The sequence below is a fragment of the Nicotiana attenuata genome, chromosome 7 (assembly GCF_001879085.1).
Source record: "Nicotiana attenuata strain UT chromosome 7, NIATTr2, whole genome shotgun sequence".
Taxonomy (NCBI): domain Eukaryota; kingdom Viridiplantae; phylum Streptophyta; class Magnoliopsida; order Solanales; family Solanaceae; genus Nicotiana; species Nicotiana attenuata.
This window is the reverse complement of record NC_031995.1, coordinates 24,590,526-24,734,704: the sequence shown is the minus strand read 5'-3', so window position 1 is coordinate 24,734,704 and position 144,179 is coordinate 24,590,526. Positions and strand designations below refer to the sequence as shown.

The 144,179-nt window shown below is 41.6% G+C and overlaps 3 protein-coding genes across 4 annotated transcripts; 1 reads left to right on the top strand and 2 right to left on the bottom strand.

Annotated features, from left to right (window-relative positions):
• On the bottom strand, positions 63,207 to 97,632 carry LOC109229910. Its single transcript, XM_019395456.1, has 12 exons — positions 97,492 to 97,632; positions 96,887 to 96,956; positions 96,512 to 96,608; positions 96,299 to 96,422; positions 96,100 to 96,221; positions 95,878 to 96,013; positions 94,821 to 94,876; positions 82,158 to 82,278; positions 81,676 to 81,870; positions 81,520 to 81,570; positions 81,323 to 81,445; positions 63,207 to 63,269 (listed from the first exon to the last, which is right to left on the bottom strand). Exons 1-12 carry the CDS (start codon positions 97,630 to 97,632, stop codon positions 63,207 to 63,209), a joined length of 1,299 nt encoding a protein of 432 aa, XP_019251001.1.
• On the top strand, positions 109,680 to 114,928 carry LOC109228822. Of its 2 annotated transcripts, XM_019394049.1 has the most exons (4): positions 109,680 to 109,784; positions 111,519 to 111,911; positions 112,041 to 113,915; positions 114,492 to 114,928. In XM_019394049.1, the coding sequence occupies exons 2-4, from the start codon at positions 111,562 to 111,564 to the stop codon at positions 114,568 to 114,570; spliced, it is 2,304 nt and encodes a 767-aa protein (XP_019249594.1). In that variant the 5' UTR covers positions 109,680 to 109,784; positions 111,519 to 111,561; the 3' UTR covers positions 114,571 to 114,928. The 2 variants fall into 2 exon arrangements, with proteins under 2 accessions (XP_019249594.1, XP_019249595.1); XM_019394050.1 differs by lacking the exon at positions 109,680 to 109,784 and having other exon boundaries at positions 111,818 to 111,907.
• On the bottom strand, positions 115,975 to 120,236 carry LOC109228821 (heat shock protein 83-like). The gene is made up of 4 exons (XM_019394048.1): positions 119,948 to 120,236; positions 118,866 to 119,007; positions 118,069 to 118,349; positions 115,975 to 117,647 (listed from the first exon to the last, which is right to left on the bottom strand). Exons 1-4 carry the CDS (start codon positions 120,083 to 120,085, stop codon positions 116,097 to 116,099), a joined length of 2,112 nt encoding a protein of 703 aa, XP_019249593.1. The 5' UTR covers positions 120,086 to 120,236; the 3' UTR covers positions 115,975 to 116,096.

Here is a 144,179-nt window from a genome sequence, read left to right as displayed (position 1 = left end):
TAAATGGGATTCTAAAAATACGTGATCTATTCCCGAGCTAGTTTGGAAGGGTTATTAGTGTTAAATATGGAGTAAGACGATAAAGATCAAGCTAGCCAAAATAACAATCGAACCAGTAAGGGGGTGTTCCCGGGCTTAGAAAAAGCCAGTAGATACCTCGGGGCCAGGCCTCGAGCCTACCTCGGGCCTATTGGAGGTAATCTTATCGAGGGTAGTCGGGAAGGGGATAACAGATAAGTATGTGTATACAAAGCTTTATACCGTCAATCTTGAGCTAAATGACGAAGAACAAACGAAGAACAATAAAATGCTAGGGGGACCTTGGGGTCGAAGAACACAGTCAACTTAGAAGAAAGAGATAGAGAGAGAGATATTATTGCTTATTGGAGAAGTGGAGCAACATCAGTCCCTTACAAGGTGAGGTGAGTCCCCTTTATATAGGAGAGGGGACTCAGTAAAATACGTATATATTATTCACAAGAGTAGAAAGATGGGACGGCCTATCGCACGTCATCTTAGTAGGCTACAGATAGACCGTCCCTATCAGGCGTAACACTGCGCTTCGGAGACATCTTCTCTCACCCTGGCCTCGGGCCCTGTATCCTTTGATTCGGACCTGGATAAGCCCTGAGGCCGAGGACTTAATCATGGCCATCCATCCTTGGGGTCTCGAGGAAGGCTTACGAGATTGTCTTGATAGCGAAAATCAAGTCTTCTGATTTTACCGCGTACATATGAGTACATAAACAACATGTACCTAGCAAGTATCCAGTCTAACCTCGAAGAAGTAGTGACGAGGGGTCGACTTAACACTCACTAAGGTCAATATCAATAATATATAAGATTTACATGAAGCATGGATGGCATGTATATAATGACATTCTCAGAACAAGGAGCAACAATATTTATATATCGAATTCAGTCATGTCATATAATAACTTACATTTCAAGGCATTTAAACTGAGTAAAGCATGGGTGAATTCCACATAAATAACATGTGCACATTATGCCGAGGTCGTACGGCCCGGTCCAATATAAATATAACTGTGCACTGCCCGAGGGTCAAATGACGCGAACTATAGATGCATCTATTTCTAACTAGGCGATCGACCCAATTCACAAACAGCAATTATTATCAAGAAGGCACATAAAGGCGCATTTATAGTCAAATAAATTCATACAAGTTCTCAAGTAAGTGCGTACATTAGTTTATATTTGTTTTCAATCCCTAACATGTCCTAAGTGATCTCAGTAGCAAGCAAGAATATAAGTATTTGCAAGTATGGCATGATATGGGTCTTAAACTACCCGGACGATTAGCATAGTAGTAGCTACGCACAGACTCTCGTCACTACGTACGTACGTATCCCCCACAGACAATTACATACATTTATTTAATTCACCTAGGGGTTTATTTACCTCTTACGAGGTTAGAAATGTGACTCACCTTGCTCCAAAGCTTACTTTCAATATCAAGAATGCGCTCCAACCCTGAATTTGGAGCCGAACGATCCAAACTAATCAAACGAGGTTGAACTAGTCAATACAAGCTCAAGAGTTCATATTCTAACTATTAAAATAATTTCTCAACCCTAAGTACAAGTTTCCTAAAATCCATCCCTGGGCCCACGTGCCCGGATTCCGGAAATTCTGGAGGAAAGTTGTTACCCATAACCAAAGGATCAAGAATATATGATTTTTACTTTATCCCATAACAAATTTCGTGGTAAAATCTTATTTTTTTGAAAACCCTAGGTTTTACTCTAAACCCACAATTTTCACTAATTTAAAAGGTGTAATCTACCCCTAAACTATGTATTAAACTCTCATTACGTAGAAATAACTTACCGCACAATGCTAGGCCAAAATCCATTATTTGGAAGCTCCCAAATCGCCCGAGAACTGAATGAAATGTGTCAAAAATGACACATTTCCCGTATTAAATGAAGGCAATGCCTTCTGCGATTTCCACACCTGCGGTTAGGGGACCGCATCTGCGGTCTCGCTTCTGCGATGGAAGGTCCGCATCTGCGGAGTTGGACCAGGCTGGTTGGGACCGCTTCTGCGGTCTAGGGCTGCTTCTGCGGTTCCGCTTTTGCGGAAGAGGAGCCGCATCTGCGGTTCCTGGGCTCCTCCCCTTGGGCCACACCTGCGATGGATCGACCGCTTCTGCGTTCTCGCACATGCGTCTGTCCAACTGCATGTGCGGTTATGACAGCAACCTAGAGCTTCAGCTCCTTCCAAAATTTCCTAACTCAACTCGAGCCTCGTCCGATTGACGCTTGGGGCCCCCGGGCCCCATCCGAACATACCGACAACTTTGAAATCATAAAACGGACTCGCTCGAACCCTCGGAAAGCCCGAAACAACGCTAAATCTAAGAATCACCCCCTAATATCAATTGAATCAAACTTATGAACTTCAAGTTCTTCAATTCATATCCAATGCGACGAAACACACTTATACTACTCGGATTGACACCAAATTTTGCGTGCAAGTCTTAAATGACACTACTTAACTATTCCCGGTCTCGGAATTCCGTTCGGACCTCAATAACTCAAAAACCCGCTCCAAACCAAATATTTTAGAACTTCAAAATCCTTAAGGAATCAACTTTCACCATTAGGCGCCAAAACGCTCCCGGGTCATCCAAAACCCGATCTGGACATATGCCCAAGTCTGAAATTATCATACGCACCTGTTGGAACCCTCAAATCCCGATTCCGAGGTCGTTCACTCAAAATGTTGGCCGAAGTTAAACTTGTCCTTTTAGGCCAGCCTTAAGGAACCAAGTGTTCCTATTTCAACCCAAACTCTTCCAAATCCCGTTCCAACCATCCCCGCAAGTCATAAATTAGTAAAAACAAGTACGGGAAGTCTTATTTAGGGGAACATGATTCTAGAAAGCAAAACGACCAGTCCGGTCGTTACATTCTCCACCTCTTAAACAAACGTTCGTCCTCGAATGGGTTTAGATTCATACATGAAGTGCTAAATAAGCGTGGATATCTGCTCTGCATGTCCTCCTCGGACTCCCAGGTCACCTCCTCGACTGGTTGGCCCCTCCACTGGACCTTTACCGCAGAAATCCTCTTGGATCTCAACTGGCGATCCTGTCTATCAACAATGGCAACTGGTTCCTCCTCGTAACCCAAGCTCTCACCTAGCTGAATAGTACTAAGTCTAGTACATGAGACAAGTGGACGTGATACCTCCGAAGCATAGGTACGTGAAAAACTGGATGAACTCCCGATAAGCTGGGGGGGGGGGGGTAAAGCAAGCTCATAGGCAACCTCCCCAGCTCGCCTCAACACCTCAAAAGGGCCTATAAACCTGGGGCCCAACTTGCTCTTCTTCCCGAATCTCATAATACTCTTCATCAGCGAGACTTTCAAGAGAACCTTCTCGCCGACCATGAATGATACATCCCGCATCTTCTGATCTGCATAACTCTTCTGTCTGGACTGAGCTGTGCGAAGTCTCTCCTGAATCAACTTTACCTTCTCCAAGGCATCTCTCACCAAATCCGTACCATACAACCTAGCCTCACCAGTCTCAAACCACCCGATAGGAGAACGACATCGCCGACCATATAAAGCCTCAAATGGAGCCATCTCAATGCTGGACTAAAAACTATTGTTGTAAGCAAACTCGGCCAAAGGCAAGAACTGATCCCACTGCCCTCCAAAGTCAATAACACATGCTCTAAGCATGTCCTCCAGAATCTGAATTGTCCGCTCCGACTGCCCGTCGGTCTGCAGGTGAAATGCTGTAGTGAGCTCTACATGGGTCCCCAACTCACTCTGAACGGCTCTCCAGAAATGGGAAGTGAACTGAGGGCCTCAATCTGATATATATGATGGAAACAGGCACACTGTGCAACCGAACTATCTCCTGAATAAAGTGTGCCGACATGGTCAACCTATCGACAATGACCCAAACTGTATCAAACTTCCGCAATGTCCGCGACAACCCTACTACGAAGTCCATAGTAATGCACTCCCACTTCCAATCAGGTATATGCATCTGCTGAAGTAGGCCACCTGGCCTCTGGTGCTCATACTTAACTTGCTGGCAATTCAAACACCTTGCCAGGTACTCAACTATGTCTTTCTTTATCCGCCGCCACCAATAATGCTGCCTCAGGTCACGATACATCTTCGTAGCACCTGGATGAATGGAATACCGCGAACTATGTGCCTCCTCTAGAATCCTCTCTCTCAAGCCATCGATATTAGGAACACATAGGCGACCCTGGGGTCGCAGAACACCATCCTCGCTAATAGCAACCTCATTGGTACTACCCTGTAGCATCGTCTCTCTGAGAACTGCCAAATGCGGATCATCGAACTGCCAAGCCTTGATTTGCCCCAGTAATGAAGACTGAGCGACAACACACGCAAGGACTCCGCTGGGCTCTGAAATGTCCAACCTCACAAGTCTGTTAGCCAAGGACTGAATGTCCAAAGCTAGTGGTCTCTCCTCCACTAAAATGAATGCCAAGCTACCCATTCTCTTTGATTTCCTACTCAAGGCATCCGCGACCACATTTGCCATGGCCGGATGATAAAGAATGGTGATGTCATAATCCTTTAGTAACTCAAGCCATCTACGTTGCCTCAAATTGAGATCCCTCTACTTGAACAGATGCTGTATGCTGCGATGATCGGTATAAACCTCACATGGCACCCCATACAGATAATGCCTCCATATCTTAAGAGCATGAACAATAGCTGCTAACTCTAGGTCATGCAACAGGTAATTCTTCTCATGAATCTTCAGCTGACGTGAAGCATATGCAATAACTCGCCCCTCCTGTATCAATACACATCCCAAGCCAACACGCGAAGCATCGCAATATACCGTATACATCCTTGAACCGAAGGCAACACTAGAACCGGTGCTGTAGTCAAGGCCATCTTGAGCTTCTGAAAGCTCGCCTCACAATCATCGTACCAACGGAAAGGAGCACCCTTCTAGGTCAATATAGTCAAAGGTGATGCAATGGATTAAAAGCCCTACAAAAATCAACGGTAATAACCTGCTAACCCCAAGAAATTCCTAATCTCAGTCACTGAAGTAGGACGTGGCCAACTCTGAATTGGCTCAATCTTCTTGGGGTCCACCTTAATACCCTCTCCTGATACAATATGCCCCAAGAGTGCTACTGACTCTAGCCAAAACTCACACTTGGAGAACTTAGCATATAGCTTCTGCTCTCGCAAGGTCTGAAGCACTACTCTCAAATGCTGCTCGTGCTCCCCCAGGCTACATGAGTATATTAAAATGTCATCAATGAAGACGATAACAAAGGCATCAATATAAGGCCTGAAAACTCTATTCATCAAGTCCATAAACGCCGCTGGGGCATTAGTCAAGCCAAAGGACATCACCACAAACTCATAATGGCCATATCTAGTACGGAAAGCAGTCTTCGGGACATCTGAGTCCCGAATCTTCAGCTGATGATACCCTGATCTCAAGTCGATCTTAGAGAACACCCTAGCACCTTGCAACTGATCGAACAAATCATCAATGCGCGGCAATAGGTACTTGTTCTTGATGGTAGCCTTGTTAAACTGGTGAACAATGCACATCCGCATAGTTCCATCCTTCTTCTTCACAAACAACACTGGTGCACCCCAAGGTGACACACTCGGTCTAACAAACCCCTTTGCTAACAAGTCCTCAAGCTGCTCCTTCAACTCCTTCAAATATTTTGGAGCCATACGGTACGGTGGAATCGATATAGGCTGAGTACTTGGAGCTAAATTAATGCAGAAATCAATATCACGATCCGGTGGCATGCCAGGAAGGTTAGAAGGAAACACATCGGCGAACTCCCAGACTATTGGAACTGAATCAATCATCGGAGACTCTGCGGTGGTGTCCCGAACATAAGCTAGACAACCCTTCTCGACCATATGTTGAGCCTTCAGAAAAGAGATAACCCGACTAGATGTACTAACTGAGGAACCCTTCCACTTCAACCTTGGCAACTCTGGCATCGCTGAAGTAACAGTCTTGGCACGGCAATCTAGGACGGTGTGGTATGGGGATAACCAATCCATGCCTAGTATGACCTCAAAGTCGGTGATATGAAGCAACATGAGGTCTGGCTTAGTCTCGAAACCACAGAATGTGACCACACAAGACCGTTAGATCTGACTCACAACCACAGAATCGCCCACATGAGTGGACACATGAAGAGGAGTACCCAAGGACTCACGAGGAATATCCAGAAAATAAGCAAACTGAGATGATACATATAATAGGTAGACCCTGGATCAAATAGCCCTGAAGCATCCCTGCCGTAGACAGAAATAACACTTGTGATAACGGCATCTGAGGCCAATGCATCTGGTCTGGCTGGAATAGCATAGAATCCGATGGAGCGCCAGTTGGCTGGCCTCCACCTAACTGAGCAGTAGCTGGCTGACCTCTTCCTACCTGGCCTCCACCTCTAGGACGACCCCTACCAGTCTGTCCTCTACCGCTGGGCGGCTGGGTAATTGGTGCTGTAATCATAGGTTGCTGACCCTGGTGCATTGCCTTGCCCCAAAGCCTGGGGCAATATCTCCTCATGTGGCTAAGGTCTCTGCACTCGAAACAACCCCTCGGAACAACGACCTGCTGCCTTGATGGCCTACAGACCCACTAGAAGAAGCTTGAATAGTCGGTGGGCGGTATGAACTCTCAGGCATGGCACTGAAGTAGGAACCTGAAGAACCCTAGGGACCTGAACACCCACTGGAAGAACCCTGGATAGATGGCGGGCGGTAAGAACTCTCTGGAATGGTGCTGAATAGGGGCGCGCTGGAGCACCTTGAGGAGGTGGTGGTGCTGAATATGGGGGCCTGCTAGGCTAACCCCTCCTCAATTGACCTCTGCCCCTAGCTGGGGAACCTCTGAACTCTCTAGAGAATTTAGCCCTCTTGTCCTGCTGCATCTGCTCCCTACCTCTCAGACGGTAGCCCCTGATCCTTCGAGCAATCTCCACCACTAGCTGATAAGGAGTCCCCATCTCCACCTCTCGGGCCATATTGGCTCTAATACCAGAATGCAACCCTGCAACAAACCTCTGCACCCTCTCTGCATCAGTAGGAATTATCATTAGTGCATGGCGGGACAACTCAAAAAACCTCGCCTCATAATCGGTCACTGATATCTGACCCTACTCAAGCTGCTCAAACTGATACCGCAGCTCTTCCCTCTCAGAGGGTGGTATATACCTATCCAGGAAAAGCTTTGCTAACTGAACCCAAGTAATGTGAGGAGAACCCGCTGGCTTACCAAGAACATAAGACTGCCACCATCTACGAGCCGTGCCCTCTAGCTAGAAAGTAGTGAAGTCAACCCCATGAGACTCCAATATCCTCATGTTGTGCAGTCTGTCCCTGCAGCTATTAATGAAATCTTGAGCATCCTTATGACGCTCACCTCCGAAGAGGGGAGGGTGTAGCCTAGTCCATCGGTCCAATAACTTCTGTGGATTACCGTCCGCAGCCAGTTTAGGCTCGGGTACCACTGCGGCAACTGGTTGAGCCCCATCCGCGTGTAGTGCACACGGAGTCTGATACAGTACAGCTGCATGACCAGGAGCTTGAGCAGTAGGGGTCTGTGCTCCCCTCACGCCTGAGATGTAGCTGGGTTTGCTAGAAATAAACTAGGCTGAGTCATGGTATCCATGAACAGCAACATACGACCCATCACCTCTTGGAAACCCGATGCTGTAATAAAGTCCGTCGGGGTAGGCTCAACTGCGGGTACCTCGCCCTGCTCCTCAATGATAGGATCCCGCGCAGGATCCACCAGTGGTGTAACGGGGATAGCTCTGGGATGCCCTCGTCTCCTACCTCGGGCCGATGCCCTCCCTCGGCCTCTAGCAATGGGGGGGGGGGGGTACAGCTCCTCTCGGGTCTGGAACGTCTGTCGTGCGTGTCCTCACCATCTGTCAGAGAATAGAAGAAGGAAATTTAGTATACCATCAACTGCACGATAGAAGATGAATAAATAGTAGTTTCCTAACACCCTATAGCCTCTCGAAGATAAATACAGACGTCTCCGTACTGATCCGCAAGACTCTATTAGGTTTGCCCATGAATTGTGAAACCTACGTGAACCTAGTGCTCTGAAACCATGTTGTCACGACCCGAATTCCATCAAAGGTCGTGATGGCGCCCAACACCGTTGCCAGGCAAGCCAACCTTAATTCAACTAGTGAGTTTTTATTAATTTACCAAAAACAACCTCAACATTTTTCTTAACAGTTAAATTTTTAAAACAATCAATAATTAACAAGTTCGTACTAATATAGTTACATCCCAAAATAATAGTCTACAGTGTGTGCCAGGAACTAGTGTCACAAGTACTAGGGAAACTAGTAGAATGTACAAAAAGAATACCACTATCATACTACCTGAAACAGAATAGACAGTACATAATAACAACAAAAGAAGAGAAACTCCGGTATGCTGCTGAACGGCTCAGAAGGGGCAGCTCACCGTGAGATCTCGACTAGGAATCAGAAACACGCACCGGAGGGGTAACTAGATGCACCTGCCTCAGTACCTGTACAGTTAAGTACAGAAGCGTAGTATGAGTACATAAACAATATGTACCTAGAAAGTATCCAGTCTAACCTCGAAGAAATAGTGACGAGGGGTCGACTTGACACTCACTAAGGTCAATATCAATAATATATAAGATTTACACGAAGCATGGATGGCATGTATATAATGACATTCTCAGAACAAGGAGCAACAATATTTATATATCGAATTCAGTCACGTCATATAATAACATACATTTCAAGGCATTCAAACTGAGTAAATCATGGGTGAATTCCACATAAATAACATGCTCACATTATGCCGACGTCGTACAGACCGGTCCAACGTAAATATAACTATGCACTGCCCGAGGGTTGAATGGCGCGAACCATAAATGCATCTATTTCAAACTAGGCGATCGGCCCGATCCACAAATAGAAATTATTATCAAGAAGGCACATAAAGGCGCATTTATAGTCAAATAAATTCATACAAGTTCTCAAGTGAGTGCATAAATTCATTTATATTTGTTTTCAATCCCTAACATGTCCTAAGTGATCTTAGTAGCAAGCAAGAGCATAAGCATTTGCAAGTATGGCATGATACGGGTCCTAAACTACCCGGACAATTAGCAAAATAGTAGCTACGCACGGACTCTCATAACCACGTACGTACGTAGCCCCCACAGACAATCACATACATTTATTTAATTCACCTAGGGGTTTACTTCCCTCTTACGAGGTGAGAAAGGAGACTCACCTTTCTCCAAAGCTTACTTCCAATATCAAGAACGCGCTCAAACCCTCAATTCGGAGCCGAACGATCCAAAACTAATCAAACGGGGTAAGAACTAGTCAAATTAGCTCAAGAGTTCATATTATAACTATTAAAGCAATTTCCCAATCCTAAATACAAGTTTCCTAAAATCCATCCCCAAGCCCACGTGCCTGGATCCCGGAAATCCTCGAGGGAAGTAGTTATGCATAACCTAAGGATCAAGAATATATTATTTTTACTTTATTCCATAACAAATTTCGTGGTAAAATCTTGTTTTTATCACAACCTTAGGTTTTACTATAAACCCAAAATTTTCATTAATTTACAAGGTGTAATCTACCCCTATACTATGTATTAAACTCACATTATGTAGAAATAACTTACCGCACAATGCTAGGCCAAAATCCCCTCTTTGGAAGCTCCCAAATCGCCTAAGAATTGAATGAAATGACACATTTACCGTATTAAATGAAGGCACTGCCTTCTGTGATTTCCGCACCTGCGGTTAAGGGACCACATCTGCGGTCTCGCTTCTGCGAGGGAAGGTCCGCATTTGTGGAATTGGACCGGGCTTGTTGGGACCGCTTCTGCTCTTCCGCTTTTGCGGAAGAGAAGCCGCGTCTATGGTTCCTGGGCTCCTCCCCTTGGGCCGTACCTGCGATGGATCGACCGCATCTGCGGTCTCACACCAGCGGCTGTCCAATCGTAGGTGCGGTTATGACAACAACCTAGAGCTTCAGGACCTTCCAAAATTTCCTAACTCAACTCAAGCCTCGTCTGATTGACGCTCGGGCCCCTGTCCGAACATACCGACAACTTTGAAATCATAAAACGGACTCGCTCGATTCCTCGGAACGCCCAAAACAACGCTAAATCTAAGAATCACCCCCTAAAACCAATTGAATCAAACTTATGAACTTCAAGTTCTTCAATTCACATCCAATGCGACGAAACACACTTATACTACTCGGATTGACACCAAATTTTGCGTGCAAGTCTTAAATGACACTACGGAACTATTCTCGGTCTCGAAATTCCGTTCGGACCTCGATAACTTAAAAACCTGCTCCAAACCAAATATTTTAGAACTTCAAAATCCTTAAGGAATCAACTTTCACCATTAGGAGCCAAAACGCTCCCGGGTCATCCAAAACCTGATCCGAACATACACCCAAGTCCAAAATCATCATACGAACCTGTTGGAACCCTTAAATTCTGATTTCGAGGTCGTTCATTCAAAATGTTGACCGAAGTCAAACTTGGCCTTTTAGGCCAACCTTAAGGAACCAAGTGTTCCGATTTCAACCCAAACTCTTCCAAATCCCGAACCAACCATCCCCGCAAGTCATAAATCAGTAAAAGCAAATACGGGAAGTCTTATTTAGGGGAACGAGGTTCTAGACAGCAAAACGACCAGTTGGGTCGTTACACAACATCTATTTGAAATGTAAATGAACATAATTCAAATCTGATGCTACCAAGGACAAGTGATAGTCATAACTAGACACATGTACATCTTCAGATCCAGCTCCCGCCATACCCAACAACATCAACATCCAACATCTGCACTCACAGTGGAGAAGTGTAGTATGAGTACAACCGACCCCATGTACTCAATAAGTAACAAACCTAACCTTCAGAGATAAAATGTCAGCTCATTCACAGTTATGGAAAAACATGCATGCTTTTCAAGTATATCAGTGAAAACCCAAATCTTTTATAGAAATCATCAAAATATAAGTAAGTTTGTAAAACTGTGATTTTTCCCAAAGCTTTCAACACGTAAATGTTTCATTTTCAAATGGCATGAGGAAAATATATCTATATGCCTACATGTCAATGTGTATGTGAAGTCATGAATGACCCAATACCGTACAATATGAGGAAAATGTATCTCTATGTCTGTATGTCAAGTGTGCATGTCGAATGCAATGCAACTCAGTGATAAAACCATATGCATACTCTCAGAGTATCAATTTACTCAATCCTCCCAGTCACTTAGTCCTCCCAATCATTCAGTCCTCACAGCCACTCAGTCCTCACAGTCACTCAGTCCTCACAATTACTCAGCACTCTCTCTCGGCACTCGCACTCAGTAGGTACCTACGCTCTCTATGGATGTGCAGACTCCGGAGGGGAAATTCCAGCCCAAGCGCTATAATAAGCCAATCATGGCATGAATCAAATAAACATGCTGCGGCATGCAGTCCGATCCCATTAATATCCTTACAATCAGGCCCTCGACCTCACTTAGTCATCAATTCCTCCAGTCTCTCGGGCTCACAATGTCATAAAAATCAGCCCAAAAATAATGATCTAATGTATCAATGAATAGCAACACAGACTGTGATATGATATGAAATGAAAGAATATGAATGAGTTTGTAATTGCAAATTAAGCAAATAATTCAACAGCAACACGACCTTTGTGGGCCCCAATAAGATAAGCATGTAGCCTAGACATGGTTTCTAGCATGGCTCATAACTCAATTACTCTAGCACGTAGAGATTTCATGTTTACAGATATGATTAGAAAATTGTACAGTACCACAGAAATCACCGAGTCACAATCCACACGGTGCACGCCCACACGCCCGTCACCTAGCATGTGCATCACCTTAACACCAAACACATATCATGTATATTCAGCGGTTAATACCCTTAGAACCAAGTTTAGAAGTGTTACTTACCTCGAACAAGCCAAATCCAATACCGAGCAAGCCAAATGATGCTCCAAAAATGCCATCCTAGACGTATCGACCTCCGAACGGATCGAAACTAGCCAAAAGAAACTCAAATACATCAAATAATGCCTAAGAAAACAATTACAAATGATAAAGGTCGACTCTTTAATCAAAAACACAAAGTTAACCAAAAAGTCAAACCCGGGCCTGCACTTTGGAACCCGATAAAACTCACAAAACCGAACAACCCATTTAATCACAAGTCCAACCATACTAGTTTCACCCAAATTCGACTTCGAATCAATGTTCAAAACTCAAAAATTCACTCTATGAAACTTTGGACAAAACCCTCCAATTTTCTCATTAAAATTCATAATCCAATTACTAAAAATGAAGATAGATTCACGAAATATAACCAAAACTAAGTAGAGAACACTTACCCCAATCCATATGGTAAAAATTTCCTCAAAAATTGCCCAAATCCGAGCTCCCCAACTCAAAATATGACCAAATGAACAAACCCTCGATATTAAAAATTTGTGCCCAGCTGTTCTGCCTCGTTTCTCGTGCCAAACAATCCCGAAACTCGTTTTTGATGCCGCCAATGGATTTCTTGTGAAATCCAACCAAGTTAGGCTTTTGAATCACTCCATTTGACCTTATAATGAAGGAGATATGTTGGTTTCAATATTTGAAAATAGTGCAAAAATTTAAATACGAATTCAGTGGCAATTTCGTAATTAATGAGGAAAAAAATCTGGCAACCCAATTCTTAGTAAAATGAATATAAATTCCTCATATGATGTTGAAACTTGATGATTCCAGTTGCTATGGATCCAGAATTATGATACGGATCTAATGCTTCAAATCAAAACAGAAATTGGAGCTCATTTGCTTAATGTGGTACCATTTATTCTTGAAGAAACGCCGTCAAAACATCAAAAACGAGTGCAACACAACCCAAAACTATCCGAAACTCACCTGATCCTCTCAGGATCACGTCCGAACATACCAACAAGTCCCATAACATAACACGGTCTTATTCGAGGCCTCAAATTATGCATAACAACATCAAAACCACGAATCGCACCTTAAATCAAACTTAATGAACTTTGACTCTTTAAATTTTCAAAACTCGCGCTGAACCTTATCAAATCAACTCGGAATGAACTCAAATTTTGCACAAAAGTCCCAAATGACATAGAAAAGCTATTCCAATCTCTGGAACCACAATTTGAACCCGATATCATCAAGGTCAACTCCCGGTCAAACTTATGAACATTCCAAACCATCAAATTTTCAACTTTCGCCAAATAATGCTCATGCCTTCTAGAACCAAATGCAAATCCGGGCATACGTCCAAGTCAAAAATAACTATCCGGACCTAACGGAGCCATCAAAACTCCAATCCGAGGTCAAGTACTAAAAAGTCAAACTTGGTCAACTCTTCCAACTTAAAGCTTCCTAGTTGAGAATTATTCTTCCAAATCAATTTCGAATAACCTGAAAACCAAAACCGATGACTCACACAAGTCGTAATACATCATACAGAGATACTCATGCCCTCAAACCACCAAGTGAAGTGCAAATGCTCAAAACGACTGGTCGCATCGTTACAATATATTTATATGCATATCACCTCATGCTTTACTCGTGTTTCATGGATTTTTGATGTAAAATATATTGATTTATGTTAATTCGTGGTTTGTTTATACGTAGGAATCATCCAAAGACAATAGGAGCGAAAGGTGCGAGATTAGAGCCAAAAAGGAGAAAAAGTTAAAAATGGCGATTTCCAGGGGCACAGGCAGCATGGGGCGCTACCTGTGGCCCATTTTCTAGAATGTTTATTTCCCAGCACCAGGGATAGCTCCCCATGCTACCTGTCACGATCCGGATTTCCTACCCTCGGGAGTCGTGATGGCGCCTACTCGTGAAAGCTAGGCAAGCCAACCAACTGAACTATTTACCTTATTTCCATTTTTTTTTATCTGATAACAACTAAGAACCAACAATTTAATAACAACAGAATTTAAATAGGCGGAAGACTAAATTGCAAGTTTTAATAATGCTACCAATATCAATCCATAACAATCTACCCAAGACTGGTGTCACAACTTCACAGACGGTCTAGGAATACTACAAACAAGGTCCGAAAAATAAATACAACATTGTTTTTGAAATACGTAAATGAAACAGGATGAAAGGATAGAGGGAGACGCCAAGGCCTGCGGATGCCTGCAGGACTACCTCGGATCTCTGAATGGACTGAAGACAGCTACCCAAAGCTAAGGTTCAGAAGCTGCTACATCGGGATCTGCACACAATGCAGAGTGTAGTATCAGCACAACCGACCCTATGTGCTGGTAAGTGCCTAGCCTAACCTCGGCGAAGTAATGACGAGTCTAGGACAAGACTACCAATTAAACCTGTGCAATTAAATCATATACAACGGAAAATAAAAGCAGAAATGTACAGTTACGAATGGGAGGGGGAAAAATATGCTGCGGGGTACAACAAGTATCAACAGAAAACCAATAATTTAATGTAGAGAAACCATAACTCAGCTATCAATAAAAATCAGGAAATCAAAGACAAGTGCACGGCATCACCCTTCGTGCTTTAACACTCTCTCACCAAAAAAATGCACGGCATCACCCTTCGTGCTTTAACACCCTCTCACCGAAACAATGCACGGCATCACCCTTCGTGCTTTGACACTCTCTCACAAATATCATACACGGCATCACCCTTCGTGCTTTACGCTCTTCCTCACCCAAGCAACAATCGCAGAACAATTTGGGCAAGGGAATCAATAACATCACAATAAAATCAAGTAACAATAGGAAATCAGTAAGTAAACGTAAAGAACACCATAACTCAATTATCGGTATAATTAGGAAAATCAAGGACAAGTATACGACATCACCCTTCGTGCTTTTACTCTCGTCCTCACCAGGAAAATCAATATAATTGGCACGGCATCACCCTTCGTGCTTTTACCTCACATAATCACTCATATAAAGTCACAGAACTGTACATCGTGCAGCACAACATCACCCTTCGTCCTTTACACTCTTCCTCACAAAAACAATGCACGACAGCACCCTTCGTGCTTTAACACTCTTCATCACCCAAACAACAATCACAAACAATTAGGGCAAGGAAATAAATGAAATCACAATAATATCACGATAAAATCCCGGCAAGGGAACAATATCAAAAAGAAGTAACAACATTCCGACAAGGGAACAATATTAAAAGCAACAACGTCCCGGCAAGGGAACAATACCATAATCCTCTTCTCTTTTTCACATTTACTTCACAACTCGATTCACAATTTGAGCCAATTCTCCATACGGTTCAATTGCCAATTATTCTTTCACAATTCACTTCACAACTTGAGCCAACGCTCTTCACTATTCAAATACCAATATTCTTTCCACAAACCTTGCTCGTAAATAGCAATCATCACATTACACATGAACAATACAAATGGGGTCACATTAATCATAAAATAAGACTCATGGGCATGCTTGACACCAACGTATAGATACTCGTCACCATGCCTATACGTCGTACTCAAAAAATAACACATAGCAAGTAGGACACAACTCCTAATCCCTCAAGCTAAGGTTAGACCAAACACCTACCTCGATGCCTCGAACACAATTCAAGCCTCAACTATCGCTTTACCTCTTGATTCCACCACCAATTCGCTCGTATCTAGCCACAAGTTACTTAATTATATCAATAAATGCTAAATGAATCAATTCTAATGCATGGAAATAAGTTTTCTAAAGTTTTTGCCAAAAAGTCAAAAATTGACCCCGGGCCCACATGGTCAAAACCCAAGGTTCGAACCAAAACCCGATTACCCATTCAACCACGAATTCAAATATATAATTTGTTTTGAAATCGGACCTCAAATCGAGGTCCAAATCCCCAAAATTTGAAAAACCTAGGTTCTACCCGAAACACCCATTTTCCCCCATAAAAACCTTTGATTTTGAGTTGAAATCATGTGAAAAGATGTTAAAGATTGAAGAAAACGAGTTAAAAACAACTTACAATCGATTTGGAGAAGAAATTTTCTTTGGAAAATCGCCCAAGAGAGTTTATGTTTTGAGAAGGTATGAAAAATTGATGAAAATGCGTCTAAGTGTTAATTAACTGGTCTCTGATGTCACAATCTGCTATTGTCGCATTTGCGACTCAGTATCACAATTGCGAAGTCGCATTTGCGACCGGGTTGTCGCATTTGCGACCAAGGGAAATTCCAGGTCACTTCGCAAATACGATGGGCCCTTCGCATTGCGACATCGCTTTTGCGATGACCACGTCGCATTTGCGACCCCAAGGCATACCAAGTCTCTTCGCATTTGCGACAAATTTTCTTGCATTTGCGAGCTCGCATTTGCGAGCCAGGCTTCGTAAATGCGAAGCTTGCAGACCTGCAACATGCCAGCAAACTCCTAAGTCCAAATTTCACTCCGTGGCCTATCCAAAACTCACCCGAGCCCTCGGGGCTCCAAACCAAACATGTACACTAACCCAAAAACATCATACGGACTTGCTCGTGCATTCAAATCACCAAAATAACATCAACAACTATGAATTTAGCATCAACATCATGAAATCAGTTAAGAACATCAAATTTTTTTCCAATTTTCTCAAATAAGGTCCGATTCACGTCATTTCAAGTCCATTTCTTACCAAATTTCACAGACCCAACTTAATTCACCTATAAGACCTGTACCGGGCTCTGGAACCAAAATACGGGCCCGATACTATCTAATTTCAAACACATTTCATTTCCAAAAACTCATATATTTTCCCAGAAAACAATTTTCTTTAAAAATTCATTTCTCGGGCTTGGGACCTCGGAATTCGATTCCGGGCATACGCCCAAGTCCCATATTTTCCTACGGACCTCCCGGGATCGTCGGAACACGGATCCGGGTTTGTTTGCTCAAAATATTGATTAAAGTCAACCATAATCAAATTTTAACTCTAGATATTCCTATTTCTCATATTTTCACATAGAATGCTTTCCGGATATAGGTCCGGACCATGCACGCAAATCGAGGTGAGGTAAAAATGAGGTTTTTATGCCTCGAAACACTGAATTTGTTTCTAAAACAAGTACCCACATCCTCCAACTCTAAAACAACCGTTCATCCTCGAACGGACATGAGAAAGAAGTACCTGAGTCGGAGAAAAGATGGGGATAACGGCTCCGCATATCGGTCTCGGACTCCCAGGTCGATGCCTTAGCAGGCTGACCACGCGGACAGAAGGGATACTCTTCGATCTCAACTGACAAACCTGCCGGTCTAGAATAGCTACCGACTACTCCTCATATGACAAGTCCTTATCCATCTGGACAGTGCTGTAATCTAACACGTGGGAAGGATCGCCGTGATACTTCCGAAGCATGGACACATGAAACACTGGATGTACGACTGATAAACTCGACGGCAACACAAGTCTGTAAGCCACCTCTCCTACTCGATCAAGAATCTCAAACGGGCCAATGAACTTGGGGCTAAGCTTGCCCCTCTTCCCAAATCTCATCACGCCCTTCATAGGCCACACCCGTAGCAATACCCGCTCACGACCATGAATTCCAAATCACGAACCTTACGGTCGGCATAAATCTTTTGCCTGGACTGAGCTGAACGAAGCCTATCCTGAATGATCCTGACCTTGTCCAAGGCATCCTGCACTAGATCCGTACCCAACAACCGAGCCTCTCCTGGCTCAAACCATCCAACCGGCGACCAACACCGCCTACCATACAAAGCCACATAAAGGCCATTTGGATACTGGACCGGTAGCTATTGTTGTAGGCAAACTCTGCTAAAGGCAAAAACTGATCCCACGAACCTCCAAAGTCAATAACACAAGCTCGGAGCATATCCTCCAAAATCTAAATAGTCCGCTCGGACTGCCCGTCCGTCTGAGGATGAAACGCTGTGCTCAACTCAACCCATGTTCCCAACTCCCGCTGAATTGCTCTCCAGAAATGTGAGGTGAACTGCGTACTCCGGTCCGAAATGATAGACACGGGCACGCCATGAAGACGAACAATCTCCCGGATATAGATCTCAGCTAACCTCTCAGAAGAATAGGAGACTGCCACAGGAATGAAATGTGCTGACTTGGTCAGCCTATCAACAATGACCCACACTGCATCGAACTTCCTTTGAGTCCGTGGGAGCCCAACAACGAAGTCTATAGTTCCCACTTCCACTCAGGAATCTCAATCTTATGGAACAAACCACCAGGCCTCTGATGCTCCTACTTAACCTGCTGACAATTCAAACACTGAGCCACATATGCAACAATGTCCTTCTTCATTCTCCTCCACCAATAATGCTGTCGCAAATCCTGATACATCTTGGCGGCGCCCGGATGAATAGAGTGCCGGGAACTATGGGCTTTCTCTAAAACCAACTCCCGGAGCCCATCCACATTAGACACACAAACTTGACCCTGAAGCCTCAAAACTCCTTTATCTCCTAATGTAACCTGCTTGGCACCTCCGTGTTGTACCGTGTCTCTAAGGACACACAAGTCAGGATCATCATACTATCGATCTCGGATACGCTCCAATAGAGAAGAACGAGCAACAGTGCAAGCTAATACACGGCTGGGCTCAGAAACATCCAACCTCACGAACTGATTGGCCAAAGCCTGAACATCCAAGGCAAGCGGTCTCTCATCGACCGGAATATACGCAAGACTGCCCATACTGGCTGACTTCCTACTCGAAGCATCGGCCACCACATTGGCCTTTCCCCGGATGATATAAGATGGTGATATCATAGTCTTTTAACAGCTCCAACCACCTTCTCTGCCTCAAATTTATCTCCTTCTGCTTGAACAAGTATTACAAACTCTTGTGATCCGTGAACACCTCACATGACACGCCATATAAATAGTGCCTCCAAATCTTCAGTGCGTGAACAATGTCTGCTAATTCCAAATCATGGACTGGATAGTTCTCCTCATAAATCTTCAACTGACGTGAAGCATAAGCAATGACCTTGACACCCTGCATCAACACCGCACCAAGTCCAATACGAGATGCATCACAATAAACTATATATGGCCCTGAACCTGTGGGAAAAACTAACACCGGCGCCGTAGTCAAAGCTGTCTTGAGCTTCTGGAAGCTCGCCTCACACTCGTCCAACCACCTAAACTGGGCACCCTTCTGGGTCAACCTGGTCATCGGGGCTTCAATAGATGAAAACCCCTCCACAAACCGACGATAATAGCCTGCCAAACCCAAGGAACTCCGAATCTCTGTAGCTGATGTGGGTCGAGGCCATTTCTTGACTGCCTCTAACTTTTTTGGATCCACCTGAATACCCTCTGCTGAAACCACATGACCCAAGAAAGCAACTGAACTCAACCAGAACTCACACTTCGAAAACTTAGCATACAGCTGGCTATCTCTTAGAGTCTGAAGAACCACTCTCAGATGCTGCTCATGCTCCTCCTGGCTGCGGGAATAAATCAAAATGTCATCAATGAAAACTATCACGAACGAATCCAAGTAAGGCCTGAACACTCGGTTCATCAAATCCATGAAAGCTGCTGGGGCATTTGTCAACTCGAATGACATCACCAAGAACTCATAATGCCCGTACCGAGTGCGGAAAGCTGTCTTAGGGACATCGGATGCCCTAATCCTCAACTGATGGTAGCCCGATCTCAAGTCGATCTTAGAAAACACTTGGGCACCCTGAAGATGGTCGAACAAATCATTAATCCTCGGCAATGGGTACTTATTCTTGATTGTGACCTTGTTCAATCGCCGATAATCTATACACATTCTCATCGACCCGACCTTCTTCTTGACAAACAACACCGGTGCACCCCATGGCGAGACACTAGGCCTAATGAAGCCCTTATCAAACAAGTCTTGCAACTGCTCCTTCAACTCTTTCAACTCAGGCGGGGCCATACGCTATGGCGAAATAGAAATGGGCTGAGTGCCAGGAACCAAATCAATGCAAAAGTTAATATCCCTGTCGGGTGGCATACCCGGCAGGTCTGAAGGAAATACCTCAGGGAACTCACGAACTACATGCACAGAATCAATAGAAGGGACCTCAACACTAGAATCACGAACATATGCTAAATAAGCCAAACACCCCTTCTCGACCATACGCCGAGCCTTCATATATGAGATAACACTACGGGTGGAATGACAATGAGTCCATCTCCACTCAAGATGAGGTAGACCTAGTAAGGCTAAGGTCACAGTCTTGGCATGACAATCCAAGATAACGTGGTAAGGTGATAACCGGTCCATCCCCCAATATGACATCAAAGTCAACCATGTCCAGCAGTAACAAGTCTACTCGGGTCTCAAGACCCCCAATCACAACTATGCAAGAACGATGAACACAATCTACCACAATAGAGTCACCCACAGATGTAGACACATAAACAGAAGCACTCAAAGTATCACTAGGCATGACCAGATACGACGCAAAATAAGATGACACATAAGAGTATGTAGACCCTGGATCAGATAGCACTGAAGCATCCCTACTACAAACCAGAACAACACCTGTGATAACTGCATCGGAAGCCTTAGCCTCAGGCCTGGCTGGAAGAACATAACATCGGGGCTGGGCCCCACCACTCTGAACTATATCTCTGGGACGACCTGCTGCTGGCTGGCCTCCACCTCTAGCGGCCGGACCTCCACCTCTAACACCTCTACCTCCACCTTCAGCTGGCTGGGCGGGCTGACGAGTCCCCCAATGAACCTCCTCACTCTCTCTCTCTCTCAGTGGGAAGTATAAGAAGAACATGATGGCCAAATCAATAAGCCTAGTCTCGTACTGAGTAACAGTCATAGAACCCTGCTGGAGACGCTCAAACTGCCTCCGATAGCTCTCCCTCTGAGTGATAGGAAGAAACTTCTCCAAAAACAGATGAGAAAACTGATCCCGAGTCAAAGCTGGTGACCCAACTGGTCTGGCCAAACAATAATCTCCCGCCGAGTCTCGGCGTATCCAGACAAACGAAAAGCAGCAAAGTCGACCCCATTGGTCTCCATTATCCCCATGTTCCGAAGAACCTCATGACAGCTGTCCAAATAATCCTGGGAATCCTCAGAAGATGTACCACCAAAAGTAGTAGTGAAGAGCTTGGTGAAACCTATCCAACCTCCACAAAGCCTCCGAAGACGTAGCTGATCTAACACCGGTATGTGCTGCTGCTCGGCTGAAGAAGCAGTACGTGACCTCACCATTCGCGAAGGAACAAGAGTAGAAGTTCAACTAGTATTGAGAATTCAAGTCGCACGACAGGAAAGAATGGATGTGAAGTTTTTCCTAACTCTGTAGCCTCTAGGGGATAAATACAGACGTCTCCGTACCGATCCCTCAGACTCTACTAAGCTTGTCTGTGAATTGTGAGACCTATGTAACCTAGAGCTTGATACCAACTTGTCATGACCCGGATTTCCCACCCTCGGGAGTCGTGACGGCGCCTACTCGTGAAAGCTAGGCAAGCCAACCAACTGAACTATTTACCTTATTTCCATTTTTTTATCCGATAACAATTAAGAACCAACAATTTAATAACAACAGAATTTAAATAGGCGGAAGACTAAATTGCAAGTTTTAATAATGCTACCAATATCAATCCATAACAATCTACCCAAGACTGGTGTCACAACTTCACAGACGGTCTAGGAATACTACAAACAAGGTCCGAAAAATAAATACAACACTGTTTTTGAAATACGTAAATGAAACAGGATGAAAGGATAGAGGGAGACGCTAGGGCCTGCGGACGCCTGCAGGACTACCTCGGATCTCTGAATGGACTCAAGACAGCTACCCAAAGCTAAGGTTCAGAAGCTGCTACATCGGGATCTGCACACAGTGCAGAGTGTAGTATCAGCACAACCGACCCCATGTGCTGGTAAGTGCCTAGCCTAACCTCGGCGAAGTAGTGACGAGGCTAGGACCAGACTACCAATTAAACCTGTGCAGTTAAATCATATACAACGGAAAATAAAAGCAGAAATGTACAGTTACAGATGGGAGGGGGAAAACATGTTGCGGGTTACAACAAGTAGCAACAGAAAACCAACAATTTAATGTAGAGAAACCATAACTCAGCTATCAATATAAATCAGGAAATCAAAGACAAGCATGGCATCACCCTTCGTGCTTTAACACTCTCTCACCAAATGCACGGCATCACCCTTCGTGCTTTAACACCCTCTCACCAAAACAATGCACGGCATCACCCTTCGTGCTTTAACACTCTCTCACAAATATCATACACGGCATCACCCTTCGTGCTTTACACTCTTCCTCAGCCAAGCAACAATCACAGAGCAATTGGGCAAGGGAATCAATAACATCACAATAAAATCAAGTAACAACAAGAAATCAGTAAGTAAATGTAAAGAACACCATAACTCAATTATCGGTATAATCAGGAAAATCAAGGACAGGTATACGACATCACCATTTGTGCTTTTACTCTCATCCTCACCATGAAAATCAATATAATTGGCATGGCATCACCCTTCGTGCTTTTACCTCACATAATCACTCATATAAAGGCACGGAATTGTACATCGTGCGGCACAACATCACCCTTCGTGCTTTAAACTCTTCCTCACAAAAACAATGCACGGCATCACCCTTCGTGCTTTTAACACTCTTCCTCACCCAAACAACAATCACAAACAATAAGGGCAAGGAAATAAATGAAATCACAATAATATCACGATAAAATCCCGGCAAGGGAACAATATCAAAAAAAAGTAACAACATCCCGACAAGGGAATAATATTAAAAGCAACAACGTCCCGGCAAGGGAACAATACCATAATCCTCTTCTCTTTTTCACATTCACAATTTGAGCCAATGCTCCATAAGGTTCAATTGCAAATTATTCTTTCACAATTCACTGCACAACTTGAGCCAACGCTCTTCACTGTTCAAATACCTATATTTTCCACAAACCTTGCTCGACAATAGCAATCATCACATTACACATGAACAATACAAATGGAGTCACATTAATCATAACATAAGACTCACAGGCATGCTTGACACCAACGTATAGATACTCGTCACCATGCCTATACGCCGTACTCAACTAATAACACTTAGCATTTCTTATTTATATGTCTTTATCTCAGGGGTAAATACCATGAAATAAGGTTTGATCCTATTCATGGAGATTCCGTAACTATTCCAAAAATGGAAAGTTCGACACAATTGGGATTTTTTTTGGAAATTGGAAGCAGTTACTAATTCATGATCTGGCTCTTGTACGAGTCCACAATGACTACACGATATGAGCCTTGGTTTGGTGAGTTGAAGTTGTCCTTAGGTGTAATAGGACTCCCAGTTACTGCGCGCGATCGTATACTGAGGTGCTCCCCGCCGGTTGTTGGAACGACGCGAGCCGGGCCGGGTCTCTGCAAGTAGGACACAACTCCTAATCCCTCAAGCTAAGGTTGGACCAAACACCTACCTCGATGCCTCGAACACAATTCAAGCCTCAACTATCGCTTCACCTCTTGATTCCATCACCAATTCGCTCGTATCTAGCCACAAGTTACTTAATTATATCAATAAATGCTAAATGAATCAATTATAATGCATGGAAATAAGTTTTCTAAAGTTTTTCCCAAAAAGTCAAAAATCGACCCCGGGCCCACATGGTCAAAACCCAAGGTTCGAACCAAAATCCGATTACCCATTCACCCACGAGCTCATATATATAATTTGTTTTGAAATCGGACCTCAAATTGAGGTCTAAATCCCCAAAATTTGAAAAACCTAGGTTCTACCCAAAACACCCATTTTAACCTTTGATTTTGAGTTGAAATTATGTGAAAAGATGTTAAAGTTTGAAGAAAACGAGTTAGAAACAACTTACAATCGATTTGGAGAAGAAATTTTCTTTGGAAAATCGCCCAAGAGAGTTTATGTTTTGAGAAGGTATGAAAAATGGCTGAAAATGCGTCTAATGTTCATTAACTGGTCTTTGATTTCGCAATTGCGACCAGGGTTTGCTATTGCGAACCCTTCAGAAATCTGCTATTGTCGCATTTCCAGCTAAGTATCACAATTGCGAAGTCGCTTTTGCAACAGGATTTTTGCATTTGCGACCAAGGGGAATTCCAGGCCACTTCGCAAATGCGATGGGCCCTTCGCATTTGCGATATCGCTTTTGCGATGACCATGTCGAATTTGCGATCCCAAGGCATACCAGGTCTCTTCGCATTTGCGATGAATTTTCTCGCATTTGGGAGCCAGGCGTTGCAAATGCGAAGCCTGCAGACCTGCAACATGCCAGCAAACTCCTAAGTCCAAATTTCACTCCGTGGCCTATCCAAAACCTACCCGAGCCCTCGGGGCTCCAAATCAAACATGTACACTAACCCAAAAACATCATACAAACTTGATCATGCATTCAAATCACCAAAATAACATAAAAAACTATGAATTTAGCATCAAAATCGTGAAATCACTTAAGAACATCAAATTTTCTTCCAATTTTCTCAAATAAGATCCGATTCATGTCATTTCAAGTCCGTTTCTTATCAAATTTTACAGACTCAACTGAAATCAAATATAAGACCTGTACCAGGCTCCGGAACCAAAATACGGGCCCGATACTATCAAATTTCAAACACCTTTCATTTTCAAAAACTCATATATTTTCCCAGAAAAATAATTTTCTTTAAAAATTCATTTCTCGGGCTAGGGACCTCGGAATCTGATTCCGGGCAAACGCCCAAGTCCCATATTTTCCTAAGGACCTCCTGGGATCGTCGGAACACGGATCCGGGTCCGTTTGCTCAAAATGTTGACTAAAGTCAACCATAATCAAATTTTAACTCTAGAAACTCCTATTTCTCATATTTTCACATAGAAGGCTTTCTGGATATAGGTCCGGGCCACGCACGCAAATCGAGGTGAGGAAAAAAGGAGGTTTTCAGGCCTCGGAACACTGAATTTATTTCTAAAACAAGTTATGACCCAAAAGGTCATCACACTACCTTGGGCGCTGGTGACGGGAAACATCTCCTACTTCGCCGGGACAAGGTTATTTCGGCCCAAGACCCCCCAACTCGTATTTAAGCAAGTCTAAGCCTATTTTTGAGGATATCTACATACTTTGAAGGAGAATTCACGTACGGGATCACAAACCACGCTTGGAAGAGGCTTCCAACTAGTTTTTTTTTTCTCCTCTTCCTTTAACTTTATAGTTTATTAGTTCTGGAGTTGTGGGGTGCTACATGAATGTTGTAGTTTGAAGCTTGAATTTTTCTTATTATTTTATCATATTTTTATTTATTCAATCTTGCAATTAATTATTTGTTTGCTTGATCACCAATTGAATACTATCAACGTATCTAGGATTGAACTCGGGAGAGGAAATTCTAGATTGCATATAAGATTGAGTAGAACAAGATCTTGAACTCGAGCATCAAGAATGGATTTGCGGATAGGATAGGGATATACCTAATCACCTTGCTTGGTTATTATACGGGAATTATTAATGCGTTCTTGTTAATCCTAATTCCATAGGAATATAGGCATTAAGTTAGCTTGAATAGGCGAGTAGAACTTCGGGAGAAGGCTGCGAGTAATATTAACCCTGTAAATAAACAGACTAGATAAATTAATTACACAATTTAAGTGGAAGACTCAACGGAATTGTTAGCTAACCCATAGCTCTAGAATATTGTCTCTCATTGAATTCGTGTCTAATTTGCCAACTTGTTCCTTTAATCTCTTAGTTTGTTTCTTTAGATTAGTTCGAGTTAATTATTCATACTTTAGGATTCGCTTGAATAGATTAATACTTTGGGTTGATAGTTAATCACAAGTCCCTGTGGGTACGATATCTGGACTTACAATCCAATATTACTAGTCGACCACGTATACTTGTGTGTGCATTGGGGCGCAACAAATATATTTATAGTATTAATTTTACATCTGAAATTTGGTGTATAATTTTTTATAAATTAATTTTCATATATATTATTTTATATAAAATTATAAGTTAATTTATTATACGTTATAATTGTATAAAAAATATAACCATCATAAAAAATGAAAAGTTTAAATATAAAATATAATAATTTGTTAATAAATAATATATTAACATCAACAACAACAACCAGTAAAATTCCACAAGTGGGGTCTGGGGAGGGTAGTGTGTATGCAGACCTTACCCCTACCCGAGGGGGTAGAGAGGCTGTTTCCGAAAGATCCTCGGCTCAAGACGACGGAAAGAAACACTATATCAGATCCATCAACAAAAAAATTAAGAAATAATGACAGCAATATAAGAACCAGAAAATAGATTAGAAGCAATAACAATAATCAGTAAATAAAGCCCGACACAATAAAAATGGAGAATAGTGAGAACATGACATAAACCACTAGAAGTTGGAGACACAACCCTATCTGACTAGCCTCAACCACCTCCTAAACTACAACTCTAATGCGCGACCTCCACACCTTCCTATCAAGGGCCATGTCCTCGAAAATCTGAAGTCGCGCCATGTCCCGTCTGATCACCTCACCCCAATACTTCTTAGGCTGCCCTCTACCTCTTCTCGTACCCGCCAAAGCCAATCTCTTACACCTTCTAGCTTGGCCATATGGGCTCCTCCTCCGTACGTGCCCGAACCATCTAAGCCTCGCTTCTGACATCTTAGCATCCATAGGAGCCACACCCACCTTCTCACGAATATCCTCATTCCGGATCTTATCCATCGTAGTGTGCCTCTACATCCACCACAACATCCTCATTTCTGCTACTTTCATCTTCTAAGTATGTGAGTTCTTAACTGGCCAAAACTTAGCTCATACAACATGGCCAGTCTAACCACCACTCTATAAAACTTACCTATGAGTTTCGGTGGTATTTTCTTGTCCCATAGAATTCCAGATGCTAATATGCGTTTCATCCACCCCACTCCTATACGGTGCGTGACATCCTCGTCGATCTCCCCATCCCCCTAGATAACCAACCCAAGGTACTTGAAACTATCTCTCCTAGGGATGACCTGTGATTCAAGCCTCACTGCCATTCTTGCTTCCCTCGACTCCGGCTAAACTTGCACTCTAGGATGTATATTAAACATATAATAAATATTTAATAAATTAGAGACTTGCATAGATGAATATTGAAACTACATTATTTTAGAAAATTATAACAATAATTTAGTACTCTAATAGGTCGATTCCAGATCCACCAATATCATTATAATATTAAGTGTATGGGGCAGAAGATAGTTATGGTTGTGCGTAGTCAAATTGTTGACTTCTTTTATCCATTATTTATTTTTGTTCCTTTCAAATAAATTCACGAATATTTGGCGACAATAAAATTTTATTTTCTTCTTTAAATTCTTTTAATTTCAAAGCTCTATCTTTTATCTTCATATCTCACTGCCTGTCTGCACTTGACTTTGCCAACAACTCAACAAGCCGATTTTTTTCTGATTGGACCATTTTCATAGCAGATGAAAAACCTTCACCGATTTTTCTCATCATTTTTGTTTTCTTCACCCAATAGGTCATTCTGATGATGTGAAAATAACCCGCAACATCCTCATTCAAATTTAGTGAAATTCATGATAAGTTAGGAGATAATACTAGAGGTGAATCAGGAGTAGGAGTCTCAGACTCCGATGATACATAAGAAGAATCTTGATTTATAACCTTCATTTCTTCCATCATCGACATCTTTGAACTTCTCAAAATCTTTCAACATATCCCACACATGATCAAATTTAAAACCTTTTTTGTAGTTCATGTAACGACCCGACCGGTCGTTTCATGAGTTACCGCTCCGTTTCCCCCATTTCTGCTTCTTTATATGTTGTTCAACTGTATTTCATCGCATCGTGTTGGTTAGTTTGGGTTCGGAGTGGTTTGTGGAGAAATGAGAAACTTAGTCTCTTAAGTTGGTCAATTAGTTGGAAAAGTCAATCGGAAGTTGACTTGTGAGTAAACGATCTCGGAATTTGGTTTTATGATTCGGATAGCTTCGTGAGGTGATTTGGGACTTAGGAGTGTGATCAGAATGTATTTCGAGGTCAGGGGTAGGTTTAGGCTTGAATTGGCGAAATTGGAATTTTGACATTTTTCGGTTGGTAGTGGAGATATTGATATAGGGGTCGGAATGGAATTCCGGAAATTTGAGTAGGTCCACTGTGTCATTTAGGACGCGTGTGCAAAATTTCAGGTCATTCGGACAAGGTTTGATAGACTTTTTGATCGAAAGCGGAATTTGGAAGTTTTGGAATTCTTAGACTTGAATCCGAGGGTGATTTGGTGTTTCGACGTTGTTTTGAGTGTTCCGAGGATTGGTACAAGTTTGAATAGTGGTATATGACTTGTTCGTATGTTTGGCTGAGGTCCCGGGGGCCACGGGATGATTTCAGAAGGTTGTCCGAAAGATTAGAAGTGAGTTTGGGCAGCTTCAGCTGCTGTTCCTGTCATAACCGCACCTGCGGATTGAGCACCGCAGGTGAAGGCCCGCAGAAGCGTAGAAACGGCCGCAGATAGGACTAAGGATATGAAGGGCAGGAGCCGTAGATGCGGAGAGCTGAGCGCACCTGCGATGGCGCAAACGCGGGTATTTGGCCGCAGATGCGGTTTTGGGCGGATAAGTGATTTCCGCAGGTGCGACCCGTTGGACCGTAGGTGCGGTCGCGCAGGTGCGTGTTTGAGGCCGCAGGTGCGGAATCCCTTGGCCAGAAGCTATATAAACTTGCCTTCGCGAATTTCAGCTGGTTCCACCATTTTTGAGACGGCTTGAGAGCTCTTTTGAGAGGATTTGAAGAGGGATTCAAGGGATAACACTTGGAGGTAAGATTTTTGAATTCAATACTTGATTCTATGGCATTATTTCACTAATTAGGCTTAAAATTAATGGAAAATAAGGGTTAAATTTGGGGAATTAGGGCTTGAAATAAGAGAGTATAAATTAGGAATTTGAGGGGCCATTTGGGTTCCGATTTTGTTGTTCCTGATATGTATAGACTCGTGGGAGGATAAGATTCTAGTGATGTGATTTTTATCTAAATTCGAGACGTGGCCCGAGGGTCGGGTTTGGCCAATTTCGGGATTTTTGAGTAAATTTGGTTATTTTTGTCTTGGGAGTTTGTTCCTTTAGTCCTATTTTGATGTTATGATTCTGATTTTGGATAGATTCGAGGCGAGTTGAGGCCGATTCGAGAGGCAAAGGCATCGCGGGCTAGAGTTTGGACCGGATTGAGGTAAGTAATGATTGTAAATGTTGTCCTGAGGGTAAGAAACCCTGGATTTCACATCGTTGTGCTATTTTGAGGTGACGCATATGCTAGATGACGAGCGTGGGTCGTGCACCGCTGGGGATTGTGACTTGGTCCATCCCGTACGACTATTGAGTTGCGTATTTGATTGAAAACTGTTTAATACTATTGTGTTTTGGAAAGTATTACTATGTTTGGGACTGAATGTCGTGTTTGGGCCTCGTGCCGGCTGTTTAAACCCTTAGGGGCTTTTTACTATTGTTTCCTCACTGTTTTGATAATATTTACACTCAGTCATGCTATGCTTTGACTGATTTCATAACTCGGATTTTATTTACACCTTTGATTTTATAAATGATATATTGAGCCGAGTACCTGTTTTACTATTAGCCCGAGGGCTCGAGTGAGTTCTGACTGAGTGAGGCCGAGGGCCTGTGTTGTGAGGATATCATGGGATCGGGCTGCGTGCCGCAGCAGGTTGTACTGATTTGTGATATATGAGAGGCCGAGGGCCTGATTTGTTATGCCACGAGATGGTGTATGTTAGCGCTTGGACTGTAGGAGCCCCTCCGGAGTCTGTACACCCTTAGTGAGTGTGGGAACCCAGTGTGTGTGATGTGATATTGCCCGAGGGGCTGTTGTTATTTCATGTTGTTGCCCAAGGGGCTGATTACGAGTAATTGTGAGGTGGCCCGAGGGACTGGTTCTATTGATAGTATTCCCGAGGGGCAGTTTATGGTACTTGTTTTGCCCAAGGGGCTGTTTAGGTTTCTATCCTTTTAGTCACTATTTTCATCACTCGTTTGAAACTATTGAAAGATGTTTTAAAGGGTTTACTGAACTGAGTTGTTTTTACGAGTTTTATTGCTTTGCTGCATTGTTCTGGACTTATACTGTTTTGCTGTAGTGTTATGACGTGGTTTACGTGACTTCTTACTGCTCAGCTGCCCTTTACATTTATTACTTACTGAGTTGGCGTACTCACATTACTCCCTGCACCTTGTGTATAGATCCAGGAGTCTCGGGTTGCGATAGCGAGTGCTGATCAGCCTTCTAGCAGGTCTCCGGAGTTGACTAGGTAGCTGCTTGGCGTTCCTAGCCCAGTGCTTCTCCTTCCTACCTTATTCAACCTTGTATTAGCGTTTGTTTTCAGCCTATGTTGCCCTTTCTTATTTCGAGACGAGTTGTAGTTGCTCATGACTGGTGACACCCCGATGTCGGGCAGTGTTATGTTTCCGCACTATTTATTTTAACTTATATTATGGAATTTTAGCTACTTAATGACTTAAAAGGACTTATTATAAATGTCTGGTTGGTTTTGGGGTTTGTGTCGGCTGGCCTGGTTTCACGATAGGCGCCATCACGACCGAGTCCATTTTAAGGTCATGACAAGTTGGTATCAGAGCCTAAGTTACATAGGTCTCACGAGTCATGAGCAGATTTAGTAGACCCTCGCGGATCGGTACGGAGACGTTTGTATTTATCCTCAGGAGGCTGCAGAACCTTTAGGAAAACTTCATATTCTTGAATTCCTGTCGTGTGAATCTATTGATTCTAGTACCAAACTTCTGTTATTCTATTCTCTCACACATGGTGAGGACACGTGCTATATGTCAGGATGGACGACCACCAGTACCACCAGCTGGGGCCACTAGAGGTTAAGGACGCGGTCGAGGCCGTGGTAGGGGCAGAGGTGTAGCCCGCACAACAGCTAGGGCAGCACCTACATATCCACCAGTCGCCCTAGTTCATGATCAGGTCCCAGTTGTGGACGCTCCAGTAGCACCAGCTCAGGCATCGTCGGTGCCTATTGTGATTCCAAGCCTTCAGGAGGCCCTGGCCCAGATTCTATCAGTGTGCACTGGCCTAGCTCAGGCGGTCTCATTTACTACGGCCGCAGCTACTTCTCAGGCCGGGGGAGGCACTCAGACTCCAGCCTCTTGCACACCTGAGCAGGTCGTGCAGGGACTTCAGACACCGGGGGCACCTCCAGCCCAGCCGGTTGCAGCTACTCAGGACTATGTAGCTCCTATTATGCCAGAGGACGAGCATCGCAGATTGGAGAGGTTTTGGAGACTTCAGTCTCTGACTTTCAGTGGTGCAGAGGGCGAGGATGCCCAGGGTTTCTTGGACAAGTGTCAGAGGATGCTTCAGACGGCGGGTATTTTGGAGACCGGTGGGGTCTCGTTCATAACTTTCCAGTTTTCAGGGGCTGCACTTAGATGGTGGGAGGCTTACGAGAGGCGTAGGCCGGCTGACGCAGTGCCGCTTTCTTGGCAGCAGTTCTCCATTCTCTTCCCGGAGAAGTTTGTACCTGAGTCTCGTCGGGAGGAGCTGCGCAGGCAGTTTGAGTAGCTTCGTCAGGGCGAAAGATCTATTTCACAGTATGAGATGCAATTCTCCGAGTTGGCTCGTCATGCGGTCTGGTTGGTTCCCACAGATCAAGAGAGGATCAGGAGGTTTATAGATGGCCTCAGTTATCAGCTTTGGTTGCTTATGACCAGAGAGAGAGTGTTTGGTGCTACCTTTGATAAGGTTGTTGACATAGGTCGACCGATTGAGATGGTTCGTGTTCAGGAGAGGTTTGAGAGGGAGGCCAAGAGGCCTCGTGGTCAGGGTGGATTCAGTGTTACTCCTCATGGGGGTCAGTTTTAGCACAGCAGAGGCCGTCCATTCAGGCATGCTCAGTCAGCTCGCCCAGGTTATCGCGGGCCTCGTCGGGCCATGGTTCTCACAATTCTCATCAGGGCCATTCATCACTTAGTGCCCTTCCAGCCTAGAGTTTGTCCCATGCTCCATCAGTTCAAGGCTCTACTATGCCAGGTTCTTCTGCTAGCCATCCCAGTGCTAGGGGTTCCCTTCAGTCCCTGTCTCCAGCACCAAGGAGTTGTTATGAGTGTGGGGAGTTGGGGCATATTTGGAGGCAGTTTCCTCGTTGTCTTGGGGGTTCATCTCAGCAGAGGAGTTAGCCCTCGATTTCAGCACCAGTTACTTCACCACTCGCCCAGCAAGCTAGGGGTAGAGGACAGTCAGCTAGGGGTCGCCCCAGAGGGGGAGGTCGATTAGGTGGCGGTCAGGCCCGTTTCTATGCACTTCATGCTAGACCCGATGCTATTGCTTCAGATGCTGTGATTACAGGTATTGTCTCAGTCTTCCACAGGCATGCCTTTGTGTTATTTGATCCGGGCTCCACTTATTCCTATGTGTCATAATATTTTTCTCGTTATTTGGATATGCCCCGTGAGTCTCTTGTTTCATCTGTTCGTGTATCTACTCCGGTGGGCGATACTGTTGTTGTAGACTGCGTATATCGGTCATGTGTGGTGACTATTGGGGGTTTGGAGACCCGAGTGGACATTATGTTACTTTGTATGGTGGATTTCGATGTGATTTTGGGCATGGATTGGTTATCCCCATGCCGTGCTATTCTGGACTGTCATGCTAAGATAGTGACGTTGGCGTATGTCGGGTGTGCCACAGTTTGAGTGACGAGATTCGACCAATTTTGTTCCCAATAGGGTGATTTCATTTTTGAAGGCCCAGCGGATGGTTGGGAAGGGTGTCTTTCATACTTAGCCTTTGTGAGTGATGTTAGTGCATACAATTCTACCATTGATTCTATTCCAGTAGTGAGGGATTTTCCCGATGTGTTTCCTGCAGACTTGCCGGGCATGCCACCGGATAGGGATATTGATTTTGGTATTGATTTGGTGCCGGGCACTCAGCCCATTTCTATTCCTCCATATCGTATGGCACCAACGGAGTTGAAGGAGCAGCTTCAGGAACTCCTTGATAAGGGGTTCATTCGGCCTAGTGTGTCACCGTGGGGTGCGCCTATTCTATTTGTGAAGACGAAGGATGGCACTATGAGGATGTGCATTGATTACAGGCAGTTGAACAAGGTCACAATAAAAAACAAGTATCCTTTGCCTCGTATCGATGATTTATTTGACCAGCTTCAGGTAGCGAGGGTGTTCTCCAAGATTGATCTCCGTTCAGGGTATTACCAGTTGAAGATCAGGGACTCAGATATTCTTAGCACAGCTTTCAGGACCCGATATGGTCATTATGAGTTCCTTGTGATGTCTTTTGGGCTGACCAATGCCCCAACAGCGTTCATGCATTTGATGAACAGCGTGTTCTGGCCTTATCTCAACTCGTTCATTATTGTTTTCATTGATGATATTCTGGTATACTCGCGTAGTTAGGAGGAGCACGCGGAGCATTTGAGGGTTGTGTTGCAGATATTGAGGGAGGAGAAACTTTATGCAAAGTTCTCCAAATGTGAGTTTTGGCTTAGTTTAGTGTCTTTCTTGGGGAACGAGGTGTCCAGCGAGGGTATTCAGGTTGATCCGAAGAAGATAGAGGCGGTTCAGTGTTGGCCCAGGCTGTCCTCAGCCACAGAGATTCATAGTTTTCTTGGTTTGGCGGGTTATTACCGTTGGTTCATTCAGGTATTTTCATCCATAGCATCACCCTTGACCAAGCTGACTCAAAAAGGTGTGCCTTTCATGTGGTCGGATGAGTGTGAGGCGAGCTTTCAGAAGCTCAATACTGCCTTGACCACGGCTACAGTGTATTGTGATGCTTCGAGAGTGGGTAGTGGGTGTGTGTTGATGCAAGACGGTAGAATTATTGCTCATGCTTCTCATCAGTTGAAGCCGCATGAGAAGAACTACCCTGTTCATGATCTAGAGTTGGTTGCCATTGTTCACGCGTTGAAGATTTGGAGGCATTATTTGTATGGTGTGTCTTGTGAGGTGTTTACTGATCATCGTAGCCTCCAGCACTTGTTCAAGTAGAAGGATGTCAATTTGAGGCAGCGGAGATGGTTGGAGCTACTAAAAGACTATGATATTACTATCTTGTACCATCCGGGGAAGGCCAATGTAGTGGCCGATTCTTTGAGTAGGAAGGCGGTGAGTATGGGTAGTTTGGCATATATTCCTGTTGGGGAGAGACCTCTCGCAGTTGATGTTCAGGCCTTGGCCAATCGGTTTGTGAGGTTGGATATTTTAGAGCCCAGTCGGGTCTTAGCTTATGTGGTTTCTCGGTCTTCCTTGTTTGATCGCATCAGAGAGCGCCAGTATGATGATCCTCACTTGCTTGTCCTTAAGGACAGAGTCCAGCACGACGATGCCAGAGATGTGACTATTGGTGATGATGGGGTGTTGAGGATGCAGGGCCGGATATGTGTGCCCAATGTGGATGGGCTTCGGGAGTTGATTTTGGAGGAGGCCCATAGCTCGCGGTATTCCATCTATCCGGGTGCCGCGAAGATGTATCAGGATATGATACATCATTATTGGTGGAGGAGAATAAAGAAGGATATTGTCAGCAGGTGAAATATGAGCATCAGAGACTGGGTGGCTTGCTTCAGCAGATAGATATTCCAGAGTGGAAGTGGGAGCGGATCACCATGGATTTTGTTGTTGGACTCCCACAGACTTTGAAGAAGTTCGATGCTATTTGGGTTATTGTGGATTTGCTGACCAAGTCCGCGCACTTCATTCCTGTGTGTAGTACCTATTCTTCAGAGAGGTTAGCAGAGATTTATATCCGAGAGATTTTTCGCTTTCATGGTGTCCCGGTTTCCATCGTTTCAGATAGAGGTACTCAGTTTACTTTGCAGTTTTGGAGGACCGTGCTGAGAGATTTGGGTACTCAGGTCGAGTTGAGCACAGCTTTTCACCCTTAGACAGACGGGCAGTCTGAGCGCACTATTCAGATATTGGAGGACATGTTACGTGCTTGTGTCATTGATTTCGGTGGTTCATGGGATCAGTTTCTACCGCTCGCAGAGTTTGCTTATGACAACAGTTATCAGTCGAGTATTCAGATGGCTCCATATGAGGCTTTATATGGGAGACGGTGTAGATCTCCAGTTGGTTGGTACGAGCCGGGTGAGGCTAGGCTTTTGGGTAAAGACTTAGTGTAGGATGCTTTGGACAAGGGTGAAAGTGATTCAGGAGCGGCTTCGTATGCGTAGTCCACACAAAAGAGTTATGCTGACAGGAAGGTCTGTGATGTGTCTTACATGGTTGGGGAGAAGGTTCTACTGAAGGTTTCACCCATGAAGGGTGTTATGAGATTTGGGAAGAAGGGTAAATTGAGTCCTCGGTTCATTGGGCCTTTTGAGGTGCTTCGGAGGATTGGGGAGGTGGCTTTTGAGCTTGCTTTGCCACCCAGCTTATCGAGTGTGCATCCGTTATTTCATGTTTCTATGCTCCGAAAATATATTGGCGATCCGTCTCATGGTTTAGATTTCAGCACGGTTCAGTTAGACAGTGATTTGACTTATGATGTGGAGCCAGTAGCTATTTTGGAGCGTTAGGTTTGAAAGTTGAGATCAAAGGACATAACTTCAGTGAAAGTGCAGTGGAGAGGTCGGCCCGTGGAGAAGGCTGCCTGGGAGACCGAGCGGGAGATGCGGAGCAGATATCCTCACCTATTTGAGGCTTCAGGTATGTTTATTGACCCGTTCGAGGACGAACGTTTGTTTAAAAGGGGGAGGATGTAAGGACCTGGCCGGTCGTTTCATGAGTTACCGCTCCGTTTCACGCATTTCTGCTTCTTTATATGTTATTCAACTATATTTCATCGCATCGTGTTGGTTAGTATGGGTTTGGAGTGGTTTGTGGAGAAATGAGACACTTAGTCTCTTAAGTTGGCCATTTAGTTGGAAAAGTCAATCGGAAGTTGACTTGTGAGTAAACGATCTCAGAATTTGGTTTTTATGATTCTGATAGCTTCATGAGGTGATTTGGGACTTAGGAGCGTGATCGGAATGTATTTTCGAGGTCAGCGGTAGATTTAGGCTTGAATTGGAAAAATTGGAATTTTGGCATTTTTCGGTTGGTAGTGAAGATTTTGATATAGGGGTCGGAATGGAATTTCGGAAATTTGAGTAGGTCCGTTGTGTCATTTGGGATGTGTGTGCAAAATTTTAGGTTATTCGGATGAGGTTTGATAGACTTTTTGATCGAAAGCGGAATTTGGAAGTTTTGGAATTCTTAGGCTTCAATCTGAGGGTGATTTGGTGTTTCGACGTTGTTTTGAGTGTTCCGAAGATTGATACAAGTTTGAATAGTGGTATACGACTTTTTTGTATGTTTGGTTAAGGTCTCGGGGGCCTCGGGATGATTTCGAAAGGTTGTCGGAAAGATTAGAAGTGAGTTTGGGCAGCTTCAGCTGCTGTTCCTGTCATAACCGCACCTGCGGATTAGGGACCACATGTGCGGGCCTGCAGAAGCGTAGACAGGGCCGCAGATGCGACAAAGGATGTGAAGGGCAGTAGCCACAGATGCAGAGAGCTGAGCGCACCAGCGATGGTGCAGGTGCGGGTATTTGACGGCAGATGCGGTTTTGGGCGGATAAGTGACTTCCGCAGGTTCAACCCGTTGGACCATAGGTGCGGTCGTGTAGGTGCGTGTTTGAGGCCGCAGGTGCGGAATCCCTAGGCCAGAAGCTATATAAATTTGCCTTCGCGAATTTCAGCTGGTTCCACCATTTTTGAGACGGCTTGAGAGCTCTTTTGAGAGGATTTGAAGAGGGATTCAAGGGATAACACTTGGAGGTAAGATTTTGAATTCAATACTCGATTCTATGGCATTATTTCACTGATTAGGCTTGAAATTAATGGAAAATACGGGTTAAATTTGGGGAATTAGGGCTTGAAATTGGAGAGTGTAAATTAGAAATTTGAGGGGCCATTTGGGGTCCGATTTTGATGTTCTTGATATGTATAGACTCGTGGGAGGATAAGGATTCCAGTGATGTGATTTTTATCAAAATCCGAGACATGGGCCCGGGGTCGGGTTTGGCCAATTTCGGGATTTTTGAGTAAATTTGGTTATTTTTGCGTGGGCTTTGTTCCTTTAGCCTATTTTGATGTTATGATTCTGATTTTGGATAGATTCGGGCGAGTTGAGGCCGATTTGAGAGGAAAAGGTACCGCGGGCTAGAGTTTGGACCGGATTGAGGTAAGTAATAATAGTAAATGTTGTCCTGAGGGTAAGAAACCCCAGATTTTACATCGTTGTGCTATTTTGAGGTGACGCACACGCTAGATGACGAGCGTGGGTCGTGCACCGCTGGGGATTGTGACTTGGTCTATCCCGTACGACTATTGAAAATTGTTTGATACTATTGTGTTTTGGAAAGTATTACTATGTTTGGGGCCTCATGCCGTGTTTGGGCCTCATGCCGACTGTTTGGACCCTTAGGGGCTTTTTTACTAATGTTTCCTCACGGTTTTGATAATATTTACACCCAGTCATGCTATGCTTTCAATGATTTCATAACTTGAATTTTATTTACTCCTTTTAATTTTATAAATGATATTTTGAGCCGAGTACATGTTTTACTATTAGCCCGAGGGGCTTGAGTGAGTTCTGAGTGAGTGAGGCCGAGGGCCTCTGTTGTGAGGATATCATGGGATCGGGCTGCGCGCCGCAACAGGTTGTACTGATTTTTGATATATGAGAGGCCGAGGGCCTGATTTATTATGCCACGAGATGGCTTATGTTAGCTCTTGGGCTGTAGGAGCCCCTCCGGAGTCTGTACACCCCCAGTGAGCGTGGGTACCCAGTGTGTGTGATGTGATATTGCCCGAGGGGCTGTTGTTGTTTCATGTTGTTGCCCGAGGGGCTGATTACGAGTGATTGTGAGGTGGCCCGAGGGGCTAGTTTTGTTGATATTATTCCCGAGGGGCGGTTTATGGTACTTGTTTTACCCAAGGGGCTGTATACGTTTCTATCCTTTTACTCATTGTTTTTATCACTCCTTTGAAACTATTGAAAGATGTTTTAAAGGGTTTTGCTGAACTGAGTTTTTTTTACGAGTTTTATTGCTTTACTGCATTGTTCTGGACTTATACTGTTTTGCTGTAGCGTTATGACGCGGTTTACATGATTTCTTACTGCTCAGTTGCCCTTTACTTTTATTACTTACTGAGTTGGCGTACTCACATTACTCCCTACACCTTGTGTGCAGATCCAGGAGTCTCGAGTCGCGATAGCGAGTGCTGATCAGCCTTCCAGCAGGTCTCCGGAGTTGACTAGGTAGTTGCTTGGCGTTCGCAGCCCAATGCTTCTCCTTCCTGCCTTATTTAGCCTTTTATTAGCATTTGTTTTCAGACTATGTTGCCCTTTCTTATTCCGAGACGAGTTGTAGTTGCTCATGACTGGTGACACCCCGATGTCGGGCTGTGTTATGTTTCCGCATTGTTTATTTTAACTTATATTATGGAATTTTAGCTACTTAATGACTTTGAATGACTTATTATAAATGTCTGGTTGGTTTTGGGGTTTGTGTCGGCTGGCCTAGTTTCACGATAGGCGCCATCATGACCGGATCTGTTTTAGGGTCGTGACAGTTCAGATCTTGCATAATGATAGATTAATATACACTCGTTATTGTATCTTGAGAAACATCTGAATTAACTTTACATAATAGCATATCTTCATTGGTAGAGTATCTTGTAGATCGAGTGGACTTTTTTTGCAAGTGATTAGAGGAAAGTGGATTATATGGTTAAAGAAACAAAAGCCAACTTCATATGGATGGATATGTTGGCACTTTAATATATATAGATATAAGTAGAGCCAAAAATTGACATAATTCATACTTAGATTTCATCTTGATCTCAACATTGGATGGATTTTATCCTAATCTCAACCGTCCGATGGATTTCATCATTATCTCAAAGTTATCTTTAAATAAATATCTCTACACATTCTTCAATATGTAGAGATAAAGTAGACACAATTATTGACCGAATAATAATAGGATATATTTTTTCTTAATCTCAACAGTTGGATGGATTTCATCCTTATCTGTATCTCTGCACATTCTTCAATGTGTAGAGATAAAGTAGACACTATTATTGACCGGATACTAATATGATAGATTTTTTCTTGATCTCAACCGTTGAATGAATTTCATCCTAATCTCAACCATCTGATGGATTTTATATTTATCTCAAATTTATCTTTAGGTAAAATATCTCTACGTATTCTTCAATGTGTAGAGATAAGGTAGACACAATTAATGACCAGATAATAATAGGATAAATTTTATTTTGATCTCAATCGTCGGATGGATTTCATCTTAATCTCGACTGTTGAATGGATTTTATCCTTATCTCAAATTTTTCTTTAGGTAAAATATTGTTACGATCCAAAATTCAACTAGCCATGATGGAACCTAAGCCAATCCGCTAGATAAGCTAGTTAACAATAAACCGGTTCAAATGAGATTTATTAAGAGAAGAAATGATAATACAACTAAACTATTATACAAAGAATTTCCAAGGACTGGTAGTACAAATCATGAGCTTCTAAGATTTAGAGTTTACAAAGCTAGTATTAAATAAATACATCATCTGTCTGAATATACATAAACAAATTTTCATAAGTCTAGGGCTACCATGAACAAAAGGCAGTTGTAATTGGCATGCAAGTATGTCTTTAGTGCTAGATTCCATCGTACACGTCAACATCAACATCCAAAATATGCACGCAAGGTGCAGAAGTATAGTATGAGTACAACCGACCAAATGTACTCAATAAGTAACAAACCCAATGAGTAGCATTAACATGCATTATAGAGAGGACCTTTATGCTGTTTATTGTATACTCTCCACCTTCTTTTACATTTCATAGCATCGATTTTTTGCAAGCTTACTGTAAAGAGTTGGGCATGTCCAATTCTTATCCATATTCTGAGAAGGTTAGGTTTTATGTCCCCTTCCTTCATATCTTCAGCTTTTGGTTATTAATCTACATGGTAGGGGACGATGCCAAACCCCCCATCATTACAAAAACGTCTTATATATAAAAAAAAAAAGTAACAAACCCAAGCTTAGGTTGAAAGTAGTGACGAGCTGGGACAAAGGTCGGAGTTCGACACCAATAACTCGTAACAGTTCATAACAATATAATGAGGGTAACACAAGTAATAACTCTACGATAAAAATGTGCATCTCATTCACAGTTCTGGAAAAATAGTCATTTGCTTTTTAAGTATTACAATAAAACTCAAATCTTTTGCCGAAATCACCAAAAATATGAGTAAGTATGAAAACTGTGATTTTTCTTTCCAAAACTTTTCCACAGGTAAATGTTTCATTATCAAATGGCATGAGGAAAGTACATCTCTATGCCTACATATCTGTTACACCCCGTGTTTTCGTACGTAAGAGTTCATCATAAGTCAATTAATGTAAGCTCAGAAAGGGAATCATCTTTTAAAAGTTTACAAAATTTAGTTCATCATGTTAACGTGGAGGTTACAAATATTTAAGATCATTAGTACCAAGTAGCAAGAGGGTTTGAAGGCTTAGAAGCTAAACGAATTGAAGAAAATAAGTTTCGTCAAAAGTCGACAAGTTGGAATGTTTTACCATGTACTTTTGGGGTAATACTAGGGTTATTAACATTATAAGGAGATTATATTATGAGTTATTTTAGTCGTACGATAGTTGGTGTTATGTTTTTAAGTCAAGCGAGTTGTGGAACAAAAGTTGGAAAAAGGTCATCACAAGTTCCATTCATAAATGTGCTGAAAATTAGGTCAAATGTAACTAAGTTTCTCTCCCAATATACTTGGAATTAGGGGATGATCTACCTATCAAATTAAAGATCTATGAGTCTAGTTTCTAATACAATAAACCGTTTGTTGATATGATATTGGAGTAGAGAGATATTTGCATTTTCGCAAGACAACGCAGACTTGTAGGTGACAAGTAGGTGCATCACCTACTTGCCAAAAGGAGAGGTCTCAATTAAACCTCCTAAAGCCGGCCAATAGGGGACATTTAAAGGATTATAAAATCAATTATTTCACCCATCTTTCATACTTTGAAAACCTAATTGAACCCCTGAAACTCCTCCCCAAAAATCCCACACAAACCCTAGGGTATTCCGGGTGTTACGACGCGATTCTAGTGCTGAAAAGTCCGGACAGCATGCTAGTTTCTCTTTCTCCTTCTTGTATCCGTGTTGAGGAACTTATTTTTGATGAAAAAGGACCAGGTTTCGTGGGTGATACTCAGTACAAGGTAATTTTATGCTTCTCCTTCCATTATCTATGCGTTTGCGAGTTGTAACTCGATCGTAAAGAATAGACCTAGCTAGTTTCGGAAGAATGGTATGTTGTTTGTTCTTGTGCAATGGTTGGCTGGTTGTGAACTTATTTTTAAGTTAAATTCATGGCTGGTTTATTGGATAAGAGTTGTAATGATGTACTTCTGGTTGTATTTCTCAATTTGAAAGAAAAGACAAGTCGAAACGTGTTTAAGTAAACTGAAAAATTATGTTTGAGTTGATGAACTTGTGGGAGTGTTTTTGGGCTGTTTCGTGTTGGTATTGGGTTTTCTCTTTTACTACTATTTTTATGGAGTTGAGAGGAGGAAGGGTGTGGAGAAACACCACATAATGGCAAGGTTGTTTGTTGGTCGTTCATCGTAACATTTTCGGATTGTTTGACACTATTATGGTTGTCGTGTTGTGTATGAAGTGATAGTGGTATGTTAGGCTGTTTATGATTGTTTTGACTAGTGTGAATTCATATATATAGGGGAGGTGCTGTCCACTTCATTGTAAAATAGATTGTTGTTGATACATAATAGTTACGACGCTTAAACGATAACAAGAGTGTCATTTCTCTTATTGCAGACTAAGGAGCCGTGAAATTGCATAGCTTGAGGTTGGGAAGAATATACAAGGTATGTTAAGGCACTTCCTTCATTCTTTTGGCATGATCTAAAGTAACATGAACATAAACGGTACGCTAATTCATAACGGATCTACTCCTAGAAACTAAGGTTGTCCATGTTGTTCTTTCCTTATAAAGTTATTCTAAGCAAGTGTGTATGATCCTTAAATCCTACTAAGGTTCATATTGACGGTAGGGATGTCCATAATGTTCTTAGGTCACTCCAAAAGGTTTAGAACTTGATTCCATGAGTCGAGCATGCATTATATATATATATATATATCTATTTTACTCTACCGAGCCGCACTATAGTCGGCCGGGTACGGCACCTATTGTGCAACCACTGATCAGTTGGGTTTACCGAGCTCCACGTGGCCGGGTACGATTCTACCGAGCCTTATGATAGCCGGGTACGTTTTTACCGAGTCCTCTTTGAGGCCGGGTACGATATGATGATGATGATGCCCACAGAGGCGTATGTTTTTTTAAAAAGTTTATGTATATATATGTATTATGCATTTCATGTCAGTAGCCCCCAGAGGCACTCAGATGTGATAGGTTGTATCTCCTCTATCTCTCTTTACATTATTGTTCTTATTTATGTTTTCCTGCCTTACATACTCGGTACTTTATTCGTACTGACGTCCCTTTTGCATGGGGACGCTTCGTTTTATGCCCGCAGGTCCTGATAGACAGGTTGACATTCCTCCAAGTAGGCTATCAGTTCAGCGGAAGGTGTTGGTTCACTCCACTTGCTTCGGAGTTGCCTATTTGGTCAGTATGCTTTGGATATGTATAGATTGGTATGGCGGGGCCCTGTCCCGACCTTTATGATATTAGGTACTCTTAGAGGCTTGTAGACAGATGTCAGGTGTATGGATACTTGTATGGCCTTTTCGGCTTATGTTTTGAGTTTACAAATGGTCATGTCGGCCTTATAGGCCCGTATGTCACATGTATAAGTTTGCATATCATGGTGGGTCGTCATATGTTGAGTATTCCCCTATGTTTCATTCTTGTTATCTCATGACGAGTTTTCTAGCTCATTTAACATGATAGTATGATAAGAAAGATATGTTATGTTGGTACTCGGTTGAGTAAGGCACCGGGTGCTCGTCGCGGCCCATCCGGTTTGGGTCGTGACAATATCAATGTGTATGAGAAGTCATGAAATGACGTGATACCGTATAGCATGAGGAAAATTCATCTCTATGCCTGTATGTTAGGTGTGCATGTCAAATACGATGCCACTCAGTGACAAAAACCATATGCATACTCTCAGAGTATCAATTCACTCAGTCTTCCCAGTCACTCACTCCTCCCAATCACTCACTCCTCACAGTCACTCAGTCCTTACAGTCACCCAGTCCTCACAGTCACTCAATCCTCCCAAATCGCCCGCCACTCACACTCAATAGGTACCTGCGAGACTCCGGAGGGGCTCCTTCAACCCAAGCGCTATAATAAGCCAATCTTGGCATGAATCAATAATAACTACTGAAGCGTGCAACCCGATCCCATCAATATCCTCACAATCAGGCCCTTGGCCTCACTCAGTCATCAATCTCTCCAATCTCTCGGGCTCACAATGTTATGAAAGATCAGCCCCAAAAATAATGATATGATATATCGATAAATGGTAACAGAGACTGAGATATGATATGTAGATGAATGCGTATGAGTGAGTATGTAATTTCAATATAAGCAGATAACTCAACAGACCCCAGTGGGTCCCAACGGGATAAGCATGTAGCCTAGACATGGTCCCTAACATGGATCACATCTTAATTACTCTAGCACGTAGAGATTTCATGGATACAAATAAGATTAGGTGACTACATAGTACCACAGAAATAACTGAGTCACAATTCACACGCAGTCCTCTATAAGGCCCAAACAGAACCACACCTCGTGTGTATATAGCCAACAAATCACAACCTCTCGTACCATAGAAGAGTAACACATAGATCATATCAGAGCACGAATAAGCTCAACTTTAAACGAATGACACACCCCTTAACACTAATAGTTCTGAGCCAACAAATACAGCCCGGTGTAGAATACACATCTTCATTAGGCCTATCAATGGCCTGCAATCAATCCTGGTCATCCACAAATAAATACATAACCCTCCGAAAGTCCACAATGACTGGACCAAAACACATACTGTCATCTGGCTAGCTTTGGCCACATCTCCACAGTCCACAACCACGAAATAATCTGTTTCCGAGAACTCCCGGTCTCCAAATCCATATAACACACGAATCACCACATTGATCCCAACTCCACCGCCTGAATATCTAACACATCTCTCATACACGATCATCCCATAAGGAATACTTTGATAAGTCTTTCGTTCCACATAGCAAAATTGGAATATCAGCAGCCGATCAGCTAGGCGAGTACCGCAATACCAATGAAGCATCTGTAAGTCAGAACACAATGCGCCTTCTGAAATGCACACCCTTCTCATGAATTACCAATTAGTGACGACATCCGAAATCGTTTGTGCTGCATAAACTCATGACCTTCCTTTTGGAACTAAATCATATACTTGCACATGCAAATCTCAATCCTGCACAACACACCGCATCTACCATGACATCATATGAAAAGTACGAGAATCTTTTATTCCACTCTAAGTCGCTAGTAGAATACATATTCAATTAGTTAGAAACCTTCCATTTGATCCCATCCAGGAGGATTTCACACTACGCAACATGCTCTTCACGTTGGTAGGAAATATCCATCTCAAACCGCGGTAGGAACCATTGAGAACTCTTCGAAACCCATCTGCACATAACCTAGTCATCAGAACTGATAGTCAATCACTCAGTTTTCACGACCCAATTTCCTCTTCGTAAGACGTCGTGATGACACCTAGTCTCTACGACTAGGTTAGCCTAAACAATTATGGAATAACAGGAAAAGAAGTAAAAACTCACAACTAACTGCAATTAATAATAACACAATTGATAACCATGCCGCTTTGCATGTACAAATAATTAATTCCTCAATAATGCACAGTCTTCCCAAAACCCGAAACATCATGAGTCACAAACTATAGAAGGAACGCTAGTGTCTCTATACACCAGAGTCTAACAAAAGAAGTACAGGAGATAATAGACTTAGGGGAGAATGGAGAGGGACTCCAAGGTCTGCGGACGTGACAGATATACCTTGAAGTCTCCATTTGTCGCCGCTCACTGATGATGTGGCTGGTAAGAAGTTCGTGGATCTTCACACGAAAATATGTGCAGAAGAGTAGCATGAGTACACCATAACGGTACCTAGTAAGTGCCAAGCATAACCTCGGTAGAGTACTGACAAGGTCTGGTCAGGCCCACTGGTATATAATAATTAAAGCAGGGGAATGTACAGTATAATAAAGGACTGGAATTTAACAAGGAAAACACAGCAAGGATAATAGTACAGTACATACAAATAAACAACAGGGGATCTTCCGAGATACCGTCTCGTAGTCCCAAAAGTAAATGTACATGGAGAACTCCCGAGGTACCGCCTCTTAGTCTCAAAGGTAAATTTGCAGGGGGATCTCCCGGAATACCGTCGCAAAGTAGATATGCAGGGGCAATCTCCCGAGATACCGTCCCATAGTCCCAAAGTAAATACACAGCTCAAGAGAATAGAAATACCGGTAACAACACAAAAACCTACAGTTTAGATTGAGTACAAGTCAAGGAAAAACATGAAATTCACTAAGCATGCTGCACAAAGTTCAGATAAGCATTTATGACACGTAGACATGCTATTCTAGGCTAAACAGGATAACTACACATGATAGTATAACTGGATTAAGGAAAAACAGGTTATTAATCAGTAAAAAGCCGACTTTTACATCAAATAACCCTTTTACACACTCGTCACCTTACGTACACGAAGCTCACATATCACAAAAGTACCAAATCCTAAGGGGAGTTCCCCCACACAAGGTTAGGCAAGCCACTTACCTCGAACAAAGCTCAAATCAATCCGTAACAATGCTTTTCCCACGAATATCCGACTCCGAATGGTCCAAATCTAGCCAAAATTAAATACATACCATAAATATAACTATAAGAGACTAATCTAAATCAAAGCTGAAGCAAGAAATTAGAAAATCGCCCCAAAAAGCCTTCCCGGGCTCACGTCTTGGAATCGGGTAAAAGTCACAAAATATGAACACCCATTCACTCACGAATTCACTGCTGCCTCTAGCTCCTCTTCGCAAATGCGGAACACCCGTCGCGAATGCGAAGAAGGAAACCAGCAACTGGAAAACCAGAAAATCTGCTATCTTTCACAAGTCCAAAATGATCCGATAAGCATCTGAAACTCACCCGAGGCCCTCGGGACCTCAACTAAATATACCAACCAGTCCTAAAACACCATACAAATGTGGTCGAGCCCTCAAGTCACACCAAACAATGCTAAAAATACGAACCACCCTCCAATCCAAACTTAATGAACTTGAAACTTCAATTTTCTACAACCCATGCCGGAACCTATCAAACCACGTCCGATAGACCTAAATTTTTGCACACAAGTTATATTCAACATTGAGGACCTACTCCAACTTCCGAAATCGGAATCGGAACCCGAACCCGATATCAAAAAGTCTACTACCGGTCAAGATCTCCAAAAATTCAGCTTTCGCTATTTCAAGCCTAAATCTCTACAGACCTCCAAAACATGATCCGGACACGCCCCTAAGTCCAAATTCACCCAACGGAGCTAACTGAACCAATAAAAATCCATTCCGGAGTCGTCTTCACATAGTTCTGACTACGGCCAAAATTCTAAGGCTTAAGCTTCCTTATAGGGACTAAGTGACCCAAAACACTCCAAAACTAAAAACACGACCTCCCGGCAAGTTACGTAAGCAGAAGAAGCAGTAAATAGGGGATCGGGGCTACAACTCTCAATACAACCAGCCGGGTCGTTACATCCTCCCCCTCTTAAAACAATCGTTCGTCCTCGAACGAGTATAGAGACATACATGAAGTGGTGAAAAGATGAAGATAACGACTGCGAATATCCTGCTCGGTCTCCTAAGTTGCCTCCTCGACCGGCTGACCCCTCAACTGAACCTTCACTGACGCAATATTCTTTGACCTCAGCTTTCAAACTTGTTTGTCCAAAATAGCCACCGGCTCCTCAATATAAGATAGCTCCTTGTCCAACTAAATTGAGCTGAAATCCAATACATGGGACGGATCATCGTGATACTTCTGGAGCACAGAAATATGAAATACCAGATGAACTCTTGCTAGGTTGGGAGGTAAGGCAAGCTCATAAGCAACCTCCCCAACTCGCTGTAACACCTCAAAGGGACCAACAAACCTTGGGCTCAACTTGCCCTTCTTTCCGAACATCATTACGCCCTTCATAGGCGAAACCCAGAGCAAGACCCGCTCTCCAACCATGAATGCAACATCATGTACCTTCCGGTCCGCATAACTCTTCTATCTGGACTGGGCTGTGCGAAGTCGATGCTCAGTCACCTTCAGCTTATTCAGGGCATCCTGAACCAAGTCTGTACCCAATAATTTAGCCTCACCCGGCTCAAACCAACCCACTAGAGACCGACATCGCCTACCATATAGAGCCTCATACGGTGCCATCTGGATGCTCGACTGATAACTGTTGTTATAGGAAAACTCCGCAAGAGGCAAGAACTGATCCCAAGAACCTCCAAACTCCATCATACATGCACGGAGCATATCCTATAACATCTTGTCACAACCCAAATCGATGGATCGCGACGGGCACCCGGTACCTTACTCAACCGAGTACCATCGTAATGTATCTTTCGTATCATTCTATCATAGGTAATTTCACTGAAGTAAAGCATGTGGGAATATACACTTATACATATGACATACTGGCCTACAAGACCAAAAATGATCACTCGTACACTGAACATAAGCCGACAAGGCCATACAATATTTCACGTACACGACATATATCTACAAGCTTCTAAGAGTACATAAATGTCATAATGGTGGGGATATGGCCCTGCCATACAAATAAATACATGTCCTAATCATAGTGACCAAATAAGCAACTCCGGAGCAAATAGAGCGCATCAACACTTTCTGCTGAGCTGATAGCCTACTTGGAAGGCTCTCATCCGGTCTATCGGGACCTGTGAGCATGAAACGTAACCTCCCCAGGCAAAAGGAAAATCACTACGAATAATGTACAGAGTATGTAAGGCACATAAATAAGTATATAAAAGACATGGAAGAAACATGGAGTAAATGACTCAACCTGTAAGTCTGGATAAATCTGTACATCATGAAATACTTAAAGTGTCATGCATATACGTATGAATGTCATGTCATGCATAGGTACATGTTTCATAACGTCATCAGGCCTCTAAGGGCATCCCATCATATCATCTCGGCCACTGTGGGCAAAATCATCAACGTATATCAGCTGATCAGGTGGTGGTGTATATTACGCCGTAACCTTTTCTCATATATATATATATATATATATATATATATATATATATATACGGGTATATAATACCGTCAGGTCATGGGTAAATGTACATGTATAAATAAATGCAATGCATGAGAAGTACGTTAATAAAATCTCTTGGAAGGTCATAAGACCAGTATACCTCTGATTAATATCATGGAACAAACTTTATCAACTTACATATTTTCTAAGACCCATGAACAAACGATAGAATAATAAGACATATGGGAATTCAAGAACATAGGCATTTCTAATATTTCTATGAATAGAGTCATTTATGGAAGTTGTGCATTTGCTCGTTTTGTTTGTATCGTATAGATCATGCCAAAAAGAAAGAAAGGATAGCCTTAATATACATGAGGCGATTCTTTTGACAATCCTTTCAACACACGTCAATTGCGACAATATGTAACGGCGGATCGAAGTAGGAAAAAATCCGTATGATATTTTTGTTGAAGTAACTCACGTTACTATGAAGATAGATATATTTCTCTTTTGAATTTGATCCTAATCTTGTATAACTTTTGTTGAATTTGAGAAGTCTTTCATGGCTTTGTTGAAGATGCTATGAAAGTACTTTACTTAATAAGCTTAACATCTGACCTTAATAAGGTAAGGATACTTCTTAATATTGTTGGTTGGTGAGCCCCACTTGTAGCTTAGTTGGCTAAGGAATTCTCCAAATTTTTGCCACTTTTTATGTGACTTTAAGAAACACCTTTTCCTAAGGCAAGAGCGGCCATGTGATGTTCTTAGCCAAAAACCTTATCAATTAGCTAATCTCCCATAAAAAATCACTAATTTTCCCAATTATTCACATAATTAAAAATTATCTCAAATATATCAAACTTCAACGAAACTCATTTTCTTCGGTTCGTTTACCCTCTAACCTTCATGAATTTACTTATCACTTGTTTGAAATAACATAATACTTATAATCCCAAAATAATCTCATTCCTGAACTTATGTCGTTTAACTTACGACAAAACGTTAACGTACGAAAAATGCGGGATGTAACATCTCATTTCCAAGCTTATATCAATTTACTTATGGCGTACTTCCACGTATGAAAACATGGGGTGTCACATTATTCCCCCCTCTGGAACATTCATCCGCGAATGTTGACTGATGCACTTATCATTTTCATAACTTATGCTTTTCGAATACATTAATAGTTTCCTTGACATCTAGGCAACTGCTCGGCAAATAACTCCAAAGGACAGGGCATTCCCCACTTTAGGCCTCTTTCTCACGTCACGACTTGTGGTCGGAATCCTTCCAATCTCGTAATTGTTGCTACCTTCTGTCATGCAGCCTGTATGACTCTGACCTTGTAAATGCACGTATGCGACTCTTCTCTCCTTTTTCCTCCAACTTTTATCCAATTTGAGGCCTTACTTGTAAACATATACAGAGCTTGACAAGATGTCCCTTTGGGCATTTATAGGTATACTGAAGTCCTTCGCTCGGTACTTTGTTGAACTTATGAATATTGCTATATCTTATTTCATAGACCCAGTTATCCATCCGTATGACTTTACTTCATCTAAGTAGGTCATACTATACCATAACTCTTACTTCGATTTATCGCGCTACCAAACTCCGGGTTACTTTTGTTGCTTATCCTATATGTATAAATCTAAGTCCTTCAACGCTTCCTCATTACTATTCATCTTAAGAATGACGGCCTAATCTCATCTCATATTTTATGACTTGTGTCCATCCATTGTTGATTCACCTTAATGTTGATCTTAACTTACCACTGATAGCTTGACCTTTTATGTAACACTACCGCTAGGGCTCATGTCTCATCGGGGAACATGTGGAGTAATTTACATAATCGTATTTCATAGTATCCCAATGTGATTCACCTTACGTGGGTATTATTCATGAAATCTCTCTTCTTCTTTTTTTCTTCAAATCATTACTCAGTCGAAGGCCCAAATTTCATCCTTTATCTATCATAGTTACACCCTTATCCTACTACCAGGGCAGCATTCCATCTCTTCTAAATGCTACTAGTCTTAGACACTTTTGAGTTCATTTAGGCTATACTGAGCTTTCTATAACTTAGAGAACCCATCAGCTCTCTTGTTTTCACAGGCTTAATCCCGAGGGCTTATCCACTTTCGTCACCTTCTCACTTGACTTTTCTTATCCTTACTCATGTCTTCCTAAAACCTTGTTGCTCTACCACACTTTAGCTTACGACCTACACATAACTTTTTATACTACTTGCAACCTTCCATCAACTTGTTTGCGCCACAGATTTCTTATGTTATTCTGGAACATCAAGTGAGACATCACATCGTCACTAACTCTTCTTTACTCGCTTAACTAGATCTCGTGATACCTAGAAACCATAGGTTGGAATATATGCCACTGATGACACCGCAATCCTTCCTGGATACTGAATTCCCGTGCTTCTAGCCTTCTATCCAACGTATGGATTATTCACAATCTTCTGCATCTGAGTATCTCGTAAGTTGTTCATATTTACCTTACTTACCTTAAAATCTCGCATCACATCTTCTATCTCTTTCATGACCTCCCTTCCACATAGGTATAATTCACATCTGATAACTAGTGATTTTGATACATTTTACACTCCTTCTTGCTTATGTTTTTATTGGAAATTCGTACAAAATAGTCCCAAAAGGCTCACAAGTTGTGTTTGATTGCAGGTTTGATCAACAAAGCGACAAGATGTCAGGTTTGATCAACAAAGTGACAAGATGTCAAAGATCTGCTCAAAGGGAGTAAAACTTGAACAAGCACTAAGACAAGACAAAGCTCAGGCAGAACAAGGCTAGTGCGGCCGCACTACATTCTGTGCAGATCGCACTGGGGAGATTCAGAGAGCATGATTTCCTGGCAAAGAGGCAGTGCGGCCGCACTACCATGTTGTGCGGTCCGCACTGAGATCAACGCGGCCGCAATCCATTCTCTGCGGTCCGCAGTAAGGAGAATTAGAGAGTTGCAATTTCCCAGTGTCAAGCCAATGCAGTCCGCGATCCATTTAATGCGGACCGCACTAGAAGCCTCCGCGACCGTAGTCCATTCTCTACAGTCCGCAATGCCCAGGTTTAGAGAGCAGTTTTGTTAAGTCCAAGCCCTAGTGCGGACCGCAGTCCATTTTGTGCGGTTCGCACTAACCCCGTAGGGGAATTTTTGTCGAGAATTGTCAGCTCAGTATAAATAGCTTCTTTTCCATTTTTAGGTCAAGCAGATAGATTTGACTAGTAGTTGCACTCGTGACTTCGGTTTTGTTAGCTATTTTGGGCAATTTTATCTTCATTTTAACATTGAATCTTCTATTTTATCTTAGTAATTAATTAATATGAATTATTCTTCTTCTATTTCTTGTTTTTCTTCTTTAATTATGAGTAGCTAGACCCATCAGCTAGGGTTGTAGCTCAACCCTAGTGTGGGTAATTGAAGGGTCTTGTATTTTAGGGCTAAATTGACTATGGGTGTTTGTTATTTGGGCAAATTTCATGGTTAATTTCTGAATTAGTGGTTGCAAACACTAGTTTGTGTCGACTTGACTTAAGCTTTTCTTGAGAAAGAGTGCCTAAGTCTCCGAAATTTGGTCCAACAAGGAATTGGGGTGTACTCAAGAGATTGATAGCCCCAATTAAAGGGTTAAACCTCGAGAGAGTGATACCCGACTTGAACCCTAGTTTCTTGTGCAAACTTGCATACCCAATTGGTCTTGAGAAAGTCAATTTGGGAAAGATCACTCAAACCACCGAGAGGTGTAGAGTAGGTAATGTCGTGCAACAGTTATATCATACTCCCCAAATATGTCAAATGTGCCCTAGACTCAAGCACCCGTCAATTGACCACCTAGGCGGAAGTCACTACCCTAGTGCCTTTTAAACCATTTGAATAACCCACAACATTATAATTCTTAGCTTAATTTAGTTGCATTTACCATTTGTTGTTTGATAAATAGTAGAAGTAAAACAAAACCCCAAAAATGTTTAGAAGCGTAATTTGGAACACATACGCAACTCTACACTAGATATATACTCGATTGCAACTTCTAGCTCTTTGTGGATATCGATCCCGACCCTAAATTGGGTAAAAGCTGCTCTGACCCTCTCTCGCTACTTAATTAGTAGTGCGGAGTAGGACGCGACCACTTTTTGGCGCCGTTGCCTGGGAGCTAACGGTTTTGGCTATCTATCCTGATAGATTTGTGTTTTGTTCTTCTTTCCTTCCTTATTACTAATTTGTTTATGTCAATACGTCAGGTACAAAATGGCATTAAATGCTAATGACCCTCTTGGAAATGTGAATGCAGGGGAGGAGGTAGATGACATTGGAGAGGATGAGGTGCCTCTTGTACCTCAAGGACAACGTAGAGGCCGCCAGGCCAATGCAAATGAGAACGTCCCAGACCCTCCTCCTCCACCTCCAGGAGTGGCTCCTAGAGTTCTTCCCAACCAAGGCTATGCGAGTGCTATTGTTCCGCCCCGGATCCGGGCGGGCAATTTTCAAATAACCAACGTGATGCTGACATTATTGGAGCAGCGTGAGTATTTCACAGGTGCTCCCACTCAGAATACGTACAAACATCTCAAGGGGTTCGTGGATACCTGTTGGGGGAGTAAGCAAACCAATGTGTCCGAGGATGCACTTCGATTGAGGCTTTTCCCATTCTCACTTAGGGGGAAAGCACTGGATTGGCTTGAGCGACTTCCCAACCATTCTACCACAACTTGGGATGAGTTGGCGGATAAGTTCATTGCCAAATTTTTCTCACCGGGACACATGGCAGCACTACGAGATGAGATCTTAGCCTTCAAGCAGGAACCTACTGAACCATTGCACGAGATTTGGGAGCGATACAGAACTATGGTGAAAGAATGCCCCAACAATGATATGACAGAGGCAATGATACCACAGACCTTCTATCGGGGCATCAATACAACGAATCAGTGCATAGTGAATCAATTGGCTGAGGGAAATTTCATGAAGCTGCCTTATGATGAAGCTTGTGCTATTCTGGATGAAATGGCTGACATATCCTCCGCTTGGCAAAGTAGAGCCAATGTGCCACAGGGTGACCCCACGGTCACTCATTTGCATAAGGAACTACATGACCATGGTCAGGCTATAGCAGAACTTACAACAACAATGAACCAATTAGCAAAGGCACAGTTGCAACAAGTTCAGAATCCTCGCCAAGTAAATGCCATGGAGGGTGTTAACATGCTTGTGAACAATAGAAGGCAGAGAGGTCAACAGAACCAAGGGAATTCGGATCAATTTGACAATGGTTGTGGTAGATTCCAAGATGATTGTTATGATGGGCAGAACGAAGAGGTGCAATATGTGAATAATTACCAAGGCCAAAGAGGGAATTCTTCAAACCAACAACAACAATGGAGATCCCAGGGCAATTGGGGAAACCAACAACAAGGCAACAATAACTGGAACAATCAACAACAAGGGAACAACAATTGGGGAAATCAAAATAACAACCAGAACAATCAGGGAAACTGGGGCAACAACAACCATTGGGGATGGAAACAACAACAACCAACAGGGTGGATGGAACAATAACCAAGGAAATCAGGGGCAAGGATTTCAAAGGCCCCCAATGTACCAACAACCGAGCAATCCGCCACCTTTTCCATCCCAGGGTCCTAGTACATCCAACAATGAAATGGGTAGAATTGAAATGATGTTCGAACAAATGATGAAGAAGAATGCGGATTCGGATGCTCAATTGGCTTCTCACAATACTTCCATTAGAAATTTGGAGGTCAACCTGTCAAATCTCTCAGTCTTTAAATACACGCCCTAAGGGTGCTCTACCAAGTGATACGGTAGTAAACCCGAACGGCGGGAACAATCATGTTATGGCTGTGACCACTAGGAGTGGACAAGGCGGTGATGTGAATGCCTCCAAACAAAAGCAAGTTTTGGGTGAAGAAGTTGAGTTGCAAGAAGATGAAGTTCCTTTGGTGGTTGAGAATGTGGTTGATGAAAATGTGAACGAAGAAGTGAGGATCAATATTCAAGATGCCGAGGTGGAAACACAAAATGACGTGAACCCGTCTAGGGAGCACGTAATAGACATGCCGGAGCCGGTTGTGCCAAAAGCCAAGGCACCCTTGCCTAGGCCACCTCCACCTTATCCTCAGAGGCTAGCCAAGAAGAAAAATGAGAATCAGTTCAAAAAGTTCATAGACATAATGAAGAGCTTATCCATTAGTGTTCCTTTGGTAGAAGCTTTAGAGCAGATGCCTAGCTATGCTAAATTCATGAAAGATTTGGTGACAAAGAAAAGATCCATGGACTGTGAAACTATCAAGATGACCCACCAAGTTAGTGCTATAGTACATCGAATGGCTCCGAAGTTAGAGGATCCCGGTGCTTTCACTATCCCTTGCACTAAAGGGAGTGCAGACTTTGCTAAAGCTTTATGTGATCTAGGGGCAAGCATCAACTTAATGCCTTACTTAGTTTTCAAGACTTTGGGTATTGGGCCACCGAGGCCAACTTCCATGCGATTGCAAATGACAGATAGATCAATGAAGCAACCATTGGGTATTGTTGATGATGTGCTCGTCCGGGTGGACAAATTTATCTTGCTAGCAGATTTTGTGATCTTGGATTGTGAGGTAGACTATGAGGTCCCGATCATATTGGGGAGACCTTTCCTTGCTACGGGGAAGGCTCTAGTGGATGTGGAAGCAGGGGAACTCTTTTTCAGGGTGGGTGATGAAAAGGTCATTTTTCATGTGTGCAAGTCAATGAAGCAACCCAATTGTACAGAAGTGTGCTCATTTGTGGATCTTGTCACGGCTGTGATAATTGATGATACCAGTGCAATGATCAATGTGGAGGACCCTTTGGAGGCCGTATTGTTGAATCTTCATGTCAATGATGATGAGGGCCGAGTGGAGTGCGTGAATGATTTACATGGAATGGGCTCTTATTCTTATGAGCCTAGGAAACTCTCTTTGGATCTTGAAAGTAGAAAGACTCCTCCAACAAAGCCTTCAATTGAGGAACCTCCGGTGTTGGAGTTGAAGCCATTTCCTCCACACCTCAGGTATGAATTCTTAGGCCCTAATTCAACTTTACCAGTTATTCTTTCCTCTTGTCTTACTAACATGCAGGTAGATGCCATATTGGCGGTGCTCAAAAAGCGGAAAAAGGCAATTGGATGGACTCTAGCTGATATTAGAGGAATAAGCTCCGCATTCTATATGCATAAGATGATTCTGGAAGATGATGCTAAACCCTCCTTGGAACATCAAAGGAGGTTGAACGAGTCAATGCAAGAAGTTTTGAAAAAGGAGGTGATCAAGTGGTTAGATGCCGGCGTGGTGTATCCTATCTCTGACAGCTCATGGACTTCACCAGTGCAATGTGTGCCGAAGAAAGGTGGTATGACCGTGGTGACCAATGCTAATAATAAACTTANGGCTTCTCACATACCATTAGAAATTTGGAGGTGCAACTAGGCCAAATCTCTCAGTCTTTAAATACACGCCCTAAGGGTGCTCTACCAAGTGATACGGTAGTGAACCCGAAGGGCGGGAACAATCATGTTATGGTTGTGACCACTAGGAGTGGACAAGGCGGTGATGTGAATGCCTCCAAACAAAAGCAAGTTTTAGGTGAGGAAGTTGAGTTGCAAGAAGATGAAGTTCCTTTGGTGTTTGAGAATGTGGTTGATGAGCATGTGAATCAAGAAGTAAGGATTGATATTCAAGATGCCGAGGTGGAAACACAAAATGACGCGAACCCGTCGAGGGAGCACGTAATAGACATGCCAGAGCCGGCTGTGCCAAAAGCCAAGGCACTCTTGCCTAGGCCACCTCCACCTTATCCTTAGAGGCTAGCCAAGCAGAAAAATGAGAATCAGTTCAGAAAGTTCATTAACATGATGAAGAGCTTATCCATTAATGTTCCTTTGGTAGAGGCTTTAGAGCAGATGCCGGGCTATGCTAAATTCATGAAAGATTTTGGTGACAAAGAAAAGATCCATGGATTGTGAAACTATCAAGATGACCCACCAAGTTAGTGCTATAGTACACTCAATGGCTCCAAAATTAGAGGACTCCGCTGCTTTCACTATCCCTTGCACTATAGGGAGTGCGGACTTTGCTAAAGCTTTATTTGATCTTTGGGAAAACATAAACTTAATGCGCTACTCAATTTTCAAGACTTTGGGTATTGGGCCACCGAGGCCAACTTCCATGCGATTGCAAATGGCAGACAGATCAATGAAGCGACCATTGGGTATTGTTGATGATGTGCTCGTCCGGGTGGACAAATTTATCTTGCCAGCTGATTTTGGGATCTTGGATTGTGAGGTAGATTATGAGGTCCCGATCATATTAGGGAGACCTTTCCTTGCTACGGGGAAGGCTCTAGTGGATGTGGAAGCAGGGGAACTCAATTTCAGGGTGGGTGATGAAAAGGTCATCTTTCATGTGTGCAAGTCAATGAAGCACCCAATTGTACAGAAGTGTGTTCATTTGTGGATCTTGTCACGACTGTGATAATTGATGATACCAGTGCAATGATCAATGTGGAGGACCCTTTGGAGGCCGTATTGTTGAATCTTGATGTCAATGATGATGAGGGCCGAGTAGAGTGCGTGAATGCTTTACATGGAATGGGATCTTATTCTTATGAGCCTAGGAAACTCTCTTTGGATCTTGAAAATAGAAAGACTTCAATTGAGGAACCTCCGGTGTTGGAGTTGAAGCCATTGCCTCCACACCTTAGGTATGAATTCTTAGGCCCTAATTCAACTTTACCAGTTATCCTTTCCTCTTGTCTTACTAACATGTAGGTAGGTGCCACATTGGCGGTGCTCAAAAACCAGAAAAAGGTAATTGGATGGACTTTAGCTGATATTCGGGGGATAAGCCCCACATTCTGTATGCACAAGATTATTCTAGAAGATGATGCAAAACCCTCCTTGGAACATCAAAGGAGGCTGAACGAGGCAATGCAAGAAGTTGTGAAAAAGGAGGTGATCAAGTGGTTAGATGCCGGCGTGGTGTATCCTATCTCTGACAGCTCATGGACTTCACCGGTGCAGTGTGTGCCGAAGAAGGGTGGTATGACCGTGGTGACCAATGCTAATAATGAGCTTATTCTAATCTGGACAGTGACTAGATGGAGGGTGTGCATGGACTACCGCAAGCTGAACAAGGTGACCCGCAAGGATCACTTCCCATTGCCTTTCCTTGACCAAATGCTTGATCGTCTTGCTGGGCGAGCCTTCTATTGTTTCTTGGATGGTTATTCGGGGTACAATCAAATTTTGATAGCTCCAGAGGATCAGGAAAAGACAACCTTTACTTGTCTATATGGCACCTTTGCTTTCTCTCGGATGCCCTTTGGGTTGTGCAATGCACCGGCAACATTCCAATAGTGTATGATGGCCATTTTCACTGATATGGTGGAAGATATTTTGGAGGTTTTCATGGACGACTTCAGTGTTCTGGGTGATTCATTTGACGAGTGTTTGAACAATTTGGATAGAGTGTTGGCCCGGTGTGAAAACACCAATCTTGTGCTAAATTGGAAAAAATGCCACTTCATGGTTGAGGAGGGCATAGTGTTGGGTCATAAAATTTCAAAGAGTGGTATTGAGGTTGACAAAGCCAAAATTGAGGTGATTTCAAGACTTCCTCCCCCCACTTCTGTCAAGGGGGTTAGAAGTATTCTTGGGCATGCGGGGTTCTACCGGCGATTTATCAAGGACATTTCGAAGGTAGTGAATCCATTGTGCAAGCTGCTAGAAAAGGATGCAAAGTTCGTGTTTGATGAGGGATGTATACAAGCCTTTGAACTTCTCAAGAAAAAGTTGATCACCACCCCGATCATTACCGCACCCAATTGGAGCTTGCCTTTCGAGCTTATGTGCGATGCGAGTGATGTTGCGGTTGGGGCATTTTTGGGTCAAAGAGTGAACAAAATATTTCATCCAGTGTACTATGCGAGCAAGACAATGAATGAGGCTCAAAGGAAGTACACGGTGACAGAGAAAGAATTGTTGGCTATTGTGTTCGCAATGGAAAAGTTTCGGCCATATCTTATGGGAGCCAAAGTCATAGTGCACACCGATCATGCAGCTCTTAGTATTTGATGACAAAGAAAGACTCCAAAGCTAGATTGATGCGATGGGTCTTATTACTCCAAGAGTTTGATTTGGAAATTGTGGACCGGAAAGGTAGCGAAAACCAAGTGGCGGATCATTTGTCCCGCTTGGAGGAAGAAGGAAGGTTGTGTGATGGCCTTGAGATCAATGAATCATTTCCCAATGAGCAGCTACTTTCTGTATCGATGATGATATGCCATGGTTTGCGGATACTGCTAATTTCCTTGTGACGGGCATCATCCCGTGTGAGCTCTCTTCTAACCAAAGGAAGAAGCTCAAACGGGATAGTTTAGACTTCTATTGGGATGAGCCATACTTGTTCAAGATTTGCACCGACGGAGTGATCCGGAGGTGTGTACCTGAGGAGGAGCAATTTCGCATCCTAGAGGCTTGTCATTCCTCCCCCTATGGTGGCCATCATGGAGGGGCGAGGACAACTTCGAAAGTTCTAAGTTGTGGATTTTATTGGCCAATTTTGTACAAAGATGCAAGTGATTTAGTGAAAAGGTGTGACCAATGTCAAAGAGCGGGCGGTATTTTGAAGAAAGATGAGATGCCTTTAAACACCATTCTAGAAGTGGATATCTTTGATGTATGGGGTATCGATTTCATGGGCCCATTTGTAAGCTCGTGCGGAAACACCTACATTCTTGTAGCGGTTGATTATGTCTCAAAATGGGTCGAGGCTATGCCTTTGCCCAACAATGAAGCTAGGTGTGGTTGCATTTCTAAAGAAGAGCATTTTCGCAAGGTTTGGCACTCCTCGTGCAATTATTAGTGATGGAGGATCGTATTTTTGCAATAGAGCTTTTGACACCTTGCTTGACAACTATGGTGTCAACGACAAAGTGTCTACTCCTTATCATCCCCAAGCAAGTTGCCAGGTTGAAGTGTCCAACAGGGAAATCAAGAATATACTGTCTAAAACAGTCAATGCAAATAGGACCGATTGGTCTAAGTGCTGGATGATGCTTTATGGGCGTATAGGACTGATTACAAAACTCCGATTGGTATGTATCCGTATCGGTTGGTGTTCGGGAAAGATTGCCATTTACCGGTTGAGTTAGAGCATAAGGCCATGTGGGCCTTGAGAAAGTTGAACCTTGATTGGGATGTGGCTGCAAATCTTCGGGTGGAGCAACTCAATGCACTTGATGAATTTCGATTCCATGCCTACTCCAGTTCGTCCTTGTACAAGGACAAGATGAAGTAACTTCATGACAAATATGCTCATGGCAAGGAGTTTAGAATAGGTCATTTGGTGCTCTTGTTCAACTCTCGGTTATGGTTGTTTCCGGGAAAGCTAAAGTCAAAGTGGAGCGGACCATTTGAAGTAGTGTATGTGACCCCGTTTGGTGCCCTTGATTTAAAGAACAAAAGTGGGGAAGTTTTTAGAGTGAATGGGCATAGGGTCAAGCATTATCTTGGAAAAATTGATGACAGCCACGTGGTGGCACTCCTTCATTTCAAATGATATGATGGTAACTTGCGTCGTGCCGCGATGTTAAATCAGGCGCTTCTTAGGAGGCAACCATGTGTTTTTCTTTTTCTTTTTCTTTTTATTTTATTTATTTGATTTTCATTGTAGTGTAGGATTAATTTTTGGGCTAACTGGTTGTGAGATGTTACTGGATTGTGTTGATGCAATGCAGGACATAGTGGGAAAAAAATGATCAGGTCTCTGAAGTTATCAGTGCAGCCGCAGTCCATTCTGTGTGGACCGCACTGAAGAAAGAGTAAAAATACAACTCTCTGAAATTTGCCACTGTGTCCGCACTACATTTTGTGCGGTCCGCAGTGGACCACTGCGGCCCGCAGTCTATTTTGTGCGGACTGCAGTGTGTTGCCTCCTCAAGCTTGCAATTTTTTGTACAGTGCGGACCGCGGTACATTTTGTGCGGTCCGCACTAGGGTAGGTAAGCTGGGCCCCAGGGTTTTTTTCTATAAATAGTCCTTCAGGCCCACCTTTTATACTTTTCGAATCTTTGCATCTCAGAAGCCTTGGAACACTGTTCATCCTTTCCTGTTGCTTGTAATTGACTGTTTAGAACTGAGTAGCTGCATTTCATCTCACATCTGGTACCATTACCTTCTTTTTAGTTATTTACTTTTGTTAATCTCCTTTAACTTTTGTTTTTTCTTTCTTCTCTCTCTATGCTTCCCGTAGTTTCTTCAATTATTTAGATTAGGGTAGTTAATTTTTTGATTAATGTAGACCTAGGTAGTTACAATCAATGGGTAAAACATGTAGGGACACTAATTAGGTGTAAATTTGGGCTTAAAATAAAAAATACATGGAACCCTAATTTAATGCCATAACTGGGCACTCGGTGAGGACCGCAATCGTTTTTGTGCGGTCCGCGGTGCCCTTGTGCGGTCCGCAGTACCATTTTGTGCGGACCGCATTGATGAACTTTTGATTGCTGAACCTCAAGTACTGCGGCCGCACTACATTTTGTGCGGTCCACACTGCCTAGATACAGAGAGTGGGTAGTCTGACCCCTACCTCTGTGCGGACCGCGGTTGATTTTGTGCGGTCCGCGGTGACCCCAGTGCGGCCGCACAACATTTTGTGCGGTCCGCACTGTGTGACTTCTGCAACATTTCTGCATTTTTCTTTCCTGATTGTGCAACTCCGTTCTTAACTACTGCAACTGATACTAGCAAGTTCAATTGAATTGTGTTTGCAGAAAATGGTGAAACAACGAGGTAAAATCACTAAACAACCGGGCAAAGGAGAATCCTCCCGGGGAGGGAAGCAGAAAATGATAAAACTCAATCCCCAAGTCCGGGAAAATATTAAAAGGACCAGAAAATTGATAAAGCTGCTGATAGAGCTGCTTCCCACCCCTCGGGGAGTGAGTACGAGCCTTCCCTGGAGATATCTTCAGACTCAGTACCAACACACATCCCTGACTGGCCGGAGAGGTTCAGGCTAAGAGACACACCTCCAGCATCCCCCACTGCCCAAGCGTCAGTGAATATTTCTTCTGGGTCGTCTGAGGGCCCAGGTGAAGGTAGTGAGGAATACTCCAGCTCTCCCACAGCTTCATTATCTGGAGAGGGTGCAGTAGGTGCTGAGGAGGAAGTAGGGGGAGAAGAAGAAGTAGGAGAAGGAGGTGAACCACAGGTGGGGGGTATTGCTAGAACTAGGAACCCGGAGGTGTGGCAAGACCGGTTCGTCAGTGAAGTAGCATACCATAAATTCAGGGAATGGTGGCCGGTGAAGAAGTTGATCCCGGAGAGGAGTTTCATAGATAGAGACTTGCTACCTCACAACCCCAGTGTGAGGAGGCAGTTTAGTGAGTGAATTGGCTGGGCGCACTTTTTGTCTGATTCTGTGGATGCCAATGAGCACTTGGTCAAAGAATTATATGCCAACGTTGCCCACATGAAAAAGGGTACAAAGGTGACCAAGGTGCGGAATTTGAAGGTGTTATTTGATGGGAAGACGATCAACGATTACCTTGGCTTTGATGAGGAGGATGAGTCCCTATACATGGCAAAAATGGAATTGGGTAAGGAGGTTCGTCCATGGTTGGCACAATACCTGGCAATCCCGGGTACCACCCCTGATTGGTTGACTGCGGGCGTCAAGATTCTGAGACGTAGTTTGAACTTCGAGGCAAAAGGGTGGGAAACATTTGTGTGCAGCAGACTGGACCCGACTACTCATGACAACACCCTCCCTCTTCACCGGGCAGTGTTGGTGGCTTCGATCATGGCGGGGTACCCAATCAATGTGGGGAATGTGATGTCGAGAATAATTTCAATTGTGGGTGCTGAGCATGACAGAAACTACCCGTTCCCCAGTTTTCTCACTATGTACTTCCGGGATCTGAAAGTGGAAAAGAGGCCTTTCGACATCAAGGTCAAAGCGAAGGCCCTATTTTCTTCGTACAGCATGCAGGGGGATGATAACCCCAAGAGCAAGAACTTCAAGAGTACGGTTACTGCTCCAATTGGCCAGTCTAAAGAGCCAGTTGTGGTAGTGACCCCTGCTGAGCCTGCCTCTACTTCCACTACTATCCCTCCTAGTCTATCCACCTCAGCGGACCCGGAGATTCCATCTTCCCGTGCTCATCCTATCACTGCCCACCGACTGAGCCAGGCACTTCTTAGTATCAACAACTGGATGCAGACTGCGTCATCCAAGTTTTCCATCTTGACCACTACGGTAGAGGCTCAATCGGCACCTCCACCTCCACAGGTTCCCCAGTCAATAGAGGATGCTCTCAAAGAGATTATAGACAACCAGAAGAAAATCCTCGACACTCAGAAGGTTCTTACTGATGCAGTTGCTTCACATAGCAAGGCTCTCAAGGAGCTTGATGCTGAGAAAAACACGGGCCTCCAAGGAGTCTGTGAAGGAGCTGAGAGCTGATGTTGATAGACTGAAGGCAGATCAGTTGCCTTTAGAATTATTGCTCCAGGACCCAGTACCAGCAGCTGATCCCCAGCCGGAGCACTCTTAGAGGCCTCCCAAGAGAAGGAGGATGATTCCCAGATCTATTGATGCAGTCATCCAGTTGGCCGACCCACCAGAGGCTTCATCCAGTCAGCCGCAGGATGCACTTCAGGAGCCTGTCCAGGTCCAGGCCCAGGTCCCAGCAGCAGACCACCGGGAACCAGTCTGAGGTTCCTGAGCACAGTGAGGACCCTAGGACCACTCAGGAGCCCATGCAGACAGACAGGCCATAGGGAGTCCCTATATCCTTTTTCCTTTCTCTTTTCATGCTTATTTTGTTTAGTTGGCATTGGGGACAATGCCAGCTTTCATCTGAGGAGGTAGGCCCTACTTTTTGTTTCATGGATTCATTTGGATGACTGTATATATTTGATACTTTTTATGCTTTCTTTATTTTTCATCTTTGGTTTGTATATATTTTTAACATTTCGCTACATTTCTCACACTTTTATTTTACATTAGGTCTGTATATAAAGTTATGTTACATTGTAGATATTCATCCCATCTATTGTATATTCGACAAATCCCCTCTTGTATATATTCATTTTACTTTCCGCAAATTTTTTGTTCTTAGCTTCTTATTTGTGATTCGTAGCTTCTTGTTTAGAAAGTTAGCAATAAGCCTTTGGTTTTCTTAATGCCACGGTTCTTTCCAAAGGTGGAGTGTTGTGTGAACCGGGTGGATCTTCCCAATGATAGATGGCGTGACAACCTTCTTAAGGGTTTGAGTCCGTTTTTTTTGTGTTTAGTAGTAGTTAGTAGTAAAGGTGCCTCAAGCAAAGCTTCACTTGGGCCTAGCACATTTGCCTTTGATCTTATGGTCAATAACAAATTGTTGTGTTTAGGATGGTGAAAGTCGTGACCTTGAGACCCTTGTGTTGACCGATAATCATCAAGTGGTTTTTCGGGACCATTGTGGGCTCAAATATTATCTAAGGTCGTTGTGGGCCCCCGACTCTGTGTCTTTAGCAATCTCATAGCTTGTGTGGTGAGTAATCGCTTGGTAAGTCCAAGTCCCGAGCCATTGGTCTAGAACTTGCCCTGAATGTTTGTTGAGGCGAAATCCTAAGTGAATTTTGACTTGACATGATTATAGGCTCTCCTTGTTCCAAATGATAGTTTGAACACATCCACAACCTACCAGTGATAAGATCCCTAGTCAACCCTTTTGAGCCTTAGACCTTTTTCCTTCAAGAACCATGATACAAGCCTATACCCGTTTTAAAAGATACCCTCTCTTGGCACCCGATCTTTCCTTTAGCACATGGAAAAAGTATAAGTTTGGGGGGAGACACGAGGATTGCAACAAAGTGGTAAAAAGGCATAAAAATGAAGAAAAGGAAAGGCAATAAAAAGAAAGAAAAGCAAAAAGACAAAAAGAATGTTCAATGTGAAAAAGAATAAAAAGGGATTCAAGAAAAGCAAAGAATGAAAGGTGTGGAAAGTTGAAAAAGGAGAAAAAGTTTGAAATGCATAAGAAAGAGTGACAGTGTGTCTCTCTAACCCCTTAGAAAGAATTGAAAGGACTCAAAGAGTCAAGAGAATGTGTGCCAAACGAATCAAAATAAGTGCTTAAAGGAAGATGGAACCTACTTAGACCAAAGCATTTCCTACCCTGAACCAAAAGCCTTCACAACGTCTCCGCAAAAGCCCTATATGGTCTTGAGTTGAATGAAGCTTACATTAGTGGATACTCACATAAGGGGCAAGCATATGGTACCTAGAGCCGGATTCGTGACTTTTTATTGAGAGAGATGAGTGAACTTCCATTGACCTTGTTCTGAGTGCCACTATTCTAAAGGTGAGGTTTGCTTAGGGAGAGTTGAGGATGTGTGAGTTTGGGTTCCACAATGACCGAAGTAATAGAAAAGAGTTCTTTGATGTGTTGAGTCAACTCTTGATGCTCTTGTGTCGCACTTAATCCATGGTGTTTCAAAGAGTAAAAGTTGTTAATGATTCATGTGTATTAAGGGCAATTGTTAGTCCCAGTTGAGGCTAGTTGAGGTTACTTTAGATCAGCTGAATTTTCTTGGATTTTCCCTTAAGGAGTGGGTCTTACTTTGTTTGCTTGAGGACAAGCAAAAGCTTAAGTTTGGGGGAGTTGATAACTAGTGATTTTAATACATTTTATACTCCTTCTTGCTTATGTTTTGATTGGAAATTCGTACAAAATAGTCCCAAAAGGCTCACAAGTTGTGCTTGATTGCAGGTTTGATCAACAAAGTGACAAGATGTCAAAGATCAGCTCAAAGGGAGTGAAACTTGCACAAGCACTAAGACAAGACAAAGCTCAGGAAGAACAAGGCCTGTGCGGACCGTACTGGGGAGATTCAGAGAGCATGATTTCCAGGCAAAGAGGCAGTGAGGCCGCACTACTATTTTGTGCGGTCCGCACTGAGATCAACGCGGCCGCAGTCCATTCTCTGCGGTCTGCAGTAAGGAGAATCAGAGAGTTGCAATTTCCCAGTATCAAGCCAATGCGGTCCGCGCTCCATTTAATGTGGACCGCACTAGAAGCCTCCACGGCCGCAGTCCATTCTCTACGGTCCGCAATGCCTAGGTTCAGAGAGCAGTTTTGTCAAGTCCAAAGACCTAGTGTGGACCGTAGTCCATTTTGCGCGGTCCGCACTAACCCCGTAGGGGCATTTTTTTCCAGAATTATCAGCTTAGTATAAATAGCTTCTTTTCCATTTTTAGGTAAAGCAGATAGATTTGACTAGTAGTTGCACTCGTGACTTCGGTTCTGTTAGCTATTTTGGGCAATTTTATCTTCATTTTAACACTGAATCTTCTATTTTATCTTAGTAATTAATTAATATGAATTGTTCTTCATCTATTTCTTGTTTTTCTTCTTTAATTATGAGTAGCTAAACCCATCAGCTAGGGTTGTGGCTCAACCCTAGTGTGGGTAATTGATAGGTCTTGTATTTTAGGGCTAAATTGACTATGGGTGTGTAACGACCTGACCGGTCATTTTGAACTTTTGCACTTTGATCGCCAGTTCTCAAGCATGACTTACCCCGTGTTATGTATTATGTCTAATGTAGACCGTTGGTTTTGGTTTTCAGGAAGATTTGGAATGAATTTGAAAGAACAATTTTAGTTGAAAGCTTTAAATTTGAAAGGTTTGACTGAGAGTTGACTTATTTGTATATGAGCTCTGATCGGAGTTTTTATGATTTGGTTAGCTTCGTTAGATTATTTGTGACTTAGGAGTGTGATCGGAAGTGATTTTGGAGGTCCGGTGTAGAAGTAGGCTTGAATTGGCGAAGTTAGTATTTTGGCGAATTCCGGTTGATAGGTGAGATTTTGATCCGAGGGTTGGAATGGAATTCCGAGAGTTGTTGTAGCTTCGTTAAGTGATTTGGGATGTGTGTGTAAAGTTTCAGGTCATTCGAACGTCGTTTGGTTGGGTTTTTGATCGAATGCGCATTTCGAAAGTTTTAGAAGAACTTAGGCTTCAATTCGACGTAATTTGATGGTTTTGGTGTTGTTTGAGGTGTTTTGATAATTGGAATAAGTTTGAATAACGTTTTAGGATGTATTGGTATTTTTGGTTGAGGTCCCGGGGCCTCGGGGTGATTTCGGATGGCTATCAGGATGAGTTTTGGACTTGTGCAAATCGCAGGCCTGCTGCTTCTGGTATTTCCGCTTCTGCGGAATTGGAACCATAGAAGCGGTATCGCATATGCAGCATGGGAGTCGCGGAAGCGGAAAAGGGCAAGGCTAGGCTGGACCGCAGATACGGAGTAGGGACCGTATCTGCGGAGTCGCAGATGCGACTTTTAGACCGCAGATGCGGCCTGGGGTGTTAAGTTATTTTCCGCAGAAGCGGAGGGAGGAACTGCAGAAGTGATAGTTGCAGAAGCGAAAGGATGACCGCAGAAGCGGTAATGACTGGGCAGAATATTTAATTGGTCTTCTTCGCGAAATTTTAAGGGTTTCTCATTTCTAACCTCAGACTTGGAGGGTTGTGGGCGATTTTGAAGAGAGATTTCAAGGGGTTTCGATAAGGTATGGATTCTTGGACTTAAAACACGATTTATGGTGTAAATACATGGATTAGAGCTGAAAACTCAAGTACTTAATGGGCAAAAATGGTAGTTTAGGGCTTGAAACTAAAGAGAACAAAAATTGGGACTTGTGGGGTCATTTGGACTCCGATTTTGGTATTCTTTATATGAATAGACTCGTGGCGAGATAAGGAATCCGTTGATGTAAAATTTTCTGGAATTCGAGAAGTGGGCCCGGGGCTCGGGTTTTGCAAATTTCGTGATTTTCGATGTTTTTCGATTCTTTTCGATTGGGTTATGTTCCCTTAGCCTATTGTGATGTATTCGTTGTGGTTTTGATCAGATTCGACGCGCGAGGAGGCCGATTGGAGAGGCAAGGGCATAGCGAGCTAGGATTTTGGCCGGCTTGAGGTGAGTAATGATTGTAAATGATATCCTGAGGGTTTGAAACCCCGGATTGCACACCGTAGTGCTATATTGAGGTGACTTGCACGCTGGATAGCGAACATGAGGTAGAGCACCGTTGGGGATTGTGACTTGGTCCGTCCCGATTGATAATTTTACCGCGTATTTTGACTGAAACTTATTTGTTATTATCATGATTTGGGCTGATTGCCATATTTGGGATTCGTGCCAATTATTTGAACCCTTCGGGGAATTTATCACTGTTTCCTCACTGTTTTGACGTGTTATTTGAACTCAGTCCTGTTGATATCTCCTGTTTTACAAACTCAGCCAATTTTTACTCAGATTTGAAACTTAAATGATATTTTGGGCTGAGAACTACTGCTTTACAAATGCCCGAGGGGCTTGTGATGATTTTCGGACTGAGTGAGGCCGAGGGCCATATGTGAGGATATACTGAGTGATATGAGGCCGAGGGCCTGAGATACTTTATATGCCATGAGGTGGCTTGAGTGACGTGAGGAGGCTTTCAGGCCTTGAGAGTGATGTGAGGAGGCTTTCAAGCCTTGTGAGTGATGTGAGGAGGCTTCAAGGCCTTGTGGATGATGTGAGGAAGCTTTCAGGCCTTTTGAGCGATGTAGAAGGCTTTCGGGCCTTATTTTATATGCCACGAGGTGGCTTGATATTGCGCTTGGGCCGTAAGGGGCCCCTCCCGGAGTCTGCACACCCCCAGTGAGCGCCGTCGACGATAAATGGATCGGGCTGCACGCCGCAGCGGTTACTATATGATACTGTTCTGAGAGTGTTCTGAGAGTGAGCCCGATGGGCTGGTACTGTTTTTGAGATATTGCCCGAGGGGCGAGTTTTTATGTGCTCATTTTGCATACTTACTAGCTTTTACTTGTTATACTATGGTATTTGTGCCCGAGGGACGGATTTCTGTGCATATCGGCAGTAATTGCTTTGAAATTATTTCGCAACTGTTGAAAAGACTATTTTCAAAAGAGGTTTATACTGAGCCAAGAGGTTTTTCTAAAGATTTTTTACAATTTACTGCTTTCTCAAAGGATTGTACTCTGCTTCTATACAGCATGTTGGTTGCTTACGTGATTTCTTACTGCTCAGTTGTTATTTACCTTTATTACTCACTGAGTTGGAGTACTCACTTTACTCCCTGCACCTCGTGTGCAGATGCAGGTATTTATTCACCCGGTAGCGGGTTTTGGCTGATTGAAGGTAGAGCTATAGGAGTTTAGCGAGGTGACTGTCAGCGTTCGCAGCGCCGCTTCTCTCCCTTTTGTTCATTATTCCTGTTTCGAGTATTTATTTTTAGGCCTTGTAGAACTGTATTCACACTCTAATAGATGCTCGTGACTTGTGACACCCTGATTAGGGTCGTGTTGGGTTGTACTTCAGCTAATTAATATCATCAAATCATATTTGAGCTGTTATTGAACTGTTTAACTGCTTAAAAGTGGTGTTCTGAAATGGTCTGGCTGGCTTTGTCTTCACAAGAGGCGACATCACGACCGGAGCGGGGTTTGGGTCGTGACAAGTTGGTACCAGAGCCTAGGTTACTAGGTCTCACGAGTCATGAGCAGGTTTAGTAGAGTCTCGCAGATCAGTATGGAGACGTCTGTATTTATCCTCGAGAGGCTGCAGAACCTTTAGGAAAACTTCACATTCTTGAATTCTTATCGTGCGTCCTTGATTCAGCTTGAAAAGAAACTCTTGAAATTCCTTCCACGCGTTCGTATGCGCGCATGAGCGCTTAGTATCAGATGTGCCTTGATCGCTCAGTATCAGATGTGCGTTGATGGCTTGTGATTCCCCGATCGAGGGGCGAGATGTGATTTCTGTGAGTTGATGTTGGGCCAGTCTGAAGGACTTGAGGCCGGATCTTTGCCTATGGCTTGAGCACCGAGGTAGGGCTGGGCCTATATCGGGTAAAACCGATAACCCGAACTGTTAATTATTTAGTGGGTTATCTGTATTGGGTTATTGGTTTAACGGTTCGGTAATTATTTAGAATTTTTTCACTATTGTTTTATCGGTTCGGGCCTCGGTTTGCTAATTTGTTAATGGGTTAACCGATAACCCAATAAGTATTAATAAAATTATGACTTTATCCTTAAGTATATACATATGCTAGGGCTTCAATTCATTCTCTCCTATTCTTTCTCAGCCGCATTCTTCAGTTGCTTTATCTTCATTCTTCATAGACCTTACTAGTTACTCCTAGCGTAAGTCTTTTGTCTTATACATTAGGCTTTTAATTTCTATAACAAAATTCATCTTCATATAGGGATTGCTCTATGGTTTCTTTTCCAGGTTAGGCATTTGACAAACAACATCCAGTTTATCTTGGGTTGTTTGAGGGCTTCAACGCTTGTGGAAGTGCATGTATTGTGTGAAATAAAAATTCTAAATCAACTATTGTTGTTATCATATCGGAGGAGGCAACTAATTCCTTGAAACATTTTGTGGGAATTGTTGCAGTTTGATTAGTATTTATCCACTGATTTTTTGGTGAAGTCTATAAGGATTGAGTAGTTGTTCTCTTGTTAACTTGAATTTGAACTGTTAGTACTATATGTTTGGACTTGTTAGTTTTAAGGTGAAATTGCTACTACTTTGTTTTATTATTAATGTATTTAGACAAATATTGTTGAAGAATTAATATTAATCCAATTGTGGCCACTAGAAAGAACGCAGAAATGGGTAGTATATATGTGAATTCTTCTCCTTTTTGCTTAACTCTAGTGAATTGTCTTCTTTTTTTTACTTAACTCTAGATTGAGTTATCTTATCGGGTAAACCGATAACCGAATCAATAATGATCGATTACCGATTATCCGATACCCGATAATCAATATCTTATCGGTTCAGTTATCGGTTTATCAAATTTGTAAGTCAATAACCGATATGCTAAACCGATAACATTCATAACCGAACTGAATCGACCGATATCCACCCCTACACCGAGGTGTTGATTGTGTGAGTAAGTTTTTTGAACTTATATGTTCGGTGTTGTCCCTATTAGTGGAAGTGACGGCTGGATAGCCATGTGACGAGTATGTTAGTACTGCGAGATGTATTTACGTGACTTGGAAGTGACGACGAAGGTCTGCTGGATGATAAGAGAACTATTAGGTGTTTGAATTCCATCGTGATTTGAGGTATAGCCCCGAGCTATGAGCGTGTGAAGGATATTTTCATGTTTTCTGGTTGTGAGTGAAGTAAAATCCATGTTGCGGTATGAGTTCAGACTCAGGAAGACTAAGTGACTATGGATAGTTTATGACGGTGGAAGGTATACAGAAATGTTATATTGAGGCGAAGCAGGTGGGTTATCTCCTGCGGAGTGTTCTGAAGTGGTGTGATCCCTATGTGTATGTTAGAAGATCTCATGTGTAATTGAAAAGTACGTGTTGAAATTTGAAATTTCGGGTCGCTTAAGAGAGTGGGCTTAACTGTTGCGGGGATGAATGCGAGATTTGTAGAAGATTTACAGTACTAGATGATTTGTGTTTTCACAAACTTATAAATGATTGAGTTTAATCTCACTATGGTATTGTGGCATCAATGGAGTATAAGTGTTATGAGTTATCGAGTGTATTTTGATCTATGGCTCCGAGCCAAGTGGGGGAGTCTGTTGATTAGTTGATTGCACGGTTAGGTGCTATGTTGGTTCCAATCCAAGGCGTGCGAGTGAATCAGTTATGGCTTGCGGAAATAGAGACCGAGGATGGTTCGAGTAAAGGAAAAATGTTGACGAGGTTATATTATGCTTCATAGAGTAAGAAAAATCACGGGATGTCTTAAGTGGTTATTGGTAAAGAATGCTCGGTGCATAGAGCGGGAAGTTGCTGGGTTGTATTGGGATAAGGATTTCATTCTGCGGTGTCGGAGTGCCAATGAGGCACGGGTGGTTCTGTTCGTTAGGTCAGGTAAGTTGCAGTTTGAATAAAGAGTGAATGACTTTCGAGAATGGTTCTAATGTGTTCAAGATTCTACAGGGAACAATCGGGTATCTTAAGGTTGTGTATGTGGTTAGAGACTGTGTTTTCATTGGAAGAGGCCAAGACTTGTGGTTTTTTTATGTTAATTATGGGATTCTATGTATCGGTATTAGGAAAGTAAAGGTAACGGATTTAGATTCGCAGGAAGTTCTTCAGAGTAAAGTATTCTGGAATGTGGTGTTTCTGGGAATATTTGAGAGAGTATTCAGTGGCTCATGGGTCTTAGACAGTGTGGTCTTATGCTTGGGTCTCGTGTGGTAAGCCTGGGTTAAGGCATTATGGTGCTACAGCAAGAGGGAATATCAAGTTGATGATGGATCAGAAGGGAAATTAGATAGATGGAATAGCTTGATAGTAGACCGAATCGGTATGGTAAGGATATGATTAATTCTTTGTATGTGTTCGAGGTAATGAGTCCTTACAGGTATTTTGCAGCAATGCTCTTGGGTTTTGATGGCTTGCTTAGCTTGGCCTAGTTAGAAGGATTCAGTCCTGGCAGGTCTGATTTGTGCAAAGGGAATTCAGAGAGTTCTTGATGGTCTTTACCGCAGTTTGGAGATGTATATTTTCTATGGGCATGCGGAGCATGGTATGTGTAGTGACATTTCTTCTTGATGGGACCAATGGAAAGTTCTTGACTAGTTGAGTACGTAGATGTCTGTGCTTCGGAAGGGAGATAAAAGTTTTCATGTTTTCCTTGGATGGTATGGTATATGCGGTATGTTGTGGAGGACCGAGACTGCCGTGTGCTAGGTTACAATTCAATTCTGAAAGGAAGTTCATAAACTCTTGAGCAGCGGGTAGCCTCAGATAGTTAAGGGAATGATATTTCTAATTGGAAGTGATTTGACGATAGTATATGTTCAGAAAAAGGGTAATGTGATTAAGTTGATGACACTTCGGTAGTATTGCGGCACTTTCTTGTTAGAGCGACTGGTGATATTCGGGTTTGCTTGGTGGCACAGGGAAATTTTAGAGTATCTGTCGTGGAATGATGGGGTATTTAAGGTGTGGTATGCCGTCGGACGGCGAAATTGGGATTAGGTACGATGATTCGTGTGCTATACGGAGTTGGAGATCGGGAGTTCTCATGTTCAGGCTACGTTGTGGTTGTGGTTCGCGTGTATCGGCACTGTTTAGTGACTACCGAGATTTGGAGACTCGAGTGGATCTTTATTTGCTGGTATCTTAGAGTGTGGATCTGATGTTGGAATTCAGACTGGTTGCCTTAGTGTTGGGTTATTCTGGACTATTACGCTATGGGCTATGCTGGAAATTCCACGGGTTGAGTGGCGAGGTGCATCGGATTATGTTCTAGCAGAGTGGTTATATTTTAAAGACCCAGCGGACGGCTGGGAAGGACTGCCTTTCTTAATTGGGCCTTCGTGATGGATATCAGTGTAGAGGTTCTGTCATTGATTTAGTTCCGGTGTTGAGGTACTTCGGATATGTTTCTTGTGGCCGAGCATGTCGCTGGGCGAGGTTGTGGGTTTCGGAATTGATTTGGTGCCGGGCACCGTATTGTATGGCTCCGGCAGGAGTTATAGTAGTGGAAGGAACAGCTTCAGACTTCCTTGTTAAAGTGTTCGTTGGCAGGCCAGTATGGATGCGTGTTCTAGTTTGAGTTGGTTTGGTTGGCCCCGAATTGTATTGTTGAGGGATAGGTTGATTCGACCGCTATTGAGCTTATTAGTTATCTGGGGAAATCTATGAGTTACCTTTCTGTGTTGTAATTGCTGGTTATAGGCACATGTGGTGCGGTTCAATTGGGGTCTCCTAGTGGAATTCGAGCGGGAAGAGTAATTGAGCGTTGCTTACTGAACGGCGTATCGGTTGTGTCCTATCGGTTTGCGTGGCGTATGTTATTTGTTTCACCGTGGGTGTAATGATTTGCTTTGGTTCCAAACATGAAATTGTGTGTGGCTGTCGATTTTGAGCATAGTGACTTGAGGTGTTCCATGTGTAGCAGTGTTTGGATAGGATCACGCATTGTAGCGAGGCTACGTGGGGATATGACCTTTCAGGGTGGATTCATGTGTTCTATTTCTATGATGTGAGACAGGGTCTTAGCTTTGTGTTGTGATGGTACTGATGAGCTTGAGGTACAGCTCTTTCGTTTGGGGTCATTTTTATGATTTGAGTATATCCAGACCGTTTCTTATTGGTGGGCGAATTATACAAGTTGTGGCTTAGGCCGGTATTGATGTGTCATGTCACCAGAGTGGTGTGTTGGATTCGAGGTGATCGTTGGGGTCATTAATGAATACGATCGGATTTGATTTCAGCTTGTTGGAAGGATAATATCGAGGTTCAGCTCGGAAATCTGCTGTGGTATTAGCCAAAAGGGAAGTGACTTCATGAATGGTTGACCTGAGAAATGGTTATGATTTATTGCGTGTTTCCTTTATCATTGGCAGTATGTGAAAGTGTCGGAATGAGGCTTTAGTTGATAAGAGGTTTCTTATCGATCTTCGGTTGTTATGTGCAGCTACTGTGAATAGAAGTTATCGTTTCGAGTGTTTGAGTTAGATGGTATATCATATGGTTGAACCTGAGGTTGCAGGTATGGGTTATTACAGAAGGTTCGGGCTTATTATGAATAAAGAAGTGAGGTTCTGATCTTGTGTATATATGATTTCGGAAAGTGGAATGTGGTTGTATGATTTATAGGCTGGACTGGATTGTGTAATTATAGTTAAAATGTGTTGTCGGACCAATGTGAGATAGGGTGACGTGGGATCACCCTCGGGTATATGCATGGTAAGGTTATTCAACAATTGGTTGGCTTTTAGCACAGCTCTGGGTACGTTCGAGGACGAACGTGTGTTTAAGTGGGGGAGGATGTAACGACCTGACCGGTCGTTTTGAACTTTTGCACTTTGATCGCCAGTTCTCAGGCATGACTTGCCGCGTGTTATGTATTATGACTAATGTAGATCGTTGGTTTTGGTTTTCAGGAAGATTTGGAATGAATTTGAAAGAACAGTTTTAGTTGAAAGTTTTGAATTTGAAAGGTTTGACCGAGAGTTGACTTATTTGTATATGAGCTCGGATCGGATTTTTTATGATTTGGTTAGCTTCATTAGATGATTTGTGACTTAGGAGTGTGATCGGAAGTGATTTTGGAGGTCCGGTGTAGAATTAAGCTTGAATTGGCGAAGTTAGTATTTTGGCAAATTCCGGTTGATAGGTGAGATTTTGATCCAAGTGTCGGAATGGAATTCTGAGAGTTGCTGTAGCTTCGTTAAGTGATTTGGGATGTGTGTGTAATGTTTCAGGTCATTCGGACGTCGTTTGGTTGGGTTTTTGATCGAATGCGTGTTTCCAAAGTTTTAGAAGAACTTAGGCTTGAATTCGACGTAATTTGATGGTTTTGGTGTTGTTTGAGGTGTTTTGATAATTGGAATAAGTTTGAATAACGTTTTAGGATGTATTGGTATTTTTGGTTGAGGTCCCGGGGGCCTCAGGGTGATTTTGGATGGCTATCGGGATGAGTTTTGGACTTGTGCAAATTGCAGGCCTGCTGCTTCTGGTATTTCCGCTTCTACGGAATTGGAACCGCAGAAGCGGTATCGCATATGCGGCGTGGGAGTCGCGGAAGCGGAAAAGGGCAAGGCTAGGCTGGACCACAGATGCGGAGTGGAGTTGCAGATGTGACTTTTAGACCGCAATGCGGCTTGGGGTGTGAAGTTATTTTCCGCAGAAGCGATAGTCGCAGAAGCGAAAGGATGACCGCAGAAGCGGTAATGACTGGGCAGAATATTTAATTGGTCTTCTTCACGAATTTTTAAGGGTTTCTCATTTCTAACCTCGGACTTAGAGGATTGTGGGCGATTTTGAAGAGAGATTTCAAGGGGTTTCGATAAGGTATGGATTCTTGGACTTAAAACACGATTTTATGGTGTAAATACATGGATTAGAGCTGAAAACTCAAGTACTTAATGGGCAAAAATGGTGGTTTAGGGCTTGAAACTTAAGAGAACAAAAATTGGGATTTGTGGGGTCATTTGGACTCTGATTTTGGTATTCTTTATATGTATAGACTCGTGGTGAGATAAGGAATCCGTTGATGTAAAATTTTCTGGAATTCGAGAAGTGGGCCCGGGGCTCGGGTTTTGCAAATTTCGTGATCTTTAATGTTTTTCGATTCTTTTCGATTGGGTTATGTTCCCTTAGCCTATTGTGATGTATTCGTCGTGGTTTTGATCAGATTCGATGCGCGAGGAGGACGATTGAAGAGGTAAGGGCATAGCGAGCTAGGATTTTGGCCGACTTGAGGTGAGTAATGATTGTAAATGATATCCTGAGGGTTTGAAACCCCGGATTGCACACCGTAGTGCTATATTGAGGTGACTTGCACGCCGGATAGCGAGCATGGGGTAGAGCACCGTTGGGGATTGTGACTTGGTCCGTCCCGATTGATGATTTTACCGCGTATTTTGACTGAAACTTATTTGTTATTATCATGATTTGGGTTGATTGCCATATTTGGGCTTCGTGCCAATTATTTGAACCCTTCGGGGATTTTATCACTGTTTCCTTACTGTTTTGACGTTTTATTTGAACTCAGTCCTATTGGTATCTCCTGTTTTACAAACTCATCCAATTTTTACTCAGATTTGAAACTTAAATGATATTTCTAAATGATATTTTGGGCTGAGAACTACTGCTTTACAAATGCCCGAGGGGCTTGTGATGATTTTCGGACTGAGTGAGGCCGAGGGCCATATGTGAGATATGCTGAGTGATATGAGGCCGAGGGCCTGAGATACTTTATATGCCACGAGGTGGCTTGAGTGACGTGAGGAGGCTTTCAAGCCTTGTGAGTGATGTGAGGAGGCTTTCAGGCCTTGTGAGTAATGTGAGGAGGCTTTCAGGCCTTGTGAGTGATGTGAGGAGGCTTTCAGGCCTTTTGAGCGATGTGAGGAGGCTTTCAGGCCTTTTGAGCGATGTGAGAAGGCTTTCAGGCCTTATTTTATATGCCACGAGGTGGCTTGATATTGCGCTTGGGCCGTAAGGGGCCCCTCCCGGAGTCTGCACACCCCCAGTAAGCGCCGTCGACGATAAATGGATCGGGCTGCACGCCGCAGCAAGATGTGGATCGGTCTGCACGCCGCAGCGGTTACTATATGATACTGTTCTGAGAGTGTTCTGAGAGTGAGCCCGATGGGCTGGTACTATTTTTGAGATATTGCCCGAGGGGCGAGTTTTTATGTGCTCATTTTGCATACTTACTTGGCTTTTTTACTGTGGTATTTGTGCCCGAGGGGCGGATTTCTGTGCATATCGGCACTAATTGCTTTGAAATTATTTCGCAACTGTTGAAAAGACTATTTTCAAAAGAGGTTTAAACTGAGCCAAGAGGTTTTTCTAAAGATTTTTTACAGTTCACTGCTTTCTCAAAGGATTGTACTCTGCTTCTATACAGCATGTTGGTTGCTTACGTGATTTCTTATTACTCAGTTGTTATTTACCTTTATTACTCATTGAGTTGGAGTACTCACTTTACTCCCTGCACCTCGTGTGCAGATGCAGGTATTTATTCACCCGGTAGCGGGTTTTGGCTGATTGAAGGTAGAGCTATAGGAGTTTGGCAAGGTAACTGCCAGCGTTCGCAGCGCCGCTTCTCTCCCTTTTGTTCATTATTCCTGTTTCGAGTATTTATTTTTAGGCCTTGTAGAACTATATTCACACTCTAATAGATGCTCGTGACTTGTGACACCCCGATTAGGGCCGTATTGGGTTGTACTTCAGCTAATTAATATCATCAAATCATATTTGAGCTGTTATTGAACTGTTTGGCTGCTTAAAAGTGGTGTTCTGAAATGGTCTGGCTGGCCTTGTCTTCACGAGAGGCGCCATCACGACCGGAGCGGGGTTTGGGCCGTGACAGGGTGTTTGTTATTTGGGCCAATTTCATGGTTAATTGTTGAATTAGTGGTTGCAAACAATAGTTTGTGTTGAGTTGACTTAAGCTTTTCTTGAGAAAGAGAGCCTAAGTCTCCGAAATTTGGTCCAACAAGGAATTGGGGCGTACTCAAGAGATTGATTACCCCAATTAAAGGGTTAAACCTTGAGAGAGTGATACCCGACTTGAACCCTAGTTGTTTGTGCAAATTTGCATACCCAATTGGTCTTGAGAAAGTCAATTCGGGAAAAATCACTCAAACCACCGAGAGGTGTAGAGTGGGTAAAGTCGTGCAACGGTTGTATCATACTCCCCAAATATGTCAAACGTGCCCTAGACTCAAGCATTCGTCAATTGACCACCTAGGCGGAAGTCAATACCCTAGTGTCTTTTAAACCATTTGAACAACCCGCAGCATTATAATTCTTAGCTTAATTTAGTTGCATTTACCATTTGTAGTTTGATAAATAGTAGAAGTAAAATAAAACCCCCAAAAATGTTTAGAAGTGTAATTTGGAACACATACGCAACTCTACACTAGATAGATACTCGATTCAAACTTCTAGCTCTCTGTGGATATCGATCCCGACCCTAAATCAGGTAAAAGCTGCTCCGACCCTCTTTCGCTACTTAATTAGTAGTGCGGAGTAGGCCGCGATCAATAGTAAACTTGAATAAGTGACAAAATTGAACTACAACACTATTTAACTATATATATATATATATATATATATATATATATATATATATATATATATATATATTGGACATGATTTATCATTAATTGAGTTATTGTTCACGTACCTTCACACTCATTTGCATCATCATCATCTTCACCTTCTAGGTTTTGTTGACCTGTTATGCATGAAATAAATATATAATTTACTTTCATGAACGTGTGTCTATATGGATGTCACTATAGAAATTTTACAACAATAGTACAATTCTGTAATGAGTCTATAGCGATATGAGAAATTCAAATTTTACCTTCATCACCTAGAGCACCATTTATATCAGGGACTTTAACTTCACTTTGAATACATATAATGACTTTGTTTATTATAAAAGGAGTAATTAATAACTCAAAGTAGTAGGAAACAATTTAATAATATCCTAACGTTTCTTTAATTTAGTTATGATTTCTTATCTGGAGATAGTTGAGCAACTCACCAAAACAACTTGAATGATTTTGTGGAGTAATATTACCGGAACTTAAAATTTCAGTTTGCATATTGACACGACTTGAATCAGTATGGTCGTTCACCAATATCCCTTTCCCCGTCTTTTGCTTTGTATTGGAAGACAAACAACTTTTAAACTCTGCCATTACCAAAATAAAATTTTCAAATTACATTAAAGTTCAAAAATTCCAAATAAATGTAGATAACTATTACATAGACATGAAACAAAGACTTACCATTGTTCAATCTCGGAGTGGAAGGGACTTTGGATCATATGCAAAAGATTTTGACGAAGAAACCTGTCGACAACTAATGATGGAGATTTTAACTGGTGGCGTGCAATTCTGATATGATGGAGTTGGCGCAACACAATGTCCATTTGTTTTATCTCCATTTGGGGCATGCATTCCAGCCATTCTATTTATACTAAATCTAGAGTTATCCATATTCTCATTCACCAATATGCCTTTCCCTTTGTTCTGCTTTGTATTTGAAGACAAACAACTTTCAAATGCTGCCAATCATAAAGTTAAATTTTTAAATATTTAAAGCTTCTATATAAATATAGATAACCATTACATACAAATTAATAATTAGGACACCAGAAAAGACTAACCATTATTCAAATTTGCTTGTGGAAGAGACTTTGGATTATATGCAAGAGGCTTGGATTTCAAAATCTGTCTGCAGCTCATTATGGAGTAGATAATTGATAGTGTGCAATTTTGATATGATGGAGTTGACACAATATGTCCATTTATTTTTTCACCATCTGCAGTATGCATCCCAAATATTCTAATTGTACTCAATTCAGATTTATCTGTATTCTCATTCACTAATATGTTTTTTCCTTTGTTCTACTTTTTATTTGAAGACAAACAACTTTCAAACGCTGCCATTCGCAAAATAAAAATTCAAATATTTAAACATTCTAGATAAATATAGATAACTATTACATATAAGTTAAGAAATAGATCATAGAAGACTAATCATTTCTCAAATCTCGTAGTGGAAGGGACTTTGGATTATCTTGAAAAGGTTTGGTGGAAAAAACCTGTCCACAACTTTTTATAGGGATGCCAACTGGTGGTGTACAATTCTGATATGATGGAGTTGGCACAACAACATGTCTATTTCTTTTATCGCCATCTAAAGCATACATTCCAGCCATTCTAATTGTACTCAATCGAGATTCACCTGAATTCTTTTCAGATGTGCCATGACATATATTTGTGTTAATTACATATTTGTTCTCATCACATTCCTTTGTTTCCTCATTTCATTGACATTATCTTTTAGAAAGCACCTCTTGCGTCTCGACTGGGAACTGTTCATGAATATTTTCAATTAAGATAAGCTTGATATATATGAAAATATTTAGTAAAAATTAACACCCTTAGATTTATAGGAACTGACCATTTGTTATATCACACAAAGGAGGAAATCTGTTTTCTTTTTCGTTAGCATTCCCTCTGCGATTTGTGAGATCAACATTCTCTGTAGAACACGTGAAATTTTGAAAATGAGTTACAGAAATAATATGAAATAATTAAACATAGAGTCTATCAAAAGATATAAAGTTTCATGATCATTTTATACTTTGCTGGACCGAAAAAATTTCTCGATCGAAATAAGCCGCTAACAAAGAAATTGGATCATAGAACACTTAAACCATCTTTTTCTGAATTCATAATTTTTATATTGTAGAAGGCAATACACCAAAGTGAGAATTTATTACTAATAATATGTCAATTCTCTGTACCTGAAAAGATTTTTTCTTTATTTCTAGTAGAATATTTCGTGTTATAAGAGGTTTGGAGGAAAAAGAAGTTTTGAATTTGAAGCAACTAATTTAGGGTTTATATCTGACATCGATTAATTCATAACACGGAAAAGGTTAAATACATCAAAGCTAAGCGTGGAAATATAAGTTTTTACCATTGCATTCCGAGAAATGTTTAGTCCGCTTCTGGTTTCGTATGCATATTCTGTTTATTCTTGTGAGTTTCTTCTAATCTTCCATGTCCAAGTAGCCTCTAAAATGAATTTCTGCTGAGAATTGAGAATTTTTTAAGTAGAGAGAGAGAGAGCGCGCGAAGAAGAATTGGGAATTTTTATAACGGAGAGAGCGTGAAGAAGGTTTATAACTAATTCAGCTTTTAATTATTTTGATAAATTTGTGTGATTTTTATATATGTTTAAATGTAGAAAAGAAAAGTACTTATTTGGAGAATATAACATAAAATATATTGTACTACATTTATAATTGGGTATAGGTGGAATTGGCTTCCTATAACTTTTTGGTATATATCTTCATAGATATGAAACGGCATTGGCATTGATATTATCATAGGAATTTGTAGTAATTAAGAATGAAATGGTCATACGATATTAATGCAATATTTCAAAAATATGCAGTTGCACTTCTAACATAAATAAAGTTCATATCACATAGAGTCAACTAATTTCAAATACTAAATCATGATCCTAAATGGTAGAAGCCAAATTAAAATACAAACAAAACTACTTCAAATTGTAGCAAAGTACTTGCTAATGCAATTGGACGAATAATTTGATTAGGTAAAAGGGAGTAAATGTTTCAATTTATGGATTTTTCTCCTGTTTGATCACTATTTTAACCTTGTTACTTGAAAATTGTGCAAGATCATCACCAACATCTACTACGGATGACCCATCCTCTTCTCTACTTCTTTTGGCAGGGGTCTTTGCAGGAGAAGTCATCTCATTATCAGCCATTGAATCCTACAAAGGAAAAATAAATTATTAAAACCATATTGTATATAAGAAGCTATACAGGCAATGTCTGAATTAGTTACCTTGAAAGTTGTGTCCTTTTCGGTGTGTTGTTCACACTCAAAATCAGGGTCCTATTAAAAAAATAATAACATAATTAATTTAAACTTGATAATCCCATATATAAATTCAAAAGGAAAATTGGTGTATTATGAAGTATTTGAGTAACGATCACATACAGTGAATGTATCATCTTGTGGAGATTGACTATATTGTTGTATAAGGTTATCGTCCTCGTTGATCTTAACAACATTATAAACTTCTGCATGCACCTTAATGTTGAAGCTCTTAACAGTCACTTTAAACAGGATTTTTTTGTCAAGAATATCATACAACTCCACTGGATAAGAACACTCATCAACAGCACCAAAAATCTAAGACCGGATTAGTGTTAGAAGTTCTAAAACACAAAAACTAAAAATAAAAAGTACAACTACTAAACCATCCCTTAAATCGTTAGCCTGCTTTTCATTCTGGTAGGAATGGAATCAAAAAAAAAAATAGAGCTCTTTCTTTTGAGTGATATAACAAATGGTCAGTTCTAATAAATTTAAGGGTGTTTTGATGTCTAGAATTTTTACTATAATTTTGCAAATATACCATATTTACCCTTTTACGTTTATTGAAAAATATACTAACAATTAAATAAAAAAAAACATACCTCAATTGAACTTTCATTTAACTCATTAGCAGACTTGCCAATGAGGTTTGTTGCTTCACGATCCCAAAGCAACAAAGATGTAAAACCAGTGCGATCCATTACTTGCACTTGAAGCTTGTACCTGAAAGACACGTTTAGAATAATAAATTGAAAATTTAGTTTTGTTTAATTTTTTTAAGTAAATAGAGAAGCTTATCGGTCGCATTTCTTGCAGTGAAATTTACGCCCAATTTTATCAACCTTCTTCGAGTCTCTTGCACCGCAAATATGACAATTCTTTTTCAAGTAGCAGTTGCAACAATCCAAATGTGTTCTTCCTAAAAAGAAGCAAAGTTGTAGCAATGTATCTAGCAAATTTGATTGTCCTAGATGTGGAGAAGCATGAGTTCTATTTTAATGTCGTCCTAGATGAACATGTTACAAATGATGTGGTATTATTTCATCTAACAAATGAAAATACTAATCACAAAGACAACTGATTTATGTGTTTTTTCAAAGATTATGTCAAAAATTATTTGAACTACCTTTATTTTTACTTTTCAAGGAGTGGTATTTTATCATCGCTTTCCTCTACTATCTCATACTTCTGTTCTTTCATATGTAAAGCATTTCCAGCTTAATGTGTTGGTTTCCAGTTTCCTATCATGGTTGTGCCTTAAGTAATATTTTACAGGTTTATCGAGCTACTGTGCAACCAATTATTCCAACCATCTTTCAGCGCACAAAAGCAACATGTTTTGCTTATGGCCAGACAGGTCTGTCTATATTCCTTCACATTTTCTCAGTTTTTAATATGCACTCATATTTTTCTGATAGTTAATATAGGGTGCTGAATTATCCCCGCCTCTAGATTTTTGCTGCTCGTTTTGTTCTATAATGTTTCTGTGTTTGCTTATAAGTTTGGGAGAATTTGTAGAAGGGGAATAAGCTTGGCAGAGGAGATCTTAAAAAAGTGCATTGAGATTTTCCTACTTCCAGTTATGTTGTGATCTCATTCATATAATCTTGTTTGTCTGGCCCATATTAGGGTTGTGCACGAATCGGATCGGATTTAGCACATTTCGGATTCGGATTTCAAATTTCGGATTCTAGAAAATGCAATCCGAATCCGAATTATATCGGGTCGGATCGGATTGAATTTTAAAGCTTGGATCGGATCGAATTTCGGATCGTATTATTATGCCTCAAAGTTGCAAATTAATATGTATATTTCTTTGTAAAAGAGGCAATACATTAAGAAAAATTCATGTTTATGCAATTATGAGAGTACTATGGTTCCACTATAGCTAAAGCCAACAATTGTAAAGGTAATAGCTTGGAGGAAGATGTAAAGGAAGTACTGACTATCCGAAATTAAAGTGTAGTATTTATACATGCCATAATAATTTCGAATTTCGGATCGAATCGGATTAAAATATACCAATCAGAACTCGATCCAAAATCCGAAATTTTAATAAACACAATCCGAAATTAGATCCAATCCAAAATACAAAATCTGAAATTGAATAGAGTGGTTCGAATTTCGGATATCCGATCTGAATGAACAGCCCTAGACCATATGACTAAACTGCAAGATATACTTTGTCACGACCCAAACCCCGCTCCGGTCGTGATGGCGCCTCTCGTGAAGACAAGGCCAGCCAGACCATTTCAGAACACCACTTTTAAGCAGTTAATCAGTTAAATAACAGCTCGAATATGATTTAATAATATTAATTAACGTAATTACAACCCAACACAGCCCGACCAGGGTGTCACAAGTCACGAGCATCTATAAGAATGAAATTTCCACTTTACAGTCTAGAAATACACTGAACAAGAATAATGAATAACATAGAAAGACAGTGGTACTGCGAACGTTGGCAGTCACCTCGCTAAAACCTCTACAACTCTACCTCCACGCAGCCAATACCCGCTACCGGGTGATTAAATACCTGCAACTGCACGCGAGGTGCAGGGAGTAAAGTGAGTACTCCAACTCAGTGAGTAATAAAGGTAAATAATAACTGAGCAGCAAGAAATCACGTAAAGCAACCAACATGCTATATAGAAGCCGGGTACAATTTTCTGAGAAAACAGTGTAATCTGTGAAATCTTTAGAAATACCTTGGCTCAGTTCAAATCTCTTTTGAAAATGATCTTTTCAATAATTACGAAAACGATTTCAAAACAGTTAGTTCTGATAAGCACAGAAAAGTCTGCCCCTCAGGCACAAATACCACAGTATAACAGGTAATAGGCAAATAAATATGCAAGATGAGCACATAAAAGTCCGCCCCTCGAGCAATCCCTCAAAAACAATACCAGCCCCTTGGGCTCACTCTCAACAACACTCTCAGAACAGTATCACATAGTAGTCGCTGCGGCGTGCAGCCCGATCCACATATCGCTGCGGCGTGCAACCCGATCCATAGCTCGCTGCAGCGTGCAGCTGGGTACCCGCGCTCACTGTGGGGGTGCAGACTCCGGAGGGGCTCCTACAGCCCAAGCGCTATATCGCTGCGGCGTGCAGTCCGATCCAATATATACATACTGCTGCGGCGTGCAGCCCGATCCATATATAATCCTCACATCCAGGCCCTCGGCCTCACATCACTCAGTGTATCCTCACATCTGGCCCTCGGCCACACTCAGTCAGAATATCATCACAAGCCCCTCGGGCATTAGTAAAACAGTAGTCCTCAGCCCAAATTATCATTTAAAACATCATATAAGACTCAAATCTGAGTAAAAGTGGCTGAGTTGTAAAATAGTGGAGAAACAATATGACTGAGTTCAAGTAATAAGTCAAAACACTGAGGAAGCAGTGAAAATAATCCTCGAAGGGTTCAAATAATTGGCACGAAGCCCAAATATGGCAATCAGCCCAAATCATGATAATAACAAATATGTTCCAGTCAAATACGCGGTAAAAATCATTAATCGGAACGAACCAAGTCACAATCCCCAACGGTGCTCTACCCCACGCTCGCTATCCGGCGTGTAAGTCACCTCAATATAGCACTATGGTGCGCAAATCCGGGCTTTCAAACCCTCAGGATATCATTTACAATCATTACTCACCTCGAACCGGTGAAATCTCTAGCTCGCGACGCCCTTGCCCATCAAATCGGCCTCCACACACGTCGAATCTATCCAAAATCAGAGCGAATACATCACAATAGGCTAAGGGAACATAACCCAATCGAAAAGAATCGAAAAATATCGAATATCACGAAATTTGAAAAACCCGAGCCCCGGGCCCACTTCTCGACAAATCAGAAAATTAACATCACAGGATTCCTTATCTCGCCACGAGTTCATACATACCAAGAACTCTCAAATCCGAGCTCAAATGACCCATCAAATCCCAATTTGAAATATCAAAAACTCAAGCCCTAGTTCATCAATTTTAGGCTTAATTTCCATGAATTTCTAGGTAAATTTCACATAATAATCGTGTTTCAAGGTCATATAACTCACCTCCAATCAATCCCAGTCGAAATCACCTTCGATTCCCGTCCAATAGCTCTTAAGGTTATTCAAAAATGGTGGAAAATATCCCAAGCTCGCGGATGAAATGTTATTTAAAAAACCTTCTGCCCAGGCCTTTTTCCGCTTCTGCAATCCAGATACCGCATATGCGGTTACCGCTTATGCGGCAGTTCCTCCGCTTCTGCGGATTCTTCAAAATTCCTCAGGACCGCTTCTGTGGTCATTTCCCGCTCCTGCGGACACCGCATCTACGGGAATACGCCCGCTTCTGCGAAATTCCTCCAATTGGTCCAGTCCGCACCTGTGACCCCTTCTTAGCATCTGCAGAACCGCATCTGCGGTCCCTTTTCCGTAGATGCAGAAATACCAGATACCAGCTGACCTTTAACATGCAAAAATTCCAAAACTCTGTTTAACCATCCGATCTTACCCCGAGGCCCCCGGGACCTCGACCAAAAACACAAACATGATCCAATACCTTATTCAAACTTGCTCCAATCATCAAAACACCACGATTAACACTAAAGCCATCAAATTACATCAAATCCAAGCCTAAGTTCTTCAAATTCTTCCGAAACTCGCATTCGATCAAAAACCCAACCAAATCACCTCCGAATCACCTGAAATTTTGCACACATATCCAAAATCACCTAACGAAGCTACAGCAACTCTCGGAATCCCATTTCGACCCTCGGATCAAAATCTCACCTATCAACCGGAATTCGCCAAAATACTAACTTTGCCAGTTCAAGCCTAATTCTACACCGGACCTCCAAAATAAATTCCGATCACACTCCTAAGTCACAAATCATCCCCCCGAAGCTAACCGAATCACCAGAAATCGCATCCGAACCCTCTAACTCAATAGTCAACATTCGGTTGACTTTTCCAAAACAAGCCTTCCTTAAAGAGACTAAGTGCCTCATTTTCTACCAAAACCAATCCAAATCAACTCTAACACACCAAATACTGATAATGAAACATGAAGAAGCATAAGAATTGAGGAAACGGGGCGGTAACTCCTGAGACGACGGGTCGGGTCGTCACATCGTCCCCAACTTAAACAAACGCTCGTCCTCGAGCATACCCAAAGTTGTCCTAGAGGCCAACCAATAGCTGAATAACCTTACCAAGCATATACCCGGGGGTGATCCCACGTCACCCTATCTCGTGTAGGTCCGATAACACAACATAACTGAAATTTCACAATCCATCTAGTCCATAAACCATAGAACCACGTTGCACTTTCCGAAATCACACACAAGATCAAAACCTCACATCTATACTCAGAATAAGCCCGAACCAGCTATAATAACCCATACCTGCAACCTCAGGTGCAATCATATGATATACTACATAACAAAATACTCGAAACGATAACTTCTATCCATAGCAGTTGCCCACAACACCCGAATACTGGTAGGAAACCTCTTATCAACTGAGGTCTTATTCCAACACTTTCATATGCTGCCAACGATAAATGAAACACGCAATAAACTGTAACCATTCCTCAGATCAGCCATTCACGAAGCCACTTCCCCTTTTGACTAATACATCAACAGGTTCTGAGCCGAACCTCGATATTATCCTCCCAACAAGTTGAAATCAAATCCGTTCGTATTCATTAATAACCCCAACGATCACCTCGAATCCAACACACCACTCTGGTAATATGACACCTCAATACAGGCCTAAGCCACAACTTGCATAATACGTGCACCAATAAGAAACGGTCTGAACATACTCAAACCATGAAATATGACTCAAACGAAAAAGCTGTACCTCAAGCTCACCAGTACCATTACAACACAAGGCTGAGACTCCGCCTCACATCATAGAAATAGAACACCTGAATCTACCCCGAAAGGTCATATCTCCACGTGGCCTCGCTACAATGCGCGATCCTATCCAAACACTGTTACAAATGAAACACCTCAAGTCACTATGCCTAAAATCGACAGCCACGCACCATTTGATGTCTGAAACCAAAGCAATTCATCACACCCATGGTGAAACAAATAACATACGACACGCAACCCGATAGGTCATAACCAATACTCCATTTACCGAGCAACACCCAATTACTCTTCCCGCTCGACTTTCACTATGAATCCCCAATAGAACCGCACCCATGTGCCCATAACCAACAAATTATAACGTCTCACAGCACCGAAAAGCAACTCATAGATCTCCCCAGATCACTAACAAGTTCAATAACGATCGAATCAACATATCCCTCAATAATACAATTCGGGGCCAACCAAGCCAGCTCAAGCTAAATACGTAGCCACATCGGCCTGCCAACGAACTCATTACCAGGGAAGCCTGAAGATGCTCCTTCCACTACTATAACTCCTGCCAGAGCCGTACGATATGGTGCCCGGCACCGAATCAATACCGAAATCAACAACCTCACCCGGCGACATACCCAGCCACAAGAAACGCATCCGAAAAGTCCCTCAACACCGGAACTGAATCAATGGTAGAAACCTTTGCACTGACATCCATCACGAAGGCCCAATTAAGAAAAGCAATCCTTCCCAGTCGTCCGCTGGGTCTTTGGAATATAAACCACTCTGCTAGAACATATATCTGACGCACCTTGCCACTCCATCCGTGGCGCTTTCCGGCATAGCCCATAGCACAATAGTCTAGAATAACCCATCACTGAGACAGCCAGTCTACACCCCAGCATCATATCCAAAATCTAACATACCAAGCAAGGAAAGATCCACTCGGGCCTCCAAATCCCAATAACCGCTAAACGGTGCCGATACACACGATCCACAACCACTGCATAGCCTGAACACGAGAACTCCCGGTCTCCAACTCCATATAGCACACGAATCACCATACCTGATCCCAAATTCTGCCGTATGAATACATATCACACCTCAAGTACCTAATCATTCCACGAATGATATTCTAAAATTCCCCTGTGCCATCAAACAAACTCAGATATCAGCAGTCGATCTAACAAGGAAGCGCCGCAATACTACCGAAGTATCATCACTTTAATCACATTACCTTTTCCTGAGACGTATACTCTCGTCAAATCACTTCCAATTAGCAGTATCATTTCCTTGATTATCTGAGGCTACCCGTTGCCTAGGAGTTTTATGAACTTCCTTTCAGAACTGAACTGTAATCTAGCACACGCCAGTCTCGGTCCTCTACCACATGCCGCATATACCATACCATCCAAGGATAACATGAAAACTTTTATCTCCCTTCCGAGCCACAGAAATCTACTCACTCAACTAGTCAAGAACTTCCATTGATCCAATCTAGAAGAAAAATCATTGCACATTCCATGTCTCTCATGCCCATAGAAAATATACATCTCCAAACCGCGGTAGAAACCATCAAGAACTCTCCGATTTCCCTTTTCACAAATCAAACCTGCCAGGACTGAATCCTTCTAACTCGACCAAGCTAAGCAAGCCACCAAACTCCAAGAGCATTGCTGAAAAATACTTGCAAGGGCTCATTACTTCGAACACATACCAGGAATTAATCATATCCATACCATACCAATTCGGTCTACTATCAAGCTATTCCATCTATCTAATTTCCCTTCTGATTCATCATCAACTTGATATTCCCTCTTGTTGTGGCACCACAATGCCTCAACCCGGGCTTACCACACGAGACTCAAGCACAAGACCACACTTTCTAAGACCCATAGGCCACTGAATACTCTCTCAAATGTTCCCAGAAATACCACACTCCAGAATACTTTACTCTGAAGAACTTCCTGCGAATCTAAATTCGTTAACTTTACTTCCCAGATACTGATACATAGAATCCCATAATTAACATAAAAATACCACAAGTCTTGACCTTCTCCAATGAAAACACAATCTCTGACCACATGCACAACCTTAAGATACCCGATGGTTCCCTGTATAATCTTGAACACATTAGAACCATTCTCGAAAGTCATTCACTCTTATTCAAACTGCAAATTACCTGACCTAACGAACAGAACCACTCGTGCCTTATTAGCACTCTGACACCGCAGGATATGACCCCATTCCAATACAAACAAACATCTTCCTGCACCATGCACCGAGCATTCTTACCAACAGCTGCTTAAGACAACCCTTGATTCTTACACATCTACGAGGCACCATGTAACCTTTGTCAAAATTTTGCTTCACTCGTGCCATCCTCGGCTCAATTTCCGCAACCAGAGCTGATTCGCCAGCATGCCTCGAACCGGAACCAACATAGCTCATGACCGTACAATTATCTAATCACTAGCAAACTCCCCAACTTGGCTCGAAACCATATATCAAGACACACTCAACAACTCATAACACTTTTACTCTAATGATGCCACAATACCACGGTGAGATTAAACTCAAATCATTTACAAGTTTGTGAAAACACAGATCATCTAGTACTGTAATCCTCTGCAGATCTCGCATTCATCCCCACATCAGTTGAGTCCACTCTCTTAAGCGACCCGAATTTTCAAATTTCAACACGTACCCTTCAATTACAAATGAGATCTTCTAACATACACATAAGGACCATACCACTTAAGAACACTCCGCAGGAGATAACCCACCTGCTTCGCCTCAATTTAGTATTTCAGCATACCTTCCACCGTCATACACATTACACAGTCATTTAGTCTTCCTGGGTCTGAACTCATACCGCCACATGTAATGCACTTCACTCCCCAACTAGGAGACACGAAAATGTTCTCACGCGCCCATACTCAGGCTACACATCAAATCACAATAGGAAACGAACACTTAACAATTCATCTATTATCCAGCAGACTTCTTTGTCACTACCAAGTCATATAGATACATCTCGCAGTACTAACATACTCATCACATGGATATCCAACTGCCATTCCGGCTAATAGGGACAATACCGAACATATAAGTTCAAAACACTTGCTCACACAATCAACACCTCGGTGCTCAAGCCATAGGCAAGATCCGGCCTCAAGTCCTCCAGACTGGCCCAACATCAAACTCACAGAGATCACATCTCGCCCCTTGATCGAGGAATCACAAGCCATCAAGGCACATCTGATACTGAGCGCTCATGTGTGCTTAGGAACGCGTGGAAGGAATTTCAAGAGTTTCTTTTCAAGCTGAATCAAGGATGCACGATAAGAATTCAAGAAGGTGTAGTTTTTCCTAAAGGTTCTGCAGCCTCTCGAGGATAAATAAAGACGTCTCCGTAGCGATCCCCGAGACTCTACTAAACCTACTCATGACTCGTGAGACCTAGTAACCTAGGCTCTGCTACCAACTTGTCACGACCCAAACCCCGTTCCGGTCGTGATGGCGCCTCTCGTGAAGACAAGGCCAGCCAAACCATTTCAGAACACCACTTTTAAGCAGTTAATTAGTTAAATAACAGTTCGAATATGATTTAATAATATTAATTAACGTAATTATAACCCAACACAGCCCGACTAGGGTTCACAAGTCACGAGCATCTATAAGAATGAAATTTCCACTTTACAGTCTAGAAATACACTGAACAAGAATAATGAATAACATAGAAAGACAGTGGTGCTGCGAACGTTTGGCAGTCACCTCGCTAAAACCTCTACAACTCTGCCTCCACGCAGCCAATACCCGCTACCGGGTGAATAAATACCTGCAACTGCACGCGAGGTGCAGGGAGTAAAGTGAGTACTCCAACTCAGTGAGTAATAAAGGTAAATAATAACTGAGCAGCAAGAAATCACGTAAAGCAACCAACATGCTATATAAAAGCCGGGTACAATTTTCTGAGAAAATAGTGTAATCTGTGAAATCTTTAGAAATACCTTGGCTCAGTTCAAATCTCTTTTGAAAATGATCTTTTCAATAATTACAAAAACGATTTCAAAATAGTTAGTGCTGATAAGCACAGAAAAGTCCGCCCCTCAGGCACAAATACCACAGTATAACAGGTAACAGGCAAATAAATATGCAAGATAAGCACATAAAAGTCTGCCCCTCGGGCAATCCCTCAAAAACAGTACCAGCCCCTTGGGCTCACTCTCAACAACACTCTTAGAACAGTATCACATAGTAGCCGCTGCGGCGTGCAGCCCGATCCACATATCGCTGCGGCGTGCAGCCCGATCCATAGCTCGCTGCGGCGTGCAGCCCGATCCATATGGGTACCCGCGCTCACTGTGGGGGTGCAGACTCGGGAGGGGCTCCTACAGCCCAAGCGCTATATCACTACGCCGTGCAGTCCGATCCAATATATACATACTGCTGCGGCGTGCAGCCCGATCCATATAATATACTGTTGCGGCGTGCAGCCCGATCCATATATAATCCTCACATCCAGGCCCTCGGCCTCACATCACTCAGTGTATCCTCACATCTGGCCCTCGGCCACACTCAGTCAGAATATCATCACAAGCCCCTCGGGCATTAGTAAAATAGTAGTCCTCAGCCTAAATTATCATTTAAGACTAAAATCTGAGTAAAAGTGGCTGAGTTGTAAAATAGTGGAGAAACAATATGACTGAGTTCAAGTAATAAGTCAAAACAGTGAGGAAGTAGTGAAAATAACCCTCGAAGGGTTCAAATAATTGGCACGAAGCCCAAATATGGCAATCAGCCCAAATCATGATAATTACAAATATGTTCCAGTCAAATACGCGGTGAAAATCATTAATCGGGACGGACCAAGTCACAATCCCCAACGGTGCTCTACCCCACGCTCGCTATCCGGCGTGTAAGTCACCTCATTATAGCACTATGGTGCGCAAATTCGGGGTTTCAAACCCTCAGGATATCATTTACAATCATTACTCACCTCGAACCGGTGAAATCTCTAGCTCGCGACGCCCTTGCCCATCAAATCGGCCTCCACGCGCGTCGAATCTATCCAAAATCAGAGCGAATACATCACAATAGGCTAAGGGAACATAACCCAATCGAAAAGAATCGAAAAACATCAAAAATCACGAAATTTGCAAAACCCGAGCCCCAGGCCCACTTCTCGACAAATCAGAAAATTAACATCAGCGGATTCCTTATCTCGCCACGAGTTCATACATACCAAGAACTCTCTAATCCGAGCTCAAATGACCCATCAAATCCCAATTTGAAATATCAAAAACTCAAGCCCTAGTTCATCAATTTTAGGCTTAATTTCCATGAATTTCTAGGTAAATTTCACATAATAATCGTGTTTCAAGGTCATATAACTCACCTCCAATCAATCCCAGTCGAAATCACCTTCAATTCCCGTCCAATAGCTCTTAAGGTTGTTCAAAAATGGTGGAAAATATCCCAAGCTCGCGGATGAAATGTTATTTAAAAACCCTTCTGCCCAGGCCTTTTTCCGCTTCTGCGACCCAGATACCGCATATGCGGTTACCGCTTATGCGGCAGTTCCTCCGCTTCTGTGGATTCTCCAAAATTCCTCAGGACTGCTTCTGCGGTCATTTCCCGCTCCTGCGGACACCGCATCTGCGGGAATACGCCCGCTTCTGCGAAATTCCTCCAATTGGTCCAGTCCGCACCTGCGACCCCTTCTTCGCATCTGCGGAACCGCATTTGCGGTCCCTTTTCTGCAGATGCGGAAATACCAGATACCAGCTGACCTTTAACATGCAAAAATTCCAAAACTCTCCGTTTAACCATCCGATCTTACCCCGAGGCCCCCGGGACCTCGACCAAAAACAAAAACATGATCCAATACCTTATTTAAACTTGCTCCAATCATCAAAACACCACGATTAACACTAAAACCATTAAATTACATCAAATCCAAGCCTAAGTTCTTCAAATTCTTCCGAAACTCGCATTCGATCAAAAACCCAACCAAATCACCTCCGAATCACCTGAAATTTTGCACACATATCCAAAATCACCTAACGAAGCTACAACAACTCTCGGAATCCCATTTCGACCCTCGGATCAAAATCTCACCTATCGACCGGAATTCGCCAANCCCAAGCGCAATAATCAAGCCATCTCGTGGCATCAACCAGGCCCTCGGCCTCAATATCAATACAGTACCGCTGCGGCGTGCAGCCCAAGCCAACCATATGTCCAGAAATCACTATAACACTGCTGCGGCGCGCAACCCGATCCATGCTCAGTCCAGAAATGCACATAAGCCACTTGGGCAATATTAAAATAACAATTCTCAGCTCAAAACGTAAATAAAATGTTGTTTAAGTTTTCAAATCTTAGAAAATTGGCTGAGTTTGCAAATCAGTATTAAAACCCTGGACCGAGATCAAATAGTATGCAAAATAATGCGAAAACAGTAATATCAATCCCTGAAGGATTCACATAGTTGGCACGAAGCCCAAACATGGCAATCAACCCAAATTATGATGATAACAAGTAGTTTCAGTCAAATACGCGGTAAAAATCAACAATCGGGACGGACCAAGTCACAATCTGTGCTCTACCCCACGCTCATATCCGGCGTGCAAGTCACCTCAATACAGCACTATGATGTGCAAATCCGGGGTTTCAAACCCTCAGGATATCATTTACAAGTATTACTCACCTCGAACCGGCGAAATCTCTGGCTCGCGACGCCTTTGCCCCTCAAATCGGCCTCCACGCGCGTCGTATCTAACCAAAATCACAGCGAATACATCACAATATGCTAAGGGAACAATACCCCATCGAAAACAATCGAGAAATAGCAAAAATCTCGAAACTAGCAAAACCCGAGCCCCGGGCCCACTTCTCGAAAAATCACAAAACTTACTTTACCGGATTCCTCGTCTCGCCACGAGTCCATACATACCAAGAACTCCCAAATCCGAGCTCAAATGACCTATCAAATCCCAATTTGAAATATAAAAAAAAACTCAAGCCCTAGCTTTACCCCTTTTGATCGAATTTTCAACCAATTTTCCCATGTTAAATCTATCATAATCTCGTGTATTTAGGCCAAGGGACTTACCTCTAATCGATTCCCAGTCAAAACTCCCTTTAATTCTCGCCAAAAGCTCTCAAGGTCGCGCAACAATGGAGGGAAATATACCAAGCTCGCGGATGAAATATTCAATAAAAACCCTTTATGACCAGTCCGGTTTTCGCTTCTGCGGTCCCGCTTCCGCTTATGCGGCCAAATCCCCGCTTCTGCGGATATTCGTTTAAAATGCCAACACCGCTTCTGCGACTACCCATCCGCTTCTGCGGACCCGCTGATGCGAATAATGGTCCGCTTCTGCGGAATTACCTTACCACCACAGGGACCGCTTCTGTTGTGAGCCCTCCGTTTAAGCACCTCCGCTTCTGCGGTCCAAGACCCGCAGAAGCGAGAATACCAGATGCAGCAAACCTTCAGCAATATGCAAACTCCCAAAACTCTCCGTTTAACCACCCGAACTCACCCCGAGGCCCCCGGGACCTCAACCAAAAGCACAAACATGGTCCAATACCCTATTCAAACTTGTTCCAATCCTAAAAACACATCCTACAACACAAAAATCCTCAATTCTCATCAATTTCAAGCCTAAGTTCTTCAAATTCTTCCGAAACTCGCATTCGATCAAAAACCCAACCAAATCACCCCTGAATCATCTGAAATTTTGCACACACATTAAAAATCACCTAACAATGCTACTGCAACTCTTGGAATTCCATTCCGACCCCCGGATCAAAATCTCATCTACCAACCGGAATTCGCCAAAATGCTAACTTCGCCAATTCAAGCCTAATTCTACACCGGACCTCCAAAATAAATTTCGATCACACTCCTAAGTCACAAATCATCCCCTGAAGCTAACCGAATCACCGGAAATTGCATCCGAACCCTCTAACTCAATAGTCAACACACGGTTGACTTTTCCAAAACAAGCCTTCCTTAAAGAGACTAAGTGTCTCATTTTCTACCAAAATCAATCCAAATCAACTCTAACACACCAAATACTGATAATGAAACATGAAAAAGCATAAGAATGGGGGAAACGGGGCAGTAACTCCTGAGACGACGGGTTGGGTCGTCACATACTTGAAGTCAGGTCTTGTTTAATCTGCTTGGTATGTATGAGGTTAAATTCTTTTAATCACTTTGGAATGTTTTCCTTCTGGAGTTGAATGGGTAATTCTTGGCTTTCTATCTTTGATATTCCTATATTCAGATTGTGTAGTGCTCACAAGCTTATGCAACAGGGATTTTAAAAAATATATATGTGCACATTTAGGAAAACAAATAGTATTTTTAGATGTAACAGTGTTATACATACACAACATAACATAAGTTCAGTACTAAAGGAGTTTAACAAATTAATCACCTCCATGCAGTCGACCAATCCTGTAATAGTTTTAACTTCTACAATTCCAGTAGCCAACTCATCAGAAACAGAATAACTACGCTGAGAAGGTATTTGACTGATCCTGAAAGAGTTAGCTTCATTCACACTTGCCAATCTGTATTTACACAAGGTTGTATTAGTTTTAACAATAAATTATTTTTTTTTAATATCCACATAAACTTAATTTATCAAATAACTAACCTAGACTTAAAATCAAAAACTTGAGGAAGATCCGGGTTAATCCAAAGCTTTGAGGCATTGAGGAAGATCCGGGTTAATCCAGAGCTTTGAGGCATGCCAAGTATTACGCACAGAATATTTGCCTATATGTAACTTTAGTTTATGAACCAAAAAATTAACATAAAATAAATATTCCATGTCATCAAGACAATAGAAATACCTTGAATTTATGAGCTTTTATCAGCTGCATAACAACTATGACTGGCTGATGGGGTGATCCCTCTAAATGTGTCAAGATCTGGTCTACGAATTCTCCCCAAAATGTTGCCAAGGTATTATTCCTCCTGCATAATTTATATAACAACTTGATCAGACAGCGATAAGTAATATTGTTAAAATATATAACAAAGTAAATTCATATACACAATCTTACTCATGATCTTCAAGTTCCACATTCATGAAAGTGCTGGTCTTATTACCTTGGTTATGTGATTCTACTTTACCATAACTTACAACCTCTCCAATAACATCTATAATAATTTTAAAAAATGGCCAGGACAAAGTTGATAACGCAGTTCAAATAAAAGAACTGCGAATGGAATACTTACCGAAGAGTTCACTTTCTTCAACATCAATTTTGTTTATCAAATACTCATACGGTCTTAAGTCGAAGATACCCATACCAAAAAGATGATCATTTGATTCCTCTACAATCATCTTATGAGTAAATGCCAACTTCAATTATGCCGCGTGTATTTAAGTTTCATATTATTTGGTCCAACCACAAAGTTCTTCATAAAGTACAAACCCAATTCCTTTATCTTTAGTTTGAACATATGTATAAGAGACAGACCAACAGTCGCATGAATTCGATCGCCCTAGAAGCAAATAATTCATAAATAATATTGAGTCAGACAAATACTCAGTTGTGCAGTGTTGTCATAGATTATATTAAACAATCGAGCATCAATGGGTAAAACATAATAAGTGAATGCTTGCCTTTCCAAAATAACACATATTGCATATTTTATGGTAAGTACTGTTCATATGAAAATAATCTTAGATATTTTATTGTCTAAGATCTCCAAAAAAGTTCTCGCACATAAAATACTAAAAAAATTCTCTAGAACAAACTACAAAAGATTCCAAGTTGACCAAATATCTTTTCTACCAAAACTGCAGATTAAGAGTTTGCATCATTCATACCTCATTATCAAATAAGGAAAAGCCGGTTAAGAACTATATATGTAATCCCATTACTAAATTAAATCTTTTATTATTCGAGGTATCTCCATCTAGATCATAAAAACTGAAATAAAATGTGTAACCTAATGGATTTCATAGTACAAAGCAGAAGATGGAGATTGTAGTCAAATTGGTTGAAAAAATAAATGCAACTAAAAAAGAATGCACCTTTTTGTCTTGAATTTCAAGGGAGACGGTGTTGTCTGGTTTGTCGCAGTCTGGAACATGCCACAATCTCACTACTCGTACCTTCAAATTCCAATTCATCTTGTTACTCGATATATTGCTGATATAGTCAAATGCCGTCATATTTCTTCTTAGAGAAAATTTGATAAGAGGATTGTTTGTAGTAAAGTATATGCTCGGTGCAGCTATATATATTTGCATAATCTTATTTACTTTGTATAAATAAGAAACAAAATACGTGTGTTTAGGGGCATTATATTTATGAAAAATAAATTTCCATAAAAAGATCCGTAAAATATGTGATCAGCCCATAAAATGTAACTAATTTAGGGGCATTAACTTTATGAAAAATATATTTCCATAAAAAGAGTCCAAAAATGTGTGATCCAGCACATAAAATTGGTTTTTTTATTTTACCCTATTTCACTGACCAAACAAAGATCAATTCTTTCAAAAATATTCCTGCTAGATCATTTAATTGAATAAATTTTACCCTACGCCTACTATTGAATATTACCAGAGCAATTAACACTGGAGCAAATCCGCTCCCAGAAATTTTGAATTTCAAGCAAGTAATTTAGGGTTTATATCTAAAATTAAGGAGGAAAGTCATCTGCACAAACATACCTCGAATTGAATTTTGGTTGGAGAAGATAAAATGTAATAGCTGCTGGGAAATCGTGAATCTTTTCCAAGTAGAAATCCCTCAATTTTAGATAATAAAGATCAGATGTAACGACCCGATGCTCATCAGTTCTCGGGCATGACTTGCCCCGTATGATGTATTAAGACTTATGCAAATTGTTGGTTTTGGTTTTCAGGGTAATCGGAATGAATTTGGAAGAACAGTTCTCAGTTTGAAGCTTGAAATTTGAAAGGTTTGACCAAGATTTGACTTATTTGTATATGATCTCGGATCGGAATTTTTATGACTTGGTTAGATCCGCTAGGTGATTTGGGACTTAGGAGCGTGACCGGAATGCATTTTGGAAGACCGTGGAAGGTTTAGGCTTGAATTGGCGGAATTGAGATTTTTGTGTTTCCCGGTTGATAGGTGAGATTTTGATATAGGGGTCGGAATAAAATTCCGGAAGTTGCAATAGCTCCATTGTGTCATTTGTGACGTGTGTGCAAAATTTCAGGTCATTCGGACGTGGTTTGGTTGGGTTTTTGATCAAAAGCGTAATTCGGAAGTTCTTGAAATTCTTAGGCTTGAATCCGATGTGAATTTGGTGTTTTGATATTGTTTTGAGTGTTCCGAAGGTTGGAACAAGTTTGAATGAGGTTTTGGGATATGTTGGCATGTTTGGTTGAGGTCCCGGGGGCCTTGAGTAAGTTTCGGGTGGTTGAACGAATCAAATCTTATTGTGGAGAGTTGCAGATTTTCTAATGTTGGTGTTGCAGACTTTTGGCCTTCGCGTTCGCGAGAAGGCTACCGCGTTCGCGTAGGGATGCGTGATGAAGCTGAGAATTTGGCCTTCGCATTCGCGATGTTGGTCCCGCGTTCGCGTAGGGTGAGGTCCTGAGTGCTTCGCGAACGCGATGAGGTTCCCGCGTTCGCGTAGAGTAAATGGAGCAGCTGGGGTCCTAGCCCTTTTGTGCTTCGCGTTCGCGATTAAGAGGTCGCGTTCGCGATGGTATGGGAAGCGGAAGCTTCGCATTCGCGAGAGGGTCTCACGTTCGCGTAGAAGGAAATTTTGGTCTGTGAAGCAGTGTGCTTCGCGAACGCGAGGGATATGTCCGCGTTCGCGATGAAGGAAAATCTGGGCAGACAGTTTATATTTTAAAATCGAGGGTTTAAGTCCAATATCATAAAAACCATTGGAGAGCTCGGGAGAAGGTGAAAATTGAGGAGATTTTCAGTGGAGCTATTGGGGTAAGTAATCTTCACCCATATTTGGTTTAATTCCATGATTTAGTCTTGAAATTCATCATTTAATTTGAGAAATTAGAGTGAAAATTGGGGAAGAATGGAAGAAAAAGTTGAGAATTCTTTTGAGGATTTGAATGGGCATTTGATGTCCGATTTTGATGTTCTTGGTATGTATAGACTCGTGTGAGGACGAGAATTCTATTGATGTGACTTTTGTCAGATTCCGATATGTGGGCCCGGGGGCCGGGTTTGAGCAATTTTGGGATTTTTTATGTGAGTTGGATATTTTCGAGTGGGCTTCGTTCCCTTAGTATATTTGAATGATTATGTTCTGATTGTGGCTAGATTTTGAGTATCCGGAGGTCGATTCGTGCGGGCAAAGGCATCGCGGGCTAGAGTTTGGACCGGATCGAGGTGAGTAATGATTGTAAATGATGTTCTGAGGGTTCGAAACCCCGGATTGCCTATCGTAGTGCTATATTGAGGTGAGGCACACGCTTGATGATGAGCGTGGGGTCGTGCACTATTGGGGATTGTGACTTGGTCCGTCCCGATTGATGATTCTTCCGCGTATTTAAGTTAAATCTATTTTTTATCATTATTATTTGGGCTAAATGCCATATTTGGGCTTCGTGCCAATTATTTGAACCCTTCGGGGATTTTTGTTGATATTTCCTCATTGTTTTGACTTTATACTTGAACTCAGTCATGTTATTTTCCGCTGTTTTCAAAACTCAGCCATGTTCACTCAGTTTTAATACTCAAATGATAGTTAAATGATGTTTTGGGCTGAGAAACACTGTTTTACTGTTGCCCGAGAGGCTTATGTGATTTTGACTGAGTAAGGCCGAGGGCCTGTGTTGTGAGGATATCTTTTGGGTCGGGCTGCACGTCGCAGCGGTGATACACTGATTTTGATAATGTGGCCGAGGGCCTGAGATTGTACGCCACGAGGTGGCTTGATATTGATATGAGGCTGAGAGCCTGTTTATGATGCCACGAGATGGCTTGATATTGCGCTTGGGCCGTAAGGGGCCCCTCCAGGAGTCTGCACACCCCCAGTGAGCGCGGGTAACCGTTGTGATGTGAGATATATCCCGAGGGGCTGGTATGGTTCTATGTGATTACCCGAGGGGCTGGTATTGTTCTATCTGATTGCCCGAGGGGCTGGTATTGATCTAAGATATTGCCCGTGGGGCGGAGTTGTTGACATCGTGCCCGAGGGGCAAACCTTTATGTGTTTATCTGTCTTATTTACCTGTCATTTACCTGTCTAGTTGTGTAATTGTGCCCGATGGGCGTATTCCTTATGCTTATCTGTTCTAGTTGCTTCGCATTAAATTGCTCAATTGTTGAAAAGCCATTTTTGAAGAAGTTTAAACTGAGCTAAGACGCTTTAAGAGATTTCACAGCTTCATTGCTTTGTTACTGGTTTTGTACTACTTCTATGCACCATGTTGATGCACTTTTCGTGATTTCTTATCGCTCAGTCTTTATTCATGATTATTACTCACTGAGTTGGAAGTACTCACTTTAGTCCCTACACCTTGTGTGCACATTCAGGTATTTTTTGAACCCGGTAGCGGGTATTGGTTGATCGGAGGCAGAGTCATCGGAGTTTAACAAGGTAGCTGCCGGCGTTCGCAGCACTGCTTTTCTCCCTCTTTATTCTATTAGTTTATACTTAGTAAACTTCCGACTTTGTCAGTGGTATTTAGACCTTAGTAGATGCTCATGACTAGTGATACCTCGATTTGGGCTGTGTTTGGGTTGTACTTCCGCATTGTTATGATATTATATGCTACTTAGTGCTATTAAATCATGTTTTAGCCTGTTTTATTGTTGTTTAGCTGTTTAACTTCGAATTGGAAATGTGTCGGATGGCCTTGTCTTCACGAGAGGTGCCATCACGACCGGGTCTAGGTTTAGGGTTATGACAAGTTGGTATCAGAGCCTAGGTTACATAGGTCTCACAAGTCATGAGCAGGTTTAGTAGAGTCTCGCGGATCGGTGCGGAGACGTCTGTATTTATCCTCGAGAGGCTGCAGAACCTTTAGGAAAAACTTCACATTCTTGAATTCTTATCGTGCGTCCTTAATTCAGCTTGAAAAGTAACTCTTAAAATTCCTTCCACGCATTCGTATGCGCGAACAAGCGCTCAGTATCAGATGTGCATCGATGGCTTGTGATTCCCTGATTGAGGGGCGAGGTGTGATCTCTATGTGCTGATGTTGGGCCAGTCTGGAGGACTCGAGGCCGGATTTAGCCAATAGCTTGAGCACCGAGGTGCTGATTATGTGAGCCATGTTTTTGAACTTATATATTCGGTAGTGCCCCTATTAGTAGAAGTGATGGCTGGATAGTTACGTGATAAGTGTGATGTGACTGCGAGACGTATTCGTATGATAGAGAAGCGACAAGAAGGGTCTGCTGGAGGATAGAAGAACTATTAGGTGATTGATTTCCATCTTGATTTGAGGTATAGTCCCGAGTTATGGGCGTGTGAAGAATCTTTACATGTTTCCTAGTTGAGAGTGGAGTAAATTTCATGTTGCGGTATGAGTTCAGACTCAGGAAGACTAAGTGACTGCGTAATGTTTGCGACGGTGAAAGGTATACAGAAATGTTAGTTGGAGGCAAAACAGGTGGGTTATCTCTTGCGGAGTGTTCGGAAGTTGTGTGATCCTTACGGTGTCTGTTAGAAGATCCCATTTTTAGGTGAAATATATGTGTTGAAATTTAAATTTGGGGTCGCTTAAGAGAGTGGGTTTAGCTGTTGTGAGAGTGAATGCGGGATTTGCAGAAGATTTGAAGTACTAGATGGTTTGTGTTTCACGAGCTGATGAAGGGTTGAGTTTAATCTCACTATGGTATTATGGCAGCAATAGAGTATATGCATTATGAGTTATTGTGTGTGTTTCGATCTATGGCATCAAACCAAGTGGGTGAGTCTTCTATTGAGTTGTTGTTGGTAAGGAATGCTCGGTGTATAGAGCAGGAAGTTGCTTGGTTGCACTGGGATGAGGTTATATTGTGCGGTGTCGGAGTGCTAATGAGGCACGGGTTGTTCGGTTCATTTGATTGGGCTAATTGTAGTTTGAGTAGAGTGGTTGACTCTAGAGAATGGTTCTAATGCGTTCAAGATTTTTCATGAAAAGTGGAAATTTTCGAGTTGTATTTTTGGCTAGAAACTGTGTTTTCATTGAAGATGTCAAGACTTGTGGTATTCTCTATATTAATTATGGGATCCTATGTATCAGTATCAGGAAGGTAAAGGTAACGGATTTAGATTCGCAGGAAGTCTCTTCAGGGTAAAGCATTTTGGACGTAGGGCTCTTGGGAATATCTAAGAGAGAATTTAGCGGCTTATGAGCCTTAGGTGGTGTGGTTTTACGTTAAAGTTGTAGGGCAAGTTTTAGTTAAGGATCGTGATGTGCTAGCAAGGAAACATATAAATTTGAAGGTAATTCGGAAGGAACTCAGAGGATTAGGACAACTTGGTAGTAGGCTGGATCAACATGGTAATGGGTATGATCGGTTCTTGGGTGCTTATGAAGTGGTAGGTTTCCACAGGTGTTTCGTGGCAATGCTCTTGGGTTTTGATGGCTTGTGTAGCTTGGTTGAGTTAGAAGGGGTCAGTCCTGATGGTTCTGTTTTGTGCAAAAGGGGATTCGTAGAGTTCTTGATAATTTCTACCACGGTTAGAGATGTATATCTTCCACTGGCATGAGGAGCATGGGATGTATAGTGGTTTTCTCCTAGATGGGATCAAATGGAAAGTTCTTGGCTAGTTGGGTACGTAGGTGTTTGGAGCTCGGAAGGGAGGTGAAGTTCTCATGTTATTCTAAGATGGTATGGTATATGCGGTATGTTGTGGAGGATTGAGATTTGCGTGTGTAAGGTTACGGTTCAGTTCTGAACAAAAGGTCATAAAATCCTTAAGCAACACGGGCAGTTTAAGATAATTAGAGAAATGAGCTTCAGATGATTAGGAGAATGATCTTCAGATGATATAGGAAATGGTATTGCCAGTTAGAGGTAATTTGACGAGGTATATGTTTCAAAAAAAGGCAATGTGATTAAGTTGATGGTACTTCGGTAGTGTTGCGGCACTTTCTTGTTAGATCGACTGCTGATATCCGAGTTTGCTTGAAGGCACAGAAGGATGTTAGAGTATCTCTCGTGGAATGATTGGGTATTAAAGGTGTGGTATGTATCCGGACGGCAGAATTGGGGTCAGGTATGATGATTCGTGTGATATATGGAGTTGGAGTCTGGGAGTTCTCGTGTTCAGGTTATGTTGTGGTTGTGGGTCGCGTGTATCGGTACTGTTTAGCGACTATCGGGGTTTGGAGACCCGAGTGGATCCTTTGTTGCTTGGTAGGTCATATTTTGGATGTGATATTAGGTGTAGACTGGTTGTCTCTGTGTTGTGTTATTCTGTACCATTGCGCTAAAGCGGCGCTGTTGGCTATGCCGGAAATGCCACGGACTGAGTGGCGAGGTTCGACGGATTATGTTCTTGGTAGAGTGGTTTCATATTTTGAAGTCCCAACGGAGGGCTGGGAAGTATTGTCTTCCTTATTTGGGTTCTCGTGAAGGATGTCAGTGCAGAGGCTCCTCATATTTATTCAGTTCCGGTGGTGAGGGACTTTTCGGATATGTTTCTTGTGGCCGGGCATGTCGCCAGGCAAGGTTGTTGATTTCGGTATCGATTTGAAGTCGGGAACCGTATCGTATGGCACCGGCAGAGTTAAAGGAGTTGAAAAAGCAGCTTCAGGATTTCCTTGATAAGGAGTTCATTGGCAGGCCAATGTGGATGCGTGTTCTAACTTGAGTCGGCTTGGTTGGCTCCGAATTGTATTGTTGAGGGATGTGTTGATTCGTTTGTTATTGAGCGTATTAGTAATCTAGGGAGATCTATGAGTTACCTTTCTGTGTTGCGAGGTGTTATGATTTGTGGGTTATAGGCATATATGGTGCGGTTCTATTGGGGTTTCATAGTGGAAGTCGAGCGGGAAGAGTAATCGGGTGTTGCTCGGTGAATGGCGTATTGGTTATGTCCTTTCGAGTTGGTGTGGTGTATGTTATTAGCTTTATCGTGGGTATGATGATTTGCTTTGGTTCCAGACATCAAATTGCGCGTGGTTGTCGATTTCGAGCAAAGTGACCTGAGGTGTTTCATGTGGAGCAGTGTTTGGATAGGATCGCGCATCGCATCGCAGCGAAGTTATGTGGGGGTATGACCTTGCAGGTTAGATTCGTGTGTTCTGTTTCTATGATGTGAGACGGGTTCTCAGCCTTGTGTTGTGGTGGTACTGGTGAGCTTGAGGGACAACTCTTTCAATTGAGTCATTTTTCATGATTTGAGTATGTTCGGACTGTTGCTTATTGGTGCGCGTATTGCGCAAGTTGTGGCTTTAGCCTGTATTGAGGTGTCATGACACCAGAGTGGTTGTGTTGGATTAGATGAGATCGTTGGGATCATTAATGAATACGAACGGATTCGATTTCAGCATGTTGGAAGGATAAAAATCGAGGTTCGGCTCAGAAATTTGCTATGGTCCTTGCCAAAGGAGAAGTGGCTTCATGAATGGTTGATCTGAGAAATGATTATTTATTGCGTGTTTCATTTATCATTGGCAGTGCATGAAAGAGTTGGAATGAGGCCTTAGATGATAAGAGGTTTTCTATCGGTATTCGGTTGTTGTGTGCGGCTGCTGTGATTAGAAGTTATCGCTGCAAGCAGTTGAGTTATGTGGTACGTCATGTAATTGCACCTGAGGTTGCAGGTATGGGTTATTACAGCTTGTTCGGGCTTATTCCCAGTATAAATGTGAGATTCTGATCGCATTGAAGATTTCAGAAGTGGAAATGTGGTTTTATGGTTTATGGGCTGGATTGGATTGTGAAATTTCAGTTACAATGTGTTATCGGACCTATATGAGATAGGGTGACGTGGGATCACCCCCGGGTATATGCATGGTAAGGCTATTCATCGATTGGTTGGCTTTTGGATTAATTCTGGGCACGTTCGCGAACGAACGTATGTTTAAGTGGGGGAGGATGTAACGACCCGACCGGTCGTTTTGAGCTTTTGCACCTGGCTCGTCAGTTCTCGGGCATGACTTGCCCCGTATGATGTATTAAGACTTATGTAAATTGTTGGTTTTGGTTTTCAGGGTAATCGGAATGAATTTGAAAGAACAATTCTCAGTTTGAAGCTTGAAATTTAAAAGGTTTGACCAAGATTTGACTTGTTTGTATATGATCTCGGATTGGAATTTTTATGATTTGGTTAGGTCCGTTAGGTGATTTAGGACTTAGTAGCGTGATCAGAATGCATTTTGGAAGTCCATGGAAGGTTTAGGGTTGAATTGGCGGAATTGAGATATTTGCGTTTCCCGGTTGATAGGTGAGATTTTAATATAGGGGTCGGAATGAAATTTCGGAAGTTGCAGCAGCTCCGTTGTGTCATTTGTGACGTGTGTGCAAAATTTCAGGTCATTCGGACGTGGTTTGGTTGGGTTTTTGATCAAAAGCGTAATTCGAAAGTTCTTGAAATTCTTAGGCTTGAATCCGAAGTGAATTTGGTGTTTTGATGTTGTTTTGAGCGTTCCGAAGGTTGGAACAAGTTTGAATGAGGTTTTGGAATATGTTGGCATGTTTGGTTGAGGTCCCGGGGGCCTCGGGTGAGTTTCGGGTGGTTGAACGGATCAAATCTTGTTGTGGAGAGTTGTAGATTTTCTGATGTTGGTGTTGCAGACTTTTGGCCTTCACGTTCGCGAGAAGGCTACCGCGTTCGCATAGGGATGCATGATGAGGCTGAAAATTTGGCCTTCACGTTCGTGATGTTGGTCCCGCGTTCGCGTAGGGTGAGGTCCTGAGTGCTTCGCGAACGCGATGAGGTTCCCGCATTCGCGTAGAGTAAATGGAGCAGCTGGGGTCCTAGCCCTTTTGTGCTTCGCGTTCGCGATTAAGAGGTCGCTTTCGCGATGGTATGGGAAGCGGAAGCTTCGCGTTTGCGAGAGGGTCTCGCGTTCGTATAGAAGGAAATTTTGGTCTGTGAAGCAGTGTGCTTCACGGACGCGAGGGATATGCCGCATTCGCGATGAAGGAAAATCTGGGCAGACAGTTTATATTTTAAAATCGAGGGTTTAAGTCCAATATCATAAAAACTATTGGAGAGCTCGGGAGAAGATGAAAATTGAGGAGATTTTCAGTGGAGCTATTGGGGTAAGTGGTTTAATTCCATGATTTAGTCTTGAAATTCATCATTTAATTTGAGAAATTAGAGTGGAAATTGGGGAAGAATGGAAGAAAAAGTTGAGAATTCTTTTGAGGATTTGAATGGGCATTTGATGTCCGATTTTGATGTTCTTGGTATGTATAGACTCGTGTGAGGACGAGGATTCTATTGATGTGACTGTTATCAGATTCCGAGACGTGGGCCCGGGGGCCGGGTTTGAGCAATTTCGAAATTTTTTATGTGAATTGGATATTTTCGAGTGGGCTTCGTTCCCTTAGCATATTTTAATGATTATGTTCTGATTGTGGCTAGATTTGGAGCATCCGGAGGTCGATTCGTGCGGGCAAAAGCATCGCGGGCTAAAGTTTGGACCGGATCGAGGTGACTAATGATTGTAAATGATGTTCTGAGGGTTTGAAACCCCGGATTGCCCATCGTAGTGCTATATTGAGGTGAGGCACACGCTTGATGATGAGCGTGGGGTCGTGCACTATTGGGGATTGTGACTTGGTCCGTCCCGATTGATGATTCTTCCGCGTATTTAACTGAAATCTATTTGTTATCATTATTATTTAGGTTGAATGCCATATTTGGGCTTCGTGCCAATTATTTGAACCCTTCGGGGATTTTTGTTGATATTTCCTCACTGTTTTGACTTTATACTTGAACTCAATCATGTTATTTTCCACTGTTTTCAAAACTCAGCCATGTTCACTCAGTTTTAATACTCAAATGATATTTAAATGATGTTTTGGGCTGAGAAACACTGTTTTACTATTGCCAGAGAGGCTTATATAATTTTGACTGAGTAAGGCCGAGGGCCTGTGTTGTGAGGTTATCTTTTGGGTCGGGCTGCACGCCACAGCGGTGATACACTGATTTTGATAATGATGCCGAGGGCCTAAGATTGTACGCCGCGAGGTGGCTTGATATTGATATGAGGCCGAGAGCCTGTTTATGATGCCATAAGATAGCTTGATATTGCGCTTGGGCCGTAAGGGGCCCCTCCAGGAGTCTGCACACCCCTAGTGAGCACGGGTACCCATTGTGATGTGAGATATAGCCCGGGGGGCTGGTATGGTTCTATGTGATTGCCCGAGGGGCTGGTATTGTTCTATGTGATTGCCCGAGGGACTGGTATTGATCTGAGATATTGCCCGAGGGGCGGAGTTGTTGACCAAGGGGCGAACCTTTATGTGTTTATCTGTCTTATTTACCTGTCATTTACCTGTTTAGTTCTGTAATTTTGCCCGAGGGGCGTATTCCTTATGCTTGTCTGTTCTAGTTGCCTTGCATTAAATTGCTCAACTGTTGAAAAGCCATTTTTGAAGAAGTTTAAACTGAGCTAAGACGCTTTAAGAGATTTCACAGCTTCATTGCTTTCTTACTGGTTTTGTACAACTTCTATACAGCATATTGATGCACTTTTCGTGATTTCTTATCACTCAGTCTTTATTTATGATTATTACTCACTGAGTTGGAAGTACTCACTTTACTCCCTGCACCTTGTGTGCAGATTCAAGTATTTTCTGAACCCGATAGCGGGTATTGGTTAATCGGAGGCAGAGTCATCGGAGTTTAGCAAGGTAGCTGCTGGCGTTCGCAGCACTGCTTTTCTCCCTCTTTATTCTATTAGTCTATACTTAGTACACTTCCGACTTTGTCAGTGGTATTTAGACCTTAGTAGTTACTCATGACTAGTGACACCCCGGTTTGGGGTGTGTTTGGGTTGTACTTCCGCATTGTTATGATATTATCTGCTACTTAGTGCTATTAAATCATGTTTTAGCCTGTTTTATTGTTGTTTAGCTGTTTAACTTCGAATTGGAAATGTGTCGGTTGGCCTTGTCTTCACGAGAGGCGCCATCACGATCGGATCTGGGTTTAGGGTCGTGACACTGATAAAGAAGGATTACTAATATATAATTTTCTTGTTAGAGGCTTAATATTCATAATCAGTTTGATTATGATATAAAGTGCTCTAAGTGTAATCATTTGGTTGATCAATGGTAATATTCACAGTGGTACCAAAATTTATTTGTATCTCAATGGAAGTGCTTGAATCTTACAGTGTGTTTGGATGGTCGTTACCTATTGTATTGTATCGTATTGTTACTTTAAATATAATATTTATTTTGATTGGTACTTAAATTTTATTATATCGTATTGTTAATTCCGTCGTTACGTAACGATGAAAGTGCCACTTTATGTAACAACGAATTTGGTGAGGTGGCATCGTTATCTTGGTTTTTACTCTTATCTTGCCTTCCTTATTAGTATTAAATAATCATATTTTATCCTTTATTCTATATACTTTTTATATAATATTTTCGCTTCGTATCCTATTTTTTCTTAGTCGTATTGCAAATTTATTCTTCATATTGTTGGTGCGTGACATCATGATACAACGGCAAACGATACAGTCTAACCGAACGTTGTATTCATCAAACAATACAATGCAATACAGTGCAATACAATACGATACATTATGAAACGACATGTAACAACCATCCAAACAAGCTGTTACGGTAATTTCTATAAATTTGGTTATCGTTTCATTTATGGTATAAGTAAAACTGATACTACAATTTTATACTACAATTCTGATATTGTTTTATACAAATCCAACATGTGTTAACTTACACGGTTATTAATTAAACTGGGACCAACACTTAAGATCAAAATAACCTTGTCTTTATAATTTTAGTTTTATTTATTTTAAAGCAAATTTTTTAATAGTAAGATTATACAACGTATATCTCATTTTTATGCAATGAACCAAATATAGAAGTATATGCACAACATAATTTAGTAAATATTAATTCATGTATTACAATTATTACATTCAAATTCATACATTATTTTATCTACTAACCAAAACTGTCCCTAAATGTAAAGTGTTTTTTTTCTTTTTTAAAGAAATAGAAAAATTAGACTAAAAAAAGGAGAAAATAAAAGAAAAAATAAAGCTTCGAGTGAGGGGGAAGTTTGACATTTTCTGTCAAGTAACAGGGCTAAAGTGGTCAATAAATCTTCTAGGGCAAATTACATTTCACTTCCCCCAAATGGCAAAATAGATCCATTCACATCTCCAAGTGTTCAATTTCCCCTATTATACACCTCGCTCTGTCCTCATGCAAATCCAAAATCCCTGTGAGTTTTCAACACTAAAATCCCTTCTTTCAATACATTTTTCACAATGACCCATGAATTTTCTTGAATTTTAATGTTTGGCCAAGAACTAAGTGACGAACCCATGTTATTGTATTATGTTTCAGAATAAGTTGTTTTATGTTGATGGGTATTCTTGATTAAGTGTTATTTGGATATTTTTTTTTTTTTTGGCTTTAAACTTTTCTTGTTTGATTATGCCTGTGGTTTCTTGATTATTGCTATATTCCAAAGACTTCAAGTTTATGTGTTAAATTGGGAATGTAGCTTGATTTTCATTTGGGGTTTTATTTTTTAGCTTAATTATGCTATTGGTGACTTGATTATTGCTTCTTAATATTCCAAAGACTTTAGAAACACTAGGCAAAGATAACTGGTATCCGTGCCGATGGAAGGTAGTAGGTACTCGGTGAAATAGTCGAGGTGCGAACGCCCTGCTCCTCATCCAAAATATTTCAAAGACTTCAACTTTATTGGTTAAATTGAGAATGTAGCTTGATTTTCATCTGAGGTTTTTGTTTTTAGCATAATTATGCTTTTGGTGACTTGATTATCTCTACTTAATATTCCAAAGACTTCAACTTTATTGTTAAGAATTTTGGAATGTAGCTAGATTTTCTTCTGGGGTTTTTTGTTTTTAGCTTTATTATGCTTTTTTTGGTGACTTGATTACTGTTTCTTAATAGTCCAAAGACTTCAACTTTAAATGTTAAATTGAGAATGTAGCCAAATTTTTCTGGGGTTTTTGTTTCTAGCTTAATTATGCTTTTGGTGACTTGATTACTGCTTCTGAATATACCAAAAGACTTCAACTTTAAATGTTAAATTGAGAATGCATCCAAATTTTCATCTGGGGTTTTTGTTTTTACCTTTATTGCGCTCTTTAATGACTCGACAATATTATGCTCTTTAATTACTCGATTGTCGCTACTTAATGTTCCAATGACTCCAACTTTATTTGTTAAAATGGAATGTAGCTTGATTTTCATTTGGGGTTTTTGTTTTTAGCTTAATTATCCTTTTGGTGACTTGATTATTGCTTCTTAATATACTAATGGATCTCAACTTTATTTGTTAAATCGAAATGTAGGTTGATTTTCATTGGGTTTTGTTTTTATCTTTATTATGCTTTTTGGTGACTTGATTATCGCTACTTAATGTTCCAAAGACTTCAACGTTATTTGTTAAATACGAATGTAGCTTGATTTTCATAGGGGTTTTTCTAGCTTAATTATGCTTTTGGTCACTTGATTATCACTACTTAATGTTCCAACGACTTCAACTTTCTATGTTAAATTGAGATTGTAGCTTAATTTTCATGATCCCATTAATTTATTTGTCGGGCGCATTCCCATTATCTGCCCTGCATAACAAAATTTCTTTGGTGTTTTTGTTTTTTGGCTTTAAACTTTCGCTTTATTTCATCTTTGCCTTGAGCTGAGGGTCTATCGGAACCGCCTCTCTACCTTGTAGGTAGGGGTAAGGTCTGCGTACACACTTGTGGAATTATACTGGGTTTGTTGTTGTTGTTGTTGCGACTTTAAACTTTCCATCTTTGATTATGCCTATGGTTACTTGACTATTGCTTCTCAATGTTCTAAAGACTTCAACTTTATTAATTGATTTGGATATATAGATTGATTTTCGTGGTCCAATAACTTTTTCTGCATTGCATTCTATTTTATGTGGTGTATGACAAAGGTTTGTTCTTTTTAGTTGGTGCAATTTTTTCAGTTGAAGTTTTTATGCTGGCCTAGCGATGGCCTCCAAGAAAATAATTGCCATTTGTCAATCTGGAGGGGAGTTTGTGACCAACAACGAAGATGGATCTTTGACATATGTTGGTGGGGAGGCATATGCTCTAGACCTTGATAACCAGACACTTCTGAAAGATTTTAAGCAAGAAGTAGCGGAAAACTTTGAGTGTGGTATTGATGGAATGACGATTAAGTATTTTCTCCCTGGGAATAAGAAGACTCTCATTACAATATCTAAAGATAAGGACCTCAAGCGTATGATCAACTTCTTCAAGGATTCTGAACAAGTAGAGGTGTTTATAATTGTAGAAGAACCCGTTGCTCGAAGTACTCCAAATGTGACTGCCAGTAGGTATTTACTTCTCTTTATATTCAGTTCTGTTTGTTCATTTTGCTTCCTCATGCATATGTTGAAACTTGAGTGTTTTTTGAATCTGTTTTTGATTTCTTAAATATCTTTATGACTTGCTTAACTATGAAGGTCGAGCAGGACTACTGTGTCGGAGCCTCCACTTACCCCTGCTAACCCCGTGGATATGGTCGATCCTGATGATCTGCTTCAAGTCCCAGTTGATACTAGTCCCCTAGCTGTTTATCCAAGTAGCAATAGCAATGATGAGAAGCATCGCAAAGCAGCTATGCAGTGGGAGAATGCAATTACTGGCGTTGGCCAAAGATTTAACAGCTTTTCTGAATTCCGTGAAGCTCTACATAAGTACTCGATTGCCCAAGGATTCACTTATAAATATAAGAAAAATGAAAGTCGTCGAGTAACTGCTAAATGTAAGTCGGAAGGTTGTCCTTGGTCAATATATGCATCGAAGTTGCCTACCACCGAGCTAATATGCATTAAGACAATGAACCCGAAGCATACATGTGAAGGAGCTGCAGTAAAAGCTGGGTACCGGTCCACAAGGGGATGGATGGGAAATATAATAAAGGAAAAGTTGAAGTATGCTCCCAATTACAAGCCAAAGGATATTGCAAATGATATTGAGCGTGAATATGGCATTCAGCTGAACTACTCTCAGGCAAGACGTGCAAAAGAGAAGGCAAGAGAGCAGCTTCAGGGTTCTTACAGAGAGGCATACAGTCAGTTACCTTTATTATGTGAGAAAATTGTAGAAACTAATCCTGGTAGTGTTGCTACAGTTGCGGCAAAGGATGACTCGAGCTTCCATCGTCTATTTATCTCATTTCATGCCTCATTATCTGGTTTTCGACAAGGTTGCCGCCCTCTTCTATTCCTTGACAGCGCTCTTCTCTATGCAAAATATCAGGGAACACTGTTGGCAGCGGTAGGTGTTGACGGGGAGGATGGTGTCTTTCCTTTAGCCTTTGCGGTTGTAGATGAGGAGACCAAGGACAACTGGCATTGGTTTCTTTCAGAACTTAAATCTGCTGTCTCAATGTCCTGTCCTATAACATTTGTTTGTGATTTCCAAAGGGGCTTAAGGGAGTCAATTAACGATATATTTAATGAAGAGGGTTACCATGGTTATTGCCTGCGCTATCTTGCGGAAAAATTAAATAACGATCTGCAAGGACAGTTTTCTCATGAAGCTAGACGTCTTATGATCCAAGATTTATATACTGCTGCTTGTGCCCCAACACTTGATAGTTTTGAGCGCTGTGCTGAGAATATAAGAGCAATCTCACCTGTTGCATATGATTGGGTCACTCGAAGTGAGCCCGACCATTGGGCGAACGCCCTTTTTGGTGGGACAAGGTATGGCCTCTTGACATCTAACATTGGGCAGCTTTTTTATGATTGGGTTATGGAGGTGAATGAGCTGCCGATAGTTCAAATGGTCGATGTATTACGAGGGAAGATAATGGAATTGATCTATACTAGGCGTGTTGAGTCCAGTCAGTGGGCTACGAGATTGACACCGTTGATGGAAGAGAAACTTCAGAGCGAAACGTCAAAAGCAAGGTTACTTCAAGTATTACCCTCACACGGGAGCACATTTGAAGTTCGTGGTGGTGAGTCTGGTGACGTAGTTGATATTGATCAATGGGATTGTAGTTGCAAAGGTTGGCAACTAAATGGGATGCCTTGTTGCCATGCTATTGCTGTTTTTGAATGCATAGGAAGGAGTCCATATGATTATTGTTCCAGATACTTCACAACCGAGAGTTACCATGTAACATATGCTGAATCGATTAACCCCATACCTAACCTGGAAAAACCAGCAAGTGGTGTAATTGATGCGGCAATTATTATTACTCCCCCACCAACCAAACGTCCACCTGGCCGACCAAAGATGAAAAAGGTCGACGCTTTTGACATGGTTAAACGGCAGATGCAGTGTAGCAAGTGTAAGGGCCTGGGTCACAATAAGAAGACGTGCGGGTAAGTTTACTCAACTCTTCTCTGATGAAAGTGTACCAAAAATATCAAAGAAACGGATGCATTGCACGTATATCGTTTAATACATACTCTTACCCACTGCATGATGCTTAATTAGTCAACGATGGCGTATCCTGTGGATCATCTGCTATCATCTATGCTTGTTTCTTCATTTTTTATGGGAAGGGGGTATGAGGATGTATTAGCATATAATGCATCGAGAATGACATTGTCGTCTCATTCTGGGATAGTTGGACAGTATTTCTCCATTTCACTGTCATAGACCTATTAGAAGGACTCATTCTGCTTGGCGAGAATGGATTTGCTTGTGCTTATCAAAAGTTGCAGTATAATGAGTCCTTCTCGGCCTGTAGTTCTTTGTACGGTGAAATTCAGAAATAATACTTCACAGCAACTATAAATCTTGCCTGTTTCCAGTTAGTCGTAAAGCTGTATGTATTGTTGCTGCCCTCATAAATCTTTGAAGAAATGCATTCTTCTTTGCATGTTTGATTTTGATATCATTGTCTGCAAATATTGCTGTCTATAACTGAATAGTGCTTCGTCTTCTTGAAACAGGAAGCTAAATCAGATCGAAGAACCAGATCCTCTACTTGTTACGGGCTTGGTAACTGAAGACCTTGAAGGCACAGAGTGAAGTTTTGGTATCTTGTTCACTATAGGTTACGGGTTCGAACCGTGGAAGCAGCCACTAATACTTGCTTAGGGTAAGCTGTATGAACGCCTGCATGAACGCAAGATGCCTTGTACATTGGACTGCCCCTTTTTTTTTTGGTTCACCAGAGTTAAAAGTTAAATTGCTTAGATACTTGTTTGACAGATATCTGGAAAACCTTAGTTAGATCTTTGATTAAAGAAATAATCTGTCATCTTTTTTTAGTGGGTTTCATTAGTCAGAACTAGTCTCTTAAAGTCGCGCATGCTGGTTTTATTGTCGTCCCTCTCCCTTGAATTGGAGATATAATTACAGAAGGAAAGCATAAACTTACCCCTGACCCTATTGTTATCAAAATATATACTGGCTGGGGCCATATATGTGCCTCGCTATAAGCTTCGTTGCATATGATTTAAAGATCTGTGTTTTTCTTTTTCTGGCATGTCTTGTTTGTGATTGACAGAGTCATGTTGTATAGATATGATAATGCATTAGTTTGGAACCTAGTGTTAAAGGCTGCTTTTCACTTGAGCCATCGCATATTGGTTCTACGAACTACAACATACTCAGTTTAATCCCACATAGGGTCTCACGAGGGTAGTGTATACGCAGACCTTACTCTTACCGTGTGAAGGTAGAGAGACTTTCCAATAGACCCTCGGCTCAAAGATCCTATTCCTATTAGGCGCAATATAAGATCTCAGAAACCTAAACAATGTACTGATGGCGAACCTTTGATCATTTTGGATTTAAGCTTTTGGAGTGTGGAAACACCTTTGAAATGACATATACTAACTATTATACAGAAAACTCACTTTGTTACTCTTTCATAGACACAGAGATGGAGATATCGCGAAACTCTCACTGGATTGTTCACCAATTTAAAGATCATGCTTGATGCTAAATGAATGCTTTGCAACAATTATCCGGTGTGCGGGATCATGCTTGATGCTAAATGAATGCTCTTGCAACAATTATCCGGTGTGCGGGGTCTGAGAAGGGTACTATGTACTCAAACCTTACTGCCTTGTGCAGCCTCTAATAGAGAGGCTGTTTCTGATAGAAACTCAAGTCAAAAAAACAAATGCTCTCGCAAGCAGGCAACAATCTACAATATTTGCAGAAAGTGAATGATTGAGTTGCTGTCTTGAGTTATTCATGTTCTTTCAAAGCAGAGGAAACCAACATAATTCACAGGGAAAAGCATTCTAGATAGTAAAACCAAAGCTTATACATATATACATTATGTTTACCAGATGCCAGAAAATAGAAAGGAGAATAGTAGTAAAAAGCCAGTGAAACAGAAGCCACAAAACAACAACAACAACAACAACAACAACAACAACAACAACAACCCAGTAAAATTCCACCAGTGGGGTCTGGGGAGGGTAGAATGTACGCAAACTGTACGCAGACCTTACCCCTACCCCGGAGGGGATAAGAAGCCACAAAACAACCCTACCAAATATTTATATATATTCAGACATGCTACTTCTAATTGATGTTTCTCAGTCAACTTCCTCCATTTTACTCTCCTCATTACCCTCTTCTTCCAATACAGGCATCTCAGTATCATCTCCACTTGCCTCATCTTCGTCGATACTAAGACCTAACTTCAACATCCTATGAATCCTCGCAGCAAACGCGTTCGGATCATCAAGACTGAAACCAGATGTCAACAAAGCAGTCTCAAAAAGCAGCAGCACTAAATCCTTAACAGATTTATCATTCTTATCAACCTCAGCTCTCTTTCTCAACTCCTCCATTATGCCGTTGTCCGGATTTATCTCCATCGTCTTTTTACTCGACATGTAAGCGCTCATGCTACTATCCCTTAATGCCTGTGCTTTCATTATCCTCTCCATGTTTGCTGTCCAACCATATTCTCCAGTTACTAAGCAGCACGGGGAGTCAACGATCCTGTCGGAAACTACCACTTTTTCGACTCTGTCACCAAGAATATCTTTGATGACTTTACACAAGTTCTCAAATGATTTCTTCTTTTCTTCCTTTTTCTGCTTCTCTTCTTCTGTTTCTTCAAGTTTTAGCCCTTCTTTAGTGGCAGATACTAGTTTCTTTCCGTCGTATTCTTTTAATTGCCCGATCGCGTACTCATCGATTGAGTCAACCATGAAAAGAACTTCATATCCTCTCTTCTTGAGCTTTTCGAGGAACGGAGAGTTCTCGACAGCTTTCTTGCTCTCGCCAGTAATGTAGTAGATTTCCTTCTGCCCTCCTTTCATCCTCGTGACGTAGTCCTTCAAACTAGTCATCTCATCACCGCTCTTTGTCGAGTGGAACCTGAGAAGATCAGAGAGTTTGGTTCTGTTTTGGACGTCTTCGTGAATGCCCAACTTGATGTTCTTTGAGAACGCTTCGTAAAATTTGTTGTAATCCTCTTTGTTCTCAGAGATCTCAAAGAACATTTCGATGCATTTCTTCACAAGATTCTTCCTGATAACCTTCAAAATCTTGTTCTGTTGAAGCGTCTCACGTGAAATGTTGAGCGGAAGATCATCAGAATCCACCACACCCTTAACAAAGCCAAGGTAATCGGGAATGAGTTCTTCGCAATTGTCCATTATGAAAACTCTACGCACATAGAGCTTAATATTGTTAAGCTTCTTCCTCGTGTCGAACAGATCAAACGGAGCTCTCTTTGGAACAAAGAGGATCGCCCTGAACTCGAGCTGTCCCTCAACAGAGAAGTGTTTCCAGCAAAGAGGATCCTCCCAATCGTTCGTCAGACTCTTGTAGAAAGAACAATACTCCTCCTTAGTCACTTCTTCAGGCTTGCGGAGCCAGATCGGTTTCTGCTTGTTGATTAGCTCCCATTCATGAGTCACTTCCTTAATCTTCTTTTTCTTCTTTTTGCCCTTCTCTTTATCCTCGTCGACTTCTTCTACGTCGCCTTCTTGTTCCTTCTTGCCTTTCTCGTCTTCATCATCGCTAACTTCCTTCTCGGTGGTCTTCTCAGTCCAGAGGTAAATCGGATAGCTAATGAACTCGGAATGTTTCTTCACGAGATCCTTTATTCTCCTCTCTTCCAAGTATTCCACCTGCATAAAGTACAAAAAACATATTTACTTGAGATTAAGAACTTCATATACTAAAGTAACAATTTTCATGGATTGTTCCTTCTCGTCATAACAAGCAACAACAACAACGCCTCAGTCCCAAACCAGCGAATCGGCTATATGAATCCTCATTGACCATGTTAGTCAACTTTAAACTCATTTCAGGCCAATATTATACAAAAACAAAAATAATAATAAAAATAATTTAAGTAGTAGTAAAAGTTATTTATGCTTTCTACATAAATCTCTAAATCTCTGAAAGACTAAACAGCTCCTAGAAAAGCATAGGGCGTAAAGCAAAAGTGCTAACATGACCAAAAGCGCTAACATTACTACAAAATATTTTCAACTAATAAATATCGTCCCCAAAAAAAAAAAAAGGAACAATCAACTATATTGGTACCTGATCTTCCTTCAAGTAGAGGGTGATCTTAGTCCCTCTCCCGAGTGGCTCTCCATTGACGTCACGCGTAACAGTGAACGATCCACCAGCTTGCGACTCCCACACATACTGCTCGTCGTCGTTGTGCTTGGTCGTCACCACAACTTTCTCAGCCACAAGATAGGAAGAGTAGAAACCAACACCAAATTGCCCAATCATACTAACATCAGCTCCTGCCTGTAATGCCTCCATAAACTCCTTTGTCCCGGACCTTGCGATTGTCCCCAAATTGTTCACTAAATCTGTTTACAAAACATAATCATTTCTTCAATAACCATTATGCTGAATTTGCTTTCAATACTACTAGCCAATACACCAACAGAGCTCCTAATAACTATTCCTATAACACAGGGGCGGACCTATGTTGTAAAGAGAAGGATCACCGGCACAAAAATGTTCGGCAAAATTCCATGCATACATGTATATGCTTTTAAAAAATAATGATATATTAGTAATTGCACCCTATATACAAAGGAGATTTTAATTGAATGCAAAAGTGCACATGCGACCTTCAAATCTTGGGTCCACCTCTGATAAGGTATAGTACTTTTATATTGTTTTTGAATACATATGTAGTAAATTTTATTTCATAAAACTTGAAAATTCTATATCTGAAATCACATCGAACATTATGTAATTCTATAACTGATAAACATAGAAATTGATCTGCTATTACAGGTTGAACCTATGCTAGTAGTGTAAACGAAAATTTGCGCGCCACAAATATTGAGTATTCATGCACTTCATGATCAACATACCTGCTTTAGTCATACCGATACCACTGTCAATTATGGAAAGCGTCTTATTCACCTTATCAGGAACAATCCTAATAAAAAGCTCAGGTAATGCATCAAGTTTGCTTTTATCCGTCAAGCTCTCAAACCGAATCTTATCCAACGCCTACACAAATTCCACCAAAAAAATTCAACAAATTCAGCTAAAAAAAATAGATAAATTCAATCAACAATAAAAACAACACATACATTTAAACTACAACATAGTTAAATAGTATGTTTTCATCTAACAACTTAAGTATTCAAATGATACTATCACACATTTCAATATGTTATCAGAGCAGAGCGTCAACCCATCACCTATTATCAATAACTTCAATCAACAATCAAAACAACACAGAAATTTAAACCCCAACATAATTAAATAGTATGTCTTTATCTAACAACTTAACTATTTAAATGACAGGATCACACACTTCAATATGTTATTATATCAAGCGTCAACCCATCAGCTATTATCAATTAACTTCAATTAACAGTCAAAACAACACGTAAATTTAAACTACTACATAAATAAATAAATATGTCTTTATCTAACAACTTAAAAGGAAGCAATAGCGTAACTGGTAAAGTTGTTGCCATATGACCAGAAGGTCATGGGTTCGAACCGTGGAAACAGCAAGAAATACAAGGATAGACTGCATACAATAGACCCTTATAGTCCGAAACCTTCCCTGGATCCTACGAATAGCGGGAGCTTAACAACTTAATTATTTAAGTGATACGATAGCGGAGCTTAGTGCACCGGATCGTTTTTTTTTTAATCTAACAACTTAAATATTTAAGTGATACGATAGCGGAGCTTTAGTGCACCGGGGTCGTTTTTTATTTAAACTAAAAACTTAAATATTTAAGTGATACGATGACACACTTCAATATGTTATCAGAGCAGAGCAGACAAAGATCCTGAGTTCTGTTTCACCGTCAGCTATTATCAATAAGAACTTTCACCGTCAGCTATTATCAATAAGAACTTTTACGTACTTGGCAGACATAATTAAGTAAATAAACTGTAACAGCTTAAGCTTTTTTCAACGAAAACTTACATCAGAACAATTGCTGATTAGTTCACGTAGGAAAATCTCTTTATTAGTGTAAAAGGTATTGATAATTAAACTCAGTAACTGATTGATCTCAGCTTGAAAAGCGAAAGTCTCACTCTCTCCCATATGTACGTCCGCCATTGATTTCTCTTTTTTCACTAAAAAAAAAGTGATGGATTTGAACAAGAGAAAATTGAGAACTGGATTTCTTGATTTTTATTTTTGGAAAATGAGAAAATGGAAGTGATTTGCTTTTTATATGGAGGTTTATTAGAGGAGTCGGTTAGTTTTTTCTTGAAGAAGAATGTAGAGAGATTTGGAATATGTGAATGTTAATCTGATTTCACGCTTCTGGAATTGTCTATAAATACGTCGTATTCTGAGGATGCGACTTACACGTTGGTTAATGTTTTTTTTTTCCCAATATGGGTTACCGTTTTGGATTTCCTTATTTATAATTACATATAAATTTCCTTTACCGTTGTTTATAATTCTTCGATAGAGAATTGCTTATAATAAAAGATAATTCAGGACTCAATTTTTTATCAGTTAATTTTTTTTATGCGTTTAATAAATATGTGTTGTGCTATATGGAAGAATACTAACTCATTACTATGTATAAAGATATTTATACATGAAGAGCTAAAATATTGAAGGAAAAAAATTATAGATAATTAATAAGGAATATCCAAAGTGGAATCGAAAATGAGAAAAAACTTAGGCATGTCTAGTTGCGAACCTAAATTGCAATCGGATAAATGCAACTCGTAACAAATGCGACTTATATTTCAATTCGGCAACTTATAAATCGCAGTTAGTTACGCGGCTTATATTTTTACGTACCTATACACTATTGGACTTATATTTTAATTCGGCATATGCAACTTATAAATCGCATTTAGTTATGCGGCTTATATTTTTACATACTTATACACTGTTGGACTTATATTTCAATTCGGCATATGCAATTTATAAATCGCATTTAGTTACGCGGCTTATATTTTTACATACCAATACACTATTGGAAACTTTATTACCCTCCCTGCTCAAGTTTCAATTTAATTACCTCCTATATACAAATTTACCAATTAGATACACTTTAGTGATCAATTATTTCCTCTCTCCCTCGTGCGCTCTCTCTCTGCGTCTCTCTCTCTCTCTGTCTCATGCGTCCCTCTCTCTACGTTTCTCTCTATCTCTCAATCCCTAATTCCAATAATGTAGAGCAAAGGAAAACAGAGCATCAATTCCACCTTTGACAGTCATTAAAAATTTTGAAGTATAGTCGCTACGAAAAATATTATTTTCTGTGACAATTACAAATGGTTGTCACCAAAAACCCTGTTTTTGTTGTGCGGACTTTTAAAGTCGCCACAAAAACTCTTACTTTTGTAGCGACTAACTAGAAAACTTGATTTCCTATATAGTGAAGTGAAGAGCAAATGGAAATTTTTTTATGTTGCAGAGAGCAGACGCATTAGAAACACTGAAAATGCAGAAGAGCAAAAAGGAATTAGGATGTGAAGGGTTGTCTTCTAATCAAGCTGGCCCTTACAACCATAATTTTGGCAGTGTTGCCATACAAACTTATTTCAGATATAAGTTTTGATGCCATTATAACAAATAATGACAACGTTACTCTCTAATAGAATGCATGGGATAGGGGTGTCCATAAAAACCCGAAAAATCGAACCAAATCAAACCGACCAAAAAAACTGATACTTTTTGGTTTGGTTTGGTTTTGGTTTTGAATTTTAAAAACCGATCAAATTTGGTTTGGTTTTGGTTTTAATCAGAAAAAAACCGAAAAAAACCCGAACCAAACCGACTATAGGAGTAGCTATTTCAAATTTATTATTACACCTATATATATGTATATTTGTATACAAAGTTTCAAAAATTTAATGGTAAATGTTAATAGTATGCACTTTTAGTATAGTTCTTTACCTTTACATTCTAGTTTGATTGATAGTTTTCTTTTGTTAAATGTAAGAATCCATTTCGTGTTAAAAATAATATATTTTTAATTGAGTCCTTAAATTATTCATCACTATTTGATTCAATTACCATCAATATATTTTGGTAAATAATAGATTTTTCAAAAGGCAATTGATTTGATAGTGTTACGTTGAAAATGTGGTCGCCAGAATATGTGTTTGGTAGTGTATGTCTTGTATTTAAAAAAAACCCGACAAATAACCAAAAAACCAAAAACCCGACAAAACCCGACATAAATCGAATTGTGAGAAAACCGCCTTAATTGGTTTGGTTTGGTTCTAATATTTGAAAAATTGACTTACTTGGTCTGGTTTCTTTTTAGGGAAAAACCGATCCAAACCGAACCATGAATACCCCTAGCATGGGATGTAGCATGTGCTAATAGACAAAACAGGAAGTCCCAATTTATAGTTGCTTTATATTATGAAGGGCAAGAAGGGGAAAGAGGTCTAATCTTGTTCCAAGGTTAAAAGAGAAGCAATTAGGCGTCAAAGAAGGAAAGAAAGAGAAACCAAAAAGATTTGAAGTGTGGGTGGAAGATCCGGAAAGAAAAGGGGAAAGAGGAGAGAAAAAAGGAAAAATATATAAATTAATCTCTTAATGGTAAGCACTAATAATGGATTGGGAGCCTTTTAAGGTGAAATGTATATATTTTGTAAACAAAACTTGTTTAGGTAGGGTAATTAACTAAACATGAATATTTTTGGTAATAAAGTTTCCAATAGTGTATAGTTATGTAAAAATCCCCTTATAAATGGCATTCAACATATTGGACTTGACATGTATGACTATACCTCTTGTTTAATGTGACAAATAAAATTGTGACTAGGGGTGACAAAATTGATAAAAGAAAACAGTTAACCACCCATATTATCCACTAAAAAATGGGTTGGATAATGAACTTTTTAAAAACGGGTCAAATATGGATAAGAATCATATTATCCATTTACAAAATGGATAACCAATGGATCTAACTTTTACATTTGTAAAGCCTCAAATTGGGGGTTACTCAAGTTAGGAAGACTAAGAATTCTCCCAAAAGTGATTATAGGCAAGAATTCATGGATAATATGGCTACCCATAACCATATTATCCGCCGGTTAACCCGTTTTTTATCCGTATTAAATATGGGTTGGTCGGATAATTGATCCGTTTTTTTATTATCCGTTTTTCGACCCGAACTACATCCGACCTGATCCGCCCGTTTGCCCATCCTAATTGTAACTAGTCGGTAAATTTTAGTAATTTTACTGTTTTGGGAGGTGATGATCAACTAAATTAGACTATTTCAACAAATTCAGAGCTAAATCTAGGATAAAAGGACAAAACAATTAGACAATCACTAGCAAACTACATCTTGGTAAATCTTTAGGCAGAGGCGGACCTATATCTAGCCTTGAGGGGTTATTCGACTCCGTAAACTACAGTAAAAACTTTGTATATGTATACGTGTATAATTTGAAAATAAATAATTTAAATTACTTGGCACTCTGAACACTAAAAGCCTGTAGGAGACACTGGCTGAGCGGAATACTGATGTCCCAATGGCGTTAAATTTCAGGGTCGGCCTCCATATGTAGATACAAAAATCCCAAACAAAAAATATGGAAGTTATATATGTTGTTAATTGCCGCAATTATGGGGTCGACAAGTCAGTGAAGTGATTAAAAGCATGTAGCACAAGGATTCAGATCTCAATAAAAACAATTAGTTTGGTAATTTTTTGGTATTTACCTATGTTTTTGTGAACATAGTAATATAATAGTTGCACCGTCAAATAATCGAAATACATACTCCCTCCGTTCGTTTTTACTTGGCATATATATTAGAAATAGATTTTCATTTTTATTTTTCACTTTACGCATATCAAGATAAGACAAAAAAATTTTCCTATTATACTCACAGTATTTATTACTCAAATCAAATCATTTTCTCAAATTCAATAAAATATGCATCAATTAATATGGGTATCATGGTAAATTATACACTTCATTTATTAATTCTTAAGGGGCGTGAAAAGTCAAAACATGCCAAGTAAAAGTGAACGGAAGGAGTACAATTCACGTGACTCAAACATCAAATTAATCATAAAAGAGAAAGGTTATTATTCCTTTAGGCTTAACTAGAGACTCGGGTTTAAATTTCGAGAACAAAAAGCAAGGAATAATTTTCCTTTATGAACCTTATGGGATACGACTCCGAAGTAGTTAGAATCCAATACAAATACACCGATTTAAAAAACCGGGGAAAGAAAGATCAATCTAATAGCCCGTTTGGCCAAGCTGCAAAAATCAGCTTATTTTGAGAAGTGTTTTTTTTTCAAAAGTGCTTTTCTCAAAAGTACTTTTGGTGAGAAGCAGTTTGTGTTTGGCTAATTAGTTTGAAAAGCACTTCTGAGCAGCAATTAGTGTTTGGCCAAGCTTTAAAAAACTGCTTCTAAGTGTATTTTTCTCAAAAGTGCTTCTCAAAAAAGTGCTTTTGGAGAGAAGCTACTTTTTCTGCTTCTCCAAAACTGCTGCTGCTTCTCCTCAAAAGCACTTTTTTTCCTTCCAAAAGCTTGGCCAAACACCTCAATTTTTTGCCAAAAGTGCTTTTGGCAAAAAAAAAGCACTTTTGGCCAAAAAGAAGCTTGGCCAAACAGGCTATAAGTTTCAGGAGGAAAAGCAGCTTCCGTTCTTAAGTAATGGTCCCATGGCTTTGATCATTCCATATCTTATGTAAAACTAGGGGTGTACATGGACCGGGTTGGTTCGGTTTTTATTAAAACCAAACCAAACCAATTATATCGGTTTGGATCGGTTCGGTTTTGTCGGTTTTTTCAGATTTTTCGGTTTTCTTGTTGCATAAATATTATTTCAGTCTTACTTTATATATTTTTTTTATAAGTAAGCATATGTTTTGTAAAAATTTAAAAAAATGACAAACATAGATCTATTAAAATAGTTTTATGGGAGAACTTTTTTTAATAACACATGACAGTTACTTTTTTAGTCATCATACAAAAAATTTTCGTTGATGTATACTTTCAAGGTTAAACGAATTTACTAATTAAACATAAAAATCAATATGATGCCTAATTAATGATATGTTCTAATTAATTTTAGATTGTCGAAGTACCACTTGAAATTCGAAAAAGATATAAGAATTTAATAAATATTGACATATGAATATAGAAGAACAAAAAGATTGACACATTTCAGTAACATTTGATAAGAAAGTGATCATATAACTCATTACTTAAGGTTAATAAAAATGGAGTACTTCTTATTTTATTAAATATTACATCCCATAAGAGAATCCCAAATATTTCTATAATTTTTGTAAAGAAAATTCTATATAAAGTCTTAAAAGTATATATAAAAATTATATATGTATATATCGGTTTGGTTCGGATTTTTTTACTCAATACCAAACCAAATCAAACCAAACCAAGTCGGGTTTTTTAATCAGTTTGGTTTGACTTTTCGCTTTGGTGTGGTTTTCCGGTTCGGTTTGTACACCCCTATGTAAAACTACTACCCTCAGTCTTAATTTATGTGATAGTATTTGAGGGTACGGAATTTAAGAAAGAAAACAAAGACTTTTGAAATCTGTGGTTTAATCGTAACTAATCATAAGTCAATTAATTTTAATAACCTCGTGAAATGTTATTAATTGTTTAGTTTTTGGTGAGCAAAATATTATTATATTAGCAATAAGCAATTATTTCTTTAGAGAAATACATGTAGAAGTTGAGATTTTGTTATATAATATTCTCAAGTGAATTCAACGAATTTCGATACTTTTTAGATATAAATCTTTCGCAAGTTATTTATTTTTTATTTTAGATAATTTAAAATTCCAAAATCAACCTTCATCAATTTGATTCTCTCAAATAGTAGTAAAAATTTATACATCTATAGCCTAGATTTTTCGATTTCTGCGGGACAATATCATAAACTATAGTACTAGAATTTGATAGAGTACAAGTACAAAAATCTTATATGCCCAAAGTTCGACAACACTTCGATTTCATCCATAGAATAATCACCCGATAACAAGTAGTATTCCCCAAATCAAAATATATCGTAAAATACTTCCAGTTTGATTGATGGCGACGACGGCGGACATTTATACAAGTTTAAAAAAAAAAATATTCTAGAAAAGAGAAACTCATACTTTTTGATTTTACAGGTCGAAATAAGGAACAAATATATATACTATTTAAATCACAAAGCCAAAGCCGTAGATAGTAATAGTAAACATATATCTAGTCCGATTTAGAAAAAAAGAGAGAGGAAAGGACATGGGCACTAAAGCTTCTGCTTTAAGTCCCAAGAATTAATGACCAAATATTGTTATTCAATATACATAACTGTAGATATGTAATTTTTTACCCTCCCCAAGATTTTATACCTTTTAGCATTTAAATATTTAGTTTAGGCATAATATTGCTATTTTAACTAGTTTTGACTCTTTTACTTTATTTTATCCCAAAAATAAAAATTACAAAAAAAATAGTTTCATTAATGTTTTGTAGTCATACTATTTTACTAGGATTTTTATTTTTATATAATCTTAAAAAAAATACCAAAATAGTCTCACAATATAATATTATTTATTTTAATTAATTAAGATTAGTTTTATATTTTTATATTATAAATTTCATATAATTTTAGAAGGAAGAGTGAGTTTTGGGTTGGTTTATCCCGTGTTAATGAATTTTGTAGTTTATTTTTAGTCTTTGGCCCAATTTTAAGGCCCAATAAAACCTAGCCCAACTTGCCTTCCTCTTTTAATCTCCCTTACCCCTAAACCCTAGAGAAGACCTAACCCTAATCCCCCAAAACCTCTCCCAGCCATCCCTATCTTCCTCTTAACCAAGACACACACAAAAAAGAAGCAGCCATCTTCATCTACACACACAGCACCCTACAAAACCGTCGCTGGACCAAGAGAAGAAGCAATAGCCGCCGCCGGATCTCCTCCACACAAAAATAACGGTCGCTCCTCTCAACCAGACCAACTGCCTATCGCCTCTCTCTCACCCGCTTCCGCCGCGAGAGACCCCCTAACACCATAGAACACCGCTCCCTCACCACCTCAAACCTGCCCGCCAGCCACATGATCAGCCATGGCCAAAACGACCTCATTCCTCATTTTCCTCCCCCCGTATCGTCGCTAACATCCCGGTGGCAGATCTGGCCGAAAAATGCCATAAACGGTGACCCCATCTTCCATAACCTAGCCGGAAATGTCCAAGTTTCGGCGATTCCTAGTCCCTAGAGACACTGCTCGGTTTGTTCATTGTTGTTGATATTTGACGTTGATCTGTATCGCTCTGTTTTCTCTTTAGACGGTACTCTCCGTGGTAGTAACGCCGTTGTTCGGTAATCGTATTTGCTGGCCGGATTATTGCCGGAAAATCTGTTCCGGCGAACTATAAGAAGAAAAAGAATGGAGTTGTGATGAGATGCCTCGTTTGGGTTGAGGTTTTTCGGTCCGGGTTTGCAATATGCCGCTACTGTAACGGGAAAGGCTGTCAATCTTTGAGGTCAATTTCTTGCTCTAATTTTAAATTTTCTCTCCGTTTTATCGTTATTAGGCTTCAACGGTTATGATTGTCGTGTGATTGTTTTGCTTGTTTCACTGTCTGTTGAAGCTTTCTTAAGTTGGTTTATTTATATTGAAGTTCTCATTGATGCAGTATATGAGAACAAACATAAGTTAGTTAGTTTATTTTATTTACTTAGCTTTATGAATTATATGATTTGTTTGTGAATTGGTTTTTGGGGATGTTGGATTAAAAGTTAAATATTAATTTCCTATCATGTGAATACTAGTGGAAACATTCTGTTTTTGGTAAGTAATATGGACGTCATCGTACAATTGAGAAAAGGCATGGATTCTTGAAAGAATTTTAGAAACATAGAAGTTCCCGAAGAGAATAGAAATTACAACAATTTGAGTTGTGAATGATTTTGTCAATTCTTTATTTTGCGTTACTAATTTAATCTCTAGGAGCATGCTAGGCCGTCAATGTTCGGGTAGGCAAACTTTAGGGTTGTTTATCTTTTATTTTATTTCATTCGAGGCGAGAGGTCATGCCCTTTAGTTTATATTCGGGGAATACTCCGTAACTTTGTATACATTTTATCCGGGGTATGCGCCGTAGTTTCATGTATTCGGAGGCCATGGTAGTATTTATTAGTTTTTAGGATTTTACTTTTATTTTTTATTTTATTTTCTTTTGGTTAGGTGGGGACGACCTCGAGCCTCTAATGGGTTTATTTTTCTTTTCTGTGTGTTTTACCTCAATTTGAATATTTTAAAAGCCAACTAGATCGAGTACGCAACCGTACTAGTTACGGGACTCGGGGAATGCCTAATACTTTCTCCACGAGTCAAATGAGCCCCCTTACCTGAATCTCTGGTGCAGTAAGTTTTAGAGTCTAAAGTGTTTTAAAAGGGAAATCATTTGTTAAAAAAAACCGTGACTTGACACACCGAAATCAAATGTCAGGTGGCGACCTGAGTTAATCCTTTTGAACACAAATTTTTGTCACTATCTAGTTGAAAACCCTTTTGAACTTCACAAATTTTTTTATTATTTTTAAGAGGGTTAGTGAAGTAGTAAAAAAGGGGTGTGACAGCTATGGCGATTCTGCGGGGGAGTTGCAGGTTCGAGCTGATACTTGATCTTGTTGGCTTGGTGTTTGTTTTTCTTATTTGCTTTGTTTATTTGGTTTGTTTGTCTTATTTCCTGTTTTGTTGGTTATTTTGTTTTTCGCTTTTCCTTATGTGTTTACCGCTTTATAACTGTCATCATTTGCAAAACCATGGGTCTTCTTTCTCTAACATGTCTCGGAGTACGCGTCGCGTACACGAACTCTTTGTTGAGTCACCCTTATTTTGGAGGGGGGAGGGGGGCGTCGGACGTATGGAGTGGGTGAAAAGCTTGAGCAGCCACCATCGACCATACGCTCCCCGAATTGCCTTGTTAGTGAAACCCAAGCTTAGGTCAGCCTTTAGGTCATTTTTATTTGCATCAAGTCATTTAGACCTAGCAGGGCTCGGTCCCAGGTACCGTGTCCCTTTGTAGGAGGCCTATCCAAATTTTGTCAAAATGGGCCTGTGGCCCTAAAAGACATTCAATCATCCCTATGTGATACGTGTTGCATCTTTGAGGGTAGAAAGGTCATTTGGCGGACTGATGTTTGAGAAAGAGGGTGAAATGTAAAAAAATGAAGCAAGTAGGGCCTGTTATGATTTTCTTTCACAACTTTTTCAAGAAAAAGACAAAAAATGAAAATTAAAAATCCAAAAAGATTTTGCACTTTCCCATCTTTCTCCAAGAAAATCAAAAAAATCAAAAAAAAAATCCAAAAAGATTTTACATGTTTCATCATTTTTTTTAAAAAAAAAAAGACAAAAAATATATTTTCTTCATATCGATATTTTTTTTTTAAATTCTCTCCCGTATCCAACCTTCCCGAACTACGCATACCTGATTCTCGTCTTTTGGGGCGAGATACGTAGGCAGCCCACATAGGGTCCGGTCTTCCTAGTGAGTCATAGGTTCTTGGCTTCGCGGGGTCTTAGCCAAATTTTACATGTCTAGCCACTTTTGGCCACATCGGACTTATCCGTGCGATCAAATTGCCAAAATAACATCATGGACATCAAATTAGGCCTCTAAGCCTATGATTTCTTCCAAATTTCATAAAACATCAAATTATCCATTTCAAGTCCGGAACGCGTCAAACGACGTCTGTTTTAAACCAAACTTTACATAAAATGCTTAAATCATATATAAGACTTGTACCGGGTGCCGGAACCAAAATACGGGCCCGATACCATAGTCTTCTAATCAAATTTCATTTCCAATTTTCCTTAATTAATTCCAGAAAATAATTTCACACAAAAATTCATTTCTCGGGCTTGGGACCTCGGAATTCGATTTCGGGCATACGTCCAAGTCCCATATTTTCCTACGGACCCTCCGGGACCGTCAAATTACGGGTCCGGGTCCGTTTACCCAAAATGTTGACCGAAGTCAAATTTATTCAATTTAATATCAAAATTTAGTATTTTTCTCACAGAATTCATATTTAGGCTTTCGGGCTACGCGCCCGGGCTGTGCACGCAAATCGAGGCAACCCTAAATGAGGTTTTCAAGGCCTCGAAAGCACGGAATGAGTAAGGAAACAAGTGATGACCCTTTGGGTCGTCACATTCTCCACCTCTAAAATAACCGTTCGTCCTCGAACGGACAAAAGAAAGAAGTACCTGAGTCGGGGAAAAGATGAGGATAACGACTCCGCATATCGGACTCGGACTCCCAGGTCGATGCCTCAGGAGGATGACCTCTCCACTGAACACGAACAGAAGGGAAACTCTTGGATCTCAACTGACGAACCTGCCGGTCTAGAATAGCTACCGGCTCCTCCTCATAAGACAGATCCTTGTCCAACTGGACAGTGCTGAAATCTAACACGTGGGTTGGATCGCCGTGATACCTCCGAAGCATGGACACATGAAAAACTGGGTGCACGGCTGATAAGCTCGGCGGCAAAGCAAGTCTATAAGCCACCTCTCTCACTCAATAAAGAATCTCAAACGGACCAATGAACCTAGGGCTAAGCTTGCCCTTCTTCCCAAATCTCATCACGCCTTTCATAGGCGACACTCGGAGCAATACCCGCTCACCCACCATAAAAGCCACATCTCGAACCTTGCGGTCTGCATAGCTCTTTTGCCTGGACTGCCCTGAACGAAGCCTATCCTGAATAATCCTGACCTTGTCCAAGGCCTCCTGAACAAGATCCGTACCCAACAACCGAGCCTCTCCCGGCTCGAACGATCCGACCGGAGATCGACACCGCCTACCATATAAAGCCTCATAAGGAGCCATCTGGATATTCGACTGATAGCTGTTGTTGTAGGCAAACTCTGCTAAAGGCAAGAACTGATCCCATAAACCTCCAAAGTCAATAACACAAGCTCGGAGCATGTCCTCCAATATCTGAATAGTCCGCTCGGACTGCCCGTCCGTCTGAGGATGAAATGCTGTGCTCAACTCCACCTAGGTGCCTAACTCTCGCTGAACTGCTCTCCAGAAACGCGAGGTAAACTGTGTGCCCCGGTCCGAAATGATAGATACCGGCACACCATGAAGGCGAACAATCTCCCGAATATAGATCTCAGCTAACCTCTCGGATAAATAGGAGACTGCCACAGGAATGAAATGCGCTGACTTTGTCAGCCTATCAACAATGAACCAAACTGCATCAAACTTCTTCCGGGTCAACGGGAGTCCAGTAACGAAGTCCATGGTGATCCTCTCCCACTTCCACTAGGGAAGCTCAATCCTCGGAAATAAACCACCAGGCCTCTGATGCTCATACTTAACCTGCTGACAATTTAAACACCCTGCCACATATGCCACAATATCCTTCTTCATTCTATGCCACCAATAATGCTGCCGCAAATCCTGATACATCTTCGCGGCGCCCGGATGAATAGAATAACCGGGAGCTATGGGCCTCCTCTAAGATCAACTCTCAAAGCCCATCCACATTGGGCACACAAACTCGCCCCTGCAATCTAAAAACTCCATTTGCATCTAAGATAACCTGCTTGGCACCTCCTCGCTGCACCGTGTCTCTAAGGACACACAAATGGGGATCATCAGACTGCCGATCACGAATACGCTCCAATAATGAAGAACGAGCGACCGTGCAAGCTAACACACGACTGGTCTCAGAAACATCCAGTCTCACGAACTGATTGGCTAAAGCCTGAACATCCAAAGCAAGCAGCCTCTCACTGACTTCCTACTCAATGCATCGGCCACCACATTGGCCTTCCCCGGATGATATAAAATGGTGATATCATAATCCTTCAACAACTCCAACCACCTCCTCTGCCTCAAATTCAATTCCTTTTGCTTGAACAAGTACTGAAGACTCTTGTGATTCGTGAACACCTCACATGCCACGCCATATAGATAATGCCTCCAAATCTTCAATGCGTGAACTATGGCTGCCAACTCCAAATCATGGACCAGATAGTTCTTCTCATGCATCTTCAACTGCCTCGAAGCATAGAGAATGACCTTGCCATCGTGCATCAACACTGCTCCAAACCCAACACGGGAAGCATCACAATAGACTGTATAAGGCCCTGAACCTGTGGGCAAAACTAACACCGGTGCCGTAGTCAGAGCTGTCTTGAGCTTCTGAAAGCTGACCTCACACTCATCCGATCATCTGAACTGGGCACCCTTCTGGGACAATCTGGTCATCGGGGCTGCAATGGATGAAAACCCCTCCACGAACCGTCGATAGTAGCCTGCCAACCCCAAGAAACTCCGGATCTCCGTAGCTGATGCTGGTCTAGGCTAGTTCTTGACTGCCTCTATCTTCTTTGGGTCCACCTGAATACCCTCTGCTGATACGACGTGACCCAGAAATGCAACTGAACTCAGCCAGAACTCACACTTGGAGAACTTGGCATATAACTGACTATCCCTCAGAGTCTGAAGAACCACTCTAAGGTGCTGCTCGTACTCCTCCTGGCTGCGGGAGTATATCAATATATTGTCAATGAACACTATCACGAATGAATCTAAATAAGGCCTGAACACTCGGTTCATCAAGTCCATGAAAGCTGTTGGGGCATTTGTCAACCCGAATGACATAACCAAGAATTCATAATGCCCGTACCGAGTGCGGAAAGCTGTCTTAGGAACATCGGATGCCCTAATCCTCAACTGATGGTAGCTAGATCGCAAGTCAATCTTGGAAAATACCCTGGCACCCTGAAGCTGATCGAACAAATCATCAATCCTCGGCAGTGGATACTTATTCTTGATCGTTACCTTGTTCAATTGCCGGTAATCAATAGACATCCTCATTGACCCATCCTTCTTCTTGAAAAATAACACCGGGGCACCCCAAGGAGACACACTGGGTCTAATGAAACCCTTCTCAAGCAAATCCTGCAACTGTTCTTTTAACTCTTTCAACTCCGGCGGGGCCATACAATATGGGAGGATAGAAATGGGCTGAGTACCCGGTACCAGATCAATACAGAAATCAATATCCCTGTCGGGTGGCATACCCGGCAGGTCTGAAGGAAAAACATCAGGGAACTCACAAACAACGGGCACAGAATCAATAGAAGGAACCTCAGCACTGGAATCCCGAACATAGGCTAAATAGGCCAAATACCCCTTCTCGACCATACGCCGAGCCTTCACATACGAAATAACACTACGGGTAGAGTGACCTGGGGTCCCTCTCCACTCTAAACGGGGCAAATCTAGTAAAGCTAAGGTCACGGTCTTGGCATGGCAGTCCAAGATAGCATGATACGAGGATAACCAGTCCATCCCCAATATAACATCGAACTCGACCATATCTAAAAACAACAAGTCAACACGGGTCTCAAGACCCCCAATCCCCACAACACAAGAACGATGAACTCTATCGACCATAATAGAATCACCCACCGGTATAGATACATAAACAAGAATACTCAGTGGATCACTAGGCGTGTCCAGATACGGTGCATAATAAGAGGACATATACGAATACGTAGACCCTGGATCAAATAGCAATGAAGCATCTCTATCACAAACCAGAATAGTACCTGTAATGACTGCATCTGAAGACTCAGCTTCTGGCCTAGCTGGAAGAGCATACATCGGGGCTAGGCCCCACCACCCTGAACTGCCTCTCTGGGACGGCCTGCTGCTGGCTGGCCTCCACCTCTAGCGGCCTGAGCTCCACCTCTAGGACCTCTACCTCCACCTCTAACACCTCTACCCCCGCCTCTGGCTGGTTGGGCGGTCTGTGGAACATCTGGTGCCTGAATCATAGGACGGGGTCCCTGCTGCTGCGGAGAACTGCTCGAAGCTCGAGGGCAATACCTAGCAATGTGACTCGTGTCGCCACAAGTAAAACAAGCCCTCGGCGGATGGCCCTGGAAACTCTGAAGCGGCGGTGACTGATAGGTGCTGATGGTGCACTGTGAAGCTGCTGATCGGAACAATGCGGCTGAGAACCTCGACCACCTAAAGTGCCATGGGAGACCTGGAGCGCAGACTGGAAGGGCCTAGGAGGATGACCCCTATCATACGAATCTCTGCCTCCAGATGAGGCACCACTGAATCGGCCTGACTGACGGGGTCTCTTATTTGCCCTATGACCACCCCCCTGTGACAATACCATCTCAATCCTCCGGGCCACATTGGCCGCCTCCTGAAAGGATATCTCGCTCCCAGCCTCTCTAGCCATCTGGAGACGAATAGACTGAATGAGTCCATCAATAAACCGTCTCACTCTCTCCCTCTCAGTGGGAAGTATAACAAGAGCATGGCGAGCCAAATCAATGAACCTGGTCTCGTACTGGGTGACTGTCATGGATCCCTGATGGAGACGCTCGAACTGCCTCCGATAGGCCTCTCGCTGAGTAACGGGGAGAAACTTCTCCAGAAATAGCTGTGTAAACTGCTCCCATGACAAGGCTGGAGATCCTGCTGGCCTAGCTAAACAATAATCCCTCCACCAAGTCTTGGCGGATCCAGATAGGCGAAATGCAGCAAAGTCAACTCCATTAGACTCAACAATACCCATGTTCCGAAGAACCTCGTGGCAACTATCCAGATAATCCTGGGGATCCTCAGTAGATGCACCGCTGAATGTAGTAGTGAAGAGCTTGGTAAACCTATCCAATCTCCACAAAGCATCGGCAGACATAGCTACTCCATCACCGGCCTGGGCTACTATGCCCGGCTGAGCTGCTCCAACCGGCTGAACTGCTGGAGTCTGAGTCTGGGGAGCTACCTGCTCCGGAGTGCGAGTAGCAGGATTCTGGGCCCCTCCTCCAGCCTGAGAGACGGCTGGTGCTACAGGAAGCAAACCTGCTCGAGTGACACTCTCCATAAGACCCATCAATCTGACAAGAGCGTCCTGAAGAACTAGGGTGGAAATGAATCCCTCTGCGACCTGAGCTAGGCCCACCGGAACCGCTGGGGCTGGGGCCGGAACCTTCTCGTCAAAGTCAACCTAAGGCTTCGTCACTAGTGCTGCTGCTCGGGGCTGAGCTCGGCCTCTGGCGCGGCCTCGGCCTCGCCCCCTGCCCCTGGTGGGAGCTACCTGGGGCTCGGGCTGCTGATCAGAAGATGAGGAAACATGTGTTCTCTCCATCTGCGAAAGAACAGAGTAGAAATTCAATTAGCGTTGAGAAACCAAACCGTACGACAAGAAAGAACAAATGTGAAACTTTTCCTAACTCGGTAGCCTCTAGGGGATAAATACAGACGTCTCCGTACCGATCCCTCAGACTCTACTAAGCTTGTCCGTGAGTTGTGAGACCTATGCAACCTAGAGCTTTGATACCAACTTGTCACGACCCGGAATTCCCACCCTCGGGAGTCGTGAGGGAGCCTACTCGTGGAAGCTAGGCAAGCCAAGAACAATCGCAAACATCATCCTATCTCATTTTACCCATGATTAAACAATCTAAATTATAGATGCATAAGCAATTTAAAATACTGCGATTAATAAAAGATAGCGGAAGTTTGAACTGAGAATATAGCAACAACGTCTAAGCATCAATACAAGCCTCTACCCAGCACCTGGTGTCACAACATTTCACGGACCATCTAAGAATGCTAAATACAAAGTCTGAAACAAAATGATAGAACTCTATCTCGGTACAAGGGAAACATGGCAGAAAGGGGATAAAAGAGATGTCGGGCCTGCGGACGCCTGCAGGACTACCTCGGGATCTCGTGGACTGAAGGTCTTCTCCCTGGCCTACTGCTGCGCACCGTAAGCTGCTCCAACACCTGGATCTGTGCAAAAGAGCACAGAGTGTAGCATCAGCACAACCGACCCCATGTGCTGGTAAGTGCCTGGCCTAACCCCGGCGAAGTAGTGACGAGGCTAGGACCAGACTCCAGATAAACCTGTGACGAGGCTAGGACCACGCAAAAAGGGACCGCGGCCGCGCTGGCCTGACCTACCTGAAGACCTGCGGATCTTAGCCTTGAGCGGACCGCGCAAAGCCTACCGCGGCCGCACAGCACCCACCGTGGACCGCGCAAAGGCGATCGCGGCCGCGCTGGCCCCTCCGCGGCCGCATGCGATTTCTCGCGGACCGCGCTAGAGGGTTCAGAGGCCTGCAATATTTCCTGAACCTGCAACAGCTGATATTTTAAGTCTAAGGCATCCCGGAACCCACTCAAAACTCACCCGAGCCCTCGGGGCTCCAAACCAAACATACACACCACCTCAAAACCATCCTACGGACTTATCCGTGTGATCAAATCGCCAAAATAACATCATGAACATCAAATTAGGCCTCAAAACCCATGATTTCTTCCAAATTTCATAAAACATCAAATTATCCATTTCAAGTCCGAAACACGTCAAACGACGTCCGTTTTAAACCAAACTTTACAGAAAGTGCTTAAATCATATATAAGACTTGTACCGGGTGCCGAAACCAAAATACGGGCCCGACACCATAGTCTTCTAATCAAATTTCATTTCTAATTTTCCTTAATTAATTCCAGAAAATAATTTCACACAAAAATTTATTTCTCGGGCTTGGGACCTCGGAATTCGATTCCGGGCATACGCCCAAGTCCCATATTTTCCTACAGACCCTCCGAGACCGTCAAATCACGGGTCCGGGTCCGTTTATCCAAAATGTTGACCGAAGTCAAATTTATTCAATTTAATATCAAAATTTAGCATTTTTCTTACAGAATTCATATTTAGGCTTTCCAGCTGCGCGCCCGGACTGCCCACGCAAATCGAGGCAATCCTAAATGAGGTTTTCAAGGCCTCGGAAGCACGGAATGAGTAAGAAAATAAGTGATGACCCTTTGGGTCGTCACAATGTCCCTTTGTAGGAGGCCTATCCAAATTTTGTCAAAATGGGCCCGTAGCCCAAAAAGACATTCAATCATCCCTATGTGACACGTGTTGCATCTTTGAGGGTAGAAAGGTCATTTGGCGGACTGATGTTTGAGAAAGAGGGTGAAATATAAAAAATAAAGCTAGTAGGGCCTGTTATGATTTTCTTTCACAACTTTTTCAAGAAAAAGACAAAAAATAAAAATGAAAAATCCAAAAAGATTTTGCACTTTCCCACATTCTCCAAAAAAATCAGAAGTATGGTTCGGCAATAACCCCGATTGAATTATTTGGGCCCACTCGTTACCAATGGGATCAGGGGTACTTCCAGCAAGAAATATATCGAAGAGTTAGTGCTGGGCTAGCAGAAAATCAAAGTTTATCAGAAGCCTGGTCTGAAATTCCTGAAAAATTAGCTTTTTATGATTACATCGGCAATAATCCGGCAAATCAGAAAAGAAATCCAAAAAGATTTTACATGTTTCATCATTTTTCAACAAAAAATATATTTTCTTCATATCAGTGTTTTTTTTAAAATTCTCTCCCGTATCCAACCTTCCCGAACTACGCATACCTGATTCTCGTCTTTCGGCATAAGATACGTAGGCAGCCCACATAGGGTCCGGTCTTTCTAGTGAGTCTTAGGTTCTTGGCTTCGCGGGGTCTTAGCCAAATTTTACATGTCTAGCCACTTTTGGCCACATCGGCCATTCTTGCAAAATGCGGCATTTTGACAAAAGTGGTTCAATGACCCATGTCTTAGGATCTTGAGTCTACAACTAGGTGTCATATTACTTTAAGGTCCGTCATTTTTGAGTTCGCATCTTTAGCCACTTCTGGCCATATCAGCCGTTTTGCAAAATGGGTCATTTTTGCAAATTAATTTTGGGCCATGATTATTGGGAGTTTGAATCCATATAAGCCTTAGTGAGGTATTTCCATGTCTTTGAGGTCACCTTTTATTGAGTTTTCACTTCTAGCCACTCTTGGCCACGTAGGTCATTTTGCAAAAAATAGCTCAATCATGTCTTGCATGTGTCTAATAGGAGGTGTTGTGGCGTACCACGACTCGAGCATGAAAGATACCCCAGGACCACTGCATTCAGGAGCTACTTGAGGAGACTTTTCTATATTTTTGAGTCTGTTTTTATGTTTGTCTTTTGCTTTCTAGTCTTGTACAGTAGTATCGAGTCTTTTAGGCGGTATAAGAGTCTATCATAGTCTAGTTAAGTTCGTCGAGTCTTTTGTTATCGTACTTCCTATTTTGTATTTGAAAAACCAAAAAAAATTATAAATGAAAAATTCAAAAAGTTTTTTGTTTTTAGTTTATTTTGTCTATGACTTTTTTAGAACTACGTTTGATCTGATCCATGAGGGACATGATACGTAGGAAACCTACATAGGGTTCGATCGAATCATTATTTAAAAAAAAGAGAAGAAAAGTGAATGAAGTTTTGGGACGTGAGGGACAAGACAAAGAAATTAGTGACAATTAAAAAGAAAAGAGAGGAAGGAAAATGAGCAAGCCAAGAAGTACTAGAAAAGAAAGAAAAGAGAAAATTGAAATGAACAAAATTGGGATGATGCCAAATGACCTTGTGACCCTCGAAGCCATTCTAGAACCGTTAATTGTTGCTAGGGGTATTGCATGCGATGTGATATTTCTATCTGATAAATGCTCTGTTATTATCATAACAGAGGGTGGTTAGTTTGTGGCACTTTGGCGAGTCATCTGTACAACACAAGGTCAAACAGCAAGGTAGACATGGCTAACAAAGACTTGGACATAGGAGTTGTTGACCCGTCGAGGGAGATTGTGAAGTCGGAATCTTAATTGAAAGAGGAGGTCCAAAGATTGAAACGGCAGATGGTAGAAATGTATCAGTATTGGTTCAGGGGGAATCCTCCACCGTCATTCCCCACTAACTACACTGAAAACCCTGCAACTATCCCAGCACTATCACTAGCCCAAGTTCCTACTGTTGCTGATATCCCCACAACCTTTTCACACTCCACCCCTCAAAAGCACCTCATATCCCGCTCCTTTGACCACTCATGTTTTTGTAGCTCCCCCACCAGCTACTCTTCCTCGATCCTCTAGCAAGATTGTGTTCAAAGTCCCCGATGCCCAACACTATGCTCCTGAACCAATTTTCAAGGTCTCGGGTCCATACTCTTACACTCCTCATTTTGAGCCTCCCGGTGAAACTGCAAAGCCTTCTAAGATAATGGAGCAAGATGAGATATCCAGAAAGATGAAAAAGGTTTAAAATGCCAAAGCTTAATTTAAATGATGGGCGTGGAGATCCAGTAGCCCATCTGAGGGATTATTGTAGTGAAATGAGAAGTGTTTGCGGGAAAGATGAATTATTGATGGCGTATTTCAGTCAGAGTCTGAGTGGGGCAGCTCTGGAGTGGTACACTTGCCAAGACGCTAGTAAGTGGCATGCATGGGGTGACATGGCTCAAGATTTTGTTCGGCACTATCAGTACAATGTAGACATTATCCCAGACCGCTCCTCCCTATCTCAGATGGAAAAGAAACCCAAGGAAGGTTTTAGGGAGTTTGGGTTCAGATGGAACGAACAAGTTGCTTGGGTCAGTTCTCTGATTGGTGGAAAAGATGTTGCTGAGCCCCGCCAACGACAGGATCCAGTGGGCATTCCTGCTAAACGCTGTCAGCCTCAATACCGACCCTATGAATATCCTCGTACTCCAGATAATCCTCACCAATGCTACTTTCCTCCACAAAATCCCCAAAGTCATACCTCACCTTCCCAATACTCTATCCACAATGCACCGATGTATGCTCCACACCCACGAAACCCGCAACGCCTTGCACCGCCTTCACAAATGTCTTACCTACCTCTACAAGCATATCAACCACCTATCCGAAAAAGGTTCCAACCAAGGCCGGAGTACAAAATGAGAAGGTAGCAGCAAAGAGAAAAGTCTTTCACTCCTATTGGAGAATCATATGCCAGTCTATTCCAAAGACTGAGGCGATTGGACATGTTGAAGTCGATTCAGATAAAAATGCCGAAACGCTTTCCAAAGATTTTTGATTTTTCTCAAAGGTGCGCATATTGCTCTAATGCCCTGGGACACGACATAGAAAAGTGTCGGCATCTGAAAAGAGCAGTCCAGAAGCTTATTGATGCAGGTGACATTACCGGGCAAAATCCAAATACAACAGATACTAGCCAAAGTCCATTGCCTGTTCATAATGAGACGCATGTGGTGGGCATGATTTGTATGGAAAAGGAATATGAGAACACTTCTGAATCCCTTGGAGGGCCACTTACCGTAAAGTTTTTAGCGCTATCAGTCTCGGTTACAGAGGTTGATCTTAAGAACAAGTTGGCAAAAGGGACCCAACAACTATCTACTAAGGTCAACGTGATGGAGGCTTGTGGAGGTTCTGGTAATATTGATGTGGAATGCGGTGGCTAAGATGTCGAGCTTAGTAATTGGAAAGACTCTCTTTTCTTGGCTAGACAGGGAGGAGTTTTGGTGGTTTATTTTGTTGTCACTTCTGTTGTCCGGGTTATTTCAGGGTTGTAATCCGGATATGTGTTGTGGCTCAAATCCTTCTTCTTCTTATTTTTTCTAGTTCGTTTAGCTGTAGTAACTCATCTAGTGTTACTTAGGATTGTTCCAGGGTTGTAACCCATGTCTATTTTGCTTGTTTTGTTCAAACCCTTTTCACCATCTGTCTAATGCAATTTCCTGTTTTCTGTTAAGTTTTTGTTTAGGTCACTTTTCTTTTTATAGTTCTTTTCATCCTGACTCTAGTGACATGACATGCACGCATAATTCTCAACCTAGTCTGAGAGTTAGTTTAATCATGAAGCAATGACAGTTTTGAATATGATAAAAAGAGGCATTTGAGGAAACAAGTAAAGATTCACGCATCCTGAGATAACCTGAAGCTTGAATTGAGTGAAACTGAGGCAGTTAGTTTGGGAAATCGAGAGGATGATTAGAGCATACAACAGGGGAGTATCTCTCAAGCAGTAGATCAGTCAATGCTGAAATGAATTCTTCCACATCAAGATAAGATTGAGTTAAGTCTGCTTCGAACTGGCCAAGGTCATTCATTAGGACAAAGGTATTGCCCATTGGCACTTTTTGTTTGTGTTGATGCCATCAATAGATACTATGTATGATTTCTTTGCTTATCTTCAATTGCATGTTGTACTTGGCATTTTTAAAGTTTGGTATGACGAAGGCATTTTATTCTGCTACCCAAACACTTTTATCCTTTGTTACCCCTTTTGAGCCATATTTATTTTTCTTTCATACCCCTCTTTTGGAATCAGGAGTAGAATTGGAAAAAAAGAGGAGGAAAAGAGAAGAAAATAATAGGAAAGAAAAAAAAGAGAAAAAAGAAGAAAAAAAAGAAAAGAAAAGAAAAAAAAAGAAGAAGAAAAGAAAAAGAAACAAAAAGACAAAAAACTAAAACCAAACAACTTCTGTTGGAACTACGTTCGACCTGATTCTTGTTACCTCAAGATACGTAGGCAGCCTTACGGTTCGGTCACACCAAATAAAAATTTTCATAATCCCCTAAAGTCAAGAGGGGGGCAGATTTTCTTAGAAATCCCATTAAAGCAAAAATCCAAAAAAAAAATTCCCAAACTCCAAGAAGCTGGGGCAGAAGTTTTAATTTGGCCAAAAGATCTGATTCCAAAAGTTATAATTTTTGAACCCGTTCATCTTAAATTATTGAGCCTTCATGCCACCCTTTCTTTCCAACCATGTCCAAAATCCTACATTACGGTCCAAAGAAAGACCTTCCGACCAATCTTTGAGGATGGCAAATAAGTGTGTGGTAAAAGTATGATCTTCTTGTATCATGGGTAATACCTTGTTCTCAGCACAAAGAGAGAAAATGATAAAATGAGAGAGTCTTATCGGTGAAAACACTCATGGGCACCGTAAGGCGACGGTGAGTTGAGAAAAAGAGCAAAATGAGAGAGGCTTGATGGTGAAAACCCTTCAGGGCACTACAAGTCGACTGAGGATTGTGGATCAAATTGGACAATTGGAGCGCTGAAGCCTAGTTTCACAACATAGAGGCATAACAAGAGTTGAATATTAAACTCCCTTGACAAATCAGGTCGCTTAATCCAAAATGCATGTCATGGTCAATGGGGATGGCCTTCTAATAAGATTAGTTTCTACTTTTTTCTTTTTCCTGGTAAAAATATTTTCTTGTTAGGTACTATCTCTTCTCGTTCTCCTCCTTACTTTGTTCCTCTTGTTTTGTTTGAGTCCCTTTTGAGTCTGTTTTTGTCGAAACAAGTGAGAAATGACTTCAAAATCTACTACCAGCTTTTTAATCACACAAAGTCGAGTCTAGCAAGCACATCAAATTGGCATAAGACACAGGAGAATAGTGTGTGCACTGAGTTGGTGATAATAGATGTTCTTTGGGATTGATGAAAAATGCAAAGATTTGGTGAATGTTAGAACACGAGTGCAATACATCGGGCATAAGGTATCGGACTTGAACGAATAAGGAATATTTCTTGTGATAAGGGTTGTCCGGAAAAGCGGTCGGCCGATAACAAGCACTGTCTTCCAAGTCGAAGTCAAAGTTGATCGTGACAAGTGCAAGAGAAATCGCCCTCGTAATCAAGGCCATAAACTAACCACCTTGTTTTAAACTCACAAGCTTTCTTTGTCTGAAACAGGGATGAAGGCTATGTTCATATCAAAGCTTGGGAGCTTGAATTTTTCAGGTGTAATGCCCCAATTCTGCTGAGAAGATCACACATCACCCCTAAGAGACGCACTTCCTAGTCTGGGTCTTTCAGGTTATACTTTTGTTTTAGGAGACACACTTCCTAAGTTGAGATTTTACCCCTAGGAGACACACTTCCTAGTTTGGGTTATTTGAGTTCATTCCTAGGAGACGCACGTCCTAGTTGGAGTCATTGAAGTTTTACCCGTTAGGAGACGCGCTTCCTAGTTGGGGTCTTTCAGATTATACTTTTTAGGAGATGCACTTCCTAGCTTTGGTCATTTAAATTCATTCCTAGGAGATGCACTTCCTAGTTTGAATCATTGACGTTTCACCCCTAGGAGATACACTTCCTAGTCTGGGTCTTTCAGGTTATATTTTTATTTTAGGAGACACACTTCCTAAATTGATATTTCGCCCCTAGGAGACGCACTTCCTAGTTTGGGTCATTTAAGTTCATTCCTCAGAGACGCACTTCCTAGTTCGAGTCATTGAAATTTTACCCCTAGGAGATGCACTTCCTAGTCTGGGTCCTTCAACTTATATTTTTGTTTTAGGAGACGCACTTCCTAAATTAAGATTTTATTCCTAGGAGACGCACTTCCTAGTTTGAGTCATTGAAGTTTCACCCTTAGGAGATGCACTTCCTAGTCTGAGTCATTGAAGTTTCACCCCTAGGAGACACACTTCCTAGTTTGGGTCTTCAAGTTATATTTTTGTTTTAGGAGATGCACTTCCTAAATTGAGATTTTACTCCTAGGAGACGCACTTTCTAGTTTTTGGTCATTTAAGTTTATTCCTAGGAGACGCACTTCCTAGTTTGAGTCATTGAAGTTTCACCCCTAGGAGACATACTTCCTAGTCTGGGACTTTCAGGTTATACTGTTTAGGAGACGCACTTCCTAAATTGAGATTTCACCCCTAGGAGATGCACTTCCTAGTCTGGGACTTTCAGATTATACTGTTTAGAAGACGCACTTCCTATCGAGTTTTATCCATAGGAGACGCACTTCCTAGTTTGGTTCATTTAAGTTTCACCCCTAGGAGACGCACTTCCTAGTTTGAGTTATTCAAGTTTTACCCCTAGGAGACGCAGTTCCTTGTTTGGTTCATTCAAGTTTTATCCCTAGGAGACGCACTTCCTAGTTTGATTCATTCAAGTTTCATCCCTAGGAGATGCACGTCCTAGTTTGAGTCATTTGAGTTCATCCCTAGGAGACGCACATCCTTGTCGAGTCTTTAGTTTTACTCTCATCATTGTATCAATAGCATAGATGATTTACGGTTTTGCTAACAACTCACAAATCTTCCTAGTGTAAACCGGGGCAGAAAATTTTGTTTGTTTTGTTATTTTGATTGCAGGCACCCACTTGGAGAATGAGGAAGCTCTTTTCAGAGTTACTTCAAATTTTAATTCAGTAGCAGACGCCCACCTGAAGAACGAGGGAAGTTATTTTAGAATTCAATTCAAGTTAGAAGTAGCAGAATCTCTCCTCAAGAATGCGAGTCGACAGTCCGAGATGACCAAAAGAAGAAGTCTCAATCCAGAAAAAAAAGTAAATCCAAATGCAGAAGC

What these genes read in the sequence shown, in the direction of transcription:
- LOC109228822 (XM_019394049.1), top strand. Translation starts at nt 111,562, where the DNA reads ATGGCCTCCAAGAAAATAATTGCCATTTGTCAATCTGGAGGGGAGTTT. An exon ending in CCAAATGTGACTGCCAGTAG is followed by an intron (nt 111,912 to 112,040) that starts GTATTTACTTCT and finishes TTAACTATGAAG; the next exon opens with GTCGAGCAGGACTACTGTGT. An exon ending in CACAATAAGAAGACGTGCGG is followed by an intron (nt 113,916 to 114,491) that starts GTAAGTTTACTC and finishes TTCTTGAAACAG; the next exon opens with GAAGCTAAATCAGATCGAAG.
- LOC109228821 (XM_019394048.1), bottom strand. Translation starts at nt 120,085, where the DNA reads ATGGCGGACGTACATATGGGAGAGAGTGAGACTTTCGCTTTTCAAGCT. An exon ending in TAATCAGCAATTGTTCTGAT is followed by an intron (nt 119,008 to 119,947) that starts GTAAGTTTTCGT and finishes GAATTTGTGTAG; the next exon opens with GCGTTGGATAAGATTCGGTT. An exon ending in TCTACTTGAAGGAAGATCAG is followed by an intron (nt 117,648 to 118,068) that starts GTACCAATATAG and finishes TACTTTATGCAG; the next exon opens with GTGGAATACTTGGAAGAGAG.
- LOC109229910 (XM_019395456.1), bottom strand. Translation starts at nt 97,632, where the DNA reads ATGACGGCATTTGACTATATCAGCAATATATCGAGTAACAAGATGAAT. An exon ending in GCGGTCCCTGTGGTGGTAAG is followed by an intron (nt 82,279 to 94,820) that starts GTAATTCCGCAG and finishes CGTGTCTTTCAG; the next exon opens with GTACAAGCTTCAAGTGCAAG. An exon ending in AAAAGGACACAACTTTCAAG is followed by an intron (nt 81,446 to 81,519) that starts GTAACTAATTCA and finishes TTTCCTTTGTAG; the next exon opens with GATTCAATGGCTGATAATGA.